Source organism: Ochotona princeps, chromosome 30 (assembly GCF_030435755.1).
Source record: "Ochotona princeps isolate mOchPri1 chromosome 30, mOchPri1.hap1, whole genome shotgun sequence".
Lineage (NCBI taxonomy): Eukaryota > Metazoa > Chordata > Mammalia > Lagomorpha > Ochotonidae > Ochotona > Ochotona princeps.
Window position 1 is genome coordinate 1630825 of NC_080861.1, and position 120433 is coordinate 1751257.

Genomic DNA, 120433 nt, shown 5'->3' on the forward strand with positions numbered 1-120433 from the left:
TGGAGCTGCTAGGACATGAACCTGCCCCCATGTGGGATCCCGGCGCATGCAAGGCAAGGTCCTTAGCCACTAGGCTACTGTGCTGCGTCCACAATTTTTTTCTTCTTGAAGGAGACTTACTTTATTTGAAAGGCAGAGTTAGAGAGAGCAGGCAGGTGAGACAGAAATTTCCATCTGCTAGTTTACTCTCCAAATAGCTGCAGTGGCCTGGGCTGGGCCAGGCAGCCAGGAGCCAGGACCTTCAGCCAGGTGTCCCACACAGGCACGGTGGGCCCAACCCTTCGGCCATCTTGCAGTGCTTTCCCAGATTCCTGAGCAGGAGGCTGAGTTGGAAGTGCAGCAGCTAGGAGGACTCGAACGGGTCCTTATTTGGGACGTAAGAGTTGCCACAATGCCAATCTGGTAACTTCTCTTGGATGACTCTGAGGTTCCTGTGTTGCTTAAGGTTTCTGCCTCATTGAAGTTCTTTAGAAATTTTTGTTCTTCTAAATGTTTCCTTTGGAATTATTTAGTTCTCTGAGAAGTAATTTTATTTATTTGAAAGCCAGAAACAGTGGGGAGAGGAGGGTAGGAGATAAAGTTTCCAGATGCCGGTTCACTCTTCAAACGGCCAGAAAATGGTTTGGGGTTGGTCCAGGCATACGCCAGGCGGCAGGAGGTCCATCCGGGTCTCCTGGGTGGGCTGCGATGGCCAGCCACTCAGGCCAGACAGGAACCCAACCAGCTCTCCTTCGAGACGCGCGTTCCCCACGGTACCTTAGCCCTGATTCACAACCCTGGCTCCCAGATGTTATTCCGGACCTAAAAGTACCCTGATATCCTCTTAAAGGGGTCACCATGGTCTTTTACCTCAGAGACCAGGAGGGGATGCCATGGCAGAACAGGATGAGAGAGGTGTGTGCTCCTGGTTCCAGTGAGACCCCGGAGGCCTCCCAAGTGCTCTTCATTGCAGAAGCAATGGACACTTTGCCAAGGATCATCAGAAAGGACACCCAGGGCCATGTCCCAACTACCAAGGAGGTCATTGGATATATGACTGCCCATGAAGGCCAAGTACTTCAGGTCAGTCACTTCCCATTGGATCTCCCACGTGGGACAGGACGCAGCCCGGGAACCTGCACAGGCTCAAGGCCATCCATGGACTTTGGTGACAGCTCAGAACAGCACCCAAGAGCCCCAGGTGGTTCTCACAGTGGAAGAGAAACTGTAAGTTTCCATCTGGACACTGCCTTCTCTGTCCTAGCTAGCTTTGGCTTCTTCCCTCCTTTATGGTGACCGTCAGGGTCTCTCAGGAGCCCCAGATTAGCTTAGGTGACAGACTAATCTAGAAGCTCAGAAAAGAAGCATTTCTAGGGAAAACTTAGTTAACCTGTAATTGTTCAGCCTGCCTCAATGACCAGGCTCCTGATAGACATGTTTGTCATCTCCCACTTCAGTTTTTGCTAGACTTCACTTAGGTATGATACCCTCACTGCCCTAAGGCAGATTTCATGCCTTGCTCATGATTTGCCAAGTTATTTGGGATTTCTTAGCTCATCTACTTAAGATTCTTGTGTTCTTCAATTGCCAGTACATGACTTGTTAGCCTATAAATTAGTAGATTGCTTGCCTCTGCCTTAAAGTGTATAAAGCTCTGTAAAATCTTGTTGGAATACTATAAACTGATGGGTTATTGTACATGAAAACTAGTTTAAATCTTGTGCCATCTACAATGTGACTAGTAGTCTTGTAACAGAATGTTTTAAGTACTGTGCTTTATGTTCCAGGCTATGTCTTCCTGAAACTCTTAGGGCTTCCAACGATTGGTAAAGTATAATTGTTAAATCTAGCACTTGCCTGCTTCCTAGCTAGATTCAAAGTTACTATAAACATCAAATGCAAAAATTGTTCAGGTTACTCAAGGAGTCAGCTTGCATTTACCTGTCCTGTGATGGGTTTATATTCTGATGCCACACTAATCCTTTCATTGCTTCAGATGACAATTCCATACAACCCAAAAGGTTTAATGTGTTCCATTGCACTCATTGAGTATATTTCAAAATGTGGGACTTGAAGTAGTTAAGTTAAACTGATATAAATCTAGTCCATCATTTTAAACTGATATAATGTTTGCTCTGACAAAGTTTAAAACCTGACAATTCTTTTATATCTAAGCTTGAAAAGCCCAAGTATTCCAACTGTGTTTCTAACTGAACTCATGACCTGCTAGGTTGGGAAAGAGTATAATTATGATGTGTTTTGTTATCTAGACTTAAACAAAGAGAAACCTTCAAGTGCCAGGCACTACTTCAGACATCTGATGACTTCTACTTCTACCAGGAACCTCTAGAACCCCCTACTCCTGCAGTTACTCAACATCGCCCCCTTTCAGCTCGAAGAAGCTCGAGCGGTCGTCGTCCCTTTATCCCTGTTCACTCCTCTGTTTGGAAATGTGAGGAGTTAGATAGGATGATAGGTAGTCAGGGTCTCTGGTTCCTGGTGAAGCTACACTGTCTATGCTGACCATTCAGGAGTAAAGAAGAATTGACTACAAGAAGGCCTGGCTAAGAGAAAATGAACTCAAGCCACCTTTTCAATAATAACTCTTAATAACCCTTCCCTCCATTCCCATCCACTTAAATGTAAAAATTTTTTAATCAAACCATTGACCAGTTTCTTTTGCAGGAATAGAAGCGTCCCTCCATCTCCCATTCTTCCCACCAGGCTGCAACCACTGCCAAGAGAAAACAGCTCCTAGAAGCCATGGAGAACAATGCCCCTCTTCCGGGCCCGGCGGCGTGGCCTAGAGGCTAAAGTCCTCACCTTGAAAGCCCCGGGATCCCATATGGGCGCCGGTTCTAATCCTGGCAGCTCCACTTCCCATCCAGCTCCCTGCTTGTGGCCTGGGAAAGCAGTCGAGGACGGCCCAATGCATTGGGACCCTGCACCCGCGTGGGAGACCTGGAAGAAGTTCCAGGTTCCCAGCTTCGGATTGGTGCGCACCGGCCCATTGCGGCTCACTTGGGGAGTGAATCATCGGAAGGAAGATCTTCCTCTTTGTCTCTCCTCCTCTGTGTATATCTGGCTGTAATAAAATGAATAAGTCTTTAAAAAAAAAAACAATGCCCCTCTTGCTTTATATATAACAAAAGGGAGGAATGTAAGGAGTTATTCCAATATCCTTCCCTGGATTGGCGCCATTCCTTCTTCCTCACAGCTCACGAAATTCCCGCCGGCCTAGCTACCCACCAATCAGATGTAACCTGGCTTTCCACCTGAATCCCACCCCTATCTTCCAGCCCCTCCCCCAGCCCCACCCAGTCATCCCCAGGCACTAATCCCCTGGGGCCTGCCCCCCAGCCCTCCCAATCCCCGCCCCCCACACCTTGCGCCTACCTGCATAAAAAGGCCCCAGGTGCTTCCTTCTCCCCTGTCCCTTCTTTCCTGATCTTCACCATCTCTTCCCCATTCCCACCCCGTTGGAATAAACCTCCTAAGATACCTCCTTGCTTCTGGTAATTTCAGCTCACGGTAAAGAACCAGGTTGTGGGAATTACCTGCGCGTAATAATATCGTAACATCCTATGAACTAGAACTCTCATCTCTTTTTAAATAACTAATAATGGTTCTTGTTTTGTTTCATTAAGTGCAAAGCTAATTACACCGACCTTCACGTACCAAGCAATTCTTTCATCTTTGAACTGGCGTTGTTTTTACCAGCATTAATTTCTGCTACATTCTGTTGCAACCTCTCAACTACCTACTATAGCAGGACTAAATTAAAAAAATTCTACAATACTGTCATACTGAAATAATTTATAATTTTGATATTCAATCTGCAAAATTCAGTTACACTGGCTGGCGTGGTGGGTTAGCACGCTATTTCTCCGTTGCATATGGGGTCTGGTTTGTGTCCTGCCTGCTGCACTTGAGCTGCAGCTCTGCTTACGGTGTGGAAGGCAGCAGAGGACGGCCCAGGTCCCTGCGTCCCTGCACTAGCACGGGAGTGCTCCCAGCTTCCATCAGCCCAGCCCTGGCCGCGTGGCCCTTCGGCGAGTGAGCCCGTGGGACGGAAGACCCCTCTCTCTACTCCCTATATATCTCCACCTTTCAAATAAATATCTTTAAAAATTAAGCATTGTTTATTAGGCAGGACTATGAAATTTCCTGGTTAAGGTCCAAAAGGGTTGGATGTGAGAAAATTGGCTGTTGTTATCATATAGAAGAGTCGGGGGCTTGAAAAGACCTGGCTTTTTCTGCCTTTCAACGGCCTTTCCCCGCGCCAGGCTGCGGGGCAGCCCACCCAGCCTGCCCACCCGCAGCACCGGGTGACGCGGCCAAGGAGGGGGAGCGCCAAGCCCTGTTCCTCCTCGCAGACAGGAACTGGGGCGAAGGGCCAGGGTGACGATAGCGCGGTCCGGAAGCAGGGCGGCTCTGCGCCGGGACAGGTGCGGGGCCCTTGCCGACGGCGGCCGGCTGGCCTGGGCCGACCCCGCAGCCCGCCGCGCCGCGCAGCACCCGGCCGCCCGTGCGGCCTAGCTCCCCGCCGCCCGCCGCGGTCTGGATTGGTCCGGGCGCCGGCGGGGGCGGGGCGGGCGCGGCGGCGGCGCGTGCTCCGTGGGTCGGTGCGGCGGCCGCGGCCGGCCGGCGGGCGAAGAGGCGCGCGGGGCGGGAGGGCGGCGGCGATGGCGGCGCCGGAGCGGGGTGGTGTCGGCGGCCCGAGTCGGTGACTGCGCTCCCGGAGCGCCGGGCAGGTGAGTGCGGCCGCCGGGACCCGGATGAGGCGGCTGAGGGGGGGTGAGGGGGGCCGGCGGCTGAGGGGGACGGCGGCTGAGGGGGGACGGCGGTGGTGGCGGCTGAGGGGGCCGGCGGCTGAGGGGGACGGCGGCTGAGGGGGACGGCGGTGGTGGCGGCTGAGGGGGCCGGCGGCTGAGGGGGGACGGCGGCTGATGGGGACGGCGGCTGAGGGGGGACGGCGGCTGAGGGGGACGGCGGCTGAGGGGGACGGCGGTGGTGGCGGCTGAGGGGGACGGCGGCTGAGGGGGACGGCGGTGGTGGCGGCTGAGGGGGACGGCGGCTGAGGGGCGGCTGAGGGGGCCGGCGGTGGTGGCGGCCCCGTCTGCGTCGCCCGCTTCCTGCCGGCGCGGCCCGCCGGAGCCCGCCAGGTGCGTGTGTGGAGACGGGGTCCCGGGAGGGGAGCAGCCCTGCTGCCGGGCGGCGTCTGGGTGGAGGGGCCCCGGGCGCTCGGGGTCCCCGGGCCGGAGCAGAGGGCCGCCGAGGGCTGACGGGCTGGGCCGGTGGCCGTCTGCTGGAGCCACCGTCGCCAGCTCGGAGCCTGCTCGTCCGGAACTCCGAGTGAATGGTTGGGAATAGGGTTCCTGACCAGATCACCCCGAGTCAGTTCTCAGCAGTTCGCTAATCATTCGGGGATATTTTTGTTTAGTGCTACATTGTAAAGCTTCTGTAGTAAAAGCGGAACTGTTTTCAGCCTTAAAAGGGTAGCCTGGGCAAGGGTGAGCAGGATAGAGCTTAGCCTAGTTTCAGAGTGGAGATAAAGAACGAAGTGGAAATCAGGCGGTGGGCAAGCCGGAAAGGTACCCGCGCCATGACTGGCACCTGCCTGGCACCTGCGAGGATGCCGAGCGCAAGGGAGCCTTCCAGGGCCACGGACCTTGCTGGGTTTCCTCATTGCCACTCTGCCGTGCTTCCCTGCCTCTCGGAGACTTTCGGGAAGACTTTGCTCCACCTGGCTTTGTCAGTGTCTGCGAATTGAGGGCATGGGGGCCGCGGGAATTGTTTTGGCTGGCGGTGCTGTTGGCTAACAGACTGCCGGGTCAGCGCCGGCCGAGGCTGGGGAGGGGCTGTGAGCTCCTGTCGCAGTGCCGGCCCAGTGGTGCGGTGTTATGTACGGGATCTGTGTGCGGGTGGCAGGCAAGCCCGAGAGCTGCCATATCTGCAGGAACCTTCCAGGCTCCCAGGCTTGTATCGGTTTCCTGCTCCGTGCTGGCTCGGTGGCTTTTCCTTCTCTTCCTAAAGGCATTCTGCGGCCCTACGACTTCTAGCTGGTGCCTTTTTCTGTTTCTTTCTGCATTTCTTTTTAAATTTTATTTTTAAAGGTTTATTTATCTTTATTTGAAAGATTTACCAAAAAAAAAAAAAAAAAGAATCTACCTTCTAATGAGAGAGAGAGGAGGGAAGGAGGGAGGGAGAAAGAGAGAGAGAGATCTTCTTCCACTGGCTCACTCCTCAGATGGCTACAGTGGCTGGTGCAGAGGCCCAATGCCTGGAGCCATCCTCCACCACTGTCCCAACTTTGCCAGTCCATAAAGGGGCAGGGGCGGGGGCAGGGCTGGATGGAAAGTGGAGCAGCAGGTTACAACCAGTGCCGGAAGGGGATGCCTTAACTGTGGCTGAAGGATCAATTAGCTACTGCACCGCCTCCTTTCTTGGTTAAAGTGCTCTACCCTCCAGTTTAGACATTAAGTCGTTAATGACAAAAATGGATGAGGTAGTGTTTTTGGAAACAAGGAACTAAATGTTCTCACTTTTTTTTTTTTTAAGATTTATTTATCTTTATTGGAAAGTCAGATATACCGAGAAGAGAGACAGAGAGAGGGATCCTCCATCCGCTGGTTCACTCCCCAAGCGGCCACAGTGGCCAGAGCTGAGCTGTTCTGAAGCCAGGAGCCAGGATTCTTCCAGGTCTCCCATGCAGGTGCAGGGTCCCAAGGCTTTGGGTTGTCTTCGACTGGACTGCTTTCCTAGGCCACAAGCAGGGAGCTGGATGGGAAGTGGAGCAGCCAGGATTAGAACTGGCGTCCTGGCACGTTCAAGACGAGGACTTTAGCCCTTAGGCCACGGCTCCGGGCCCCAGCAGCTGGTTTTAGGATGTGATAGTTTATTATGGGGCTCAGCGGTGTGGCCTAGTGGCTAAGGTCCTCGCCTTGATCCCATATGGCTGCTGGTTCTAATCCCGGAAGCTCCACTTCCTCTCTGTCTCTCCTCCTCTCAGTATGTCTGACTTTGTAATAAAAATAAAATAAATCTTTAAAAAAAAAAAAAGATAGTTTATTACGATATGTAATCCTATTTAGGGTTTTTTTTTTTTTTGAGGTATCTTAGGAGGTTTATTCCAATGGGGCAGGAACAGGGTAGAGGTGGTGAAGATCAGGAAAGAAGAGGAGAGGAGAGAGAGAGGAGGAGAGACCAGAGAGAGAGAGGAAAGAGAGGAGATAAAAGAGAGAGAGGGGAGAGACCGAGAGCTGGCCGCACCTGGGGGGTGGCTTTTGTCTGCCAGGTGTAGGAGGCGGTTATTGGGAGGGATTGAGGCCAGGCCCCCAGGGGACTGAGCCTGCAGGTGAATGCCTTTGGGATTTGAAGTAGTTATAAATCTAGTCCATCATTTTAAACTAATGCTTACTCTGACAAAGTTTAAAACCTGACAATTCTTTTATATCTAAGCTTGAAAGCCCAAGTACTCCAGCTGGGTTTTAAACTGAACTATTTAGGATTTTTGTAAGAGCATACATTTTTAATTCAATTAGGTATTTCTTTTCGGCACCTGAGACCCTCTCATTGCCAGCTCGCCTGTGGGTGCGAGACTTGGGCTGTGTGAGAATGTGACTGAATGTTCATTTGAGCCACTTCATTTGGAGTTATAGCTCACCGTGGGGATAAGTGATCCTCACTTGGTTTCTACTCACTGCCTTTTTGACAGCTTAGTGCTGGATATAAGGATATAAATAATTCAGTGTATTTCCCTCAGCCTGAGCCTGCCTCTACAGCCTTGAAAATGATCTTGCAGATCTGAACAAGGATGGGAAGATCAGAAATACACAATTCCATCATCAATGTAGAAAATATGTTTCTGTATTTCTAAATATAGAAAAACCCATTTTTCCCCTGAAGAATTCAACATTTAAAACATTCTGTGATTGATTTTCTTTCTTTTTTTTGTTTCTTAAAGGTTTATTTATTTTATTACAAAGTCAGATATACACAGAGGAGGAGAGACAGAGAGGAAGATCTTCCGTCCGATGATTCACTCCCCAAGTGAGCCGCAACGGCCGGTGCGCGCCGATCCGAAGCCGGAACCTCTTCCGGGTCTCCCACGCGGGTGCAGGGTCCCAATGCATTGGGCCGTCCTCGACTGCTTTCCCAGGCCACAAGCAGGGAGCTGGATGGGAAGTGGAGCTGTCGGCATTAGAACCGGTGCCCATATGGGATCCTGGGGCTTTCAAGGTGAGGACTTCAGCCGCTAGGCCACGCCGCCGGGCCCTGTGATTGATTTTCTTACAGAAGTGGATTGGGGTGGGCTTATCTTTAGCCATTTACATTTCGTACCTTCCAGCTATGCATGTGGGGGGCAGTGGATGGCACCCCAAGTTTAGCTTGGATTCCCACCACTCATGTGGGAGACCCAGATGGAACTCCTGGACCCTGGCCCAGCCCCAGCTGCTGCAGGCATCTGTGTCCAGCAGTGCCAGTGAGTCCCAGCTGCCCCGCCTCTGCCCCGCCTCCCTGCCCATGTGCCTAGGAAGGAGCACATGGTCTTCAAGTGCTTGAGTTTCTGCTGCCCATGGGCAAGACTGGATGGAGCTCCTAGCCCCTGGCTTCTAGTTGCCACGCCCCATTCAGTGAGGCCATGTGCAGAGTGAGCCAGAGGATGCAAAATTTGTTTGTCCCTCTCACTCTGCCTTTCAAAAGAAATAGACCTTTTTTTTTATCTTTTTTTTTTTTTTTTCAAAAAAAGGGTAGACTTCACATACAAAACACTATATGAGATTTCAGTATGAGATAAAAGCAAAACATAATCTGAAATAGACCGGTTGTAGAGCCATTTATTTTATGTTGTTGTTTTGACTGTCCGTTCTCGTGGAAGGTAACAAACAGTGGACAGAAAGTCCGAGTGATGACTGCGTGCCCATGCTGAGTTCACAGGTGTCCAGCGCACGGTGCCTTTGTGCTTGGGGGGCGAGTACCTTGCCTGCGAGTAGGACCAGGTCTGATTTTCACCGAAGAACACTATTTAGAGCTGAAAAACACTTTGGCACACAAAATGCTAGGCTAGCATCATAGTAACTGAGCATCGAGTAGGAGAGACGAAAAGGGTGATATCCTACTTTTCTTCTTTTTTTTTTTTAAAGATTTATTTATTTTTATTACAAAGTGAGATATACAGAGAAGAGAGACAGAGAGGAAGATCCTCCGTCCGATGATTTCACTTCCCAAGTGACCGCAACAGCCGGTGCTGTGCCGATCTGAAGCCGGGAGCCTGGAACCTCCTCTGGGTCTCCCACGCGAGTGCAGGGTCCTAAAGCTTTGGGCCGTCCTCGACTGCTTTCCCAGGCCACAAGCAGGGAGCTGGGATATCCTACTTTTCAAGTTTCTGTGTGGTAACTCATTTTCTCCGCTCTTTCCCCTCACTCTTGTGTAAAGATTTATTTACTTAAAGGCAGTTACAGAGTGCGCTGGAGGGTGTGCTGGGGGATATGCAGTGCCTGGAGCTGCACTGGGCTGAAACCAAGAGCCCAGAAATCTTAGCTTGGTCTCTGCTGCTTTACCAGGCGTGTTAGCAGGGAGCTCGGCCAGACTTGAGCTGATCTGAAGGCAGGAGCCAGACGTTTCCTCCAGGTCTCCCACATGGGTGCAGGGGCCCGAGGCCTTGAGCCATCCTTGACTGCCTTCCTAGGCCATAAGCAAAGAACTGGATCAGAAGTGGAGTAGCTTGGATTCAAACTGGCATCTGTGTGGGATGCCAGCATTACAGGCTGAAGCTTAGCTTTCAGTGCCATGGTGCCAGTACCACCCACTCCCTCAGCATTTATTAGGAAGGCAGAGTGACAGAGAGGAAAAGACATCTTCTGTGCCAGTTCACTCTCCCAAATACCCGGAACAGGTTCCCGGTCTCCCGCACAGCTGGCAGGCAGCCAGGTGCCTGGACCCTCAGCTGCTGCATCCTGAGGTGTGTTATCAGGAAGAGGGATCCACAGTGAAGCAGTAGCAGGAAGTGGAACCTGCCAGGCAGTGGCCTAGTCTGGCCTGCTTTCTGAGCCCTGCCTGTGAGCCTCCTGTGGCCCCGGCTGCTGGGCTGAGCCCTTGGGGGAGTGCTATATTTTCCTGAGGTGGCTTTTTATTTTCTCATAGTCAGGGTCTTGATCCTTAAGGACAACGCATGAACTCTAAAGTGGTGTGCTTGCTTTTTAACTTTTTTGTCCTGGCATGCACCCATGGTTGCTTTTGTTTGTGTTGTCTCCAGGCTAAACAATCAGGAGTCACAGGCTTCTAGTGGAGAGGGGTTAGGTGGGTTCAGGTGTGCAGTGTGGCAGCTATAGTTACTCTGCAAAAGCAGGTTGCTTGGCTGTGATTTAGCTCTGGTTTCTGAAAGAGAAATGGCATTGAATTAAGATTTTTTTGAGAAACTTTGTCATGATAGATTGTCAGTAATTGATCAGCTTCCTGCTGGCTTCCTTTTAGAAATATGAGTGAGGGAATGCCAGCCTTTAGCGTATGTGGTATGTGTGCCTGAAAGTAATTGATCTCGTAGATGGAGGAGTGGTATTCAGGTTTTATGTTTTCAAAATGTAGAAGAACCTGCCAAGCAGGGCAGAGCCCACAGTGTAAGGTCAGTAGGACCATCAATGAGATGTCAGGGCCAAGTCTGTGAGAAAACTGCGGAGAAGGCCTCATAGATCATGTCATCTCTTCTTTGGTAAACCTGGAGTTCTTTTTTTTTTTTTTTTAATCTTAAGATTTATTTACTTTTATTGGAAAAGCAGATTTACAGAGAGAAGGAGAGACAGAAAGATCTTATATCCAGTGGTTCACCCTCTAAATGGTCGCAGTGGCCAGAACTGAGCTAATCTGGAGCCAGGGGCCAGGGGCCAGGGGCCAGGAAGGAGCTTCTTCCCGGTCTCCCACGCAGGTGTGTGATCCCCAGGACCTGAGCCGTCCTCCATTGCTTTCCTAGGCCTTAAGCAGGAGCTGGATGGGGACTGGAGAACCAGGACATGAACTGGTGCCCAAATGGGATCCTGGTGCTTACAAGGGGAGGATTAGCCAATAGAGACATACTCAAATATGGAATTACATACTTCAACTATCAGCACAAGGTAAAATATATATTAATTTTGTCAAGGAACACATTCCCAAGTCCCAAGCTTACTCCCTAGTCTGCCTGTTCTGTCCTGTTCATTTTATTCCAGTGCTTGGTTATTTTAGGTACTCAGCTTTCCTAGGGATGAAAGAGATCCATCATTTGTACGATTAAGGCATATTGCAAATGTAGGTATTTGGTAGCTGTTAATTCCAGTCTAAGGCACTAAATAACCTAGATGTTGCTAATCTTTCTGCCCATTCCTTCACCCCCAGACTGTGTATTTCCGTAAATAGCTTTTTGAATATTTATTGGTTCATTTGGAGCTTGGCTGCTTAATTGGGGGTAGTTGAGTGTGGCCAGCTCCCTGATTGTGGCATCTTCAGAGCAGATCTGCCGCTCAGAAGCTCCCCTCGCGCTCTGGCAGGAGGCCTTCCGCAGCCCCTGCCCCTCGCCCCCTGTCCCCCCTCGGGAGCCCACCAGGCCGGCGCTCGCCTGCAAGGGTTAGCCATGCCTGCTGCGGGAGGATTATAAGGAGTTAAAGAAATCACTGGGCGAATCTGAAGCTTTGTTTTAAACTGCACTTTAGTCACATTCCTGTCCACAGATTTTCCTTGCATTTCTAATAACTAGTTTTTAATTATTTGTTAATGTCACATCTTTTTGCTGCGCTTTGGAAGTAATGGCAGGTGTGAAGTGAATTCAGACAGAAGGGCTCTAGGGCAGAGGTCAGCAGCCAGCTTTCCCACGTGGTTGGTGTCCACAGTGCTCCACAGAACTCCGAGACCTGGAGTCCGTGAATTCCGTACCTGCTGTGCCACTGCAAGGAATTTGAGGTGACTGTCAATCAGGCCAAACTCCCTGTTGGTACTTTTTTTGCATTTTACCAGTTTAAAGGAGTGAATTTTTGTGATTTAAATGTATCTTGGGGGCCCGGCGGCGTGGCCTAGCAGCTAAAGTCCTCGCCTTGAACGCCCAGGGATCCCATATGGGCACCGGTTCTAATCCCGGCAGCTCTACTTTCCATCCAGCTCCCTGCTTGTGGCCTGGGAAAGCAGTCGAGGACAGCCCAATGCATTGGGACCCTGCACCCGCGTGGGAGACTTGGAAGAGGTTCCAGGTTCCCGGCTTCGGATCGGCGCGCACCGGCCCGTTGCGGCTCACTTGGGGAGTGAATCATCAGACGGAAGATCTTCCTCTCTGTCTCTCTTCCTCTGTGTATATCTGGCTGTAATAAAATGAATAAATCTTTAAAAAAAAATGTATCTTGGATTATCAGAATTACAGATTTATCCCAATTTAAAATGTTGTTTGCTAGTTGAACCTATTGGAACATGCCCTGAGGATTCAGTTGCCTGCAGGCCTGCCCTTTGCAGGGTGGCCCAGGCTGTTTTTGACACCAGGCCATTGCTTCCTCTGACAAGTACCTCATGTGGAGTTTCTACTAACTAGTCCTAACTAAGTGTGACTATTTTATTTATTCCTGAATTGCTGATTCAGTGTTGGTCTTGTATTTAGATATAATTCAACTATTTTTTTCTAGTTTAATAAAATATTGCATAAAACAAAAAATTAATTGTTCTTATTGCTGTCATTATTTTTCTGAACAGAAGTGTAATTTTTAACCAAAAAAAGTCTGATGATTGTGTTTTCAAAAGTTAGCCTCCATGTTTATGAGCCTATAAAGGTATCATTGCTTTAAGTAAGATTCATTTTGTAGATGATTTTGAAGGAGTTCATGAGGAAAATCTAGCTGGAATGCTCCTTTTTTAAAAAGCAATTTCTTTGAAGGGAGATTGACCTGGAGAGGTCTTCCGTCCCCTGGTTTGCCCCTGCAGTGGTCAGCAGGGCCAGCTGTGGGCAAGGCTGAAGCCAGGAGCTGGAAGCCCACGGCTGGGTGGCAGACAGGTGCGTGGACTGGCTTCTGCTGCCTTCCCAGGAGCCTTTGCAGGCAGTGGGGTTGGAAGTGGAGTGGGTGCTACGTGACCTGGTGCTGGGGACGGAGAGCGGAAGTGTAAGCTGCCGAATCCGCCCTTCGCAGAGGTGGCCTCCTGTGGAAGTATCCACACCATTGACAATGTCAGTGTTTGCTTTATGATCTAATCTCAGGAAGTAGCACACTTTCTTTTTGTGAAGGAGAAGAGGAGGAGTTTGGAGTCTCCAAGCACAAGGAAATACATCTTTTAGGAGCTGGAAATGCTGATGATACGGATTTGAGTATTGCACATTGTACATACAAGGCATTATTGCAGCATACTCCTTAAATACATGCAAGTGTGCACAGATTATTACACTGTGCTGTACCCATAAAGATCCAATTATTGTGTACAAATTGAGATTTAAACTTCTTTAAAGACATATTTATTTAGTAGGCAGGTTTACAGAGGAGAAAGGCAGAGAGAAGGAGAGAGAGAGAAGGAAAGAGAGAGAGAGAATCTTCCATTTACAGGTGCACTCCCCAGATGGCCACAAGAGCCAGAGCTGGGCCCATGAAGCCAGGAGCTTCCTCTGGGTCTCCCACATAGGAGCCCGGGGACCTAAGCCATCTTTTTCTGCGCTCTGAAGCCAGGAGCAAGGATCTGGATGGAAAGTGGAGCAACCAAAACATGAACTGGTGCCCATATGGGATGCCAGTGTGCCACAGGCAGAGACTTAGTCTGCCATAACACTAACTACACTGGCTCTAAGATTTAAAAAGTTTAAGTTGCTCTTTTTAGAGGGTCAGTTTCTTTCTTTTTTTAAAAAGATGTATTTGTTATTTTTATTGGAAAGCCAGATTTACAGAGAGAAGCAGGGGCAGAGAGGAAGATCTTCCATCTGCTGGTTCACTCCCCAAATGGCCACAATGGCCAGAGCCAATCTTATCCCATCCGAAGCCAGGATCCTGGAGCCGCTTCCGGGTCTGCCACACTGTGCGGCATCCCACGGCTTTGGGCCGTCCTCCACTAGAGCTCTCCCAGGCCACAGGCAGAGAGCTGGATGGGAAGCGGGGCAGCCAGGACATGAACCGGTGCCCGTATGGGACCCTGGCACATGCAAAACAAGGACTTAGCCACTGAGCTACCGTACTGGGCACGTCAAATGGTTTTTCTAGGAAATGCTGTCTGTGAAGGACATTTTATTTCTTTTTGAGATTTTTCAAACTCTGAAAATATTGTATTTATACTATATTTATTATTTCATTAGGCATAAGATTTTAGAGGGAAAGTCATTTTCTTTCAGGATCTTGAAAACATTTTTTATTTTTTATGTCATTTATTTATTTAAAAGTGGAGAGGCAGAGACCAAGCCCTGATTTGCTTGTTCACCCCAAATGCGTGTCTGTCCGTGCACTCGGCCCACGCCAGGGCGTGTCCGCTGGAGGCTCCGGTCAGGGCTCTTCTGGACCGGCTGAGTGTGCCCAGTTGTTCCCGCTGCTGTGGCAAGTGTGTGCCATGGCATGGTCCTGTCACTGCAGTCGGCGTTGAGAAGTCACGGCCGCCCTGTCTGATCCTTTCTGTGACACGGGTTTTACCCTTTGAAAGCTTCATCTGTTTGTTGGGTAGGAAAGGGCAGTTGCTCAACTTCCTGGATTAGGAAGGACTTGGGGATTCATCTTACAAAGGTACCTGGTGCTGTCAGGGTTTTTTTGTTTTGTTTTGTTTTTGCTTTTTTTATGTTTCTGGCATATATGGTAGGCTGTTTTTTTTTAGTTTTCTCTACCTAAAATTTTAACTTAATGTTCCTAGTTTGTGGAATTATCTAACTGCTTCCCAGCTTTTAACATTGTGGTGATTATCTTTTTTCCCATTCTTTGTCTTTGTGAGTTCTGTGCCTTTAAAAATTCGAATCTGTGACAGAGTGAGTGAGACGGGCCTGCCGCCTCCCTTGCTTCCTCTGTGAGCTCCTGCTGCTGAGCCTAGGAGCTGGCAGGTGATGCTCCACAGCCTTGTCCTGTCACTCACGTGGGAGATGCAGGGCGAGTTTTTGGCTCCTGGCTTCAGCCTTGCTCAGCTCTAGCCACGGTGAGCGTTCGGAGAGTAAAATGGAAGATGAAGATTCTTTGTGCCTTTTGATATCTGCTTTTCAAAGAAATAATTAAGCATATAGAAATTAAAAATCTTTGTTTTCCTAGATATTCAGTCAACTATCATTTTAAAAAATTGTTATTTAGTTTATATTGGAAGACAAATGGAGACAAAACTCTTCCACCTGCTGGTTCGATCCGCACCTGCCTGTGAGCCTCGGCCAAGGCAGGCTGTCCCAACCCGGAGCTAGGACTCCACTTCTGCTCTCACTCGTGGGGACCCACAGCGGTTACTCAAGACATCACTTCCTGCCTCCTCAGGCGTGACACTGGCAGAAAGATGGGCTCAGAGGTGTAGCCGGGCCGGGAACTCGGGCGCTCCTCAGGTTGGCATCTGACATGCTGTGCCCAAGTCTGCCTCTAGCTACAGTCTCAAAGTACAAGTCACCATTGGTATTCTCACTGCTTTTCTCCTGATGAACGTGGTAAAGTCAGACACAGGTGTTGTTTGAATATTGTTTGCTTGGTCAGGCCCTTAGTTTTATTATTTTTATTTTTGGAAAAGGTATAGTCCCTGGTTCTGTGTTGTTTAATGGTGTTCCTTCTGTACAAGATAAAAAGATACACTTCAGGGCCCGGCGGTGTGGCCTAGGGGCTAAAGTCTTTGCCTTGAAAGCCCCGGGATCCCATATGGGCACCGGTTCTAATCCCGACAGCTCCACTTCCCATCCAGCTCCCTGCTTGTGGCCTGGGAAAGCAGTCAAGGACGGCCCAAAGCTTTGGGACCCTGCACCCATGTGGGAGACCAGGAAGAGGTTCCTGGTCCCGGCATCGGATTGGCACAGCACCGGCCCGTTGCGGCTCACTTGGGGAGTGAATCATCGGATGGAAGATCTTCCTCTCTGTCTCTCCTCCTCTCTGTATATTCGGCTTTCCAATAATAATAAAATCTTTTTTAAAAAAAAAGATACACTTCAGGAAATTCAAAATGATCCATTTTTCCTCTTTTTGAAAAATTAGAAAAATTTAAAAAATGTGTATGAGAGATCAAGAGATAGAGAAAGCATGTATGGGAGAATTTGTAAGTGCTGGTTCACATCCCACATGTCCGCAGCTGGCAGTGGGCCCGGGCTGGGGCTGGAAGTCGGGCACACAGGCGAGGTCCCCAGGAGGGCGGCAGAAACCCCAAGGCTTGAGCCTCCGCTGCTGCCTGCTGGGGTCAGGAGCTGGAAGGGAGAACCCCGCTAGCCAAGGCTGCGTGGTGACTCTCCGTCCTCAGAGGACGGTCACGGACTGCCTCTTCTGTGCCACTCCTGCCAACAGGTCCTGCTGGGGAAAAGACATCACTTCTGTTTCATGGCTTAGGCGTCTAATTAGCAAACTGTCTTGTAGGTTGTAATTATGATTCCCTTTTACAGTTGCCAAACAGAATAGTGTATGCATAAGGAAAACATTCATTTTGAATTATAAGAGTAGTGATTTAATGTGGAGGCGCGAGAGAGCAGTGTGCCGGGCACCTCAGCCCATCGGTGTTGCAGCCAGTGTGGAAAGGGGCTTGGCCAGGAGTCAGGGCGGAGGGCGCTCAAGGCTGAGTGCTGCTGCTTCCTATGCGGCTCAGAGTGTGTCTTGAAGTGGATTGTAGTGCATGTTAACACATTGCTGTTTGGTGTACATTTTGTGTCAGACCCTGTCAGGACGCGTCTTCGTAGTCTACTGCTGCAGTTCTCAGAGTCTGTGCCAGCTGAGTCAGCACCCAGGGGTGCTGCGGACACGTCTCTCCCTGGCAGGTGAGTGTGGGCCTGCGGCTCTGCAGTACGTCCCTGGTCACTGCCTTAGGTAGACCTAAGCCAGTCCACACTTAACTCTGCCTGCACATTAGAATCACCTTGGGAACCGTCAGCTGATGACAAGACTGTACCCTAGGCAAATTGTTGGAGGGAGGAGTTCAAGAAGTTCATGTAGAAAACTATGAGTTTCAAAAATGCTTTTCAGCAAAATACCATTTTCCATGACCTTTCTTACTTTCTTAAGATTTGTTTATTATGAGGCCTGGCACGGTAGCCTAGCAGTTAAAATCCTTGCCTTGCATGCACTGGGATCCCTTTGGGGCGCTGGTTCTAATCCCGGCAGCCCCACTTCCCATCTAGCTCCCTGCCTGTGGCCTGGGAAAGCAGTTGAGGGTGACCCAAAGTCTTGGGATCCTGTACTCATGTGGGAGACACCGAGGAGGCTCTGGGCTCCAGGTTTCAGATTGGCACAGCTTCAGCCATTGTGGCCACTTGAGTGAATCAGCAGATGGAAGATCTTCCTCTCTGTCTCTCCTCTCTATATATCTGCATTTCCAATAAAAATAAATAAACTTAAAAAAAAATTGCTTGACCAAGTAGAATTTATAGCAGGAATGGACCAAAAAGAAATCATTTCCCTATCTTAGTTTTTTTCTGAAGATTTTATTTATTTTCTCAAAAAATTTATTTATCTATCTATTTATTTATTTATTTATTTTGGTTGGAAAGTCAGATTTACAGCGGGAAGGAGAGATAAAGACCTTCCACCTGCTGGTATTCCCCCCCAGGTGTGCATGTCGACTGAACCTGGGCTGATCTGTAGCCAGGTGCCAGGAGCCAGGAGCCTCTTCCAGGTCTCCCACATGGCTGCAGGGTCCCAAGGCTTTGGGCCGTCCTCCACTGCTTTCCCAGGCTACACGCAGGGAGCTGGATGGGAAGTGGAGCAGCCTGGACGCTAACTGGCTCCCATATGGGACCTTGGCGCGTGCAAGATGAGAACTTTAGCCACTGGGTACTGCGCTGGGCACTGACGGTTTATTTATTTGTTTTATGTTATTTTTGAAGATCTGTGTTTTCAAAGAATTACTGGAAGGTAGACAGGGAGGAGGAGAAGTAGGGAGGGAAGAGATTCGTTCCCAAATGGCCTCATAGCTAGGGCTTGGTAGGCAGAAGCTTGGAACCTGGAGTTTTGTCAGGATCTCTTAGCAAAGGTCCAAATAGCTGAGTTATTTGCTGCTTTCCTAGTTGCACTTATTGGGAACTAGGTCCGAAGCTCAGCAGCCAGGACCAGAACCAGTGCTCTAAATGCTGGTGTCTCAAGCTGACGCTTAGTCCGCTGTGCCGCAACACCAGCCTTGCCTTTGCTTTAGAACCGGGAAAGTGGGGTGCAGCATTCCAGTGGGTGCAGTCAGGGAGCTCCGTGCCTTCGCTCTCTTGTCAGGCTGAATCGCTCAATGCAGGTGTTCATTTGGATTTGTGCTAAGCTGTGTATAGCTGTGTTTTAGAGTACAGGTCTCCCCTAGATAGGAGGTTTTTACTTGTACGTGGGTGGCAGGCTGTGTGTCTGTACTCGGGCTTAGTATTTCACTCCTGCGTCAAGAGTTGTGGCTCCGTATTTGGCGTGTGCTGGGCTGTGGTAACGACCCCAGTGTCTGGGTTGGATCGGCCCTAGCCTGTTAGGTCCTCACTGAATCCTGCCACACTGACTTTTTTTTAACCTAGTTGTATATTTTGGCATGATAGTTTCATGGTTGTCTGCCAAAAGGAGTATGTTTTTCTTAAGCAGTACATTTTGATGACTGTCTTTTTAAGTAGCTCTGGACAAAAAAAAAAAAAGAACCGTGTGGTTTACATCTTGTTAAGCAGATTTTTTTTAGTGTTTATTTTTATATACTTGAAAGGCTGAGCAGCAGAGACAGGTCTTCATCCGCTGGTTCCCTCCTCAGATGCTTGCCACAGCCTGGAGCCAGGGTTCGGGCCGTCTTCCACGTGGCTGGCAGGCTGGAGCCGGGGGTTCAGGCTGCATCTCCCACGTGGCTGGCAGGCTGGAGCCAGGGTTCCGGCCGTCTCCCACGTGGCTGGCAGGCTGGAGCCGGGGGTTTGGGATGCATCTCCCACGTGGCTGACAGGCTGTGCACCAGCCGCAGGCAGGAGCCGGGGTTCAGCCGTCTCCCACGTGGCTGGCAGGCTGGAGCTGGGGTTCGGCTGTCTCCCACGTGGCTGGCAGGCTGTGCACCAGCAGCAGGCTGGAGCCGTGGTGCAGCAGCTGGGCCTGAAGAGCCAGTGCTCCCTGTAGGCTGCTATGAGATGCTAATGTTCTAAGCCTCAGCCCAACTTCCTATACCACAGCATGTGCACTGAGCGATTATTTTAAGAATGATTTTATGTGTATTTAATCTTTTTGTGGTAATACTTATTGAGCAGTCCTATGGTAGTACACCATCTTTTCACCCAAATGAGGTGAATTAACTTTAAGAGTTTCTCCTGGGTCTAGTGCAGTAGCTTAATAGCTGAAGTCCTTGCCTTGCACACCAGGCTCCCAAATGGGTGCCGGTTCATGTGCTGGCTGCTCCACTTCCCTTCTGGCTTCCTGCTTGGGGCCTGGGAAAGCAGTTGAGGACACATCACCTGGGGAGTGAACCAGCGGACTGAAGATTCTTCTCTCTGTAATTCTGGCTTTCCAATAAAAAAAAATCTTAAAAAAAGTTTCTCCTGATACTGCGCGGTGACTCACAGAAAGGCTCTGTCTGTCCTCCTCTCTATATCTAACTTTCCAATAAAAATAAAATAAATCTTTTTTTAAAAAATGGTTTATTTCAGAGGTAGAGTGATGTGCATGGAGTAAAAGAGAGACAGACAGTAGAGATGTTTAATCTTGCAGTGAACTCTCCGAATGCCAGCAGTGAGCAGGGGTGGGCCAGGCCGGAGCCAGGAGCCAGGAGCTCCATCCTGGATTCCCACGTAGTGGCAGGAGACATGGACTTACACTTCAGCCGCCTGTCGTAGTCCCAGGTGCGTGAGCAGGGTACTGGCTCCTGGGCAAGCCGCTGGATCTGAGCAAGTGCCGGCATGGGATGCTGACATTGCAAATGGCACCACAGCTAAAGGCTGTCAGCATTACACCTCGAAACAAAATTGTAGAAATGAAGAATTCTTAAGGAATTGTCAGTTTTACATTTAATGACCAGATTTTAGTTTATTCTGCACGATTTTGTCTTAATAATTTGATGAGAAGATGCAGTAAGAGTAACAGATATTGTATCCTCTTGGTTTATAGACTTTATAATAGGTAGCTAAGGATAAATTAGGATTAGAGTGAACTTTGATTTCATTTGAGTGAGCATGCTAAGTAGTCATTTTTCTCCCCTCCTTGTTTTGTCACCCTGATGTTACTGTGACCTGGGAGCCCTTCTCCGAGGGCCTGCTACAGCGGCTCTGTGGTGCAAAGAAGCACTGGAGAATTTTAGCTACTACATGATTAGTGACTCGCTTGCTTTTTTTTTTTTTTTAATTGGAAAGACGGATGTACAGAGAGGAGGAGAGACAGAGAGGAAGATCTTCTGTCTGATGGTTCACTCCCCAAAGTGGCTGCAACTGCTGGAGCTGAGCTGATCCAAAGCCAGGAGCCAGGAACCTCTTCCGGGTCTCCCGCCTGTCGGTGCAGGGTCCCAAGGCTTTGGGCCGTCCTGTACTGCTCACCCAAGCCACAAGCAGGGAGCTGGGTGGCAAGCAGAGCAGCCGGGACACAAACCAGCGCCCATATGAAATCCCATTGCGTGCAAGGCGAGGACTTTAGGCACTAGCCTATTATGCCAAGCCCAAACAAAATAAATCTTTAGAGAAAATAAAATAAACTGATAGAAATGAAAAGGTTTATTTGGGGTGGTGAGTCCTGTTTTACTTACCTATTGGGTTGAACAAGTGTATCGTGTACTGGTGGTAGTGAGAGTCAGCCTGTTGAGGTGAAGACAGTGGCTTGAGTGGATACTGTGGTCACAACGACCAGAGCTGAATCGATCCGAAGCCAGGTACCAAGAGTCTCTTTCGGGTCTCCTGCATGGGTACAGGGTCCCAAGGCCTTGGGCCAGCCTTGACTGCTTTCCCAGGCCACAAGCAGGGAGCTGGATGGGAAGTGGAGCTGCCGGGATTAGAACCGGTGCACATATGGGATCCCAGCGTCAGCAAGGAGAGGACTTCAGCCACTAGGCTGTTGCACAAGGCCCAATTTTAAATGATTTTATACACTGAAAGTATTATTCAAATACATCAGTCACCTCTGAAGTGTGAAATAAAATCATAAAACATACACATCAATTATAAGGGAATACAGAAAAATGCTTGATAATAAAATTTTTATTACTCATTTGTTACATTATGAAATAAAAAGGAATGATTTTAAGAGTATACTGCATGTTTCCCACAAAGGTGAAAAGTGCTAATGTGTCCAAATGCTTCTTCACACATTGTCTCCAGTACTGCCACTGACTTAAATACTTACAAACCATTCCCAAGTGAGCTGAGGAAAAAAATACAAAGGAAGCAGAAAATACAGAAATCACCTACTTCTAGATACCCAAGGTGTTTACGATCAGGATGTGTTGGTGCTGGCAAGATGGCTCATTTAATGAACCCTCGAACTCCAAGCACCAGTTCATGTCCCAGCTTCTCCACTTCCCATCCAGCTCCCTGCTTGTGGACTGGGAAAGCAGTCAAGGCTGGCCCAAGGCCTTGGGACCCTGCACCCATGTGGGAGACCCGGAAAGAAGTTCCTAGCTCCAGGCTTGGGATCGGTGCAGCACTGGCCGTTGCGCTCACTTGGGGAGTGAATCATCAGACGGAAGATCTTCCTCTCTGTCTCTCCTCTCTGTACATCTGCCTTTCCAATAAAAAATAAAAAAAAATCTTTAAAAAGAAAGAAATAAAATAATGCTGATTAAAAGTGATGGGGTGAGTGAGGCAGCCTTGCAGTTCATATGCAAGCTTCTCATACTGGAACCACCTGGGTTCAGTTCCTACCTGTAGCTCCCAATTCCAGCTGCTTACAGAGCACCCCAGGAGGCGGTTGGTGTTGGCACCCACCTGGGAGACCTAAATGAAGTCCAACCTCCAGCCCCAGCCTGTAGCCCCCCACCCCAGCCCTTGCCCCCAGCCCCAGCCTGTAGCTGCAGCCCCCAGCCCCAGTCCCAGGTCTAACCATAGTCCACTAAGAAAGAGGAGGACCATACTACGCGTGTGTTTATCATCAGCAGTGATCCCCACATCAGATTAGGCTGTGAGGTTCTGTGAGAGAGAGCCGTGCCTCGTACTGATAGAGAGAAGGCCGATGTCCGCGTGCTCTGTCTCAGTGGATAAGGGAGCTTGCTGATAGCAGATGTGAGTTATTCCTCCGGGGAGTGGTCTTCCAGGGGCCGTTAGAGTCATAGTCTTGGACAGCTGGAAGAGGATTGCATGTGCAAGCCTTTCAGCACTGCTTTTCTTAAAGATTTGCTTTTAAAATTTATTTTTATTTAAAAGGTAGTATTACAGGGGCTCGGAGGCGTGGCCTAGTGGCTAAGGTCCTCGCCTTGATCCCATATGGCCGCTGGTTCTAATCCCGGCAGCTCCACTTCCTCTCTATCTCTCCTCCTCTCAGTATATCTGGCTTTGTAATAAAAAAAAATAAAATAAATCGTTAAAAAAAAAAAAAGTAGTATTACAGAGAGAGAGAAAGAGAGACACACAGAAAGAGGCCTTCCATCCAGTGGTTCATCCTCCAAGTGGCAGAGCTGAGCTGATGTGAAGCCAGGAGCTTCTTCTGGGTCTCCCTCATGGGTGCAGGGTCCTGAGAGCTTGAGGCCCTGCACTGCTTTCCCAGGCCCTGAGCGGGGAGCTGGGTTGGAAGTGGGACAGCCAGAGTCTCGGACGCTAGTGTTGGCCAGCGGAGGGATAACTGAGCCACCACTCCAGCTCCAGAGTTATCTTTGTTTGAAATGCAAAGTTACGAGAGAGAGGGACAGAGAGAGACATTCCAACTTTGGTTCCCTTTCCAAATGGCCGCAGTGACTGGAGTCGTGCCAGGTGTCAGCCAGGAGCCTCAGCTTCTTCCGGGTCTCCCGCTTGGGGTTCAGAAGCCAAGCTCTTGGGCCGTATTCCATGCTTTCCCACGTGCATTAACAGGAAGCTGAATCAGAAGTGGAGTGGCCAGGACTTGAACTGGCACCCATATGGGATGCTGGCTTTGCAGACTGCAGCTTAACCCGTAAAGCCATAGTGCCAGCCCCTCAACCTACATTTTGTAATTTGTAGAGTAATAAAATTTATCTAATTTGACCAGTTTTAGTGAGTGCTTTATCTTTAGTCTTTTGTGTAGTATATTTTCTAATCTGAAAGTCTTCCATGAAAGCATCAGTATAAAAAAGTATATGTGACAGCTGTTTTTAAGAAACATTTTAAGAAATGTCATTTTGAGGTACATACCTACTTTGCATTTTTGATTTCTTACTTTTTTCTTCCTGAAAGATGGAGATGGAAAGTGTGAGTACTGATTGGATTTTAGACCTTTGAGTCCATCTGTGAGGAGAGGGGAGTGAAGGGAGCACAGTGACATCAGGGGAGGGCGGGAGAATCCTAAGCCTTATTTGAAGGTAGTCTGGTATTTCCGATCGAGTCTACTTAAGCTTTAAGAATAGAGCTTTAGGGGCCCGGCGGTGTGGCCTAGCAGCTGAAATCCTCGCCTTGAACGCCCCGGGATCCCATATGGGCACCGGTTCTAATCCTGGCAGCTCCACTTCCCATCCAGCTCCCTGCTTGTGGCCTGGGAAAGCAGTCGAGGACGGCCCAATGCATTGGGTACCTGCACCCGCGTGGGAGACCTAGAAGAGGTTCCTGGTTCTTGGCCTCAGATCGGCGCAGCACCGGCCGTTGCGGCTCACTTGGGTAGTGAATCATCGGACGGAAGATCTTCCTCTCTCTCTCCTCCTCTGTGTATATCTGACTTTGTAATAAAAATAAATAAATCTTAAAAAAAAAAAAGAATAGATCTTTAGGGACCAGCATTATGGCACAACAGGTTAAGCCACTGTTTGCAACGCCAGCACCCCGTATTAGAGTGGCCCATTTAAGTCCGTGCTTTGCTTCCAGGTTAAGTTCCTGCTCATGAGCCTGGACACGTGGTGAGTGATTACCTTGCCACACACTTTGCCAGGATCACTGTACTGTGACTCTTGGAGCCCTCTGTGATGGAAATCTCTCTCCCCCTGCTAGTTCTGCCTTTCATATAGATTGACATAAGCCTACGAGTTGACCTTCATAAAAGAGAAGTTCATGGATTTCCGAGAAGTCAACTGAAAGTCAGGAAACACCGTGGTTTTGACGTTTTGATCATTGACAGCTCTGAGAGGTGCCGTTTCAAGAAGGTGCTTGGGGCTGAAAACCGGCTGCAGTGGAGTGAGGCGGAGGAGGTGCAGGCTGAGCATCTCGGCTCAGTTCGCTCAGCAGACCCGTCTGGAGCGAGCACTCAGGACGCAGCGGTTGCTTCCCTAAGCACTCAAGCTGCAAAGGATTAGCAGGTGTATTGATTCAAGCCTGTTGGGGATTGTTCATGTCTAGATATTTTTAATGCCTAATTTCTCAAGTCTCCTGGCTTGTACAATAAATACCGTTGCCCACCCTGGTTACACTGTTCAAAGGACATATTCCAACCCTGAGACTGTCTTGCCTGCTAGACGGTCTAGCGTTCACAAATAATGTATTTTTAAGTAAAAGGCAATGGTCTGTTAGAGTAGTTTAAATGTTAAATAAAGTGACTAATTTATCACCCTGAGGAAATATAGTTTGAGATTAAAGACATGGGCAAAGGGCTCAACTCCTAGAAAAGCAACCTTTCTATTTAGAAACAAGAGGATTAGGAGAGGGGGCACAAAGCACCTCTTAGGTAAACACAGAGAAAACTACAGCATTGCTGATTCTCTCCTCTCCCTTTTAAGATTGATTTACTTACGTGGAAGGCAGAGTCTGCAGAGAGGAGGAGACGGAAAGGTCAAGATCTTCCGTCTGCTGCTTCCCCTCCAGATGTCCACATGGCCGTGCTGCTGCAGAGCCAGGAGCGTCTTGCAGCTCTCCCATGTGGGAGCCCGAGGACTGGCCCACCCTCTGCTGCTTTCCCAGACACATTGCTGGGAGGCTGGATCAGGAATAGAGCAGCCAGGACACATGCCAGCACCCATATGGGAAGCCAGCATCACAGGTGGTAGATTTTCTGGAAAAAATTTAGAATATTTACTTGCTTTATTTTTATATGCTTGAAAGCCAGAGTGGCAGAAGGAGAAAGACAGAGAGAGCTTCCTCTCACTAGCTCACTGCCCAGGTGTCTGCAGACAGCCCAGGCGAGGTCCCGAGCCCACAGCTGTGTGGGGTTCCCACAGGGGTGGTAGGGCCAAGCAGGTCAGCCCTAGTCTGCTGCCTGCAGGGGGCGCTGGCAGGAAGCAGAGAAGCTAGGAGCCAGCCTGCACTCGGGTCTCCAGCAGTGGTTTTAAACTCACGTGTCGCGTACCCACCCCATCTCTCCATGTCTCTGTTTGCAACATAAACATTAAAAAGAATGCTTTCCCAGAAACTTATGATTACTGTGTCTGAGATGTGTCTGTTACAAAGTAGCTTTCCTTGGCTCAGGAGAAAGCTGTAGGTTTCAAATTGGCGTGGATTTGATCTAGGAAGACACAAGATGATTGAGCTAGACTGATTTTTTTTTTATAAGAATACACTAGTTGACCTCTGCAATTGGAAATTTTATGAGGAATTATCAGAGTTTTCACCTTGATGATCCAGTCATTGAAATATATTCCCAGTTGAGATGCATGAAAGACCAGTACAAACTATGGGGGAAATGGGGGGAAGAAATATTGATGGGATTATAGCTTCTACAGGAAATGTTTTTGAAGCTTTATGCTTTGTTTATAATTTTGATCCAGAAATTCAAATGTTCTTATTGTGTTATAATTATGCTTTTCCTGGTAAATAGCATATTTTCATTTTGAAAAGTTTTTTTTGAAGATTGATTTATTTTTGTTGGAAATTCAGATATACAGAGAGAAAGATCTTCCTTCCGATGATTCACTCCCCAAACGGCCACAACAGCCAGAGCTGCGTCAATCTGAAGCCTGGAGCCAGAGGCTTTTCCGGGTCTCCCACACGGGTGCAGGGTCCCAAGGCTTTGGGCCGTCCTCGACTGCTTTCCCAGGCCACAGGCAGGGAGCTGGATGGGAAGTGGGGCCACCGGGATTAGAACCGGCGCCCATATGGGATCCCGGTGCTTGCAAGGCGAGGGCTTTAGCTGCTAGGCCACTGTGCCAGGCCCTCGTTTGAAAAGGTTTAAATCCTATCAGTACGCTGTGAATTAATAGTGGTATACTGTAAATTTTCCTTCCGTTTTTTGCCAGTTCCTCTTCCTGCAGTGCTTTCTTTGCCTCAGACTTCATTTGTGTTAGTATGTAGTAGATGTTTATGCAGTTAGAAGGAATGTTCAGAAAGATGATATTGTGGGCTGCCTAATGCTTCCGGCCCTTTGAGACTGCAACGTGCTTTTTGCTTTACTCAGAAAACAACTGGTTGGACTGTCATATAATCTGTGATAGACAGAAAGGATATTGTGGAAGAAATTCTTGCCATCCTCACAGCCTGACCTTTCAAAACTGTTTTCTTTGCTGCAAGCATCTCACTTAGCCTTTGACTGGCACATGATGCAGGAGGTGGTGCCCAGGCGGCGCTGTCAATGACCTGCCTTGTTGGTGTCGGCGCACTGCTCCGAGAACATGTCGGACAGGCGCGTGTGTTGCACGCCGTGTTCTCTGGGGGGTTACTGGGGTTATGCATGACATGTGGAGTACGTTCTAAGTGTAAGTGAAAAGTTCATAACATTTAAAATTTAAATGGAAAATCACTTTATTTTCAAGAAGGATCTATATTTTTTTTATTTTTTCCCCCTCCCACAGTATCCAGACTTTTTAATTAAATTTTGAGGATTATTAATGAAAAGAGATTATTATGTAGTTTGTAACTAAAATTTGTTTTTTAAGGAAAAGCTTTTTCTGAGAGGATTTTTTTGTCTTTTTGTTTTGTTTTTAATCTATTCAGGAAGCAAGAACAACACTTCCGTTTTGTAGCTCAGTCCCCAAGTGTGTCTGGGGCCGGGGCTTGGGGTGAAGCTGGGACCTAGGGACCCAGTGTAGGTGTTCTGCGTGGGTGACCAGGACCCCGCTCACCAGAGGCAGCGCTTGCTGCCTCCCAGGGTCCACGTCGGCAGGCAGCTGGATCTTGGAGCCAGGAAAGGGCATTCGACCTGGGTCTCCTGATTGTAAATTTTGATCTTTCTTTTCCTTCAGAGCTTGTTTGGAGGATCTAGCAGGGGAGCACAGCTACTCATATACCCTTGACAGAAGACCTGTCCTCCTCTAGTGGGATGGTCGTCCTCTTTGACCGAGCGCGCAGCTTCGGGAGGGACGCACGTGGAGCGGTGAGGGAGGAAGGGGACACCCGCCTGGCCAGCCTGATCAGCTGAATCAACCCTGGCGATCAGTGGGGTGACAGATGTCGCAGCCAGATCGCCCTCACATCCATGATCTTTCTTTTCCTTTTTAAATGCTTGTTTGAAGGATAGAGAAAGAGGCATAGAGTGCAGATCTTGCTTCTAATCATTATTCTCCAGCTGGCTAAAGTCAGCCCCCCGAAACTCCATCTGGATCTGCCGTGCAGGTGCAGGGACCCAGGCTTTGGGCCATCCCCTCCTGCTTTCCCAGGCAACCGGCAGGGAGCTGGACAGGAAGTGGAGCAGCCGGGACAGGAACCAGCACCCATATGGGATCCTAGCGCTTGCAAGGGGGAGGATTTAGCCATTGAGCCATCGTGGTGGGCCAGGGCTCAGTGGATTTAATGACAGTGATACTATGGTACTGCCTCTACTCTTGAACGAGGCATCCTGGTGGCTGATGTCCCATGCTGTCTGCCTGGTGAGGTTCAAGCAGCACCCAGGCTTCTCTTCCCTTGTATTCCACTCTGTCTGCTGTGTTTGGGGCTCTGGGAGGCTGAGGTGGAAAACACTACGATCAGGTAAGCTTTCACTGTCTCTGTGTTCGTTCTCTCGGCAGTGTCTGAAGGAGTACCCTCTGAATGAAAGAGAACAGACATGCCTCCCACGTGTCTCTCAGAGCAAGCTGAAGTAATTTAGCAGAGGCTGGATGCAAACTCCATTTTTTTGTTTGTTTTTGTGATGCCCTTCTCCCAAGAAGTCTGTTATGTGGTTTCTTAAACAGCATGAGTACATGGTAAATATTCAGTAAGTTAAAAGTTATCCTGTATCCCTGTTTGTCCTGCAATTCCTGCCAGTTGTACAATAACCCCCTCTTGATTAAGGCTTAGCACAGATGACAGGTCGGCTTGCTCTGCTGGCTGTACTGTGCTCTCCTGAGAGAGTAGGCCATCTTGGCCGGTACCAAGGACAGCTGCCTCTTCCCAGCCACTAGCCCCCTCTCCTCTTCCCTGCCACACCCCTCCTCTCTCCTCCTCCTAGCCACACCCCTCCTCTCTCCTCCTCCCAGCCACACCCCTCCTCTCTCCTCTTCCCTGGTAGTAATGAGGGAGGAATGAAAGCTACACACAGAAGCATTTGATCATTCATGGCGGGATAGCTTAGGAAGAAAATTGGTCTCCAAGGAAGATTTACAACATGCAAACAAATAAAAATATACACACAGCCCAAACATCAGTCAGTGTGCAGAATAGGCCTGAAATGGCCAGAAAGAAATGCCAACCATTATAGGATGCTCTCTAAATTTTTATGTATTGTGATATCTTCAGAATGCAGTAGATAGAAATAACGAAAGGTTCAGATGCTTTTTCTGCAGCTGTAAGCCACTTAAAATTCTTCTCATGTTACAGTTTGCCATCCAGATGGCTTTCTGGCACTGATTCAGTTCCTAGATGTGAACACTCCCTCACCAGCCCCGCCACGCACTTGCAGTTTGGCTCATGACTCACTCTCACAGCAGTCACATGAGACACTCTGCCACAGTCGCTCCTTATTGTCTTGGCACTTGTAAACAAGAACTGGGATTTGATTGGATATCTTTTTATTTGAGGAAAATTTAACATTCGGAAGCACATATTGTCTCAGTGGTGAGATGCAGAAGCGGCGCTGCCCAATGCACATTTGGGAGACAGGTGCAGAAGCATAGCCAGTAACCAGGGCTGGTTTAATACTTGATTTCCTCCTGCGCTGCTACCTGGCTTCGGATCAGCGCAGCTCCGGCTGCTGCAGCCACTTGGGGAGTGAACCATCTGGGGAGTGAACCATCAGACAGAAGATCTTCCTCTCTGTCTCTCCTCCTCTCTGTATGTCCGCCTCTCCAATAAAAATAAATCTTTTAAAAAAATGAATCTTAAAAAAAAAGATGAAATACTTGGTGTGTCTTGTTCAGGAGCTGATTTTGCATCTGTTTGTCTTTGCAAGGAGCAAAGCGTGGTCTCTGGAATTTCATGTAGTGTGTTTTCATTCAGCAAATATTTGCTGAACACCTCTTACGTGCAAGGATGAGGAGTTCCTCCCCTGAGTGCCTCTTCTGATCAGTTCATGTCATTGGAAGTCTAGTGACTGTTAATGGCCTCTGTTGTTTTGCTCATGGTTATGAAATTTTGTAATTTCAGTCTTTGTGTGCTGTGGGAACAGATAATACTTTGAAAATCCTGATGCTAACCCTCAAGGAGTTTATAGGCAACTCAGGCTTCATTTCCTGCATGGCGACAGGCATTGTGCACGACCCTGAGGGTGCACCTTGGCACACCCACATCACATAGCCGAGTGTCCAGGTTCGAGTCCCAGTTCCACTCCTGATTCTGGCTTACTGCAGGGGGCAGCAGAGCGATCACCTGAGTAGTCGCGCCCCTCCGTACCCGTGGGAGACCCAGCTGAGTGAGAGGCTCTGCTGCGGCCTGGCCGAGCCTTGGCAGTGGCAGGCATCTTGGAACATCTTCTGTCTCTTGCTCTGTAGTCTACCTTTACAGCAAATAGATAAGTTAATAAAAGTTTAAAATATAAGTTTCCAGAATTAAAAAAAATATTTATTTATTTGAAAGATTTAGAGAGAAGTCTTTCACGTATTGCTTACTACTCCCCAAGTGACAGCAGTGGTTGGGGCTAGGCCAGGCTGAAGCAGGTCTTCCGGGTCTCCCCCACAGGGTGCAGGGACCCGAGCACTTGGGCCATCCTCTGCTGCCTTGTCAGGCATAAGCAGGGAGCTGGAGTGGAAGTAGATCAGCTGGGATTGGAAGGGGCACTCCCTTGGCATGCCAGTGCCAGCAGTGAAATCTTATGTTACAGCACTGGCCCGTTAAGCTCCATGTTTATATGTTTGGTATTTTTTTTACATTGTTTATTTTAATGTACTTGAAAGACAGATGCAAAGTGATAAAGAGAGATCTTGGGTCCACTGTCCAATCCCAGGTGCTCATAGCAAACAAGATTGGGCCAGGCTGACGCCAGGAGCCCAGATTTCTATCCAGAGCTTGCTGACCTGTCATCTGCTGCTTCCTAGGGTGGTGGTAACTGGAAGCTGGATGGGAAAGCAGAGTTGGCTGCAGGGGGCACAGACAGGGCGTGCTCATTCCTCGTGGCAGCTTAACTTGCTGCACCCGATCACTGGGCCCTGTGATTTTCTTTTTGTGTTCAAAAATGCTTCCTGTCGGCCAGCGCTGCTTTAAAGCCTTGGCCCTGGAGCCTTAGGCCCTTCTTAATGCGCATGTGTATTTCGTGCTGATGTTCACCTTCTTGAAGAAAGATGTTAGGGAAAGGGAGAATTAGCACCATCAAAGGGTTGTTTTGTAGTTCTGTTTGAGATAGGGATTTAGTTTGGGGAGTTTATTTTGTTGCACTTGTGACTATATGTCTCTTGGCAAGAAGGTGGATGGGATTTGTACAAGATCCTGGGCTGTAGAGTGTGTGACACACAAAGAAAAACAGGCTGGAGTCATGCATGAGAGACCTGCCACTGAGCTGAGGGGTTTTTAATGCGTATCGGTGCTGCATCGTGAGGTTGAGGAGAGTAGAGTGCTGTCTGGATTGTCAGTTCATTGGCATTTGCAGAGAATCAGCCTAAGAAGTTAGTAACTTCTTCTCCCCGATGAAGCTTCATGAAAATCTCTTGTTAGTGGTTTATTGAATTTGTCAGGACTTTGTAACCTTTAACTCTACAGTCCTTTCAGATGTCACATGTTTATCAGGATTTGAATCCATATGGTGTATATCATTTATCAAGTGATAACCAGTAGTGTATTTATAGTTTACTTCTTGGAATTGTTTTTTATTTGTTTTCAAAATTTCTAGTTGTTTTCGATTTTAGTTGAAAGGCAAAGAGACAGAGACAGATCTTCCATCTGCTGGTTCACCTCCTTACTGCCAGCAGTAGCCAGGGCTGGGACAGGTTGGAGCTGGGAGTCTGTAACTTCGTATGAGGTCTCCTGCTTTGGTGGAAGGGGCCTGAGACCTTGAGCCGTAGCTGGCTGCCTTCCAGAAGTGTACATTAGTAGGAAATTAGGTTGTAAATGAGGTAGCTGGGACTGAACCCACACTTTGTGAGCTGGGACATGGGAGGCCCGAACAGCCTCTATCTGCTCTAGATGCCTGCCCGCCCCATTTTCTTCTTAAAACAGTGCAGGTGGTTGGTCTCCTGTTGATGACGTTGAAGTCCAAGGGCTCACTGTCGACTGATGGACTTGACACCTTTGCACAAAATTTGGTGAATGACAGTTGTTCTCCTTCCTGACTTGTAGGAGCTGATGGTTAGGAATGTGTCTCAGCGACACTATGCCTCCTGCCATGGCAGACAGCCTTGACATCTGGGCAGTGGGCTCACAGACGGCATCTGATGGCTCCATCCCTGTGGACTTCCTTCTGCCCACTGGGATTTACATCCAGCTGGAGGTGCCGCGGGAAGCTCCCATTTCTTACATTAAGCAGGTATGTTGCTCACATATACAATTTCTGTGTATTTAATTTGCTGTGTCTCATTGGATGTCACTGGATTTTAATGCTATTAATATGGTAATTGTACGGTAAATTTATGGGAAGTTTACTCTTTTAGGTTAATCTTTTTTTTGATGGGCACATTTTTTTAAGGTTTATTTATTTATTTTTTTTATTGATAAGTCAGATTTACAGAGAGAAGGAGAGAGAGAGGAGGATGTTTCCTTCCACTAGTTCACTCCCCAGGTGGCCACAACAGCCGGAGCTGAGCTGATCCGAAGCCAGGAGTCTCCTCCAGGTCTCGCACACGGGTGCAGGGTCCCAAGGCTTTGGGCCGTCCTCAACTGCTTTCCCAGGCCCCAAGCAGGGAGCTGGATGGGAAGTGGAGCTGCCGGGATTAGAACCGGTGCCCATATGGGATCCTGGCGTGTGCAAGTGGAGCTGTGCTAGGCTGGAACCAGGAGCCAAGAGCTTCTCCTGGATCTCTCAGTGGGTGCGGGAGTCCAAGGACTTGGGCTGTCCTTCACTGCTTTCGCAGGAGCATAGCAGGAAGCTGGATCCTTATATGGAACTGGCTTGGCAGGTGGCAGGTTTACCTGTTCTGCCACCACTGGCCTTGTGGTTTGCTATTTGAAGAATTGTGGTGTAACAGGTTAAGCTACTGCCTGCAATATGTGTGTCCCTCACTTCTCATTCAGCTCCCTGGTAATGTACCTGGGTAGCAGCACAGATGAGCCAAGTGTTGGGCCGCTGCCATCCACCTGCCATCCCGAGAAGTCCCCGGCTGCAGCCTGGGCAGCCCTGTCTGCTGTGGTTACTCAGTGAGCAAAGCAGTCGATGGAGGACTTCCTTTTTCCTTCTGCCTTCCCTCCTTCCCTTTCTCATCCTCCATCTCTACCTAATCCTGCCTTTCCAATAAAGAGAAATAAGACTTACAAAAATAACCTTGAATATATCTTGAATATATTTCCATCTCATAATGTACAGTGTCTTTAAAAGTTTGTGGAAATACATATTCAAAGAAAACTGAATTCCATGAGTTTTTAAAGTCCTCTTGCTCTTCCTGCTTTTCGTCGGTTAACAGTCTGCTCGTCTGTTTTACCGGACGTCGTCCTGCCGCTTGCACCGGTGCGCGTCTGTGCACTGGAGTGGGCGTTTGTGTTCCAGAGGATGTCTGCCTTTGTCTTGCAGTTGCTATGGAAGCACGCTCACAGTTACCCGATGTTTAACCTGCTCCTGGAGGTTGACTCCTACATGTTTGCTTGTGTGAATCAGACGGCCGTGTACGAAGAGCTTGAGGACGAGACACGGAGACTCTGTGACGTGAGGCCTTTCCTTCCAGTTCTCAAGCTGGTGACAAGGAGCTGTGACCCAGGCGAAAAATTAGACTCGAAAATTGGCGTCCTCATAGGAAAAGGTACTTAAAACGTCTTCATATGACTTCTTTGAATGTTTGCTATTATATATATAAGCATGTAACGTATTCTAAGACTTGGCTCTTTTAAAATGGCCTGCAAAGTAATGCTGATTTACAAAGTATTACTAATTTGAGATAAGGTATGTACAAAAGTTGAGGGTAAATTTTTAGAAACGCATCTTTTAATATGATATTGGCAAATTTGTGTTTGCATTTTTGTATAGATGTATTTTGCCGTCCCCGACTGCTTTCCCAGGCCACAAGCAAGGCCCTAGATGGGAAGCAGAGCTTCCGGGATTAGAACCAATGCCTGTATGGGAATCCTGCACTTGCAAGGCTAGAATTTAGCCACTAGGCTACTGCACAGGGCCTAGTTTGCCAAGGTTTAAGTTAAATAATAACTTGAGTTTTACATTTTTTATAATAGAGTTACTGTCCTTTGCTTTCCTCAGATATTTTAAAATGTGTTTTACATGGAGTGTGGAGAAAAATTGTGAATGTTTTATGTTCAGTAATGTGTATTGTGAGTTTTCCTGATTATGAGTTTATAATAGTGTTTTTTCTGTATGGAGTCTCAGGCTTGTGTTTCGTAGAATTCTAGCTGTGTTGCTCGTGTGTCCATGACATTTGTCTTACCTGGTTTCTTTTTTGACTTGGCATGTTTTCCTGCCCAGGTGGTTGCTGTTTGTTTGGTTTTTGGTGTGATAAAAGCCAAATATCTAAGTTAGCTTTTGTTGCATTGTTTATATTCCATTTTATTATTGTTAGGTATTAAATATAATTCGTTTTAAAAATGTGTTTAGGTTTGCATGAATTTGATGCCTTGAAGGATCCTGAAGTGAATGAATTTCGAAGTAAGATGCGCAGATTCAGTGAGGAGAAGACCCAGTCGCTGGTGGGCTTGTCCTGGATGGAGTGGCTGCGGCAGACCTACCCGCCGGAGCTCGACCCGGCCACGCTCGACGACCTGGAGGAGAAGCTCTACGGGGGAAGGCTCATCGTGGCAGTGCACTTTGAAGACTCGCAGGTACTGTCCTACCTGAGGAGGAAAAGCCTGGCTCTGATCTTCACCCGGACACAGCTGTTCTGTGAACTGCTGCCCGCCTTTCTGATAAGCGCTGTGACAGAGTGGTTTTAGATTTATGCTGCAAGTTTATTTAGAATTTGTACAGTACACAGACATGATTTTCTGATGCAGTGGAGTAGCAGTTTAGAATTGGACTAGCAAATTGTACCTTGAAATTGCTTTTTACATTTTTTAGAAGAAGTGCAGCTCCCAAGGCTTTGGGCCGTCCTCAACTGATCTCCCAGGCCACAAGCAGGGAGCAGGATGGGAAAGTGGAGCAGCCAGGATGCGAACCGTTGCCCGTATGGGATTCTGGTGCTTGCAAGCTGAGGACTTTAGCCACTTGGCTACCTCGCCAGACCCTAGTATTTCACTTTTTTTTTTTTTTGTAAAGATTTTATTATTATTATTGGAAAGCCAGATATACAGAGAGGAAGAGAGACAGAGAGGAAGATCTTCCGTCCGATGTTTCACTCCCCAAGTGAGCCGCAACAGGCTGGTACACGCCGATCCGATGCCGGGACCAGGAACCTCTTCCGGGTCTCCCACGCGGGTGCAGGGTCCCAAAGCTTTGGGCCGTCCTCGACTGTTTTCCCAGGCCAAAAGCAGGGAGCTGGATGGGAAGTGGAGCTGCCGGGATTAGAACCAGCGCCCATATGGGATCCCGGGGCATTCAAGGCGAGGACTTAAGCCGCTAGGCCACGCCGCCGGGCCCGATTTAGATATTTTTAAAAGAAAAAAAAAGATTTAGATATTTTTATTGAAAAGTCAGATATACATAGAGGAGGAGAGACTGAGAGGAAGATCTTCTGTCCAATGATTCACTCTCCAAGTGACTGAAAAGGCTGGGGCGAGAGATCTGAAGCCAGGAACCAGGAACTTCTTCTGAGATTCTTGCGTGGGTATAAGAACCCACGGCCTTGGGCCGTCCTTGACTGCTTTCCCAGGCCACAAGCATAGAGCTAGATGGGAAGCGGAGCAGCTGGGATATGAACCAGCACCAATATGGGATCCTTGGTACATGCAAGGCAAGGACTTCAGCCACTAGGCTCTGGCGCTGGGCCAAGGCATTGGTTTTTCATGGATGGGCTTCAGGAGCTCAAGAGCTTCTCCTGTCTGTGAACGTCCATATTGTGGGAACATCCTTGTGGGACTGGAAGAGGATTCATTGATTACTCATCTAAGTTATCTACCTATACCATTGAACTTTATGATAAATGGACATAAGGCACAATCCCGATTTTAATTTTCTTTTAATTGAATGTTCTTCTTACGTGTTTGTAAAATTCAAAAATTATTAGAACATAGCTTAAGTGGTATAAAGTATGTATTCTCCCTAGTGATAAATATCCTGATTTTGTCTTATATGTGCTAAATTTGAATAGTTACAGAGGCAGTATGTGTTTTTGTCTTAGTCCCGTGAGCAATCCAGGCTGTGTGCCCCCTGGTGGTGAGCCTAGTTCATGCCGGCCCTGCTTGTGTGAGGCGAGATGCTCTGCGGCTGGAACGTGACTTGTGTATTATCAGAAATAGTTTTTCATTTTCAGTATTTTTAGGGTATTAAAAATGTATTGAAATATGAAGTGTAAAAATTTTATTATGCAGATATGCACATTTAAAATGTATTAGATAATAATTACAAGAGTGGTTTTTTTGTAAAAATATAAAATTTGCTGCTGCTTGTTTTACCCTCCCTCCTCTCAGGATGTATTTAGCTTTCAAGTGTCCCCTAATATGAACCCTGTCAAAGTCAGTGAGCTGGCGATCCAGAAGCGTTGGACTGTGCGTGGGAAGGAGGAGGAGGTTAGCCCCCAGGACTATGTGCTGCAAGTCAGCGGCAGAGTGGAATATGTGTTTGGTGACCACCCGCTTATCCAGTTCCAGGTATGTGTGCTCACGGTCACTGATTCGGAGAACTGTGTGTATGTGGAACCTGCACCTCAGTGCTGTCCCCAGGGTGGGCATTAGGAGGATGCTGGAGTCAGGAACGAGAGTGCTCTACAGGGCACAGGTGTCCTGCTCACAGCCAGTGGGATTTTATACCTCTGTTCGCTTTTCTGATGTGGCCCTTAAATGTTCTAGTTTAGTAGGAAGAAGTTCTAGGAGTAGTTGTCTTGGTTTCGCAATGTTGGCCCCAGCCTCTCGCGTTAAATTCTTGAGTTAACGCTTCATTTTACCTCAGTAGTAAAAATATGGGCTTTCCAGCAGTTACTGCTTGCTAATTACAAGTTAGAGTAGAATCCTGCATTGTTGTACAGGATCACATAGCAGATGCATTCTAGAAAAAAAAATACCCCCCAAATATATGTATGTAGACATACAGTGTAGGTAAAAGAATGAGAGAAATGGAAATCAGTTTGAACAGTGTTTTTAAAGTATATGTGTATGTGAAGTGTTTTAAAGATTTATCTATTTGAAAGGCAAAATTAACCAGAAGGGACAAAGGGGTAGATCTTCCCTCTGCCAGCGTACTCCCCAAGCTCCCCAACAGCCAGGGCTGAGCCAGACTGCCAGGAGCCAGGAGCTGTCCTGGGTCTATCCCATGACACAGGGGTCCAAACATTTGCCTTCTCAGACCTGTTAGCAGGGAGCTGGATGGGCAGGGGAGCAGCCAGGACTGCAGCCAGCGCCTGTGCAACATGCTGCTGTCATGCCTGCTGAGCCACAGACCAGCTCCTGAAATTTGAAGAAAAATCATTTCTAATAGTTCTGGAGTGTATATCACAAATCTCTTTTGAATATTGAGGAATTTGTGCTTGTACAGAATACATTAGGTTAGTATCTGGCTTTTTGTGAATCTTTGGTAATTCTGCTTTTTTTAAAATACACCTCTGGAGAATCCTCTGGTTTAACGAAAATAAAACATTGAGCGAGATGACTAGTAGATTTTTCTTGGTGAGATTGTTTTATGCCAAGAGCCCTGTGCCGAAAACAGGCCCCCAAGCTGCCCTTCTCAGTGTGTCACTTGGCCAGCGCGTTGGAAGCCTCTTCTGGTGTGTGACATCCCATAGTTTGCTGCCCAGTGCATTCAGGGGCTAATGTGTAGCTTAGTTCCTCTGAGTTTCATTCCTTAAGCTCCTCAGCGGGGTAATCTTTGTTAAAATATAACAAGGTATGTCTCGCTCCATTCATAGATATTTGAGTAGATGTTGTGATTTTAAATCCTCCTAATCTGGGTGTCAGGTTGTTTTAGGTGAGTTTTCACAGTGTACTTGGTGTTGTGTTTGGTTTAATTTCATTGCTTGTTGAAAATCTTCTTTCTTACTGCTGTAGTATGTCCGGAACTGTGTGATGAACAGGACTTTGCCCCATTTTATGCTTGTGGAATGCTGCAAGATCAAGAAAATGTATGAGCAGGAAGTCATTGCCATAGAAGCTGCCATAAGTCGAAATTCATCCAATCTGCCTCTCCCCTTACCGCCAAAGAAAACACGAGTTGTTTCTGTGAGTGTTGTCCGTGAGCCCCTGCTGACCCACGCGTGCCGGGGTCGCACACGTGCTTCCTTGGCTCACTTCTCTTTCTGGGAAAGCCAGTACATATCTGCCAAAAATCTGCCACCATAGTTTATAAATTATCTAACTACTATTCTTTGTCCTTACTTACATTTCAAATATATGGAAACATGCCATTTGTATTTTTGTTATTCTTGGTCTCCTCTCCCAAATAAAGTAAGTATCACCACTGTGAAATTAGAAATTAGAAGCTAACCTAGGACTTCAGGGAGCAGTTGGACACATCCTAGTGAAAAATGCTGCATTGGCACAAGTGCTTCAATTCTCAATATATTTCATTTCTATCAGTTTTATTTGGTGGCATTCAAGGTACAATTTACTTCTATTTATAACATTGAATTTTTTAAGATTTATTTATTTTTATTGGGAAGAGTTACAGAGTAAAGGAAAGACAGAGAGGGAAATATCTTTCATCCACTAGTTTACTCCCCAAGTGACCACAACAGCTGGTTCTGCGCCGATCCGTAGCAGGAACCAGGAGCCTCTTCTGGGTCTCCCATGCGGGTGCAGGGTCCCACGGCTTTGGCCTGTCCTCGACTGTTTTCCCAGGCCACAAGCAGGGAGCTGGATGGGAAGTGGAGCTGCTGGGACTTGAACACACATGCATATGGGATGCTGGCATTCTAAGGTGGAGGATTACTCTGTTGAGCAATGATTCAAGCCCCAATGCTGAATTCTTTTAGCACTAAACATGTACTAGAGGAACTTTTTCTCCAGAATATAAGTATATTTAAATAAGTTTTTGTACATTGGAACAATTAACATTTTTAAACCAAGTTGCTCAATTTCATTGCTTAATGACATTTTTTGTTTATCAGTATAAGTGATCAGTTTATCCCATACCATTGCTATTTGTTGATTTTTATTTAAATGACATAGCAGCAGTGGAATGCAACCTATATTCTGTGAAAATAAGTTGCTAATTAAAATGTTTAATATGTGTGATTTTAAGTTAAGTGCTCTGTTTTCATAATTTTGTCATTGATAGATTTAATTATTACCGTAAAATATTTGTTTCATCAAAATATCTGTGTGTTTTTTTTAACAGCATGTTTGGGAGAATAGCAGTCCATTCCAAGTTGTGTTGATTAAAGGCAGTAAGCTTAACATGGAAGAAACTGTGAAAGTGAGTACTCCGTACAGTTTGAAGTTCCTTGTACTCCATTATTCAGTAACTCAAAAGTGTCACATTGGAGGTTGGATTTGACCTAAACTGTTTAGTGTTGTGAGGTAAAGTGTGACAGTTTATAGTAAAATTATTGAGGTTTTTGCTCTGAATAGGGCTTTGTTGGGACAATTGCCATGTTTTGAGTGTGTGCTATGTAGAAGTGGTTTTTGATCAGGAATTTAAAAGCTGTAGATGAGGTGTATTTCCGTGAGCCTAGAGCCTTGCGTAGCGCCGAGCCTCCCCGCTATGCCTTTCCTTCAGCTTGCTGAGCACGGAGGAATGCGGCACGGGAGAGACCACAGGCTGTGAGCACAGGGGATCCACTGGGCAAGCCCGGACAGTGAAAGACCTCGGAGTGTCAAACATGCATTGTCTCTATTTTGCTAGACTAGAAATCTGTCTTCGTTAGTGAAGCACTAGAGTCGTCAGTTTCCACAGGCTGGACCTTGAGCACAGCCTATAAGGTAGATGCGAAGATTTTCTACAAGTGTAGTTCTATAAATCTTTTTTTCGTAATATTCCTTGGGTTATAACTTTTACAAAACAAAGCTGAAAGATGTGCATGACACAGGTATGAAACTATTTAAGGTTAGGGAAAAGAACCTGAATGTTTGTTTTTCAACAATAGCAAAAAATCATTTCTGTTTTCATTTATCTGCTCGTTAAACTTAATGAATCTTGGGTTGACTGCAGCTACCTGGGCCGTGTTCTGCTGCCTTCCCTCCCAGGTGCATTAATAGCATGCTGGATGGCAAGTGGAGCACCTGGGACTTGAACTGACATTCACGGTATGCTGCTTTCCCAGGCAGGAGCTTGACTTGCTGCGCCACAAGCTGACCGCTCAGTGTTTCGTTTAAAATTACATTATAAATACATTTTCCCATTGACTATGAATTATGGCTTGGAAGTAAAAAAGCATGAAAGTGTCTCAGTGGATGCTGATTTCGCCGTTATTGTAGTGTAAAATTAGGTGATTATGATTAGTTAGCTTCTAAAGAAGACTTTCTTTGGAGTTTGATGTGAGAGACCGTCTCGGGTCTATAAGCCTGCTGAAGTGGAAGTTTCCCACTGCAGAGGCTCCGGGGAGCTCAGCGTAAGTGCTGGAAGAGTTAGAGCAAACATGACAGGGGGATTGGCTGGGCGGGGATGCTCTGGCTTTGCCTGACTTTGAAGGGAGTCAGCGGCTGTGTTAGAGTGTACGTTCCTAGTGGCTTGTGTATGGACTGTATGTGCTGATAGCAATGCTTTCTAACACCTGTTTAATCTACTTTGTCGCACTGGTCTGTAGTAGTGTGTGATAGCCAGTTTTCTTATTTAGCTTAAAATGTTATTTTTAAGGTTTGTTTGAAATACGGAGCGATAGTGAAGTGACATCTTCTACCTGTGGTTCGTTGTTCAAAACGCCATGATGGCCTGGACTCAAGCGCGCGTGCTTATGAGGAATATTGATGTCTCAAGTGATATCTTACCTGCTCTGCCAAACACTCTCCCAGTTTTTAAAAAATGTGTTTGCTTGTTTTCATTTTACTTGAAAGGCAGAGAGAGGTAAAAGAGACATAAAGCTAGATGTTCCTTCAATAGTACACTCCACAGATCCCTGCCAAAGCCAGGACCTGGCCAAGGCCAAGTTGCTTGGTGGGGACCCAAGTACTTAAGCCCTCGTCTGCTTTCCAGGGTGTGTGTTAATGAGAAGGTATATTGGAAATAGTCAATCCAGGACTTGAACCAGGCACTCCAGCATGGAATGCTGATACCCAAAGCTGTACAATGCACCTGTTACCCATTCTTCCCAATTTTTACTTTTAGAGAAAAGTTTCAAATTTACACAGTAAAAAACGACAACAGTGTAATGGAACTTTGTGGACATTGCTCCAACAGTTATCCTGATGGCTTTTTCTTAGTTTTTCTTTAGCCTAATGATTTTTTCTTAAAGATTTATTTGTTTTTTTAATTGGAAAGTCAGATATACAGAGAGACAGAGAGGAAGATCTTCCGTCTGATGATTCACTCCCCAAGTGAGCCGCAACAGGCCGGTGCTGTGCCAATCCGAAGCCGGGAACCAGGAGCCTCTTCTGGGTCTCCCACGCGGTTGCAGGGTCCCAAGGCTTTGGGCCGTCCTCAACTGCTTTCCCAGGCCACAAGCAGGGAGCTGGATGGGAAGTGGGGCTGCCGGGATTAGAAGGCAGAATTGTATATGAAGTCCCAGCTACTCCTCTTCCAAACCCAAGTCCCTGCTGATGCCCCTGGGAGGTATTGTGGGATGGGCCAAGTGCTTGGGCTCCTGCCACCCCCAGGACGACCCGGGTGGGGTTCCCGCTTCCTCACATCAGTCTGGCGCATTCAGAGAATTAACCAGCAGGTGATTCACTGTGGGTTCCCACTGTTACCTGGTTATCTGTATCTCTCCTTCCCTAACTCTTTTAAAGAAGTAAAATAAAGATTTTTTTTAAAAACAAAGATATTTCACTCTTGTAGAATTCACGATTTGTTGTGTATTTCTGTCTTGTTGCAGATTCATGTCAGAGCTGGTCTGTTTCATGGTACTGAGCTCCTGTGTAAAACCATCGTCAGCTCAGAGATTTCAGGGAAAAATGATCACATTTGGAATGAACCATTGGAATTTGATATTAATACTTGTGATTTGCCAAGAATGGCTCGATTGTGTTTTGCTGTTTATGCAGTTTCAGATAAAGCGAAAACAAAGAAATCAACTAAAACTATGAATCCCCCTAAGTATCAGACTATCAGGAAAGCTGGAAAAGTGGTAATTACGTAATTCTAAACATTGCTTTTTTGTAATGGGGTACTTTTAACACTGTTTGAAGTAACTAATAATAATGTTTACTGACATTATGTCAGTTTAGATCCTAAAGACTAATTTCAGGAAGAGAGCAAATATCCATGTTTATTTTATTCATGTTCTTTTGGCAAATTTTAGTACATTTCATACTGTAATTATTTTATTACGAATGTGTTTCTTTTCCAAGATAAGTATTTCCAAAGCAGTATGTCCACAGCCTCTTAACTTAAAATCCTGATGCCAGAGATGTTTTTAGATGGATCATAGATTCTTAGAAGTATCATAGATTTTACTTCATTCAGCACACATTGTGGGATCTAACATATAGTTGTGTAGTTGTGTAATTAAAATCAGTATTTGAGGTGACATTTATAAAGATTCTCCCAAATCTGGCATATAAATACTTTGAGCAGCTTCATGTCACCTCTGGCTGATTTGTTATTACATGAGTTATGAATGATCCTTCAGTTTTCAAAGGTTGGATTTTGAAAATCGTAGGTATAACATTGATGACCTGCTGTCATATTCTAATCTTTCATTTCCTAATTTTAGTCAAGTGTCTTTTTTTTCAAAATTCTTCTTACCTCATAAAAGTTTTCCTTGTTGGAATGAAGAGCATGAATTTTAAATTTTTTAGAAGTTTGTTGTTGTGTTTATGCAATTTTGGGTCCTTTTATTCTAGACTGAAAAATACTGGCTGTGAGTCATCTACATTAAGGGTTAGCTTCTCGATGCTTAGTTGTTTTTACTTGATTGAAGCACGGAGAGAATTGATAGAGAGTGGTCCCCTCCCCTGGCTCCCAGGAGCTGCTGGGCCGAAGCTGGGAGCTGGCCAGAGCCTGAGCTGGTTGGAGCCGGGAGCTGACCCGAGGCTTGAGCTGGCCCGAGCCCGGAGCTGGCCGGAGCCTGAGCTGACCCGAGGCTTGAGCTGGCCCGAGCTGGGAGCTGGCCTGAGTCGGAAGCTGACCCAAGCCTGGAGCTGGCCTGAGCCGGGAGCTGGCCTGAGCCGGAGCTGGCCCGAGTTGGGAGCTGGCCCGAGCCGGAGCTGACCCAAGCCTGGAGCTGGCCTGAGGTCCATCCCTGGAAGCATCCCGCTGGCTTCTAGGCTTCGGGAGCTTGAGTCAGGAGCCACAACAATGACTTGGACCCAGGCCCTGTGTCTGAACCTCTGGCTAAAGGCCCGCCTGTCCTTACAGTTTTTCCTTCTCTTATGTGCAGACTTTTCTTCGAAGTGTATGAATATTTATAAGGTTGTTAGATGAATTGTGACCAACTTCCTAAGTCTGTTTAAATGTTTTCCTAGAAGGCCTGCCATCCGAGGGCTTAGCATTGCAGTGGATGAGCCCATAGCGAACCTCCGCCCCCCATGGGGCACCGGAGTCTGCTCGCTGCTGCTCCTGTTCTCACCAGCTTCCTCATCCCGTGTGTGGCACTCAGCTTGGCTTCCGCCCGGCCTGGAGACCAGCTCGAGTCCTGGGCTCCTGGCTTTGGCCCTCCCAGGCCTGGCTGTTGCAGGCATTGAGGGAGTGACCCGGTGAATGAAGGTCGCTATCCTGCCTGTAGTCCCCATCACTACGTTTTGAGTAAATACATGTATTTTTAAAAATTCCTGCAAGCTCAGTGCTTTCTTCTAGAGAAATACAAAACAGCCATTCTATTTTATATGTACATATTTAAGATTTATTTTTTTTTTATTGGTAAGTCAGATATACAGAGAGGAGAAGAGCCAGAGAAGATCTTCCCCAAGTGGCTGCAACTGCCAGAGCTGAGCCAATCCAAAGCTAGGAGCCAGGAGCTTCTTCTGGGTCTCCTACATGGGTGCAGGGTCCCAAGGCTTTGGGCCATTCTCTGCGTATTCCCAGGCTACAAGCAGGGAGCTGGATGGGAAGTAGAGCAGCTGGGATATGAACCAGCATCCATATGGGATCCCGGCGTGTACGAGGCAAAGACTTAAGCCACTAGGCTACTGCACCAGGCCCAATTCTGTTATATTCTACAGCAGAGTCACATGACTTAATTTCAAGTTAAAATGTACCCAAAAAAGTTAAAATGTTTGAGGCTGACAGTTTTATACATATATTTATTGATACTTTATCTCACTCATCTTTGGATTATTGAGAGTTCCTCTTTATTTTTGAAGGATCTGTAGTAAATATTTTATGGACTTACTATTTGGTTATGAGACTTCTAAGGTTTTCCTTTAAGCATTATTAAGGGTCATGACATTTTTCTGTGTATTTTTGTTTCCATTTTGGATGATTTTGGGGGGGGGATTATGTAGAATTTTAGAAACTTTGAGGAGTGACATTACTGAAACTAGGAATGTGCGCACAGTCTTCCCTTCAGCTTCTCTCTCAGCCTGTTTACGAACGCTGTCTGTTTCAACAGCATTACCCTGTGGCCTGGGTAAATACTATGGTTTTTGACTTTAAAGGACAATTGAGATCTGGAGAGACAATATTGCACAGCTGGTCTTCATTTCCTGGTAAGATTTCCATCCTAATCCTTACTGTTAAAGAGCAACTAACTCTTGGCCCTTGAACTAGTTAATGTTTCTTTGCAATTCAACGTTTTTTTGGATTCAGTAAACAAGCCATTGTTTTATGTCTGTGTATTCCAGAACAGATTCACAGAAACGATCTTTTTTTTTTTAAAGATTTATTTATTTTATTACAAAGTCAGATATGCAGAGAGCAGGAGAGACAGAGAGGAAGATCTTCCGTCCAATGATTCACTCCCCAAGTGAGCTGCAACGGGCCGGTGCGCGCCGATCCGAAGCCGGGAACCAGGAACCTCTTCAGGGTCTCCCATGCGGGTGCAGGGTCCCAATGCATTGGGCCATCCTCGACTGCTTTCCCAGGCCACAAGCAGGGAGCTGGATGGGAAGTGGAGCTGCCAGGATTAGAACCGGCATCCATATGGGATCCCGGGGCGTTCAAGGCGAGGACTTAAGCCGCTAGGCCACGCCGCCGGGCCCTACAGAAAGTATCTTAATGTAGTCCTCAGTGACTTCCTTTCTGTGTTGTAGGCTTTGGTTCCTTGTTTTGTTTTCTTCACTATAGGAGGGACAATCATTAAAATGGGATCAATGCTATAAACACTTAGTCTTTAGTTACCTTTGAATTAGCAGAGCATTATCTACACTGAATTGTTACTCAGCTAGCCTTATTAAATATTAAATGTTTTAATTCTCATTTTTAGTGATGAAAAAAAATCACCCTCACAGTAGGTTAGTCTTTCATACTTCATTCAAACCAAGGATTTAATGAAAAACTACTGTGCCCTTTCCTTTATTCCATACTAGCTTCCCCAAAGCTAGAAAGTTTAGTATAAACATTACCATATAATAGTGATTTACTTCCTCTTCCATCTTAAGTTTACTTATCTGCGAAATTAGAAAGTTAGGAGTATCTAAGCCGTACGGTTTTGCTGCTATATCGCAGGACAGTTCTGTGAGTGGACCACATTTAGGGAGACATAAGAGAGAAGGTAAGGCATGCCTTGGAGAAAGAGGTGGTTGGTTAGCTAAGTGAAGTACCCAGCTGAGTGGGATATTACAGAACGTACTTGTGTCCAATCAAGGAGCTTTAAAAACCTTCAGTTTGACCAGGGAGAAGGCCATTGGTAATTTGTAGATACCGGTTTGGCTGCAGTGAGGACTGTGAAGCACGTTACAGTCTGCGTGCAGTGGTCGGGCTGCAGTGAGGACTGTGGAAGCCACATTACAGTCTGCGCGCAGTGGCCGGGCTGCAGTGAGGACTGTGAAGCACGTTACAGTCTGCGTGCAGTGGTCAGGCAGTGAGGACTGTGGAAGCCACATTACAGTCTGCGTGCAGTGGTCGGGCTGCAGTGAGGACTGTGGAAGCCACATTACAGTCTGCGTGCAGTGGTTGGGCTGCAGTGAGGACTGTGAAGCACGTTACAGTCTGCGTGCAGTGGTCGGGCAGTGAGGACTGGCCTACCTGATGGAGAGGAGGAAGTTCCAGTTTTTCTTTTTCAAGATTAAAAATACTTACCAATATGAAGAAAGAGGTAATGTAGCATTAATTTTTGTTAGCTTTGTCATTTTAAATATGTGAGCAAACACACTGAAAATTTTCCCCAAGCATTAACGGAGAATTAGAGACTTACTGGTATAAAGATTTGCCACAATGTATGCTTCTTATATAATCCCTAAGGGAGTAAAGCTGTTATAAATTGTTTGTTCAAAAACATTTTTTTCAAGAATCAAAATTCTTGCATGTTTTAGATGAACTTGAAGAAATGTTGAATCCAATGGGAACTGTTCAGACAAATCCATACACTGAAAATGCAACAGCTTTGCATATTAAATTTCCTGAGAATAAAAAACAGCCTTACTATTACCCTCCTTTTGATAAGGTAAGTAAATTATTTAAGGAGCAACTCTATAAAATACTTGACATTTTAGTTTCTGGTTCCGTGTGTTTGTAGTTTAGGCCCTGTTGTCTGTCTGCTTCACGACGGGCCCTCATTGAGAGCTTGTTCTAGAAAGATCATGAGCAGAGAGCTGCCAGAGGCTGGCTGGTGGTGATCAAGTAAGAAACGACGTCTCTACAGTGCAGGTCTCCCTGGAAAGTGAGAAGCTGGTGCTTGTTGTGAAGTCTTCAGCTTCAAGGGCTTTATAGGTTTTTGTTATTACAAACTGTTCAGCTGTGAGATAGAGCTGTCATTGAAGATACAGCCGCAGGTTCAGTGTTGCTGCTTGTGGTAGAGCTTACTCAGGGAGTAGTTTTGGAGCTTGTCTGGTAAGGACTTTCCTAAATGCATCCCCTTAGAGGTCAGCTTGTGTGTCCTAAACACAGGTGTTCATCTGTACTTGCTGAAAACTGGCAGTGCTAACTTACATGCTATGGTTTTCATTGATTTTTATGAGAAAACCTTTGAACAAATTCTCAGAAAATGATTGTGTAATCCTTTAGAGATTGATATTATACTAAATAATTTACCTATAAATGTAACTGCATTTTGGTGTTTGCTATCAAACCTGTATGGAAATTGTTTTAACTACCCGAGAAGTAGCTTTTCATTTTAAGTTCTTGGAAAATGTTTTTGTGACCAGTAATTTGAAACCAAATTAAAGTTTGTTCTTGTTACAATGTAGAGCATAGCAAGAACCTACACCTAGTATGCAGTGATGCAACAGAATGCCTCTGGCCTTGCTTGTTACAAATATGTGTCCGCCTCATCTGCTCTTGTAAGTGGGGATTGACCCTAAAGCACAGCTCCTGGCAGCTCCAGTAGTCGGCCACCAGGAGACATTATCAGCTTTAGCTTCTCTGGGGTCAGCTGGAACATTCTGACAAACATAGAATCCTAGTTATTTATGATCAGATATTTTGAGAATTTCTTCAAAATCCCCGGTTTTACCATTGCCACAGTCACTCGCAGCTGTTTATCAAACTTTCCTTTTGTCCTTTTGGGCCCTGGAGAGTCTCTCGTAAAGATCAATGTGGGAAAGAGATATTAGTCTTTAAATAAGTATAAATATACTGGTTGGTTCTCCTTATAAAGTTTATATGGTTATTTAAAAAGCCAGTTGTACAAATACAAAGTTTCCCCAAGTCCCATTTGTTTTCTTTGATGTACTGTTTGTGCTATAATCACTATACATTTTGCTTTTCACATTAATTTTAATGGTTATTGCTTCCTTTTGATATTATCATCTCATTTGATTATCGCTACAGCCCTGTAGGGGAGAATAGGAACTGCCACATCTGTAGGTGAGCATCTCTTACTTCCGACTGTATACTTCAGTGATAGGATGTGGAGCTGCTAATTCTGTGCGCACTGATGTTCTCACTGGACAGTACGTTTCTGTCGTTTCTAGAATGGGGTGCATTCAACTTAAACAATTTTGAAATATTGCCAAGTATTTAGTTTTTATTTCTGCGTTTAACTGTTAAGTGAAAAAAAATGTGACGAGAGATTATTGTACATGTAGTAACTTTTATATATTTGTACATGTGCATTTTCTTACCTAGAATGCATTTACTTACTTCTTAAAAAAGATTTATTTATTTTTATTGGAAAGTCGGATCTCACAGAGAAAAGGAAAGACAGAGAAAAAGATCTTCCATTCACTGGTTCACTCCCCAAGGGGCTGCATCGGCTGAAACTGAACCAATCCGAAGCCAGGAGCCAGGACCTTGTTCCTCTGGGTCTCCCACATGGGAGCAGGGTCCTAAGACTTTAGGCTGTCCTCAACTGCTCTTCCAGGCCACAAGCAGGGAGCTGGAAGGGAAGTGGAGCAGCTGGGACGAACCAGCATCTATATGGGATCCCATCACATGCAAGGGGAGGACTTTAGCTGCTAGGCTACTGCCCTGGGCCCCCTAATTTTAAGCTTGACATGTATGAGTAAGCCACTACTTATTTTATCTACAGATAATCCTGTTGTTCCTTAGGAGTTACATTCCTTACAGACAGTAATAACATATTTCTCCTGTAAGAGTTTGAAACATTTGAAAAATACTATTTGGTATTAAAATTAAAATACTATTTGGTAATATGTTTCCATTATAAAGTGTGGAAATGACAGGCCGTATGGAGTCCCTTATGGTCTAAGTATAGTCATTTATGCTAAAAATTTTATAAATATGAAAAACAAAGTTATTTTTTTATTTTTCCACAGATTATTGAGAAGGCAGCTGAGATTGCAAGCAGTGATAGTGCTAACGTATCCGTAAGTATCCGGAGTTTGAGTGGGACTTCCTGTTGATACAGTTGTGCGTGTCGTTGGTCCGTTTATCTCATTCACAGCAGCACGCTGCAGAGTCGGACTCGTGAACGTGTCAGTGTTCACATGCTAGTGTTTTCTGTAATGCCAGCTGTTGGGGAGCCTGCTTTCCGAAGGAGGGACAGGGGAGACTAGGGGGCTTCGTAGATGAGCAGATGCGGCTCAGCCAATGACGTGTTGCCAGAGGCTGTGTCTCTCATAAACAACTTAGTAAGGGCAAGCCTCACGTCCTGAGCACCCAGCTTTCTTCCTTCCTGGACCTCCACCATTAGTAACATGTACTTTGTGTTTTATAACTTAGTATTTCTGCTCCCGCTGCTTGGCATCAGCAAAACAGGCAGCGGGAACATGGAAAACACAACTGGAGACTGTGCACCACTCAGTCATTTCTCTGGAAGGCAGAGGGACTCGTCCATCCATTGGCACTTCCCTGATGTTCTCCAGTAGCTGCTCCTGGAGCAGGCTGAAGGCAAGGGCAGGCACTCCTGCTGCGCGTCCTGTGGTGGGGAAGGACACCTCCCCTTGAGCTGGTGCTGCCCACCAGGGCACTCAGCAGCAGGAGGCTGGATCAGAAGCCGGGAAGCCTGTGTCTGACCCAGGCCCTGTGGTATGCAGGTGTCCCAGGCAGAGGGAGCTGCTGCCCCCCAGCCTGCCCCTTCGTAGTCTGACATGAACCTGCTGAGGTCCGGGTTGTGCTTTTGCTGTGGCTGATCTACCTCACAGAACTCCCTGAGCACTGAGGCTACCGGAACGGTGTTAGCTCTGCTGTACTCCATAAACCAGAGTAACAATCTGTTTATGTACTCCTTTGCTATTTCCCTTATTTATTTTTGTAAAATGAGATCATTCTATAAATCTCTTTTATTTTTATTTAGTGCTGTTTGTAGATTTTATCCTGTTAGTATGAATAGGTCTGCTTCACTTTTTAAAAATGCTTCTGAGTGGACCCGTGTTGTGACTTTGTGGGTGAAGCCACCATTCCATATGGATCCCGGTTCATATATCAGTTTTACCGCTCCCAACAGAGTTGATAGGGTGGGAGAAGCAGCAGATGGTGGCCTGAGTCCTAGTGCTCCTCCCACCCTTGTGGGTGGCCTAGAGGGAACTCCTGATCTCCACCTGTCCCAACACTGGCCATTCTGGCTATCTGGGAGGAGAACTAACAGATGGATGATTTATCTCTCCTTTTCTGTAACTCTGCTTGTCAAATAGAGAAGTAAATAACTCTTTAGGAAATGCTTTTGGGGTCAGTGTTTGGCACAGTGGTTAAGCTTGCTTCGGTTGTGTGCACGATGTGTTAGATTGCCCGAATTCCAGCTCCAGCTCCAGCTCCTTAGCGTGCTGCTGGGAGGCAGCACGTGTGGCTGCAGGAGGCAGGGCCTGCAGAAGACCTGGATTGAGGTGCCAGCTGCTGGCATCGCCCCGACCCAGCTGGCTGCTTGTGGGCATTTGGTGAATAAGCCAGTGGGTGTATGATTTCTGCTTCTGTATGTGCATGCATGTGAGTCTTTCAAGTAAAACTGAATCTACAAACATACAAAGACACACTTATTACCATTCTATAGCATAAATTGCTGCTAACCATTAATTATTGCATATACCTGTCATGGTGATAGATGGCCTGTTTGTTCCAGCTTTTCTTCATTCAAATGGTGTACCACAGTGACTATCTTGCCTGCTTCCTCTTTTTTTTTTTTTAAATACGCATTTTCCTTTGGTTTGAAAGAGGCCGATCTGTCCAATGGTTGACTCCCCAAATGCTTGCGACAGCTGGGACTGGGCCAGCCCAAAGCCTACATCCGGGAACCAGGAACTCACTTCAAGACTCCAGTGTGGGTGACAGGAGCCCAAGTACTTGAGCCGTTCCCTCTTGGTCTCCCAGAGCGTGGGTTAGCTGGAAGATGGAGTCAGGCAGAAGCGAGAACTCAGCTCCACTGCTGCCGTCATCCCAGGCAGTGGCTCAGGAGTTGCAAATGCCTGCCCAGACATGAGTCTTTTTTTTTTTTTTTTAAGATTGATTTATTTTTATTGAAAGGCAGATTTACAGAGAGAAGGAGATACAGAGAGAAAGATCTTCCGTCCACTGGTTCCCTTGCCAAGTGGCCACAGCAGCCAGAGCTGAGCTGAGCTGAAGACAGTAGTTTCTGGCTTCTGGGGAGAGATAAAGACAATGATCTCTTGCCTCCCCTCTCCCACCCATCCAAATGCCCACGAGGCCAGGCTGAACAGGTGTCCGGAACTCAGTCTGGTTCTCCTACAAGGGCAGCCGTAACTCAAGGGCCTGACCCATCGTCCAAGTGCAGTTAGCAGGAGCTAGAGGCTGGGATGGTAGTGCAGCGCAGGCTGAAACCTAGGCCCCCGTTATGGGCTGGAGGCAGTCCAAGGGGAGACTAACTGCTCTGTCGAATGCCTGCTGCTTTTTCTTTTTTCCTTGAAGGGTTGTGTGTTTTCCAGTGTTGTTGTAGCTCTGTAAGGAAATAAGTCATTGCTCTGTGCTTTTGGCGGGAAGAGAGGGGTTATTCTGGTTCTTACTGCGGCAACTGCATTCGTTGTGTGTTTCCTCAGATGTCTCATAAGCCTTTTAGGAGTCTTTTGTGCTTGACAATTCCTGGCTGACCAGCATAATGCATTTTCTGAAACTATAGGCATTAAGGATCCTGTCTGTGAAGACTTCCCTGGGACTCAGCACTCGTGGGTCTCACTCCAGGCTGGGATGATTGAGCAGAGCAGGAAGGGGCAGCCCGGGCAGGCTCAGTGCTCGTGGGTCTCACTCCAGGCTGGGATGATTGAGCGGAGCAGGAAGGGGCAGCCCGGGCAGGCTCAGTGCTCATGGGTCTCACTCCAGGCTGGGATGATTGAGCGGAGCAGGAAGCGGCAGCCCGGGCAGGCTCAGTGCTCGTGGGTCTCACTCCAGGCTGGGATGATTGAGCGGAGCAGGAAGGGGCAGCCCGGGCAGGCTCAGTGCTCGTGGGTCTCACTCCAGGCTGGGATTATTGAGCGGAGCAGGAAGGGGCAGCCCGGGCAGGCTCAGTGCTCGTGGGTCTCACTCCAGGCTGGGATTATTGAGCGGAGCAGGAAGGGGCAGCCCGGGCAGGCTCAGTGCTCGTGGGTCTCACTCCAGGCTGGGATGATTGAGCGGAGCAGGAAGCGGCAGCCCGGGCAGGCTCAGTGCTCGTGGGTCTCACTCCAGGCTGGGATGATTGAGCGGAGCAGGAAGCGGCAGCCGGGCAGGCTCAGTGCTCATGGGTCTCACTCCAGGCTGGGATGATTGAGCGGAGCAGGAAGCGGCAGCCGGGCTAAAGCAGTTGGTTCCCCTGCAGCTCCCTCCTCGTCTGTCTTGTGATTCCGCTGGCTTCCTCCTGCTCACGTGGCTCTGAGCTGGCGCTCTCCCAGGGCAGCGTGCACAGCAGTCTCACCATTGCCTGTAGCTGAAAGGTCCAGTACCAACTCCTGGCTGCTTTCAGAGTTTCCACTAGAGTCTCTGCTTCTCTGCCTGTGCCACCGACTAGTGTTTGGAAGCATGTGTGTTAGCGCTGTGTGCGCCTGTAGAGGAGAGGACTGAGGTGGACTGTGTTCTCACTGCGCTGTTCTCGGAGATGTCAGGAGCAGATCCAGAGCATAACAACTTGGGAATACATTCCTTGCTGCGTGCTGTGTGTGCGCATACACGTACAACAGGAACACATGCAATTCAGGTAAAATTGCCATTACATTGTCAAGATATTTTACCTGCTGTTGGCATTTTTAATTGGCAAAATGCATGTAACATAAATAATTACCATGTTAAGCGTGTTCAAACATTCAGCTCAATAATATATTCACATTAAATTCACATTAAATTAAGTATATTCACATGTGGTGCACTCATCTCCTAAGCTTTGCATCTTGCAAGTGGAGCACTGTATCCCCTTGCAGCTCCCTCGGCCACACCTGGCAGCCGCTGGCTTTGCCTCCCTCCCTCGCTGGGCCCAGTTTATCCTTTTTTTAATTTATTATTTTTTTTAATTTTTATTTAAAATTTTGAATTTTATGGTACAATTCTACAGAGTCTGCAATTCCCCTTCCCCCATAGTCTACTCTTAAAGACTCAAGAAGCAGATCCTAAAAATATAAAGATATTTCAATCTCCTTCCATCTTTTTTCCTTTTAAAGATTTATTTATTTTATGGGGCCCGGCGGCGTGGCCTAGCGGCTAAAGTCCTCGCCTTGCAAGCACCGGGATCCCGTATGGGCTCCGGTTCTAATCCCGGCAGTTCCACTTCCCATCCAGCTCCCTGCTTGTGGCCTGGGAAAGCAGTGGAAGATGGCCCAAAGCCTTGGGATCTTGTTCCCACTTGGGAGACCCAGAAAAAGCTCCTGACTGCTGGCTTTGGATCTGTTCAGCTCTGGCTGATGCGGCTGCTTGTAAAAATTTTTTAAAATAAGCCTTAAAGATGTATAAAAAAATAAGCAAAAATCGTTTTACTATAAGGTGCATTGGGTATTGGTGAATTATTACACACTGAAAGGGAGAAAAACAAGAAGATTTAGTGTAACCCTGTCTGTCTGTCTTTGTGTTACAATGCAGTGTTTAGTCCTTAAAGCGTTCACTGAGCTGATGGTTATGTTGCCTTGGGTATGTTGTGTCCGGAATTTATAAAATTACTTTCTTTACTTAATAAATTTTGTACTTGGTATTTGCGTTCTTTTTTGTATGTGTACTGATTTGAATTAGACTTATTTAGTAGTAACATGATACTTTTATTTATTTTTATATAGAACTACAGGTAAAATGTCAACTATAATACAGTAGAAGATCTTATAGAATCTTAGAAACTTTAACATTTTTAAATGAAAACGTCTTTTGACTAAAGTGGAATCATTTTGATATAAGTTTGGGGACATGCACCTTTTGTTTTATTAATGAAATTCAGAGAGCTTGCATCCAAAAAGATAGCATGGAGTATATTCTTATTGGTAATGAAATTAAAGAGCTATTTTTTCACTGTCTAGTTTTAGCTAACTTGAAGTTTTTAATTGAAGAACATTTTTATGCCTTCAGTTCATGGCAAAGACAAGAATGTATCCTTTATTTTTAACCTCATTGTAGGTGTGGGTTATCTTTTTGTGTGTAGAAAGTCTGTTCTGAGAGTATTAAAAGTCAGTACTGCCACCTAGTGATTGTATTTGGTTTTTTTAGAAACAGTATTTTTCAGTATTGGAATAATTGTGAGAACAGCTCATTTCTCCCAGATTTTAAATTGAACAGTGAAACATTTTTATGAAGAATCTACTTCTGTTAGTGTCTAAACGTTAAATTGTTTGTATTTAAATGTAAGTTCATTGTATGACACAAATTTGCTGTTTACCAATGATGCTTGTATGATTCTATAAAAAATATTTTGTTTTCTTAGAGTCGAGGTGGGAAAAAGTTTCTTGCAGTACTGAAAGAAATTTTGGACAGAGACCCTTTGTCCCAGCTGTGTGAGAATGAAATGGATCTCATCTGGACTCTGCGACAAGACTGCAGAGAGAATTTCCCACAGTCCCTGCCAAAATTACTCCTGTCAATCAAGTGGAATAAACTTGAAGACGTTGCTCAGGTAACTGGAAGTGTTTCCATGACTCCTCTGGTGTTTATGTTGTTTTGCTGATTTATTCTGAAGTGTTCTGTCACTGGTGCATTTCCATAGGTTGGATGAATTTTCTTCAGGAGAAATGTTGAGATTTTAAGTTCATATATAGCCTAAATATAATACAGCAGGAAGTTTTCAGATGGAAAAATCCAGACTCCGGGTAGGCTTGTCCTTCCTGTCACTTTGTGTTCGTCTTAGGACAGTTGTCGGGAGGAGCACCTGCTACAGGGGCACCTGTGCCAGCGGCCTCCGGGAAGGCCACACGCTGTCCTCTTGGGCACCTGTGCGTGGCTGCTGAAGCTGTGGCTGGTGTCCGGGAACTACCCCTGCTGTACAGATCAGCACCCAGTTAGCTGAGCGGTATTAATTTAATGAATGCATGCCTAGAGGCAAAAAAGAGAAAGGAAAAACATTTTGTTTTTTAAAAATCACCACATTTTATCTCCTGAATTTACTTGTCAGAAACTCCTGGCATTTAAGCTCCTTGAAATTTTTCTAAAATCGTAGCAGATTTGTCTTATTAAAATCACTTGATTTATTTCAGTCCCATTGGTCTTTCTAGCTTTCCGGTTTTAGTAAATTTATCATGGCTGAAGGTTAGTAAAGAAGTGCATATTTCTTTTATTCATGTGTTTTTAAGGTCACTGGATTTTGTTATTTCTCAAATTAAGTACAGTAGGATTTCTTTTGTGTTTATGTACAATTAAATATTTCTGGAATCATACAATTACAGTGTGTGCCAAAATGAAACTATTTTTGTATTAGTTAGATCATATAAATATTGCATTGGAAAGGAACTATTTTCTATCATTTAGACTTTAATTGCTCTGGAATAGTTATTGTCTTCTAATGATTTGTTTAAATTGCTGGTTGATTTTTATACAAGTCCTCAATAATGGTGGAAAATAAGGTCTTAGCAATTTTTAATTGGCTTATTTGCCTGTTTCTCATGAATACTGTCCAGTGCTAAATGCATACTCAAGAAATATGTTGTATTATTTCATAGGGCTTGAAATAGAAAAGTGTTTTTGCTTTGTATTTCCATTTTAAAGATTTACTTGTATGTTTTTATTTGGAAGACAGATATTACAGAGAAAGATTTTACAGATGGGGAGCGGGTCTTCTATCCACTGCTTCACTTCCCAAAAGGCCACAGTGCTGGAGCTGAGCCAATCCCAAACCAGGATCAAGGAGCTCTCTCTAGATCCACGGGGTCTAGCTTCCACGGGAGTGCAGGGTCCAGGCTCCAAGGATTTGAGCCATTCTCTGCTGCTTTCCCAAGCCACAAGCAGGGTGATGATTGAAAGTGGAGCAGCCAGGACACAACCAGGCACCCATATGAGATGCTGGCACTAGCAGGCACAAGATTAGTATGATAGGCAGCCACAGCGGCCTTTATAATATTTCTGGACTTGATCCCCGGGGACAGGACATTTTTCATTCACTGATTTAACAAACTTGTCTCATGTAAGTGTAGGGAAGCATTAACTTTACTATCCCAGTGTTTGTGGTGTTGGGGAAAAGTTACTGGAATAAAAGCAAATGATTTTCACTTATCTTTTGGTTAGTTTTTATTCACTTATTTATTTGAGAGAAAGACTAAACTCCCCATGATGGTACTGGTATACTCCCCATGATGGTGCTGGTACACTCCCCATGATGGTACTGGTACACTCCCCGTGATTGTTCTGGTACACTCCCCATGATGGTGCTGGTACACTCCCCGTGATGGTGCTGGTACACTCCCCGTGATTGTACTGGTACACTCCCCGTGATGGTGCTGGTACACTCCCCATGATGGTACTGGTACACTCCCCGTGATTGTACTGGTACACTCCCCGTGATTGTACTGGTACACTCCCCATGATGGTGCTGGTACACTCCCCATGATGGTGCTGGTACACTCCCCATGATGGTGCTGGTACACTCTCCGTGATTGTACTGGTACACTCCCCATGATGGTGCTGGTACACTCCCCGTGATTGTACTGGTACACTCCCCATGATGGTGCTGGTACACTCCCCGTGATGGTACTGGTACACTCCCCATGATTGTACTGGTACACTCCCCGTGATGGTGCTGGTACACTCCCCCGTGATGGTACTGGTACACTCCCCATGATGGTACTGGTACACTCCTCATGATGGTGCTGGTACACTCCCCATGATGGTGCTGGTACACTCCCTGTGATGGTACTGGTACACTCCCCATGATGGTGCTGGTACACTCCCCATGATGGTACTGGTACACTCCCCGTGATGGTGCTAGTACACTCCCTGTGATGGTACTGGTACACTCCCCATGATGGTACTGGTACACTCCCCAGATATTTGCTGTTGCCCCAAGGAAGGACTGAAACCAGGAGCCTGGAACTCTGCTCGGGTGTCCCACTTCAGTCAGGAGCAGAGCGAGGCCTTGAACCCTGACATTCTGCAAGCCCAAACCCCGCCCTAGAAATGGTTTTGGTTCCTCCTGCAGCCGTGTCAGCCTCCCAGCCACACTGAGCTCATACAAGAGGGTGTTGACTGTTCCTTGCTAACTCGGATCCTTTGAGAGGCAGAGACTCAGAAGCCTGCTGTACATTCTGTTCTAACTGTATTGCACAGCCTGACTATAACCCGCAGGGACGGGCTCTGCGTGAGTGACAGAAGCCGTTTCAGTAGCCTTTACAGCAAGCAGCACTTGGTCAGCTGCTGGGTATGTGACCAAAGGAATGTCCCCTTGCCTGCTGAGCTTCAGTAGTCTTCACCAAACTGAAGTGGTGTCTTTGGGTAATTTGTTGAATCTAATGCTTATACAATTTAATTTCATTAATTATAAGTGGCCTTACCAAAGTAATTACATTCCAGTGGTAAGATTGTTTTTAACCATAATACAGCTGAATCTCTAATATTACTATTTATTCTCTGTCCATTCCAGTAGTATGTGGTTATTATTTCAAGTGTAAACTAGAAGTGCTGTTCAGTTTGTTTGTTTGTTTGTTTGTTTTGCTTAAGGCTTAGATTCTGTATTTCAAAGACAGTATAATGAAGAGATGGACAAAGAGAGACCTTCCTATCCAATGGCTCGCTCACCTGCTGGCGTGACGGCCATGGCCGCACTAAGCCGAGCATGTGTCCAGCATGCTGCCAGGGCCACTGCCCGGCCCGTGAGCCGCTGTCCTCCCAGGAACACTGCTCTGTCAAGCAATGCCTGTATCCTCCATGATGTTTGTCATTGGTGCTTCAGAAATTAAATTCCAGGAGTAAGATTTTACCAGAGAGGGTTGAACTTTAAGAGGGCCACAGTTCAGTTACTTTCATTCTCCTCCGTAACCAGTTTTCTTCCTAATTACTGTCATCTTCAAGATTGCGTGCTGAAATATACCAAAAACTTGAGGAGGTAGGGACTCGAGGAAGGAGCGTGTTAGTCTCACTGTGATGGGGAAGTAAACAACTGGCTTCCTTTCTGTTCTTGTGAGTTACTTCTTTATTATGAGCATCAGAGTTTAATCGTGATCGGCAAGATTTTTGTTGAATGATAGATGTTATTTTAAAAATTGAGCTGGAAATTCATTCATGAGTCGGGTGGAATGCCTGCGTTGCGCATCAGGGTCCCTGACTCGGGTCCGGTCTTCCCCACTTCCGCTCCAGTGTCCAAGCGATCACATTCTGGGAGGCAGCACTTGGGGGCTCCACGTAGCCGGGTCCCTCCTGCCACCCACACGGAACACCTGGATTGACTTTGGTCCTGCTGGCCCTGGGGACACGAGAAGTGGACGGAAGAACTCTACATGTCTCTGTCTCTCTTCAAATGAAAAACAAATTTAAAAAATTAAGATTCATTTATATTGGGCCCGGCGGCGTGGCCTAGCGGCTAAAGTCCTCGCCTTGAAAGCCCCGGGATCCCATATTGGCACCGGTTCTAATCCCGGCAGCTCCACTTCCCATCCAGCTCCCTGCTTGTGGCCTGGGAAAGCAGTCGAAGACGGCCCAATGCTTTGGGACCCTGCAGCCGCGTGGGAGACCTGGAAGAGGTTCCAGGTTCCCGGCTTCGGATCGGCGCGCACCGGCCCGTTGCGGCTCACTTGGGAGTGAATCATCGGATGGAAGATCTTCCTCTCTGTCTCTCCTCCTCTGTGTATATCTGGCTGTAATAAAATAAATAAATCTTTAAAAAAAAAAAAGATTCATTTATATTTATTCAAAAGGTTTTACAGTGAAGGAGAGAGAGGAGAAGGTCCTCCAGCCACTGGTTCACTCCTCAGATGACTGCTGTGGCCAGAGCTGAGCTGATCCGAAGCTGGGAGCCAGGAGCTTCTGAGTCTGCCATGTGGGTACAGAGTCCCAGGGACTTAGGCCATCTTCCAGTGCTTTTCCAGGCCATAAGCAGAGAGGTACATTGCAAGAGGAGCAGCCAGGACAAAAACTAGTTCCCATATGATGCCAGTGCCATGCACTATCATGCCAGACTCCCAATTATTCTTTTATACTCTACTCCTTTAGAGGCTGGTGTTGAGGCATAGTAGGTTAAGCCACTTCGTGCATCCTGTACAGGCGCTGCTTTGAATATTGGCTGCTGCAGTTCAGTTAAGCTGCCTGCTAATGTGCCTGGGAAAGCAGCAGATAGCCCAGTTCCTGACTAGTGGCTTCTACCTGTCCCAGTCCTGGCTGTTAGGGCAGTTTGATGAATGAACCAGCAGATGGAAGCCCATTCACTTTCTCTCCCTCTCCCTCCTCCTGTCTGTTTCTTTTTCTGTTTCCCCGCTAGATGGGGAGCTCTGCCTTTCCATAAATAAATGTTTAAGAGTGAAGTCAACTCCTGGAGCTTATTTCATGGTGCTGTCAATGAACTGCTCGGCTATGCGCTGCGCGTTATTAGGCTGAACCTGGCAGCCGACACTTGGACTATTCGGTGTTTTCCAGTTTTCCTTTGTCTTTGTAGTATTACTTAATGACTAGCAAGTTAAGAACTCTTGGATTCAGCGTGTCATTCAGTTTTAAGCTTTGTACTGGTAGCTTTTTTACTCTTTAGTAGAATACTTAAGTGTTTTTTTTTAAAGACTGATTTATTTTTATTGGAAAGTCAGATATAGAGGAAGATCTTCCATCCGCTGTTTCACTTCCCAAGCGGCTGCAACGGCCGGAGCTGAGCCAGTCCAAGCCAGGAGTCTCTTCTGGGTCTCCCATGCAGGTGCAGGGTCCCAATGCATTGGGCCGTCCTCGACTGCTTTCCCAGGCCACAAGCAGGGAGCTGGATGGGAACTTGGGCCTCCGGGATTAGATCCAGCACCCATATGGGATCGCGGCACATGCAAGGCTAGGACTTTAGCCACTAGACTACCGTGCCAGGGCCTAGTGAAATACTTTAACAACAGAGAATCTTAAGAGCGGTAATGGCTTTTCAGGATACCATTAAATAAACGTGCATTTCTCTGCTCTTTTGACTCAGCTCAGTGTGGTTGTGTGCGTAGAAACAATAGGTAACTTTGGTCCCCATTGCTTCTGAACCAGTTTTGATTTTTAACAGCTTCAAGCACTGCTTCAGATTTGGCCTAAACTGCCCCCTCGGGAGGCGCTGGAGCTCCTGGACTTCAACTACCCAGACCAGTACGTGCGGGAATACGCCGTGGGCTGCCTGCGACAGATGAGGTACCTCCTGCGGGCCTTCTTCCCGGTGAAGAGTAACTTGTGCGTGAGTGAGGAAGGGAGGGTCTTCTGTGGGTCTCGTAAGAAATGCAAAAAGTAAGAATTCAGAATTCTGTGTGTTCTCTTTCCTTTTGTCGTACTCCCTCGTGTATATACGTACTGTAGAAGAAGGAAAGCATGGCTGGTGGAGACGGCACCAAGATCCTCCTCTGGCTGAGGAGTCACTAGCAGTGTTAACGGATAAGACTGTAATGTATTGTATCAAAGGAATAGAGAGTCAGTTGGCTAAGGGTGGTTTCTTGGGTTGAGGTCTGAGACCAAGAATGAACTTGCAAGGTCCTTTTCCAACAGAGTAAATAACACGTGTGTATCAAGAAAGCTTATACAGGCTTCATGCCTAGGGTTTTTATCAGGAGTTAGTCAGAAATATTCTGCATCTGTCATAAACTAAATATGTATAATCCCTAAAGGAAACAAATATAATGCAGCATAAACAGTGCTATTAATGCAAGCGGTTTAGGTTCAGTGAGCCGTCCTGCTCAGTTAGGAGGGTGGAAACCCTTCTGAAATTCTATTGAGTCGCATTTAAGTTCTTCCAGATTTCCCTTTGTGAAACGACACTGCAGCGAATGTATACGTACACTTTGGAGTGATACTTGTGTAAGATGGAGATTAATTTAAGAGTGGAAGTTTGAACTTATGAGCATTTTCATGTTTGTCATTTTCTAGCCTCAAAAAGAACCTTAGCTACAATATCAGTGTCTGAAATATAAACACTCTCAGAATGGCATAGATAATATGTTCTCCTTTTCTCCGTAAAAACAAGTGTGTTTTAAACTGTGTGTTTTTCCAAATAAATTAGACACACTCTTCAATAGTAGTTTATTCCTGGGGAGTAAAATTAGAAATGTGAGATTGGCCACCTGGTTCCCCTAGGGCTGCACCTGGTGGTCTCCCTGTGCAGTGACAGCTCTCAGAACGCTGCACAATGCCCACGTTCCACGGAGCCAGTTCTCATGGCTTTCCTGTGCTGGGTTTTCTGGTTACGTCTTTGGTATGTAGTATGGGGTTTTGTCCAGATCTGCTTTAAACTACTGCATTAACTATGACCCAAGATTATAGTACGTAAAAAAGTTGGGGTTCATGCCTTTCATTATTAGTGAAGCTGTGATTGGGGATGTGTTTACAGATGAATGGCACAACTCAGAGATCCGTTAGCCTTAGTTAATCCAGCCCAGTACTGTTGTCTGTCATACAGATTCAGTGAATCAGTGTGATAACCATGTCAGAAATTCATTCCACACTACCCAGTATTTTGGGCAATTCTTTGCTGATGGCAAATGCGGTTATCAGTTTTAACGGCCTGACTGATACAGTAGTGGCATGTGTCTGCGCTTTCCTCCTCACCAGCTCTTCTGGCACCGCCTGGAATCTGCAGCTTCAGTTGTGGCATTATGAGAAGGCGTGTAACGAGCGTGGCTAAGGAGCATGTCTTCCAGTAGGGTTGGCCTGGCCTGATGGGGGCGTCTTGTCCGGCACAGGCTGACTCACTCTTCTCTCTTTCAGTGACGAAGAGCTCTCTCAGTATCTTTTACAACTGGTGCAAGTTTTAAAATATGAGCCGTTTCTCGACTGTGCGCTGTCTAGATTCCTTTTAGAACGAGCACTTGCTAATCGGCGGATCGGTCAGTTTCTCTTCTGGCACCTTAGGTAAGCTTTCCTGTCGGCCTGAGCCCTCCGCTTCCCCGACAGCAGCAGTGGAAGGTGGGAAGCTTTCACCGGACGGGGGCTCAGTGTGTCGCTTTTTCCTTTCTGCTTTCAGTACTCAGCCTCTGATGCTCACGATTCAGTGAACTAATTCAGGTGTCGCCTTCTTGCCTGCCTGACTTTTAACTGAAATTAAAAATAAAAATGTAGCCATTTTCCAGTAAAATACACTTACTGTCTCTGAATGTGAGACAAGTGCAGCTCTCCTTAACCCTTTACGTCGCTGTGAGCACTTGTCATCAGCCTGCTCTTACGGAGTCACTGTGGCGACAGCTGTGTCATGCTCAGCTGCTTTACTGGGCAAGCGATTTCCACAAATGCATGAACTGTATCATAGTGATTTCCTACAAGCGTAAAATCAGGCAAGTGGAAGTTATTATTCTGTTTCCTGGAACGACTTTAGATTCCTCATTTCTGACTCTTCTCAGACTTTTTTTAAAATATGAACCTCAGTATTGAAAGCAATGCTTATATTATAAGAAAAAAAGTACCTTGGGCCCAGCGGCGTGGCCTAGCAACTAAAGTCCTTGCCTTGAACGCCCCGGGATCCCATATGGGCGCCAGTTCTAATCCCGGCAGCTCCACTTCCCATCCAGCTCCCTGCTTGTGGCCTGGGAAAGAAGTCAAGGACGGGCCTAGACCTTGGGACCCTGCACCCGTGTGGGAGACCTGGAGGAGTTCCTGGCTCCTAGCTTTGGATCGGCACAGCACCAGCTGTCGCGGTCACTTGGAGAGTGATTCATCGGACAGAAGATCTTTCTCTCTATCTCTCCTCCTCTCTGTATATCTGACTTTGTAATAAAAATAAATAAATCTTTTAAAAAAGTACCTATCTTTTTCTCTTTGGCTTAGCTTCTGAGACAAATTGAGCTCCATAAAATCATGCTATTAATTTTAGGAGTATTTTGGATATTGGTTCCTTTAGGATTGATAGATTTTTTTTCTTCTTTAAACTTTTTTGCCCTCATCCATTTTCAGTCTTGTTTTTAGCCTCTCGTGGAATGATAAAATAAACAAGCCCACCATTTTTAAGTAATAAAAATTTGAATATTTCTGATTGAAGGTTTTAGTGATTTAAATGATGCCAGTCAAATCCCCTGGTCTCTGTTCAGCCTACTCATGTTTAAATCGGTAGGATGTGAAATGTGTAGATTTCTTTGAATAAACAATTACCTAATTATGTGATCTCAAAGCTTTTGATCTCTCACGTTTATTTTATGTAATGTAAAGTCGGCTATCTCATTAATAATTATGGCCGATATATTTTTCCTTTGATTAGCATAATAAGTTTAGTTCAGAAGTAAAGAAGTCCATATTTTTATTTGATAATCTCAAGTAAAAGTCTTTGATAAAAGTCATTTGGGTGTCGGTTTTCTGCAGGTCCGAGGTGCACATCCCTGCTGTCGCCGTACAGTTTGGGGTCATCCTGGAAGCCTACTGCCGGGGCAGCGTCGGCCACATGAAGGTGCTTTCCAAGCAGGTACCAGCGCTCTTACTCTCCAGTTCAGATTAGTGAATAATATTTAATCAATTTTATCAGGTGTAATTATCTTTTTAAGATTTATTTATTTTTATTGGAAAGGCAAATTTAGGGAGAAAGATCTTCTATCCACTGGTTCACTCCCCAAGGTGCCACAAAGGCCAGAGCTGAGCTGATCTGAAGCCAGGAGCCAGAGCTTCTTCCAAGTCTCGCACGTGGGTGTAGGGTCCAAAGACTTTGGGTCACCTTTCATTGCTTTCCCAGGCCACAAGCAGGGAGCTGAACAGGAAGTGGAGCAGCTGGGACATGAACCCTTGCTGGGTTAGGATGCTGGCACTTGCAGGTGGAGGATTAGTCAGTTGAGGCATCGTACTGACCCCAAATGTAATTTCTTCCTTTATATTAATTCATAGGCATTTCAGTAACTGGATCTAGTTAATACTTTCTACCACATTTAATTCAAGAAATGAAGCTTTAGGATAGATATTGGCCTAATAGTTGATATCTACAGTGCACGTTGGAGTCCCCTGATTGTTAGTTCCAGCTGTCTAATGGAGACACTGGGAGCCAATGTCGGTGGCTAATGTAGTTTTGTCCCTGCCCCCCATATGGAGACCTACACTGAGCCCTCAGACCCGGCCCAACCTTGGCCTCCGTTTGGGAAGTGAACCAGTGGATGATCATTCTTTGTGTGTCTGCATTTCTGTGTATCTGTTTGACAAATAAATGATTTTTAAAGAAAAGTTTAGAGCAACTTTAGCAGAAATCCTTAACCAAGTGTCAAATGAAAAATATTTAAGGTCACTCATATTTTCCATATTAGTGTCCTTACATTTGGTAAGATTTACCTATCTAAACGTATTTAATGAATATGATCTTTATGGTTGAAATGGTCACATCTCCATACCTTGTTTTTTCATATCCTGAGTTAACTCTATGTCTTTAGCAGCCAGAGCTCCAGCTAGAGCCTTACCTTGCTCATTGACATTCTTCCATGGCCTGTGTGACGTACCCTCATATTTCACGCTTGGTCATGTACGTTATATTGGGCTGCCATCCCAGTCCAATCCTCTCTAAACTGGTCTTCCTCGTTAACCGCCTGATTTCCTGTTAAATCCCTTCTTGCCATCCTTACCTCTCTCCATGTCCTCCACACAACTGATGAAGTTACCTTTTAAAAGTGTCGTTGTGTTATGTCGCATTTCTTCCGTAAGTTTCACTGCACTGAGCCCAACACTCAGATTCTTCCCTCAAGTCCCTGCGTGCCCACGTGGCCGCTCTGCCTCTGACCTCATCATCAATTCAATCTGCACACATTGTCTTTTTTTTTTTTTTTAAAGATTTATTTATTTCATTACAAAGTCAGATATACAGAGAGGAGGGGAGACAGAGAGGAAGATCTTCCATCCGATGATTCACTCCCCAAGTGAGCCGCAATGGGCCGGTGCGCGCCGATCCGAAGCCGGGAACCTGGAACCTCTTCCAGGTCTCCCACGCAGGTGCAGGGTCCCAAGGCTTTGGGCCGTCCTCGACTGCTTTCCCAGGCCAAAAGCAGGGAGCTGGATGGGAAGTGGAGCTGCCGGGGTTAGAACCGGCGCCCATATGGGATCCTGGCACGTTCAAGGTGACGACTTTAGCCGCTAGGTCACGCCGCCAGGCCCACACATTGTCTTCTTTCCTTAGAACTCAGCTTGTCCTTTATAATGACATGAGGATGCCCTGTATGGGAGCAAGTCATTTTACTCTCTTTCTTGACCTAATTAGGAGAGGGAGACTGTCCCTTTTACGTGGCAGTGTTTGTTATCACCCTTAACCTATCAAGACGAAGTGTTGAAACACTTAAAAATATTTCACGTAAGTCCAAGGAGGAATAAGCACACTGTTCCAGGAAATGATTATCAGTACGATTAGAGATGGAGAATCAAAGTTCCCAACTGTGCGAACACGGAACAAGTCCGATTTGAAGTACTTCAAGAAGTTCCGTTTGCGTCGGCCAGTTTTCATCTGGTTGTCTGTCGTCAGTGTTTGTGCAGCTCCTGAACTTGTGAAGAAGTGGAGTGTCTGGTTTGAACAGACGGCTGACTTGGCAAGCTTCAGGCATCTCTGTTATCATCCAGTTGCACAGAACTTTCATGATTCCTGCGAATCAGGCCCCCACAGTCCGTAGTAGCTGCGTGCTCGAGTCCCTTCTGCCTGGGACATGCATGCTCTCTGACTGGCTCGTGTAGCAACAAACTTAAAACATGAAAGAACAGTGTGCAGTAAACCTGCTCATGAAATCTTAAGCCACAGTATTTGCTGTGCTTGTTTGCTTTATACATTGTTCATATTTCAATGTTTTATTTCTTGTTCCTGTTTTAAAAGTTATATGCTCATGGTAAAACAAAATGTTTCTGATTTATAGTTGACTTTAGATATTTTGTGCCTTTGAATTTTTCACGGTATGACATGGAAAGATTCTCAGTTACAAAGCAATACAATAAAGTTAACTTTTTGAAAAATCATGTGTCTTAGAAAGGGACAGTGGGGGGCACAGCCGTTCATTCTGTTCTGCCTCATACTTGTTGTGAACCAAAAGCTGCTTTGACTTGAGCTGGTTAGTGCGGGTGTAGTGGGGAAACATTTTGGAAGCTGGTGTTATTAACAGTGTGAGCCTGTGATATTATGCTACATTATTTTTAAGTATAAATTAATTTTGGGGGTGGAAAAACTTATTTTTCAGGTTGAAGCACTCAATAAGTTAAAGACCTTAAATAGTTTAATAAAGCTGAACGCAGTGAAGCTCAGCAGATGGAAGGGGAAGGAGGCCATGCACGCGTGCTTAAAGCAGAGCGCTTACCGCGACGCCCTGTCCGGCCTGCAGTCCCCCCTGAACCCCTGCGTCATCCTCTCGGAACTCCAGTAAGTCATCTTCTGTGGATACAGAAGGCACTCCGGAGTCACTGCCCTGGATGAGCTGGGGGCTGGGGTCAGCCTCAGTGAGTGTAAATAGGGAGCGGGGAAAAATCTTACAATTTCTCAGGGTGTATGCTCGTACTTAACAGACAAAATAAGAGCTAAAGTCACCTGTAGTGTTGTCCAACTTACTGCAAATTTTTCTGAAAGTTGAGATTTCTGAATGAACAATATATTGGAAATCGTAATAAATTATTTACTAATTAAATATCCTGTTTTAAAAATATGATCTTGGAGTCAGGTGTTTGGTGATGTCTGCTGTCCCCCACCCATGTCAGTGTGCCTGGGTCAGAGTCTGAGAGCTGGCTCTGGTTTCCTGCCACCTGCTCTGGCAGGGGATAGGTTCCTTTCACCCAAGTGCGCCCCCTGGATTGAGTTCCTGGCTCCCGGCTGGTTCCAGGCATTTCCAAAAAGAATCTAGTGATAGGAGGAGCTTCTTTGGCTCTGGTGCACAAATTAATTAAACTGTTAAAATAAAAACTGGAATGATTTTGGAAGGTTACTGTGATTTCTCTCATTTCATAGAAGCATCATAATAGAAAAATGATCATTTGTACTTACTATAGCATCAGTATTCGAATCGATTCCTGTTTTAGAAAGGAAAAATTTCCTATGCATCTTAATTCCAGTCCAGTGATTAAGGTTGTGTTTGCTAAGTATAATAGCAAAATTCAAGGCATACCAGGAAAAACGGAGGGATTGAGGTGGAGAGAGTGGAAAGAGTACGTCCTGAGGCATATCTAGGTGGCTGTAGCAGGACATGCCAGCCTAGGCTGTGTTGCTCGTACACCACACGGTGTCTAGGTGTGGCTTTGACACCTAAAGGGAACGCGGGAGTTATCCAAGTTGAATGTCAGGCCAGAACCACGGTCTTGACGTATTAACACATTGAAGTGGACTCATTTTCCCCTTTGGATTTCAGTGTTGAAAAGTGCAAGTACATGGATTCTAAAATGAAGCCTTTGTGGCTAGTGTACAACAACAAGGTGTTTGGGGAGGATTCCGTTGGAGTGATCTTTAAAAATGGTGATGGTGAGTGCTGAGGCTTTTCTCTTCCAGAGCCTTTCCTATCAGTTGCTGACTCGCTTTGTTGGAAGGTGATGTACAGGTGTGGGACAGCCGGCCCCCACCGGCCCGCGGCCTCAAGGTCGGCGCCTGCAGTTCACCTCAGACGCGATTTTAATAAACCCTTCTTTTTCTTTTCCTTAAAAATACACCTTTTTTTTGTTCCCCTTAGAAAGCACACAAAACTTACTCTTTTGATGGGAAACTTGTGAAATAGAACAGAACATTTCAATGATGTATTTACACATTTTATTTCCATGAAAGCAACATGGATTTTTATTTTTGTAGTTCTGTATTTTTAATTAAAATAGCAAACTGAACCAAATTTTGTAAAGGAAGTGCCCCAGAGGTAATCACAGCAACCAAAAGCATTGGTGATTTTGTTAGTTGTGTGGCTAAAAGCAAGCCACAGAAAGCTCACTGAATGTCAAGTCCTCTGTGTCCCTTGCGTCTTGGCTTTCCACATGTCAGTGTCAGTAAGTGGAAGTGATTTTGAGATAACATAGGTAAATGCACCTTAGGACTTCCTTGTGAGTAACTCACACGGTTTAACTGGCATTAACCCCATTGGGTCATGTACCTTAGGACTTCCTTGTAACTCACACGGTTTAACTGGCATTAACCCCACTGGGTCATGCAGATGTCATCTGTTCATATCATAAACTGCCTGAAAATTCCTCTCCACCATGGGTATTTTTAACTGTAAATTCAACTATTGCGGTTTGCATGATGGAGTTATTCATGCGATGTTTAAGACTTCTTGTGCAGCCCCAAAGGCAAATAAGAATAAAAATTTAGCTAAAGAATGTAATACAAACCTACAAAAAGTAAGTTAAACATAGTGAACAATTAAAAAAATTTGTTTATATAGTTCTGATATCAATATTATAGGAGCTTGCTAATCAGTGAGGCTGATTTTTTATGTGGAGAATATGATCAATAGTAAAATTTTCTGTTAGTAGGTTAAGTTTAGTTAAAGTGGTGAACTAGCAGACTTTGAGTTACTGAGTTAACAGGCCTAAAACAGAAAGCAATTATAATAAAACGGCGTGGTTTTGTTTGTTCCTTAGATTTACGACAGGATATGTTAACACTTCAGATGCTACGCTTGATGGATTTACTGTGGAAAGAAGCTGGTCTGGATCTTCGGTGAGATTTTTAGTGAATTTATTTATTTTTTCTCTTGGTGCATTTATCTCACCACCCCACCCCCCGAAAAAAATTCCTTCCCTCCTGATATGGTTACTGTTCTGCACAGTGTTTACATAGCACTTCATGGTGTATTCAGAAATGCATTATCTGATCTGAACCGGTTAATCTCTGACTGCTTCACTTCTGCTCCCGCTCCCTGCTGATGCACTCCAGCAAGCAGCAGAAAATGGCTCAGTGGGAGACCTGGATAAGCCTGCTGGCTTCAGCTTGTTCCCGTCCCAGCTCTTACACCAGCAAATGGAAGATCTCTTTCTTAGTGTTTCTCCTTCTGTTTCTCTATAACACTGCCTTTCAAATACAACAAATCTTTTTTTTTTTTTTTTTTAGAGAATTGGTATAACTTAGATGAAATTTCTGCAGATGTTAAGAAGTGAGATGCTAGAATGCTTTTCAGATTATATATTTTATATATGAGATTTCTTTCTTTCTTTCCTTTGCTTCTTCCTTCCTTCCTTCCTTCTTTCTTTTTTCCTTTCTTCCTCTCTGTCTCTCTTTTTCTCTCTCTTTCTCTCTTTACCATCAGCAGTACCCCTTAGTTTTTTGTTTGGTTGTTGGTTGGTTTGATTTGTTTTATTTTTCATGATGATCATGGTTGGCCAGGGTGGGAAGAATTGAGGATTAGGGAAAAGTTGGTGAAATCATTGTTTCTAAATTCTCTATTTCTTCTTATCTCTGGGGAAGGGGAGAGATAAAGGGGGCAAGCCACATTCAGCTTTCCAATGTCCCGGTTTCCAGGGATGGGGACCCGCCACCCAACACTACCCGGGGTCCCACTGTACCACGTGCTCTGAGAGTTCAGCCCACATGATCCAGGTAGTTCCGAGGTGCTATTGACTTTTCCCATGCAGACTGAGACAACCCTCCCAGTGGGCCAGGAGCTTCGTTCCAATCACCCACAGGGGTGCAGGGGCCGAAGCACTTGGGTGATTAAAGAATGCTGTCCCTAGGGGTATAGACAAGGACTGTAAACAGTAATCAAATCTCAAAATGTCAGTTTCACTCATGTCATATACATTACCTTTTTTTGTACCACAAATTAGGGGAAACATGATATTTTGAAACTGACTGACATCACTAGCATAATGATCTACATTTCACTGGGAAAGACAGGATTTCAGTCTTTATGACCAAGTAATATTTCATTATGTATATATACCACATTCTATTCATCCAGTCTTCAGTTGACAGACGTCTGGGTTGTTTTATGAGTTGAGCTGCTGTAAGCAGTGGAGTACAGATAAATCTTTCCCATTTGTATCCCTTTGATTTCTCTTTCTCAACTGACAGCTCTGACTAGCAGTTTCAGAGCTGTAGTGGACAGTAGTAGTGGTGGGTCTTGGTGGGCATGCTTCCAGCTTATCCCTATTCCCAATGCTGCTGCTAGGGCTTTGTCATGTACTGCCTTGGTTCTGTTGAGCTATGTTCCTTCTATATACAATTTGTTTTAATATTTTTTTAAATTATGAAAGGACATATCTTTAAATCAAATTCTCTCTGTGTCTTGATACTCATTTGGTTTTTGCTGTCTAACTTGTAAATGTGATGTATCATGTTTATTGATTTTTTTATGTGTTAGGTCACCTCTGTAGCCCAGGGATGAACCCCACTTGGGCTGGCTGGAAGACCTTGCTGCTGGGTTGGTGGGTGTGTTGATAGTATTGTGTTGATAGTTTTGCATCTGTGTTTCTAAGAGATGACATGCTCTGTGGTTCTTTTGTTGTATCTCTTTCTGGTTTTGGAATTAAGGTGATGCTGCCCTCATCAAAGGAATCTGGGAAGGTTCCCTCCTGTTCAGTTGTTGGGATAGCATAAGGAGCCTTGGTAGAGCTCAGCAGGGGACTGACTGACTCAGGCTCAGCTTCCCTATTGGTCCTTGGTAGAGCTCAGCAGGGGACTGACCTGCTCAGGCTCAGCTTCCCTATTGGTCCTTGGTAGAGCTCAGCAGGGGACTGACCTGCTCAGGCTCAGCTTCCCTATTGGTCCTTGGTAGAGCTCAGCAGGGAACTGACTGACTCAGGCTCAGCTTCCCTATTGGTCTGTTTAGATTTTCTCTGTCTCAGGACTCCACTTTTGTAAATTGTGTCTGTCCAGAAATGTACTCATTACTTCTAGATTTTCATATTTGTAGGCATATGCCTATTTGTAGTAATTCCTAATGATTCTTTTTATTTCTGTGCATGTTTTCTTGTCTGTATTATTTGTATTATTAGCATTTTACTCCTTTACTAACATTTCAAAGAAACGTTCTGTTTTTGTTTTTCATTTTATCATTACTTCTTTTTGATTTACATCCCTTGTAATTTTGTGTTCTCTTTCCCATGATGAACCCTAATTTAAAAATAATATTTTCATAGCATCAACTGTATATAGTGATTCACTTATAGATTCTCCATCATTTCCATTTATTTTTTTGACTCCTGAACTATTTAAAATTTTTACTTTCCGTTGTACATTGTTTTTTCCAGTCTATGATTTTGTCATTTTTTGTGGTATGGTCTATATAATATCAAAATCTTAAGTATTTGTCTAATATCTTTTGTGTGATTAAAGAAGTTTATCTAACTGCCGTGATTTATCTATTACATTAGAAATTTTCCTTGTATATAAAGAATATTATGTGTTCAAGTCTTTATTCAGTTTATCTCTTCAGAGGTGTATTAAAACCTATCCTTTTAATTGATTTTTTATATTTACTTGTAATCTTAATTGTTTATATGGAATATACCTACAGTTTCCAATTGCATACTTGATTAAACAAAATCTAATTCATAACTCAGAGTATTTCGTGAATACTATAGGCTTAAATTGATTTCCATTTCTGTCATTTTGTCTAATATTTGCCAAACTTCCACATTATATACTAGAGTTTACTTGTGAATGGTGTGGTGATTTTTTTTATCTACAGGTTTTAAATTTCCTTTATTGACCATTTTTTGTTCCATATGGCATTACCCGAGATTTTGTCTGAAAATTAGTTTGTGTTGGTAATAGTATAGCAGGGATATGCAGTTTATGTTTTATTTTGACCTTTTCAAGGGCAGAAAGAGCTGGAGCTTCCCCATCTACTAGTTCACTTGCCAGATGAGTGGCCCGGCCAGTGCTGGCGCGGGTGCCCATGCTCTGTCTGCCGTACACTTGGGAGTTACTGAGCTGTGCTGCTGCTCGGGGTCTGTGTTGCCCGGAGGCTAGAGGCAGGACAGAGCCAAGACTTGAGGACTCGCACCCCAGCCGGTACCATAACTGCTAGGCACCATGTGCGTGTCCTTCTTCTGTAACCATAACTGTTTCTATGAAGCTTCTTGACTTCATTGTTTGTGTTCGAGCACCTGCAGATATTCACTCTACAAGATGATTACAAACCCTTCTGCTTATGATTGAGCGTATCCCTGCAGGAGTGCGTGTATATTCTGATTTAATTTTTTTACGAGTTATTTTTATTTCAAACGCAGATTTTACAGAGAGGAGAGATGGAAAGTCTTCCGTCCTCTGGTTCACTCCCCAAAGGGCCACAATGGCCAGTTCTGAGCTGGTCTGAAGCTGGGAGCCAGGAGCTGCTTCTCGGTTTCTCGTGTGGACAAGAGGTCCCAGGGAGCTCGACAATCCTCCGCTGCTTTCCCAGGCCATAGGCGGAGAGCTGGATTGGAAGTGGAGTATCCCGAACACAAACAGGTGCTCATATGGGATGCCAGCACTACAGGGTGGAGGATTAGCCAGTTGAGCCAACTTAAATTGTGTTCTGTTCATTATTAAATGTATTGTCTTTTTAACACATAAGACTGTAGAATTTGTGGATTTTTAAAACAGAAGGTGACTGTGACAATTTTTTTGCACCTTTATGATTATATGTGTCACAGGGCAGCATGAGTAAATGAGACAGATGAAGCAAACACCTTCCCTTGCCCCTGCTTACTTAACCTATTGCAGCATTTTTTAAAATATATTTTTATTTTGAATTTTGAATTATGTGATACAATTTTGTATAGGCTGGGATTCCCCCTGCCAAACTCCCACCCCTGACAGATTTTCCCCATTACACTACAATGGTGTATTCCTTCATATGGAATCCTAATTCTATCAGTCTCTTATTTAAGCATTGCAGCATTTTGATGCTTAGGGAATGAAAGTTACCTTTCACTGTCTTGAGTTGAAAGCTTGCAGCAGCAAATCTTTGCAATTTAGATTCCTCATTGTTACCTGATGTATCTTAATTACTGAAAATATACCCTGGGCTCTGAAGTTGTGTTCACTGCAACACTCTCAAAATTTTAACATCTTAACCTGATACCTATTATAAAGGAAGGAAACCATTAACGGTTGCCTTCCTTGGGCCCGGCACAGTAGCCTAGTGGCTAAAGTCCTTGCCTTATGTGCACCCCGGGATCCCACATGGATGCCAGTTCTAATCCCGGTAGCCCTGCTTCCCATCCAGCTCCCTGCTTGTGGCCTGGGAAAGCAGTCGAGGACAGCCCAAGGTCTTGAGACCCTGCACCCACTTGGGAGACCCAAAAGAAGTTCCTGGCTCCTGGCATCAGATCAACTCAGCTCCAGTTGTTGTGGCCACTTGGGGAGTGAGTTAGCAGACAGAAGATCTTTCTCTCTGTTTCTGTATATCTGACTCTCCAAAGAATAAATAAATAAATCTTTAATTAAATAAATCTTTAATTAAAAAAAAAAAAGAAAGTTGCCTGCCTTTTTGCTAACACCGGCCCCCAACAATTTTAACTGTTGGATACTAAGTTTAAAACACTGCTGCCACACATGAATTAAAACCACTGTGCTGCCTCGTCCCTCCTCGGAGCACTGGCTTCTTGAGAGAAAAACAAGGCCCTGAAGCAGTTGTTTGGATGATCTGTGAGCCCACAGTCAGTGTGTGTGAGGTCCTTCACAGACAACCCAGGGTCGCGGGCGACTTTATCACTGTGCGGCAGACTGTCGGTCGTGTCAGTCTTAGTTGACGAAACGCAGTCTTCAGTATCCTGCTTTGAAGATTGCATTTTCAAGATGATTGTCAAGGTCACGATGACTTTTCAGTCTTTGCCCATGAATTCCAGTCCTTCAGTGGGAGTTTGCCTTGAGCCTTTTCTCTTTTCTTCTTCTTCTTCTGCTTCTTCTTGTGTGTGTGTGTGTGTGTGTGTGTGTGTGTGTGTATGTTGTGGAGGGGTTTTTGTTTGTTTATATAAGGTGCACATATTTCATGATGCGTATTTAGCAGCATAGCATCACTTCCCATCCCCTGTCCCTCGTGGCACTCTGGACAAGCTGCTGATGGCACGGAAGGCGCTTCGGTGGCTGGATCCTGGGAACCATCCCTCTGAAAGGGTTTCTCTGCAGACCTTCCATCCCAGCACTGCTGTTCCAGGAATGCCTGTTGGAGAGACTGTAAGCTAAGCTTGTAAAACTTCTACCCGGCAAAGCCGCATTCAACGCCTGGATAGTCCATTGAGTGTCTTTGTTTAGCCAATCTAAGTAAGACAGCCACTGTAGGAGCACATGCTTGGTACCCTTTGTCAGAGTGAAAGAGCTCTAAATGCCCATTTTCCTGTTTTAGTTTTCTTCATTTATTTCAAGGGCAAAATAACAGAGTGGAGGGGAGAGGCAGAGAGAGATCTTCCATTGCCTGATTCACTGCCCCGTTGCCCTCAGCAGCTGAAGCTGTGCCAGCCCAGTGCCAGGAATCAAGAACTCATGCCATGCGGGCCAGCGTTAGCTGCATGCCAGACTCAGCAGGAAGCTGGACAGGAATCAGGCCAGGCTCGATCCAGGCTCTCTGAGAGGGGCTGTGTGTCCCAAACTGCAGCTTAAATAGCTGGATCATTAGGTTTATCCACTTTTTTGTTTGTTTTAAAGAAAGTTCTGTAGTTTTAAATCCTTTCATCAGTTTTCCACTCCTGTTAGGTAGAAAGAGCAGTTTGCTATAGATGTTGCTAGAATAGGACAAGACATCCTAATTTCATATGGTAAGGCATGTGATTACCATAACGTACAGACTTCTACCTTTTTTTTTTAAAGATTTTATTTTATTTTCATTGGAAAGGCAGATGTAGCAGAGAGGAGGAGACAGAGAGGAAGATCTTCCATCTGTTGATTCACTTTCTAAGTGGTTGCGACAGCCAGAGCTGAGCTGTTCCGAAGTCAGAAGCCAGGAGACTCCTCCAGGTCTCCCACATGGGTGCAGGGTCCCAAGGCTTTGGGCTGTCCTCGACTGCTTTCCCAGGCCACAAGCCGGGAGCTAGATGGGAGGCGAGGCTGCCAGGATTTGAACCGGTGCCCAAATTGGATCCCTACACACACAAGGCAAGGACTTTAGCCACTAGGCTACAGTGCCGGACCCCAGATTTTTACCTTTAAACTTGGAGACCTTTCTAGTAGAGATGTAAAAACAGAATTAGTAGCTTTGAGTATGTGCCAAGTTTCTTATTCAACCATTCGTAAGGAATACGGCACAGGTAAGAGAGTGGATCATTGTAAAGAAGTTTCAGTATGAGCATTAATTATCAAGCCAGTGGTGGGTCTGGGTGACCTCACTGTGTAAACAGATTTTTATTTGCACACAGCATTTGCATATTTTTATTGGTTGCTTTTGAGCCACATCAGCAAGATTGAGTAGGAGCGCAGTCTGCAGTACCGAAGACATTTAGCATTTGGCCCATTCCAGCAAAGTTTACTGACTCACCCTGTATACAGTAAACCCCCAGGAAAGTGGATTTTACTAATTGAATCCACAAATTGGGAAAGAAACATGTCCACTTGGGCCTTGTAATTCGCTTGTGTTTTGAAAGGGAGTTCTTTCCATGATGAGCCTTATCTCAATGTGGAAATTTCAACTAAAAATTGTCTTACTTCTGTCAGCCTAATAGAAAATCCCAACAAAATTCTTAGTTTTGGTCTCTTCTGTCCAAATGTAAAGCACATTTAGCATCACTAAGTTCCGCGTGACCCCAAAGGGGGAGGCACATGTGGGCGGGCTGGAAAAAAAATCTGGTAGCTCTTGGACAGGAAACAGTGCGTTGTCGAACAAGAACAAGGAATTTGTCTGTCCAGTGGAATCTTGGCTGATTTTTTTGTACTCTGACCCCATGTTTTAAAAATGCAAGACTTTTCATTCTTTCTTTTTTGAGTTCATTTCCAAACCTAGTATCTTTTTCTCACTAGACATTTTTAACTGGTTGCATAAATATGTGTGCTCCCATGTCCCTCTTGGCCAGCCGTTCAAGTTAACCTGGGTCATATGACACACACTCTGCAGTCCAACGCCCAGCTCAGGGCGCCTAGCGCCCGGGCAGCCCAAGGACTCAGTGTGCTGTGCTGCAGGACCCAGTCCTTTCCTGCGTGCTGTCTCAGTGCTTATGCCAGTAACACCTTGGCAGCAGTGAGAATGCCTATCGTGTCGCTTGTCTTCATAGCATCGCTCATCTTCATAGTAGTTGGTGCCGTTCGTGTCAGATTAGAAGATTTGTAAGCCATCAGTGTGTTAGGATAGCCCGACCTCCTTTGGTCAACAAATTATAGGCATCAGCTTTTTCCTGTCAGGTCTAATCGATTATGTCCGTGTAAATCTGTGTGGCATTTGCTAAAATCGATTATCTGTGCCCTGATTCCTGTCCCAACTTCAGTGCACTTGAAATAAACTTTTGACATTTGTGTCTGTTTTGATATTGCATCTGCATTGCTCTGATGAAGTTTAAGAGACCTGTGCAAGGTTATTTAAAATGCAGGTATCAGCAGGTCTCGAGGATGAGGGGGAAATGTGGCAGTAATACAAGCGGTAAATAAAGGGTTTGCACTTTGTGCTGTCGGAGCCGAGGGGCTCAGGCAGAACCCATACTGGGGTCAGTATGTCAGAGTCGGAACCAGAGGACCTGCTACGCACCCGCCTCAGGTGAAGTGCGGGGCTGCTGTCCTCAAGGCTGTAAACTTTATTTCGGTTTTTTAAATTCTTGCTTTAATGTAAAAGTCAATAGATTGTTCCTTGAGTCAGAGAGTCAGAGAGGAAGGTAAATATTACTGAGAGAGTTGAGTGCCAAGGGGCCTCGGTCGGGCGACCAGGACTCCAGGCTGTCCCCAGCCTGACTTCTGTCGAGCTGTCTGGCTAAGCAGGATGTTTTCTCCTTCCTGTTGTGAGTGTTCCATCCTCAAGGCACGAAATGCTTTCATCGTTGCCTGATTAGGAAGAGGAAGTGCTGGACTTGTGCCCAGTTTGGCTGCAGGTGGATTGGACAGAGATGCAGGGAAGTGAGAAAGTGTGCTGTGACCTGGCGGCTTCCCGTGTGTGTGGCCTGGTGTGTGTGGCCTGGTGGCCTGGTGGCTTCCCGTGTGTGTGGCCTGGCGGCTTCCCGTGTGTGTGGCCTGGTGGCCCTGCTTCCCGTGTGTGGTGTGTCAGTGAGGGCATCAGTGGTCCTCAGCTGCCCTGCCCACTGAGAGGCCATTCTGCTAAAGGAGCTGGCAACCAGGGATGCAGTTACCACATCATCCAGCAGCATGGAGCTTTACAGTTCTGCACCTGACCGTTCTTTGTCAGAACTAGAAAAGTCGGATGGATCTGTTAAACACTCGTGGAAAATTATCTATTGTGGGAAAATTATGAATGGATTTTTAGAATTTTTGCACCATAATATACTTCTTTGAGAGGCAGAGAGAGCAGGATACAGATAGACACAGAGGGAAAAGTGTGCTTTTTCTCTCCCTAAGTGCCTTTCATGGCCGAGGCTGGGCCAGGCAGAGGGCAGGAGCCACAAGTGAGTAGCAGGAAACTGAACTCAGGACACGGAGCTGAGACCCAACGTCGCAGGGTGGACGCAGTCGTCTTACCAGCGGCCTTCCTGCTGTGCTAGGACGCCTGGCCCCGAGCTTCTCTTTGAAGAACCGTCATACTTAACCATAAAATGGTTGAATTTTCCTTTGGAAGAAGGTTTAGAACCCATTCGGTAAAGCTTGGTTTGTTTCTCTGGTTGTCCCGCACACTAACACACTCGCATGCACACTCTCTCTAGCTCTCGTTGGTACCACCGAGCTGTCAGTGCTTGGGAAGATGATATGCTCCTGTGGCGTCCCGGCCTGCGTGGCCTCCTAAGCGCCATGCGTCCCTCCTGCTCGGTGGGCGCCTTCCCGCCACCGCCTGCTGCCGGCCTTTCTGCCCCCTCCGTCTCTCTTGACCTGCCGTGTTCTGCTGCCACTTCTCCCTCGTGGAGGGAATACACGCTCAGCATTCATTTCTACTCTGTAAATGCCGTAAGACTGGAGACTGCTATGCTCGCCTTTTTTCCAAACTTACTTCTATATCAACAGTAATGCTGGGCATGTGGCTGCACCCCAATCCTGAATCTGTGATAAATATAACAGGAGTATATAAAACCATGTGTGTATAATAAAAAATAAAAACCAAGTAACCTATATATATATATAAAAATAGGAACATATAAAACCGTGTGTGTATATATACAATAAAAAATAAAAACCAAGTAATCTATATAAAAAATAGGAATATATAAAACCATGTATATATATATAATAAAAAATAAAAACCAGGTATGTGTGTGTGTGTGTGTGTGTGTATATATATATATATATATATATATATATATATATAGGAGCATATAAAGCCATGTAAAATTGTTAAGCAAATAAATAAATCTTTATAAAAATTGCTCAGCAAAATAAAATTAAATCCTAAAAAAAAGATTTACTCATCTGTTTGGTTTTTTTTCTTTTTTTTTTTTAAAGATTGATTTATTTTTGTTGAAAAGCAGATTTACAGAGAGAAGGAGATACAGATAAAAAGATCTTCTACCTACTGGTTCATGACCCAGGTGGCTGCAGCAGCCAGAGCTGAGTCAATCCGAAGCCAGGAACCAGCAGTCTCTTTCATGGGAGCAGGGTCCCAAGGCTTGGGGGTGTCCTCCACTGCTTTCCCAGCCAACAAGCAGGGAGCTGGAAAGGAAATGGAACAGCCAGGACACACATGGATGTCCATGTGGGATCCTGGCATATGCGAGGCGAGGATTTAGCCACTGGGCCATCATGTCAGGTCCCAGACTTGCTCATCTTAAAAATATAATGGCCAAAAGATGGGCCTGGCGCAGTGGCCTAGCGACTTAAGTCCTCTCCTTGAACGTGCCGGGATCTCATATGGGCGCCAGTTCTAATCCCAGCAGCCCCACTTCCCATCCAGCTCCCTGTTTGTGGCCTGGGAAAGCAATCGAAGATGGCCCAAAGCCTTGGGATCCTGCACATGTGTGGGAGACTCAGAAGAGCTCCTGGCTCTTGGCTCCAGATCAGCACAGCACTGGCCGTTGCAGTCACTTAGGGAGTGAATCATAGGACAGAAGATCTTCCCCTTTGTTCTCCTCCTCTGCATATCTGACTTTGCAATAAAAAGAAAATCTTAAAAAATATATATTTATATAAATTACCGAAAGATCTGACGAGGTTTTATTCTTCAATAGGAGTCAAACAAATATAAATTAAGGCATGCTTAGTAGGCATTATTTTAATTGATAATCTATTTTTAACAATTTTGTATAGGCAGCCACTCTATTTCTAGCTGGTAAAAACACATCCCATACAGCACCACTGCTTTCTATGGCAATACCTTGCGAGTTCGTAATGCAACGGAGAAGGGAGGGCGGGGTTGCGTGTCAACCCAGGGAGAAGGTTGGTTTGCAAACCTCTGAACGTCACAGTAGTGTTCTGGGCTAATTATTCACTGTGAACTGTAAGTTAAGTTCTGTGTCCACACCAGCCTCCCCAGCGCTTTGGTTTACACAGAAACAGACTGCTGGTGGACAGTGACTGGGGACTCTGTGCAAGTGATGGTTTGTAGTCACACGCCTGTTTTGACCTTGGGCCTTCCACTTGGTTAAGTAGTGATTTTTTGTAAGTTACTCCAATTCTTCATTTATAAAATTAGGAACTTACCTTATAAAGGTTTTTTTTAAGATTTATTTATTTTTATTGGAAAGGCGGATTTGCAGAGAGAAGGAAAGACAGAAAAAAAAGATCTTCCATCTGCGAGCTCACTCCCCAGATGGCCACAATGGCCAGAACTGAGCTGATCCAAGGCCAGGAGCCAGGAGCCAGGAGCCTTTTCCGGGTCTCCCACACAGCTGCAGGATCCCAAGGTTCTGGCCCATCCTCCACTGCAGGGATTTGGAAGGAAAGTGGAGCAGCCAGGTTGTGAAGCAGTGCCCATCTGGGATGCTTGCAGCTGGAGGAATGGCCAGTTGAGCTGCCAGCCCCTATAGATTTTTTTCCATAAAATGTTTCCTGATTTTAAAATGTTTATTGTGCACACCTAGCTTGTGCCAGCTGCATTCCTCTGCTCTGAACAGCCTTGTGCTGGGCCTTGGATGCTGATGGCAGGTACCAGCAAGGAACTAAGTAGAAGTTGCCTGGTGTTGAGTAGTGTTGAAAACTGCAGGAAAATAAAGTAGCAGAGGATAGTGAACATGGTATCTGGTAGCGTTGCAACTTTAAGTAGGAGAATCTAGGCATTTCTCCCGCAGTGACATTTCAGGAAGCACCGTGGAGTCTGTCATGTAGATGTGTTTGCAGCAGGCAGAGAAGGGCTAAGGCGCAGGAAGGCAGCAGGAGACGCAGTGTGTTGGATAAGGGTTGGTGGTGACTTGGTCCCGGCACTAGCAGAGGCGGGGTGGGGTGGACACATGTTCAGGATGAATAAGGTGAATCTTGGGCAGGAGAAAGACTCCAACGTGGCTTTCAGGTATGGGCTTGAACAACCAGGAGAGTGGAATTGGTCTTCACCAAGGTGATATGTGAAATACTTAGCCTAGTCCTAGTAGGAGCTACCTGAAAGGTGTTGCCATCTCCAAAATTTAGAATGATCAAGTTGAAGGGTTTTTCTCTTATCTAATGGTTTCTATCTACAAGCGCAAAGAATGTTTCATCAGAATAACTAAAAAAATTATATGTTTACCTGGCAAATGAGAATTCTACTAAATCATTCCGTCCGTTGGCTATTTTTTTCACCCTAGAGAATAAAGATAGAACTTGTATTTTTCCATGTGACGGTAATAAAGTAATAGCACTTGTATGCTAAGCAATACTAATGAATCTAAGCAAAAGGAAAAACCTGACAAACTCAGATTTCATTTTAAGACAAACGGGACTCTGAGCCGGCTTCTTCCCTTTCAGGATGCTGCCTTACGGCTGCTTAGCAACCGGAGACCGCTCTGGCCTCATTGAAGTGGTGAGCACCTCTGAGACCATCGCTGACATTCAGCTGAACAGCAGCAACGTGGCTGCCACAGCAGCCTTCAACAAGGACGCCCTGCTGAACTGGCTGAAGGAGTACAATTCCGGGTGAGTGGGCTCTGCCAGAGTCACTCTGCCAGTAGAACTCATCGTTGCCTTGCAGGAGAGAATATCGAGTTGTTGCCTCATTTTTGGTCAGGACAGAAGTCTCAGATAGTTAATGTTAAATTCTGTGTGTCCAGAGTGTGTTTGAGGGAGACAGTGGCGCCGCATCCACTGGTTCACAGATGTGCAGGACAGCTGGGGCGAAGGCAGCACAACCCAAACCAGGAGCCTAGAACCCGGTCCAAACGTGCCACGTAGGCAGCTGCAACCTGCTGGTGTGAGCCGATGCCACTGCCTTCTTGGGTCTGCATTAGCTGTGAGCTGGAGGCAGGACCCCAGGCAGATAGACATATTTTTATGATTTGTAATTCTTATTTGAAAGGCAAAATTATTAAGAAAGAAGGAGATCTTCTATGCTGGTTCATTCTCCCAAATGGCTGCAGCGGGTAGAGCAGGGTCAGGTGAAAGCCGGGGGCCTGGACCTCCGTCTGGGTCTCCCAGTTGGGCTGTCTGCACTGCTTTCCCGGGCACATTACAGGGGAGCAGCCAGGGCTTGACCCAGTGCCCAAATGGGATGCCAGCATTGGAGTTATGGCACAACACTGACCCTACTGCCCCGCCCTCACCAAGGCAGGTATTGAACTGAGCTGGGACACAAGCGCCTTAACCACCAGGCCAAATGGTCAGCTCTGGGTTGAATTTTAGAACCCTACAATAAACTTATAATCCAAGAACGTTAGTATTCTTGAGACAATATTGGAGTTTTATAATCATATTAATTTCTGTAATTATTTGTATATATGAACTAGAGCTTTTAATTTTGTAATCTCCAAATTAAAAAATACAGTGTTTGAAATGGCATTATTTATGGTTATGGTGTTAGAAAACTACTACAATGGAGAAAATAATGGAATTTCACAGTACAGGGTGATTGTTCATCAAGTACTTTTGTCCAGAGAATCCAAAAGCCAAACTCAGATTTTATCATTGGCAAGCTCAATAACTTGCCCGAATCAGCTTATAGATGTTTATCTTAGGCCTTACTCCCCGAGAGGTACTATCGCCTACTTGTAATTCTTCTAATTCAAGTCAGTAACTGGGAGGAGTTTAACTGCAATGCCCAACCCCTGTTTTTGTTTGTGTGGGTTTTGGTTTTTGTTTTCAAGAAACACAGACACATGCCCAGGCAGACAGACAGAAGGAGATCCATCCAGTTGTTCAGTATTCAAAAACCTAGTAGCCAAGAGCGCAGTACAGGTGCCCCGCGGGTGGCACAGAGGATCCTCGTGAGCCGTCAGCATCGCTGCCTAATGGGTGTGAATTAGAGGAGCTGGGTTCTAGAAAGGACGCTCACCTAGGCACTCAGGTGTGAGATTTGAGTGATCATTGTACCAATGCCTATGTGGTTAATATTTAACTCTTGTGTTTACAAGTATAGTCTGAAGACAAATGACAGAAATATTTCCAAGCCACTATGTGATCAGCAAAGAGAGCTCATGGTACCCTGTGCCCACTGTGCCTGTCCCTGACGCATTGAGGCACAGACCGGGGCCATGGGAGCAGCCGAGGCGCGGTCAGGGCCCTGCCCCTGGGAGGCATGCTGCAGGGGCTCAGCAGCTTGTTCTACTCAGACACTTTCTGCAACTCTCTTCACAATTAAAACGGAAATAAAGGCGGTTTGAGTTTCATCTCACCTTTGTTTTCTGTTTTCTCTGTTCAGGGATGACCTGGACCGAGCCATTGAGGAGTTCACCCTGTCCTGTGCTGGCTACTGTGTAGCTTCTTACGTCCTCGGAATTGGTGACAGACACAGTGACAACATCATGGTCAAAAAAACTGGCCAGGTGAGTGCTGTCCAGGGCCCAAGGATTCTGCCGCTGGCGTGCTCTGCTGAGGCGTCAGCACAAGGCATGCTGGGAGCCATATATTTGTCTTTCTTTCATTTTCCCACTAGCCCTGTTTATTATAATTCTGCTTCTTGTGTTCATTAATTCAATTTCTTGGAGTCAGATAATAAGCATTTATTTAAACATTGATAAGTTACTTTTGTTGCGTTCCTGCTTTGCTATAAGCCAGTTGTACTTGAGGTGTGCACGTGTCCTTAACCAAAGGGCAAATGATTCTTGTATTAAAGGTGAGCTATGCTTACACACACACTGTCTTTTTTAAAGCATCCAATGTAAACACGTATGAGAAGGGAGAGTGAGTAAGAACATTTGAATAAAGAAGACAGGCTAAGTTATTTGTGAAGAAGCACTTTATTTTCAAAGGGAGAAAATTTCTTTTAAGATTTATTTTTGATGTATTTGAAAGGCAGAGTTACAGTAAGAGAAATGGAGAGAAAGGTCTTCCATCCACTGGTTCATTTCAGAAATGACCGCAACGGCTGGGGCAGGCCAGGACGGAACCAGCAGTTTCTTCCTGGTCTCCTACATGTGTACAGGGGCCCAAACACTTCTGCCATCTGCCACTGTTTTCCAAGGCCATTAGCAGCAAACTGGTTCAGAAGTGGAGCAGCTGGCACTCGAACTGGTGCCCATAAAGGACCCTGGAACACCAGGGGGCTGCCAGCAGCACCAACCTCTCAAATGAAAATTTTCAAGTGGCTTATAATGTTTGTGGGTTTTATATATGTTTTTTTTTAGTATGTATTTACTTTATATTAAGGAGAAATAGCTGTGATAACCTTGGATAACTTACAGTTAATCCATCCGTGAAATTCCATGTCACTAGAAGCATATAAAATTACAGCCTCTGGGTCATTTGAATTTCAGCTGCCTTGGACCTTTTGAGAGAGCTCAGTAGTTCTGCCTTGGACTTCAGGCATTTAACCCCATGTTCATTCAGAAAGATTCGTTCAGATTTCGGGCTAATCCAACTGAATACATAGGCTTATCTATTTTTCTTCTGATAGTCCTTTAAAGTGATAATAAAGAATTAGAAATATGCAAACCCAAAAAAGTCAAAAGCGATGGGATGGGAGGCCACAATGGTGCGAGACCTGGATAGGTGCAGGAATGATGGTGAGGCAGGGTAGCGAGTGGGGCAGCGGGCTGTGAGGTGGGGCAGCGAGTGGAGCAGTGGGCTGTGAGGCGGGGCAGCGAGTGGAGCAGTGGGCTGTGAGGCAGGGCAGCGAGTGGAGCCGTGGGCTGTGAGGTGGGGCAGCGAGTGGGGCAGTGGGCTGTGAGGTGGGGCAGCGAGTGGAGCAGTGGGCTGTGAGGCAGGGCAGCGAGTGGGGCAGTGGGCTGTGAGGTGGGGCAGCGAGTGGAGCAGTGGGCTGTGAGGTGGGGCAGCGAGTGGAGCAGTGGGCTGTGAGGTGGGGCAGCGAGTGGAGCAGTGGGCTGTGAGGTGGGGCAGCGAGTGGAGCAGTGGGCTGTAAGGTGGGGCAGTGGGCTGTGAGGCAGGGCAGCGAGTGGGGCAGTGGGCTGTAAGGTGGGGCAGTGGGCTGTGAGGCAGGGCAGGGAGTGGTGGCAGTGGGTTGTGAGGCAGGGCCAGCCCTGCAGTCGGAGGCTCCTGCTCAGGGTGGCAGCTTGGCAGGAGACTGAAAACCAAGTCCTGTTTCATAACCCAAGAACTTTCTTCTTTGAAGAAACCACTTTTCCTGACATAGGTTCTACAGAAAGTGAGGGAAAAGGGTGTATTTAAAGTCAGGAGGAAGTAGAAATTTGGCATATTTATTAGAGTGTACATTTATAAATAGCATCCTTAGCTGCTGCTTGCTGCATTGCTCCAAGAACACTGACAACCACATGGTATTCCCTCCCTCAATGAGAAGCTAGAGGATTCCTTTCGAGAGAATCTGGTTACAGTGAAAAGACTCACAGATCAAGCATTAATTGACTTCTCTTTTTGTAAGATTCCTTGTTTATTTAATTAGTTATCTAATTATTTATATTTAAAAGGCAAAGAGAGAGAACTTCTGATAAACAACAGCCAAGGCTGGAGCAGGCCAAAGCCAGGAAGCCTGGGGCTCCATCTGAGTTGCCCATGTGTATGCTAAGCACTGAGCCACCTTCACTGCCTTCTGTCAGTGCAGGAGCAGGGGGCCGGGCTGGAAGGGAACAGGTGGGGCTTGAACTGGCACTCGTAGAATGCCTGCAGTGCAAGTGGCTGAACTGGCTGTGCCACAGAGTCAACCCTGGCAGTATTTATCATGGATAGGATGTTGTTTTTGAAATATCTATGTCATGCAGTGGCTAAATAGAGCTAATCAATATATGCAAGAAAATGTAAGATGTACCCTCAGCAGTTGACAGAAACACAGTAAAAGCGTTCTGATCTACTACAGGCACTGTACTGTAAAGCAGATCTCTGAATTTGTTCCTTTTACTTAGCCGGACTTTTGAATTCTTTGAGCAGCATTTCCTCAATCCCACTGCCGCCTCTCGTGACCACCATGTGCTCTCTGTCAGATCAGCAGAGACTCAAGGGAAGCCATTACCTAAAAGAAGCCAAACAAGCAAGGAGAAATAAGAACTCTTGGGAAATTACTGCAATAAACAGAAGATGGTTTAATGTCAGAACCAAAGGAAGCCATTGTATCTGTGAGGCAATAATGAGATTCTGTCTTAAACATCAGAGACTAGAAAGGCTTGGGAACTAGAACTAGGCACAAAGACAATTAAACTAGGGAAGGGCAAGCAGGGTAGACTCAGCATAATACTTCCGTGTATGTAAGCAACAAGCAGGGACGGAAGGCCTCACAGCCCTGCGGGCACAGCAGGCCACAGCAGGACACAGCAGGTCACAGCAGGTCACAGCAGGCCACACACACAGCAGGCCACATCAGGTCAGAGCAGGTCACAGCAGGCCACACAGCAGGTCACAGCAGGTCACACAGCAGGCCACACACACAGCAGGTCACAGCAGGTCACACAGCAGGTCACAGCAGGACACAGCAGGACACACAGCAGGCCACACTCACAGCAGGTCACAGCAGGCCACACTCACAGCAGGTCACAGCAGGACACACAGCAGGCCACACTCACAGCAGGTCACAGCAGGCCACAGCAGGTCACAGCAGGCCACAGCAGGCCACAGCAGGTCACAGCAGGTCACAGCAGGTCACAGTAGGTCACAGCAGGCCACACACACAGCAGGTCACACAGCAGGCCACAGCAGGTCACACAGCAGGTCACAGCAGGTCACAGCAGGTCACACTCACAGCAGGTCACACTCACAGCAGGTCACAGCAGGCCACAGCAGGTCACAGCAGGACACACAGCAGGCAACAGCAGGTCACAGCAGGTCACACTCACAGCAGGTCACACTCACAGCAGGTCACACTCACAGCAGGTCACACAGCAGGTCACAGCAGGCCACAGCAGGTCACAGCAGGACACACAGCAGGGGTTGGAGTAAACACGGCCAGGCCTCCCCAGAGCCGCACCGGAACTGTCACCATGAGTCAGCCATCAGGACTCTGAGGGGAAAAGATTTCTCACCTGGAATTCTATAACAAAGTCACAAGTCAGCTATAAAAGTAAAACACATTTTTAGACATGCAAGGTCTCAAAACCTGTACCTGCTCTGTGTCTCTTCTTAGGAGCTTCCAGAATAAGGACTCCCGCCAAGGCCAGGGTCCAAAGCAGTGGTCCTCACGTGGACTCACATTTCCCTTCAGGAGATGTTTGTCAGTCTGTGAAGGCAGTTTAGTCAGAAGTGTATTCAGGGTTGCTTGTCTCTGCTAAGGTGGATTTCCCATGAGGTATACAAGACAGGATGCCTTAGAAGAATTGTGTGACCTCTTGGGTCATTAATGCCAATATTCAGAAACTTTCAGCTAAACCAAAAAAGAATGAAATATGGGAATGCAGAAAAACAGGCTCGAAATGGAAGAGTAAAAGGCTAGTCCAGAGAGCTAGCCCTGCACAGGACTAACAGGCCTAACGGGCAACCAGGCCAGAAGCCAGTGAGTCTGCACGGACAGCAGGCACTAACAATACATGTGAACGTGGGGTTTGGAAAGGTAGGCAAGTCCCTGGGAATGCATGGAAAGAGAAGTTAGCTCTGAGAGAGGCAGCTAGCTGCTTTTTGGTTATTTTTTTTAGAATTATTTGCCTTTTCCCAATTAGATGTTTTGGGTGTGATTTTCCTTTTAAAATCATCCTTTCCCACTTGACTAGAAGCAGTTTAGTGCCCTCAGGGTACGTAAGACTTAGGAGTTGTGCAGGCTCTCTGCTCCGTGTGGAACACACCTGCACTGCCCTCGGGGCCGGTGGAGTCCTGGCTCTCTGCTGCTCGTTCACCCTCCTGCTCATGTGCCTGGAAGGCAGTAGGAGCTGGCCGCCACCCGTGTGGAAGAGCAGCTGCACCTGCTGCTTTGGTCTTGCCCACCTCTGGCTGCTGTGGGAGAAAACCTCTCTGTCTCTCCTTTTTCCTTTCTGCCTTTCAAATAATTAAAATTTTTTCCTAAAACAAAAAAGGAACTTCTCTTTTTATGTGTTCTAGGAAAGGGGCCCAAACGAGGGTGGTGTGTTGCATGCAGGATTCTGGATTAGCAAAGATCTTGGCCCCTTGTTTGAAACCCACAAGAGAAATGAGGGGAATTAAATCACATTTGTTTTCCAGCTCTTCCACATTGACTTTGGACATATTCTTGGAAATTTCAAGTCTAAATTTGGCATTAAGAGGGAGCGAGTGCCTTTTATACTTACTTATGATTTTATTCATGTCATTCAACAAGGAAAAACAGGAAACACAGAGAAGTTTGGCCGGTGAGTACTGCCCTCATGTCAAGGCTAGCACTTTCTCATCTGACCAAGTGGGGCGGCGTTGCTTGGCTGAAGCGCACTCGCTCTGGGAGCTGATCTATTAATGAGGAGCTTTGGGATAAGGGCTCCTGGTTCCTGCCTGTCGCGGCCATTTGGGGAGCAGACCAACAGGTGCAGTATTTCTTCTTTCTCTTCTTCTCTCTGTCATTCTGCCTTTCACACATTGTCTTTAAAATGATACATAGGGCCAGGCACATAGCCTAGCGGCTAAAGTTCTCACCTTGAACACTCCGGGATCCCATATGGCCGCCAGGAGTAGAGCCGGCGCCCCTGCTTCCCATCCGGCTCCCTGCCTGTGGCCTGGGAAAGCAGCGGAGGACAGCCCAGGGCCTCGGGACCCTGCACCCGCGTGGGAGACAGGGAGGAAGATGGAACCAATAGATGGAAGTTCTCTGCCCACCCCTCCTTATCTCTGTAACTCTGCCTTTGAAATAAATAAAATAAAACATTTTTTAGAAAGAAAAAGATAATGGGCTAGTGGGACTTTAGAGAACCTAGTTATTTAAAATTTAGTCCTGGAATAACTTTCACAGAAATAGACCATTCATTCAGCAAACTCTTCCCAGCTCTAGTAAAGTCTAAACTGCCCTGTCTGTCCTTCCCACTCGGCCACCGGAAGGTTCCGGCAGTGCTGTGAGGACGCCTATCTCATCCTGCGGCGGCACGGGAACCTCTTCATCACGCTCTTTGCGCTCATGCTGACGGCGGGGCTTCCTGAGCTCACCTCGGTCAAGGACATCCAGTATCTGAAGGTACAGCCGGATCCCTTCCCTGGTGGCTTAGCCTGTGGGCATGTTAGTCCTGCCCGTTAGCACCAAAGGGAGTGCAGCCGACTTCCACCCTGAGATGGTTCTTAGCCAGGGGAGACACCTGGACTTGGTGCAAAGAAGCCGTTTGGAGAGAGGAGCTTGCAGTCCAGGTGCTTTGCTGTTGTGGAGGGGCATCAAGAAGAATGCCGCGTTGTGGCCTCCGGCCGGCGCACACTCCAAGGCCAGGAGCTGGCAGCTGGGTTAGCCGCTGCCTTTTAGCAGGCCGCCTCCTCCTGGGCGTGGGCTTCATGGCCATGGAGTCTTCCTCCTGGATTCAGGTAGGAGGGACAAGCAGCCAAGTGTGTCATTTCATTTTATCTTGAAAAACCTGATGGTGGAGGTCACCTTGGCAGCTGCTTGCCCTCCCTCCTTGCAAGCAATATTTAACACGAAGACGCAACCCACAGCCTACCAGCGGGCACAGTGGGCACAGCCAGGCCAGCTCCTGCAGGCTTGGGCGCATCTCTCCCAGGATATGTAAAGTCAGGTTTGTTGTTTTCCCCTCATTTTTAGGACTCTCTTGCCTTAGGAAAGAGTGAAGAGGAAGCACTCAAACAATTTAAGCAGAAATTTGATGAGGCGCTCAGGGAAAGCTGGACCACTAAAGTGAACTGGATGGCCCACACGGTCCGCAAAGACTACAGGTCCTAATGCGCAGCCTGGGGTTGTTTCATTGTCATCTTGCACTGAGCTGAACACCTGCCAGAGATGTTACAAAGGGAATGAAATCCTGACACTGAGTGGAACAGCAAGACGCCACACAGATTCTCATGTGCACAGTCCCTGACTGCCCTCGCTCCTGAGCGCTTCGAGACGGCCCTGTCAGCGTTCAGGATAGTCAGCCCTGCCCACACTGCACGCCCAGGAATGCTGCCGGGGACTGTCTTCCATCAGCTTTTTTAAAGTGTTTGGTACTTTCCCAGAAAGGTGTAAATACTTCTTTATTCAATGTTGTGACCAAGTGTTCTCACTCAGCCAACAATTGACCCTCTCTTGGGGGCTAGGAGCTCTTCTTACTTTCCAAATAAGGCTTAAGGATATCTTTTTTTTTTTTTTCCTTTTTAAACTGTGTAAATTACAGATCATAATTTGAAATTATTTTTCAAAGGAAATCTTTCAAACCTGTGGGAACTCATTAATTTTTTTTTAATATTTATCTACCATAATGGCATCATTCCAGCCAGACTTGTTGAAATCTGGTAAAGTAAATATAATATATATATAAATATGCTGCATATATATATTTATAAAATTTCTAGTCGGAGTTCTATATAAAAAGGTTTTCCTTTGGTTTTCCTCAGTCTGTGTTTTACAGTTCCTTTTCAGTTAACTGTGTGATCCAGTTCTTCCAGCTGCTTCTGTAAGGAGGCACATGTGGATACAGTTTTTATATGGGATCCGTGGAAGAGTTCACTTCCTGGAGCAGAATACTTGAGCACATGTATCCAAGGAACAAGAACCTATTTATGGAATAAACTCCAGACCTAAACTCGGTAAAATGCCAGCTGTTCTTACTATATTTATTAAAACTTATAATGTGATTCTTCAAGGATATTCAAATTAAAATGGTTTCATGCCACAGGGAAATCTTTAATTTATTTGTTGAGGTACCATATGCGCTGGGTGCTAGGGAGCAGATGTTACTGTGTGCAGTGGGAACTCCTGGCTTGAACGTGCCCATGGCTGTCCTGCCCGCACCCCGGTGCCCGGCCAGGCTGCTGCTCCGAGGGCGCGAGGGCGCTCGGCCTCCGTGATGGGGAAGGACGACCAGGATCCACCGGCACAGAGTTTTCTATAGGAATTTTATTAAAGATTGTCTAATTTTGTTGTCCTTCTTAATGTTCTCAAATAAATGGGTGAGCTGCTTCCAGCTGTCCCTGGGCCTGTGGCCTTTCTCTCCTTTGTGTTTTTTTTTTCCTTGATGATAATGACATTCTTTTTATCACTAGTCAGAAAACCTCAGACTAACAATAGGAAAAGAAATAGATTTTCAGTGTGTACTAGATTTGATGCATGTCAGAAGACAGGTTATTGGCTTGCCAGAATCAGTAAGGTTTGACCAAAAACAAGGAACAGCAGTTTAGAAACCACTGCCTAATAGTACTAGTGTGGCCTGGGAAAGCAATAGAGGATGGCCCAAAGCCCTGGGACCCTGCACCCGCGTGAGAGACCTGGAAGAAATTCCTGACTCCTGAGTTTTGATTGGCTCAGCTCTAGCCGTTGCAGCCACTTGGGGAGTGAGCCAGTGGATGGAAGATCCTTCTCTTTTCTCTTCTCTGTAAATCTGACTTTCCATAAAAATAAATAAATCTTTTTAACAATTAAGTTTCAAATACTATGCACTTGCAGTTACATCCAGTTGACTTCCTATTTCCTCAACTCAGAAACAGGCCCCAGCCATTCACTAGGTTTTACATCTGTGTGTATGATAAGAAACAGGAAGCCTGTCAAATCCACCACAGTTGGGATCGCTGGTGTGAGGTCGGGCGTGGGTGTTTATCAAATGTTCTCCAGCAGGGCTGGGAGGCAGGGGGTGGCTCACATGGTCGGGCTCCTGCCTCCCGCATGTGGGGTGTGGGCTGCTCCTAGCTGCCCTCTTTCTGACAGTTCTTCAACATACTTGTGGATAGGCGGTTGTTTTGTTTTGTTTTGTTTTTCCTTAAATTAAAAAGTTCTCCAGATTGGTTATGTACATTCAGTACTGCAGTGTCAAATTACAAGCAGGCAATTTCGCTGCTCTTTTCATTCAACGAATAGAAAAATGGCAATATTTATTATTTTTCTTAGTTTCTACTTAGTATTTTCTAGGTGTCAGGCATGGTATAAAGCCTGTGTACATGTGTGTATCTTGTCTCATCTTGTTCTCTGATTTTATTTGTTTTTATGTATTTGTAAAGCAGATTTAGAGAGAGGGAGGGGGAGAGAGTGCAAGAGAGAGCATCTTTCACTACCCTTGTTCACTCCCCGAAGGCCACAACAGTCAGGGCAGGGAGACGCCAAGCCAGGAGCTTCATCCAGGTCTCCCACGTGGGCAGCAGACCCGAGTACTCTAACCGTCCTCGGCTGCTTTCCCAGGCCCTTCACAGGGCGCTGGCACAGTGGAGCTGTGGGAACTGGACTGGCATCCCTATGGAAAGTTGGCATAGCTGGAAGGGCCCTACTGGCTCCACCGCAGCGCTGTTGCTTAGTGCTTGGTCCAGCTACCGCCCTACAACCCCACGCGAGGCCGGCCTCTGTTCCCTGACCCACAGGCTCACTCCTGTGACTACAAGCGGAGAGACGCTCCCCTTGCCCCACCCGCGACAACAAACACATGTGTGCGCCCACACGGGGTGGGGGTCCTACGTGGTCAGAATGGCGCGGCATGGTGCGACCTCAGTTATAGGTATCGGGAGAGAAGCTGGCCCCGACTGGCTCACCAGATTCTAAGTTAAGCCGAAGGGACGGTCAGCTTTGAAGGAGTTCAGTGACCTTGCCCCACAGGAGCCTTCAACTACTCAGCTGGCAGCTGCACCGGTGCACCTGCCGCACCGAAGGCACGGAGCCAGGCAGGGCTTCCAGCCAGTCGGGAGCACTCGAGGCGCAGGGCGCCTCAGACCCTCGCAGTTGTAGCAAATGCTTTAAACCAGAGACACAAGCTGTCTGGCCAGGTTACCCATTTTAAAAGCGCAAATCAAGCAGCAATAAAACCAATTTTACCTTACAGCCTTTTATTATTGTAAAAGCTACTGCTGTAAAACATAGTGATTTGGGTCTATATCATCTTTTCAATTTGGCTTTAAAAGTTTACATTATTCACAAAATAAATTGTGATTTTGATTGTACATACTTCCTCTCTGATCTTTGGGACATCACAGCTTCAAGTAACTAAAAAATAAAAACACCGCGGACTAAATGTAGTGAGAAGTACACGGTGCGTGCTTGAGTATGGTGATTAACAAGTGCCAAGCTGCACTTGCGAGGGTGGCGCTGCGCAGGCTCACTCGAGCGTCTCTGGGATCTCTCTGTTGTCCACGATGAGAGTGTGAATGATGCCTTCCTTCCGCTTGCCACTGCTCACGGCCCTTATGCAACAGTCGTGGTGCCCGTAGCTGAAATGTGTCTCGGTCCCATCGTCCACAAACTCACCCTGGGGGGGGCAAGAGGAGTCAGGATTCCAGGAGCACCCCCAGCTCTAGAGAGCCTGCACGCTAGCTCAGAGTTTGGGGCACTAATGAAAGGACAGGCCAGGCCATTGTGACACTTTGTAACTTTTGGCCCCTCCTAAGAAGAGAGCTACAGGAAGGAGGCTTCTGGGTGGCCCATGGAATCAGACGTATCCCTTCCGCCCCCAACACCTCACTTCCTGCAAGCGCCTTTTCTAAGCCTCTGATCAGTGAATGAGATAATGGCAGCAGCACTGCCAGGTCACAGATATGGTCACGGCAGAGGCCCCTTCACCGCGGTCAGCAGCATGTCCACAGCTTGTGCACCTGCTTGGCTAGACCCCCCTCCCCGCTTCCTGGGGACGGCACTGTGCTTTGCTTCCTCCTGGAAGTTCACTGCTATTGTCACCTCTGGGATTTCAGCAGGAGGAGCCTCTACCTCCTGTCCTTGAACTACAGGTCTCTGAGCTCCGACTGTCTTCTGGGGTTTGTGCCCTTCACTGGCTAATTCTGGGTCTCCTAAGCCTGCGGGCGTCACTTCTTTTCCAACAGTCTCACTGTGGACAAAGTACCCTCCATGCTGGTTTGTGGAGCGTGCCTTCCTCTCAGCATGCTCTGGGGGTCAGCAGCGCTGGCTGCACCTGCCCCAACAAGGCCCCGGGGGACTCCAGTGCTCGTACACTGGGTGAGAAGGGACAACGGTGGAGGAGGCAGCTCTGGAGGCCTGGATCTTTCTAGAATACAGCTGGGCGGGGGGTGGGGGGGAGGCAGAGTGGGAGCTGCTGCCAGTCTCCCTGTTCCGGGTCTTGCTTCAAAAAGGTCTTCCAACTTTAGTGTCAGGATACTCAGCTCTCATTTCTTTAGACCAAGAAGACCTTGGTTAATTATAAAGTCCCCGTGACTAGGAAACAGCAGCGTTCTGAAGGTAACTTCAGCATGGCACTGAGCAATCCAAAGGCCAACTTACCGCCGTCTCCATCTTTGTCCCGTTACACCACACATCCATGGTGTCCTTCTCTGTAAAAGTAACAGAAGTTTATAGTTCTGTGATGAATGGTAACTATCCACATTTAATATTTCAGTTAAAAATGGACACATTAGATTTGCACGCCTGGGGCACGGGGACACAGGGCGGAGACAGAGCAGCTCCGTCACTGCAGCTTCTGCGGTGTCCCCACTGCACACGAACGCGCTCAGGTCTGTGTGACAGAATCCTGGCAGGCTGCACAAGAACTGTGACTCCAGAAGGCAAACACAAAAACAGGACAAAGCTGACTACATAAAAAAAAAATCCTTTTGCGTGCCTGAGAAGAACCGTGCACAGACATAAGCAGAGCCAGACAACAACTCGAAAAAATGACTTGAAACACGAAGGGCTGCTGCTGCTGACACAGCGGCACCTGGCGGTGGGCGACCCTATCGCAGGTAGGACACCCCACTGGGAGGCTCCTGGTCAGGCGGCCTAGGGCTCCTGGTGCCTGTGCTCTCTGCCAGCTGTGGACCGTGTCCCCAGCACTGACTTCACCCTCAGCCCTGCTCCACCAGGGTTACTTTCCTCCTACTGTCTTTATTTTTCTCCCACAGCATCTGGGGCTTGGTGACCACCAAACCCATGAACAACAACCAGCTCTAAGAGGGCTCCCCTTATGTGCTTTATGTTGGGGGGGTGAGAAAGACCACCTATAGGACCTCTGAGGTCTGGTCTGCACCCTGCTTTCAGTCCTCCAGGCGGTCACCCACTCCAGGCCAAGGTTCCTTGGAGCAAATGACGACCTAACCAGCCACGTCCCAGGCTGTTCTAAGCTCTAGGAACAGCCTGGGCCAAGTGCCTGGCCTCGTGTTTAGCATGGAACAGGGCTTCAGTAAATCACGCTTTGCTATTAAAAGTTTTTCCTTGCTCTGTTCTAACTTCTCAATGTAAAATTACATAACACTTATTTGTCACATAAAACAAAATAACTTTTACTGCATGAGATTAGTAAATAAGCCCATTCTTGGTCTCCAGTGAATCACAACCACCAAAGATCTTCCTAAAGAACTTACTATGTGAGAAACATCGATATGTATTGTATATGCACAAACTCAGTTGTACCATGACGTTGACTAGCTGGCTGATCAAGTACCTGCCGTTATTTGAAAGGCCTCATCTCATCATCTGTGAAACCCCGTATGTTCCAGTGTGCTGACACTACTAATCCTGCCCAAACTAAACCTCCCGATACCTCGGTTCTAAAACTTTATTATGGAATGCATCATTACATTCCTAACCACTTCACTCTGCAAGCTGGAGGGACAGGATGAAATGAGCTCCAAGAACGCTCCAGAAAGAAGAAAAAAAGAGACAGATTGGCATCAAACTACTCGTCCACAGTAACAGAACAGCAGACACCGGAAGAGGACTTCCCAAAGTTCCAAGAGAAAACTATTCTGAAATGGAAACTCTGCACTCAACAAAAGCAGCCCACGGGGCTGAAGTCCTAGTTGGACCTTCTGTCCTAGACACGGTGTGCTGGAGACGGCCCCGGTGCACTACAGTGAACGAAAGGACTGGAGCTGCGAGGTCTGCGAGGGAGGACCCAGGACACAGCGCGCTGGGAGCCCGCCAGCTTCTCCAGGGAAAGAATATCTGTTAAGAATGAAAGAATTCCAAGCAGTGGAGAACATATTCTGGCAGGAACAGACATTAGGAATACAGGCAAATAAGAAAAGACAAAGCTTGGAAAAACAAACGAATCCCCCTCACCAAATCACCCAAAACAGCAATGGCACGGTGACAAAGGAAGCCAAGAGGGGGTAAATTAATTTGAGCAGCTGGCAGACTGTAATACAGAAAGCCCACCTTATCTTGACAGTAAAAACGTTCCTTTGGCACATGGGAATGAGACAATAAAACCAAGAATGTAGTCGCAGCCCACCATAGAATATTTATAGAAAAACATAAATGTTATTTAGTAGCTTTCAACGTTGTGCTCAACCTATAAAAACACAGATGACAAAACTATTGTTACAGAACAAAATACAAACATTACTTGAACAGTGTAAAGGAAAAGGCAGAGGACACAGGTGTTGAAGAGGAAAGGCAGGAAGCTGGGGTGCTGGTGGCTCCATCTTAAGCTGCAGGGATGAAGTAACCCCGCCAGCTGCGGAGGAAGCTGAGAGCAGCAAATTCCACAATGACCAATAGCAAAAGGGAGCCACAGACAGCTGCGCACAGGAAGCAGAGGGTCTGGGAGAATCACCAGTGTGGCAGAGGATGCAGAGGGCTGACGTGGGAATACACCTGAGGCTGGGGAAGCCTCACACACACCCCGTGGATGCAGCGCCGAGGGACCTGGACTTGCCTCACGGAGCCTTGGAAGTCACAGACCAGGCTCCTTTCCAGCACAGAACCCCACCCTGAGAAGAAGAGTGGCCCAGGAACAACCTGCGGTGACACCCCAGGAAGGGCTGGGAACGGACACAGCAGGCAGCCCAGAAGGCGCGTCCCTCTGCTCTGAGAAATTATCCAAAAACAACACCAAGGGGAGTTCTACAGCTTGAACTTCAAAAGCTGTCTGAAACTACACTCCCTTCCGCAAGTCCCGGAAAACCAAGTTCCCATAAAAATGAGCCAAGAGTGCTGAGCTTTCACTCCGTAAAGAAGAAAAAGAAAAAAAAAAACATAACCATGCTAGTGACAACATAGCCACTAAGACAGAAAACGGGTGGGCAGCCACCCATCCACCCACGTACAGAACGTCCGTGCTTCTCCACTGAAAACCTACAAGCAATGAACACTTCCTCCAACAGAAACTTGGGCTTCTTAGCAAATGGTGATTCGAGGACTGCACAGAAAATACTGGAAATCAACCTGGAACATTCTGTAACATCTGATAGCAGGCCAAACTGTCTCCCCAGGGGGTGTCACGGGAGGGCGTGTGGGAAGGGCCCCCTCCAATCCAAAGCAGAACTGCAGTGTAGTGAAAGTTGGCAGATAAAGGGAATATGCAATTATCCTGCATTTCCTAGAATAAAATGTACCACTGCATAACCAAATAGCAGATGGCAGCAAGTGTCCTGGTTAAAAAAAAAAAAAAGAGAGAGTTTTCTAATTATAGAAATATTCCATCTAAGAAACAAGGAATGTCGGAGTAAGAGTCACTACTCAGCAACCCTTGGTGAATGAATGGATCTGAAAATAGCTGTGGCCACCAACATTACAGAGCTCACCACACCGGGGCTTCGTGACACAGCAGATGGTAATGTGGTCTTGCCAGAAGAGAAGGAAATCACACATAAATTTGTCCCATTTCTTCAGAGTAAACTTACAGGAAATACGTAAGCTAACAGAACACCACACGTACGCAATCAGCAAAATTCAGACCTTATGCAAAGTGATTCAGTCACTTAGCTAGACACGAGTTGGGGGTTTTTCTGTTTTAAATATGCACATTCATGATTGATCAACATTCTCCATGAAGAAGAAAGGGTACTGTTGTTCCTTGCTAACATCTGACTGTAAGCTCTGCCCTTCTCCCCTCTGTGTCCTCCGCGTTGGTGCACCTGCTGGACCCTTGGAGTCCCTGCTCGGATGCCAAGTGCTAAGATGATGTACACAGTCCCAGGACAGCAGGAACAAGTGGGAAGGTCGCCCAGAAATGAATCTACTTTACAAAAGACTGTTTACAAACATCTATGCTATCTGGCCTTTGGGTGACTTAGATCAGAGACAGTCCTGGGCCGCCCGTCATCCAGAGGAATTCCTCTTACATTTCCGACCTCAGACTACTAAGTAGTATCAATAGATACCAATATTACTCTTTACAAAACTCAAGTTCATAATCCTCAAATCATCATGGTAGAACATGGCTTTAAATACTGTAGTCAAATGAATAATTCATCCGTAGAGAATACATCAGAAATAAACCTGCACTTCTTGTCCTATTCGAAATTCCCGTGAAAGGAACTGACTCAGCGGCCGTCAGAGAGCGCCGGCACTGACTTACCCAGGACGACTCTGCAGTCCTCCCCGTCCAGGCGCAGTGTCCACGTGCTGGTGGTCTCCGACCTGCTCTCCAGCCACTTCTTCAGGCTTTTCCCGTCGATTTCCAGGGTGTATTCATAAGCGAACCCGCTGACGGCGTCTATGTTGATGGTTGCTTTTGTCTTGGTGGCGCCGACACAGAAGGTCTCTTTGCCCACTAACTTAAACATCCATTCTTTCCTTATCTCTTCCTGGGTAATAAAATATAAGTGTGTACAACACACAGTCGCAAGAAAAAGTAGCATTGAACTTTAGAAATGATGTGATTAAAGTAATGGGATGGCAGTGCTGTGAGATGTAACTTTATTGACAATGCCAGAGTTTCAGAAAATAAAGGCCTTTCCGGAAAGGGTTTGGCCTGGCAGCAAAGGTGCCTGGTCAGGTGCTGCCGGCCCACATGGGAGCAGCTGAGTGCACGTTCAGCCCAGGCGCAGGCCTCAGGTCAGCGCAGACCCTGACTGGCTCTGTGCCGCCCTGCGCTAGACCAGAAACGAGACCCCGGCTCCCAGCTCTGGCTGTCCCTGCCCCATCCACTGTGGGCCACCAGCCAGTAAATGGGCGACTTTACCTCTGCCTCACAAATAAATACACAGAAACTTTTTTTTTAAGATTTATTTTTATTGCAAAATCAGATATACATAGAGGAGGAAAGACAGAGAGGAAGATCTTCCGTCCAATGATTCACTCCCCAGGTGACCGGTGTTGCGCCAATCCGAAGCCAGGCGCCAGGAACCTCCTCCGGGTCTCCCATGGGGGTGCAGGGTCCCAAAGCTTTGGTCCGTCTTCCACTGCTCTCCCAGACCACAAACAGGAAGCTGAATGGGAAGTGGGGCTGCCGGGATTAGAATGGGTGCCCATTCTAATGAATCATCGGACGGAAGATCTTCCTCTGTGTCTCTCCTCCTCTCTGTATATCTGACTTTGAAATAAAAATAAAATAATTCTTAAAAAAAAAAAAAAAAAAGAAACAGCCTTGGAGCAGAAATCTAGTTTGGACAGGATATGGTACAGATGAGGGGACTGACAGGTGTCTTTTTTTTTTTTGGGGGGGGAAAAGAAAAGGCCATTTTAAGTTCAAACATCAGAAGTTATACTTTACAACTTATATACTATTATTAGTTTGCTTTTTACAGTAAAATGATGTATGCAAACAATACAAAATTAATCACGGTTTTAAAAAAACAGAAACCAAACAAAATCAGGCTCCTCTGCCTTTGTTTCCCAGGCTCCTTTGCGTGTTTCCCAGCCTCCTTTGCGTGTTTCCCACATAGCATGTCTGTCTCCTACCTTCCCGTCTACGTAGACAACGCGTTTGCCTGAGGTGGTGCCATGTTCAAATTCAATCTTGTGGATTCCATCACTTAAAGCAACATCCCAAACGGCTACAAGATCTGTCATTTTTTCCAGGCTGTAAGGAGGACTAAGGGAATAAAACAAAGCCATTAAAATGAGCCAAAAGTAGTAACAGGGAAAAAAACTAAGATGAAACTCTGAGATTTTTACAACCCATAACATTACAAAACATTAAAGTGACATTATCTGACAAATCCTACTCACAGTGCAGGTATAACTATTTCCTCCCTGTTACTCTACCTTCAAGAGAGAACTATATCTGGATATATAGTCCGATAATTCCCAAGTCACCTAACAGTTAATAGGATTAAGACTATCAGCACTAAACAGTGCTTTGGGCCGGGCTGCGTACAGCACGTGGAAACACCAGCGAACAACCCCAGTCTTCACCATGCACACACCAAGCCTGCCACACACCCGCACATACACACACGCACACCCCAAGCCCCCACACACCCCCACACTCCTACACCCCCCACACCCAAGCCCCCCACACCCACTCACGCACACCCACACACCTTCACACCCACACACACACACACACACACACCCCGCACACACACACCCATACCTCCACACCCACACACACTCCCACACACACCCACACACATGCACACCCCACTTACAAAGTGCAGAGTTTAGTTTTTCTCCTTTTTTCATATCCAATTACTCCAAAACAAGACCTTTCCAAACCTTCCAAACTTCAACTAATAGTTAGGGACTCATCTTAACAAAGAAGTAAAATGAATAAAACCAAAGAAAAAAAGCATGCAGAAGAGAAATAACTTACTGTAGAAATAAAACTAGTACAAGCATGTTCTGGAAAATATTAACTCTTAGTGATACTATAAGAAATATTACAGTACACAACTTTCTTGGGAGAGTAAGTGGTTAGCCTAGTAATAAGATGCTAGCTAGCCCTCTGGGTCCTGTGTGGGCGCACCTGCCGAAGCGCCTGGGTTGCTGCCAGCCAAGGTCCCCAGCTGGCAGCTTTGAGTGGTCCAGGGCTTCTGCACGCCTTCGGGCGTGAGCCTGGCATGAGAACGGTCTTTCTCAGTTACAAAAAAGGTTACGGTACTATTAATACACACTGCTGATATTAATATTCTCAGGTGAATACATGTGTCCTGGCAAATGACATACACAATGCACATTTAATAGGTGATTGGTATTTTGATATTTAAATTTTTAGCTTTGAAATAAGTAACCTTTGTTGCAGTACGAATGACCACAGCTGGCCACCGCAAAGAGCCTACTGTGTGCAGTCCTGATTTCAGAGCTGTGCCAATCTGCACTCAGCGTGGGCAGGGCTGGTCTTGCCTAAGGTCCTGGGGACACTAAGCGATGGGCAGATGCCGGCTCCAGGGCCTGCTCTACTTGAGTGTCTCGTCCTCCCTTCATTCTCACCTCCCTCGTGTGCTCTCAGGGAGGCAGAAGTGGGTGTCAAAGGCCCCTGGGTCGAGGGCGGTGTAGAGACCTCACCTCAAGGTTCTACAGGGAAGGGTGCCGCACAGGTGGTTGGCACCTCCAGGCCAGGCGCTGACTGCCCCTGCTGTAAACTGAAGTAAAACGCATCACACATTCTGCAGTGTACGAAACGTGGTCTCAACAGAGCAGCCTGCGTAAATAACTCCGCGGGACAATCTTAACGATGTCGGGCTAGTTGGAGTGCCGTGTGACACTTTTACCTGTCATCGTCTTCAAAGATAGAACTGTCCTCTCCCGACGCCATGCTCGGCAGAACAGGCTATCCAATTAGCAGCCATAGAAGGGAAAAAGCAGAAGAATTGCAGCAAAGAAAAACTGAAAGCAACAAAGAAGACATCTACAGGAGGCTTTGGTAACTTTGCAATCCATTTCTTAAACTGCATGCAATTTCTGATGAAACAGTTTTACATACAATAGAATTGCAGTCTTTAATTTTCAAAGAAGTTAAATCATGCAACAAGCCAATTCTATCTTGACAATTTCTTTTTTTAAAAGATTTATTTATTTTTATTGGAAAGGCGGATATACAAAGAGGAGGAGAGACAGAGAGGAAGATCTTCCATCCGATGCTTCACTCCCCAAGCGGCCACAACGGTTGGAGCTGAGCCAATCTGAAGCCAGGAGCCAGGAACTTCCTCCAGGTCTCCCATGTGGGTGCAGGGTCCCAAAGCTTTGGGCCATCTTCGACTGCATTCCCAGGTGACAGGTAGGGAGCTGGGTTAGAACCAGTGCCCATATGGGACCCTGGCGTGTTCAAGGCGAGGACTTTAACTGCTATGCTAACTCACCGGGCCCTACAATTTATTAAAAGTAGAATTTCTTAATACTAGTGAAGAATAGATTTTAGTTTGTTGGCAGCATTATAGCAGATCAGAGTTTAGGGAGGCCTGACGAGTCCCCTGGGGCGCAGGCTTCTCAGAGTGAAGCCCAAGGGTGCAAGCCAGCAACGCGTCCAAACAAACATGGCACACCTTCTAGAAGGATTTATGTCACAGGGTGGTAAGAACTTAGAATACAACCTTTACGTTTAACCTCAGAGGGCTAAGAGATCATTTGTAATGTTATTGTATAACGTCCAAACAGCATCAGCTCGCGGGAAGCAGCCAGGGATCGGGGCTGGCCCAAGAGCAGACTTAATTTTTAGTTACGCAGTTATGCTCATTTAATTTACTAGCATTACTATTAGTAATAGTAGCACCCACAAAAGTCTTGCTGCTTGTTCAGGTGACCAGCAAGACGCAAGGCAGAACTTCAGCCTGGTAATGTGTGGAGAACTAGAAGATAACTGAGGGGCAGGGCTGAGTTTTGTTGAAATCAGAAAGGCACACATGCGCAGGATACCCTCCACATTGTAGCATTTGGGACTCACACCTGCACGCTGGCCAGTCTATCATGAAAACCCTAAAACCAGTGTGTCCTTTTAAAAAGTGTATTTCTTCTATAAATATCCGGTAGTTTTCTCACTTTAAAAATTGGAGTTGCCAACCATCTGTGGCTGGGCAGATTCAGAAGTTACAAACTGTTCAGAGATATTACAGAAGACATTAGCATCCACAAAAAGAGCCCCGGGCCAGAAAGAATGCTGGGAATTTTAGAATGGAAACTAGGTTAACAATTTGTACTTACAGGATAGTTTAAAAAGTAGCACTGTAGAAATTTATAAAATTTTCAAGTTGTAAAAGTTCTAGGATATTTCCTGTGAAATTGGAGGGTATTCTGCAACTATGCAAGCAAAAAGAATTCACAGCCTTGGAGTAAGGGGAGCAGCAGGACCGCGCTTAGAGCAGGCCTGTCTGTACATCAGAGCCTGTTTAGGGATAGCATTCAAGTTTTGCACTTCAACTTCTGAAGACTCTAGAAAGTTTAGTAACACAGTGTTCAGACCTCAAAGAATAGCCCCATTTTATTTTATAAGCAATTTCAAATATTACCAAATCACATTGAGATTAAACATGGAACCATCTTACTAATAATACCTTTCCATATCGAAGTATAAAACAACGAATCGGCAGATTACAGATCGAAATCACACTCGGCTTTCAAAAAGCACCTCTCAACTGTCAACGTCCCAGCATACATTCAATAAATATTTGTGAATTAAAAAGTAGCAAGTTTTCATTCTTCAGCAATCTTCAGTGTCCAAGTGTACACGCTCTGGCTCAGGTCTGACCTGGACACTGAACTCACGCAGGAGCTAAACCCCAAGTCCTGGCCCAGTTACCGTGTTAGAGGTGGGGCCTTTGAGGGAGCAGCTCAGGTAGCATTAGTCATTAGGTTGGGGCCCTCAAGATCGGATCCTGGTGGCTGTGCCAGGAGAGACGCCCCCGCCACACACACACACACACACACTGGCTCTTTTGCCACAGGATGCCCTCCAGACTGGCCAATCACCAGATGCTAAATCAGGTAAGCCGACCTGGTCCTTGACTGCGAGCCTCCTCGCCCCGGAGAGCCCAGCTAACCCCCTTTCTTCACCAAGCTTGTCTTTCCCGGGGCCTGTGCTACTGCTGTGGAGTGGAGAGCAAGGGCTGACACCATTATCGGGCAGACTTGAAGCAAAATCCAGTTCCACTGAGAGTCATATGCGCCAAGTTGATGTTTCTTCTGCAGACACACAAACCAACACAAAACTGCTGTCGTTTTGAAAAGACCTGACTGAATCGGAAAAAGACTGCTATAACACAGTAACATTTCCGTTTCTCTTATCCATGTTACCCATTATTTAGAGCAACAGATGTGAAACAATAATGATAATTAGAAAAAACAATTAATCCTAAGAACCCTACTAGCATATTTGGCTTAGAAAATACAGCAGTGTTTTACATTTTACACGGTCAAAGGCAGAGATGAACTGAAAAAAGGAGCTTTCTGTTGGAAGACTGCAGCAAGCACTCTATAACAGCCATGACCAAACAAGAGACAGGCAACTTTCAGCGCTGGAAACAGAAAACAAAAACCAAAGAATAAGCCTGTCTCCCTTCTCTATTCCGGAGAAACCAAACCAACAGGGGACCCTTCCAAGGCACCTTCCCGGCCAGGCTGGGCTCCGCCCGCTGCCTCACTCTCCTCCCACGGAGAGCGAGCCTGGCAGCCAAGCAGCCCGCGCTCAGGAGAAATGCCCAGAGGTAACTGCCCGCCTCCTGCTTGGGCTGTTCTTTCACAACAAATGTTTCATGAATCTTGTGAACTCTGCCATTTCACACATTGCCTCATAGTCTTGGCACTTTAAAATTTAATAGCCATGGCTCAGAAGTAAGGGGCCCATGTGGAATTCACCCTGATCATAAATGCAGTTGATTAACACACATTTGGCTTTTAGCCATTCACAAGGGGCAGGGGGCGGGCACTGATATCATTAGCCAGTTCTCTTAATTTAACTTATGGGTAAGAAGCAGAGAGGAGATGAGCAGGACTAGTTTTCAAACTTCAAGAAATACTAAAGCACAGTGAGCAATATTTTTTAAACAGACACTGAAATACACAGGGGCTGGTGTTGTGGCATAGCGGGTAACATTGTCACCTGCAACTGGCATCCCACATGGCCACCGTTTCATGTCCTGGATACTCCACTTCCAATTCAGCTCCCTGTTTATAGCCTGGGAAAAACCAAAGACAGCCCAAGTCCTGGGGTCCTGGCCACCTAAGTGGAAGACCTGGAGACACTCTGGGTCCTGGCATCAGCCGGGCCTGGCCCCAGCCACTGCAGCTGAGTGAGCCAACAGACGGAGGACTACTGTTTCCCCCGCTCCCTAATTCTGATTTTCAGAATAAACACATCTTAAAATACAAAGAACAATCTCACAGAAGAGCCAGCGTGGGTTTCTGGTAACTGGTGGCTTTCCTGTGTGGTCCCCACACTGCATCAGCAGCCAGCGAAAACTTCACCGTTCACTCCACGGTGGCGCTCACTAAGCATCCTGAGCGCACTCCAGTCAATTCCTGTTCCTGGGCGATTTGCAATGGCTGTGCTTCATTTCCCCAAGGGGAGGGTACCTTCACAACAGAAGTGTCTTAGGAGAAAGAAACATTGTGTCCCCGGGGTGAGCGGCCCCAGCCCAGCCCTGCCTGGGGGAGGGGTGAGCCAGCCCATGCTCTCCTGCTCCCTCTCACAAAGGTTTTTAAATGGAAGTGGACAGACATTGTTCCAAAGAGTCCATAAAATGGTTAGCAAGCACAAGAGAAGGACCAGAACACCACTAATCATAAAGAAATGCAAATCAAACCCACAACAGGGATTCCATTTCACAACTGCTAGGATGGCTGTATCAAGAGAGAGAGAGAGCAAGTGACCAGAAAGAGGTCCAGTGATGGCGTGGAGAAGCTGGAGGCTTTGGGCACTGCACACACAAACATCAACAGCCGGGCATGGCGAGTCCCCCACGGTGGCTGCCCAGGCGTGCCAAGAGCAGGCACTGCACATCGGGAGGGGCGGCCTTCCCATAACCCACAGCCCGGGGTCTGTCACCGTGACAAGGGATGGCAAAATGGGGGGCTGTATCTTCAGGGACTTCATGGAAAACGTAGAAAATGAAGAATTTTTTGCACCAAAACCATAATTTCTTATTGGATGGAAAAAAGTAGATAAGAGGTTGTCGCCATCTTGGGAAGTACTGTTCAAGGGTTGCAGCATTTCTGCCTCAGCTGTTCAAAAGTTTAAGAACTCGTGATGATACTCACGTAACCACCAAACACCACTGAAAATGGTCCCCGGGGAACATGCATGCCACATATATTTTCCCGGGACTTACAAAATAATACAACATACAAAGATATTGAGTGCACGCTCTAAGTGGGTGAACTGTACGCTGTGAACTACAGGCTATCTCAGTAAAACTGTTCAGGGAAGAGTCGGAGGTGCCCTGCTGGCATGGGTCTCGAACCCCACACCGCCACGCCGTCTCAGCAGGGACAGCGTCTGTCCTTCCTGCGTCTCCTCATCTGAATAAGGAGAAGCACTGGTCATACAGAGACACGACTCGGTAAACCAGTCAGCCAGCTCAGTCCGTGCTGGGCAGGCCAGCAGTGCCAGGGGCAAGGAAAGGCCAGCATGGCCCCGAGCAAGGGGCTGGCCCTGCCAACGGGAGCGGGCGCTGGTGTAAAGGTTAGGGTCAGGACCGTCCAGGCACTGTCCTTTTACTCTCTTCTACATTCATCTCCTTTCCAGGATTACATCAGCAAACCGACAAACACCCCTCACCGTTTCCTCCACTTTGGGTATGGACACTTAGAAAGCAAAAGAACGGAAAAATTAATTCCCTTTTTGTTTTCACAGACGGGGAAGACGCTGCCCACTTGCCCGCCAAGAAGCTTCTTGCGTGTCTCCTGACTCGCGCATCCGCAATAAAACAGGAAGAATGCCCAGCGCCAGGCCTGAACATGAACGGTTCCAGCAGTCCACCAACCCTGGTCTGAATTCTGCCCACCGGGGAAGGCTCCAGCGCTTTGGCAGGCTAAACCCCAGACCAAAAATGTACTAAGCTGCTCACGGCTCCTTTCAAGCAAAAACTGCACTTAAGGCCGTGGGAAGACAGGCTCACTATGCCAACAGGTGTGTATCCCAAACTCTGCGGGCCGCCAGCAAAGTCGGTCCGGAAGCTCCCCGCACCAGGCAGCCTCCGGGGCTACTTACTGGAGGAAAAGAACGGAAAATAGCCTTCGTGTGGGCCGTTTGGCGACGCACACCCTGCGCCTTTAGAAGGGATATGTCCCAAAACGAATCAGAAACCCAGAGGGCACGGCGCCTTCCTGAAAACCACCTCTTTGTTCATCACCAGGGAGGGGAGCCCAAGGCCACGCCAGGCGCCGGCGAGGGTGCAGCGCTGGCCAGCCTGGCACAGGTCGTGGGCCAACATGTAAAGCCACAGGGAGCGCGCTCGCCCGAGGCCGACGCCGGGATCTGCCGAGATCGGTGCGCTGGGGTGCGGAAAGGAGCGCGCCCAGTCGCTTCCTCCCCTCGCCTCTCCAGCTGGCAAGCGACAAGGTTCCCTCCCGAGCTGGCAAGGCAGGCCGAAGCCGCCGAGCGCAGGGCCAGGCCGGCCGGGGCCGCCCCCGCCCGCCCTCGGCTGGCTCGGTGCCCGCCGCGTCTCCGCCTCTGCCCGCGGAGCGCGCGGCCCACGGCCGTCCTCAGGCCTCCGAGAGGCGCCGGGAACTCACCCCGAGCCGGGCCCGCGCCTCAGCTGGCGGGGTGGCTCTCGCCGTCCGCCGCAGCCGCCCGGAGATGGCCGCCGCGGGCCGGGGAGCGCGGGGGCTCCGAGGGCAGCGCGCAGGGGCTTCCGGGGTGCGCGCGCGGGCGGCGCGGCCACCGTGGCCACCGGTCCCCGACCCTTTGCTCTGCGCCGCGGGTCTCACCTGAGCGCGGTGAGCTGCCGGAGGTCCTGGGGCTGCCGCCCACGCCGTCCGTGGCTTCACGGTCCTCGCCGAGAGCAGAGAGCGGGCGAAACGGACGCTGGACCCCTCCCGGCAGGCACCGGCTCTTTGTCGCGCTCCGGTTCCCCCGGGGCTCCCGGCTCAGCCGCCACCGCCTCCCGGCCCAGTCCCCGCCCGCTGCCCTGGCGGACGAGCTCCCTGTGTCTGCGCGGCCCTCCTTCCCTAGCTCTGGGCACAACATGGATGGCAAGGCCGGCGCAGGTGGGCGCTGCGGAAAGCCTGGAGGGCCAGGAAGACGCAAAGCCCAACTTGACCTGCCTGGCTCCCTAACACCCCGCTAGGAAGTCTCCGCAGGGCTTTTACTTCCAAGGTGGACACAGTCACGGATCCAGCTTCTGTCTGTCCCTCAATGGGCGCGCTGCTTCTCAGCACAGGGTCCCCACCGATGCACTCCCGCTGCCTGGAGACCCCACCTCACTCTTCCCTTTAGTTAACGTCCATCTTGTCCATCTTGCTGTTGAGCTTGTTATTTAAATATATATATATATATGTATATATATATAGATAGATAGATAGATATAGATATAGATATAGATATAGATATAGATATAGATATATGTAGAACAGTCTTGGCTTGGAATGCGCGTTGCTCATCCTTTTCAAAGTGTAATTCTTTGCACAATGTTTGCTCTTGTGCAGCTAAATAATGCAACCTAGGACCCCAGTGGCCATGGCTGCTTGGCACCCACTCTTTCTTAAAAACTCTTTAATTTTAAGATGTATTATTTTGTTTGAAAGGTAGATTACAGAGAGAAGGAGAGACAGAGGTGGCTTTCACCTACTGGTTCACTCCCCAAGAGCTGCAAATGGCCAGAGCTGGGCTGGGCCGAAGCAGGGAGCTTCCTCGGGGGCTCCACGTGAGTGCATGGCCTGAAGGACTTGGGATGCCATAAGCAGGGAGCTGGGTTGGAAGTGGAGCAGCTGGAACTCCACCCCGCTCCCGTCAGGAGAGTGGCCGTTGCTCTTGGCCACCCCGCTTGAACCATCACTGCCCTGTTTCTTTAACCAAGGTTAGGTTTTGGCCTCTGCTGCTCTACCGCAAGAAGTTAGTCAATGCCCTGAAGAGACGGCACAGGAGGAGAGAGGACCTAAATGGCGCGTTTGGGGGAATGCTTTTCCTTCTTCCCCTTGCAGGGGAGAACCTGCACGTTGGCAGCTCCCCCGCTGCAGGGAGGTGCCAGCTCTGAGTACCTCTGCCAGGAGTGCTCAAGGAACTCAACTTTTCAACTCTGGAGGGTGGAAATCTACTATGAGCGGCTGCCAGGGCTGTCTGCTGTTTCAGAGGGATTTGGGGGGTTGCAGTTAGGAACTGGCAGCATGAACATATTAAACTTGTGATTGGTTGGTGCCTTCCTGTCATTTCAAGATAAACATGCGAATGGGGACAGAGAGGGAAGGATGGGACAGACGGCAGAACATCGGTACAATCCAAAAGAGGCAGAATTGAATGTGAGCTGGTTCCCCAAGAGGTCTATGAATTCAGTGGAAAGCAGAGTGACGTGTACACACCAACACGCACAGAGAGGCAGAGATTGCATTCATTCACTGCCCAGACACGTGCAACAGCAGGTGCTAAGCTAGGCCGAAGCCCAGCGTGTGGCTTAACGTGCTATGCCACAGCACCTGCTTCCACTTTGTAACTGACGAATTACCCCGCCTAAAGGTTTTAGTTTGCACAGCCTGAGGACAGCGACGTCTAGGCCTAGTCGTGTAATTTTTCCTGCAGCTTGGTGTTAATGCGCAGTATTGTTTGAACCTGCAGGCTGCAGGGTGGCTGTGGTTAGCAGATGCTAGGCAAGGACAGCGCCTGCGAGAGGTGGAGTGGAAAGACAGCAGGGAACTACCTATTAATTAGGCTAACAGATCTGCAGAGTGGGGCCAAGAAGTTAGAACAATTTCAGAAGAAAATGGGTTTGTACTTGAATTGTCTGCAGAGTGTGACTGACAGGTGCATCCTTAAGTAGTGAGCGTAACCAAATGACGCGGGGCAGTCATATGTTCCAGTTGGTCAAGACTCTTCCAGTAGGAGAAAGAACTCTCAAACCACTGCTGTGTTCTTCCTAGTGGCCGCATGCGCATGAGTTCAGTGTGTGTTCCTCTAAGCCCACAATGCTGTAACTTCAAACCACTGCTGTGTTCTTGCTAGTGGCCGCATGCGCATGAGTTCGGTGTGTGTTCCTCTAAGCCCACAATGCTGTAACTTTATTTACTGTGTTGCGGAAATAGGGCCACCAAGGAATCCATAGCCACTTGTGAGGAAGGAAGTAACCTTTATTTAAACCAGATGGGGTCAGCTGCGGTCATCCCCAAAAGGCTGCCTTAAACGTCCGCTGGCAACCAGCTTTCACAGGATAAGGCACTGGTTTCTGCACAGGGAGCAGAGGCAGGGAGATACCACAGCAAGGACTCGGCTCTTGGCCTTGGACTGTCAAAACACCACGAGCCAGCTCCCGGTGCTTTCCGTCTGTTTAGACGGCATCTTATCTGAGCGGCAGTTTTGACTCCGATGCAGTCGGCCTTGTCCCTCGTGACTCAGCGCTTGCTCGCCTCCCCATGTCTGCTGTGTAAGCTGTCCTCTGTGTGACCCACGAGTGAACTTGTGTTTCCGTGAGGGCTACACGGCAGCCCGCTCTTATCCTGGAGTGGAGGCTGCTGCTATCATGTAGTCCACCTTCTAGACTGTGGCCAGTCAGCCATTTGGCCTAGAGATGAACGCTTGTTAGGTGCCATGTCTCACATCAGAGTGCCCGGGTCTAATCGTGGCTCCAGCACCCAACTTCAACTTTCTGCTAATATACACCCTGGCAGGCAGCAGGTGGTGGCTTCAGTGCCTGGGTCCCTGCACTGAGTTCCTGGCTCCTGGCTTCAGCCCAGCTTAGCGCTGGCCAGTAGAGGCCTTTGGGAATGAACCAGCTGATGGGCGTGCTGTCTGGCTCTGTGCTTCTCAAATCAATCAATAATGCAAAGGTGTCATGAAAGGCAGAAAGTTGGAAGGTAAGACCTGATTGTCAAGTCTTCATTCTTTGAAATCCATGTCTCGGTCAGCATTACATTGATTCAGTTCTTAGTGATCATCCGTCATTTGGTACGTGCTGTGGCAGGGAAAAACAGAGAGAAAGCTTCTAGTCCTGCAGCTTTCTGTCTAGTGCAGGAGGCAATTATAAAAAATGAAGCAGTCTGGAGCAGCCAGGACTCAAAGTGGTACATATATAGCAAGCCGGTAATGTTGGTGCAGAGGGTTAGCCTGCCACACCAGAATGCTGGCCCACTCCTGCACTTTTATGATTATAAAATTAATATTTAGAGCCACTCAAACTCCAGTGTGTGGTTTTGCCAATGAAACACTTTTTAAGAAGTAACTTATTTAAAACAAGATTAATTTTTATTTGACAGGCAGAGTTACAAAAAGAGGAGAGACAAAGATCTTTTCTGTCCACTGGGCCATTACTCGAATGGCCACGTGGCTGGAGCTGCGATGATCTGAAGCCAGGAGCCAGGAGCTCTTTCTAGGTCTCTCACATGGGTGCAGGGGCCCAAGGACCTGGGTCATCTTCTGGTGCTTTCCCAGGCTTATTAGCAAGGGAGTTGGGTCAGAATTTGAGCGGCTGAGACGAGTACTGTTGCTCATGTAGGAAGCTGGCGCCTCAGGTGGAGAACTAGCCTAGTAATAGGGCACATTTGAGAGGGACGCAACAGGATGCTGAGCTAAAGCCTGTTGGTGTGTGAGGTCTTTTCCTTCTCTAGCTAAGAGAGGTGCCAGCTGGGCTCCGGTCGTCAGGAGGAGGGAGTTCCTTTGAAGAGCATGGTAGAACTTCCTCCCATTCATTCACCAACATGCAAAATCCAGGAGCTTCTTGGGGAGCGAGGGTTCCATTTCCAGATGCCAGGAGCACTCAGCCCTCGGGGCTCTGGCGCTGGTGAAAGGTGCCGTGGTCATCTAGCGTTGGCTGCCTCCCTGGGACGGGCTCCCATTTGACTCACTGAGCCTGTCTCTAACCCGCAACCCCTGTGACTCCCCAGGGCAGTTCCTCTTGGCGATATCCTTTCCCTTCTTCCTGGAACCTAAGCCACCCGCACAATTCTCACTTCTTGACCAGAGGCGCCTGTGTGAGCTAAACGGTTAAAAAGAGAACCAAACCAAGCAGAAGGGAAGAGCTGGGAATGGAAGAGAAGCCATGCGTTCCTGACTGCTCCTGGTGGGTGACTGGAAAGTCACATAAAACCTGAAGTTTACCATGTTTATTTCATTTTATTTTTAAATATTTTTTTAAACTGGAAAGTCAGATAAGGAGAGACAAAGATCTTCCATCCGCTGATTCACTCCCCGAGTGGCCACAATGACCGGAGTTGAGCTGACCTGAAGCCAGGAGCCTCCTTTGGGTCTCCCACGCGGTTGCAGGGTCCCAAGGCTTTGAGTCGTCCTCGACTGCTTTCCCAGGCCACAAGCAGGGAGCTGGATGGGAAGCAGGGCTGCCGGGATACGAATCAGTGCCCATATGGGATCTGGGTGCATGTAAGGTGAGGACTTTAGCCACTAGGCTACCATGCTGGGCGCTAACCATGTTTAATATAGAGGAAAGAGACGGACAGTAACTGGGTCCTTGTTAACTTGAACTACTGAGTTAACCAGTGCTAACTTCTACACTGCCTCTGGGTCTTCTGTTGTGTGAGGTACAAAATTTCTGTATTAAGACAGTTTGAGTAAGATACCCTAGTGTTTGCATCCAAAATAATCCTTACTAACTCAGAGATGTTCTGCCTCATGTCCATAATTAGGGTAACCTGGGAAGGGAAAGCAGTGAGACCCTTGTTATCTTAGCCATTCTTAGTGTGAATACCCAGGCATACAAGGGCAGGGATATAGGGTGGGTGGAGGGTCCGGTTTGCCATGTGCACGGATGACAAGCTCATGGTATTGACAGCTTCCTGGAAGAAGGGCCTGAAAACGTTGCACTGTAATAGCTGTGTCCTTGTACCTCCTTGCCAGAGACACTGCGGCTTTTCTGGAAGATCCCTCTCTGCCATGTGGGACCTGCACCTGCTACGGCGTCATCCGACCATTGGAGCAGACTGGCTGTCAACAGCGACATCATGTGGCTGTGAGATGCAACAAAAGCAGAAAACCGGAGACCTTCCCTCAGAGGCGGGTTTTCCTCAGACATTCTGGATTGCTGAAGTCCTTAGGAATTTTGAGAATGGTGGGCAGACTCTAGCTTTCGACTCTAAGTGAGCTAGGCTGACAAAGAACTGGCTGCTCTGCCTCTCCGATGCCCGCCACAGTAGCCTCAGGTTGCTTGGGCAGCCTCCAAGTTCCACTGTTTGTAAATGATGTTCTATGGCAAGGCTGCCACACAAGGGCCCAAGGGTAATTACAACAAAAGCCATTTTTACAATAGTAGGAGTTAATGAGAGCTGTGAGCTGGGCATTGTTTACTAAGGCGCCTTTCTTTAATGTCCTTCCCTCCCCTTCCAGCTGTCCTGGTTGCCAGCAGATTGGAATTTCCTGGGTCCCCACCCGAAGACTCCGATTTAACTGTCTGGAGGCCTGTGGGATAGATTTCCAAGCATACTCATTCCCTTCCCAAATGGCTTCAGCAGCCCGGGCTGGGCCAGCAGCTTCTTCCAGGTCTGCCACGGGGGTGCAGGGTCCCTAGCACTGGGCGCGGGAGGGGAAGCGGGGCACCCGGGGATGGAGCAGCGCGCACCTGGGGCGCCGGAATCGGAAACCAGGACTCCACGCACAACCCTCCCCTCCTGTCTGCACGCCCGTTCCCTGGCCACACGGCACACTGTCCCTTCCCTTCGGGGTCAGCGCCCATCTCCCTAGCCAGACGAAGAAGTCTGTATTTTATGGAGCCCCACGTAGGGCCCGACACTTCGTGGACACACTGGGTGAAATGCCATCGACAGTCACTTTTGGGGCGCCCCCAGACTTGGGGCTCCGGGGACACGCTGGCGACGGGCAGGCACGCTGGCCACGCGGTGCGAGCCGCACTTGCCCTGCCAGGCGCACCTGACGTCGGCTGCGACTCAGGCCGCAGGTAACCGACCTGCACCTGGACGGCGAGAGCACGTGACCGACACGCCCGCGGGCCTATCACAGCGCAGCGCCTCTCGCCCGCCGCGTGCGCCGTAAGCACCGCCCCCGCAGCGGAGCCAATCGGAGGACGCGGGGGGCGGGCCCGCCGTCTCGCGAGGCCCGTGGACCGACCTCGGGCTGCGGTAACGGTCGGGAGGCGGGCGGCTGCCGGGGAGCTGGGCCGGGCGGGACCGGGCGAGCCAGGTGAGCGGCCGAGGGGCCCGCGAGAGCCCGGGCTGAGGGCTTGGGGGGGCAGGGCGGGGTCCCCGGGCGGAGAGGGGGCGTCCCCGGGCGGAGAGGGGGTCCCCGGGGGAGAGGGGGTCCCCGGGCGGAGAGGGGGCGTCCCCGGGCGGCTGGTCGGGGCCCCCGGGCGGAGAGGGGGTCCCCGGGCGGAGAGGGGGTCCCCGGGCGGAGAGGGGGTCCCCCGGCGGAGAGGGGGCGTCCCCGGGCGGCTGGTCGGGGCCCCCGGGCGGCTGGTGCGCAGGGCTGGACCCGAGCGGAGAGGGGCGAGTCCCGGCACCCCCGGTGCCCAGCCTTCCCCGGGGAGGTGTCTGCGTTTAGGGGGCGCCTCAGGGGACGGTGCTCGTGGTGAGTCGGGCAGCCGTGCGGGCGTTCCGGGCCCCGCCTGCCGTTCCCTCGGTTGCGTTGTGGGTTGCCGAGTGGGGCCGCGTCTCTCTCCCTCTTGGCGGGGCGGGTGGCGGACGTGGAGTGTCGCTCAGAGGCTGCGGGAGCGGGGCCGTCTGCAGCCCAGGGCGACAGTGCTGTGCTTGGGATGACCACACGCCCGTTCTGGGTCCTTGGGACCGAGAAGGAGCAAAGTGGCTCTTGCGTTGAACTACTTTGCATTTACGCTTGGACTGATTTGCAACGTACACTTTTGAGAAAATTTTTACATGTTGGTGTGGCTCACTTGAGAAAGAAATTGTTGGCCATTATCACTATTTCCATCTTCTCCCTTATTCCTGCCCCCCCACGAAATGGTCCACCTGTCATTGCGTTTTAAGGCATAGTGCAGTCAGGCACTCGGCCTAGGGGCTACTCGACCTAGAAAATTGTTGGGAAACCTGAAAAAATATAATTATGTTCTTTGCTTCCCCTCCTTTTAAATAACTCTATTCTTTTTAGAACCTGCTGTTTTTATTTGAAAGGCAGAGAACCAGGGAAAGCTCTGCTGTCCGCTGGTTCACGCCCAAGTGCCTGCCACAGCTGAGGCTGGGTAGTCTAGCACTCAGTTCAGGCCTCGCACCTGGGCACGGTCCTAAGTGCTGCTTACCTGCGATGTGTGCGTTGGCATCGGCCTCAAAGCCAGCACTTCGCTTTGGGCGTCTTCACCCCTGAGCCAAGTACCGGTCCCTTTGTACTGTGCCAGTGCAGGCCTGCTTGGCCCCCAGGCTGTCCTGTGGCTGTGACACGCTGCCCCAAGGCCCTGCAGAGCCTCTGGCTGTGCCACTGCAGCCCTGCCCCCTGCTTCAGCCTTGCCCGGACACTGCCCTGCGGCTTCCCAGCCAGGACCTCTGCAGAGGCGGGCTTGGGCACGGCTATGACTGAGTGCTTCTGTGCCGACAGTCCACCTTTGTGGTACTGCTTTGTTTAGCAGCTTTGCAGACAGGGTTGCTTACCTTTGAAGCCAGAAGTAAAATTGGTAACAGGCAGTGGCAGATTGTACACCCAGCAAAAGGCTTAAACAAAAGCAGGGAGAGGGAAGGAAAAGGGGGCGGCCTGCTGTAGAGGAGGGGGTGGGGGGGCAACCTGCCCTAGAGGGGGTGGTGGTGGGGCGGCCTGCCCTAGAGGGGGTGGTCGGGGGGCGGCCTGCCATAGAGGAGGGGGTCGGGGGGGCGGCCTGCCCTAGAGGGGGTGGGGGGGTGGCCTGCCCTAGAGGGGGTGGTCGGGGGGCGGCCTGCTGTAGAGGAGGGGGTGGTGGGGGGGCAACCTGCCCTAGAGGGGGTGGTGGTGGGGCGGCCTGCCCTAGAGGGGGTGGTCGGGGGGCGGCCTGCCCTAGAGGAGGGGGTCAGGGGGGCGGCCTGCCCTAGAGGGGGTGGTCGGGGGGCTTCCTGCCCTAGAGGAGAGGGTCGGGGCGGCCTGCCCTAGAGGGGGTGGTCGGGGGGGCGGCCTGCCCTGGAGGAGAGGGTGGGGGGGGCGGCCTGCCCTAGAGGGGGTGGTCGGGGGGCGGTCTGCCCTAGAGGAGGGGGTCGGGGGGGCGGCCTGCCCTAGAGGGGGTGGTCGGGGGGCGGCCTGCCCTAGAGGGGGTGGTCGGGGGGCGGCCTGCTGTAGAGGGGGTGGTCGGGGGGCGGCCTGCTGTAGAGGGGGTGGGAGGGGCAGCCTGCCCTAGAGGGGGTGGTGGTGGGGCGGCCTGCCCTAGAGGGGTGGGGGGGTGGCCTGCCCTAGAGGAGGGGGTGGTGGGGGGGCAACCTGCCATAGAGGGGGTGGTCTGGGGGGCCGCCTGCCATAGAGGGGGTGGTGGTGGGGCGGCCTGCCATAGAGGAGGGGGTGGTGGGGCGGCCTGCCATAGAGGAGGGGGTCGGGGGGCTTCCTGCCATAGAGGGGGTGGTGGGGGGCAACCTGCCATAGAGGGGGTGGTCGGGGGGCGGCCTGCCATAGAGGGGGTGGGGGGGGCAGCCTGCCGTAGTGGCAGTGGGTCTGGGAGGGCGGTCTTTGGCGGGTCTGAGGCTGGTGCAGTCTGGTGTCAGTGCTGGCCAGCACGGTGGCACCTGCTCTGGGAATAGCTGTCCTAGCCTAGGACGTCGGACATCTGCAGACTTGCTCCGTTTGTCTTTCTGAACCCTAGATGAAGATCTAGTTTTGGACCTGAGATTCACTGGGTGATCATCTTGGATGACGAGGGTCGAGTGCGAGAGGAGAGAGCTATGGCTGAGGTATGTCTAGCGTGACAGGTGATTCCAGATGTTGGGCCCCGGGAAACAAGGGCTGATGTTTATAATGTGCAGTTTCTTTTGACATGCTGATGGTCCTGGAGGTGCGGTTTCAGCCCGGGCTGTGGAGTGTGGTCGCTGGCCCTGGGTGCTCGCCACGCCTCTCCGTGTGCTGGGCAGTGCTCAACGTTTATTTCTTTTGTTGACTCCTCGATTTCACAGTAACCATGTGGGCTGATCAGTTCATCTCCCTGGTTTTCTGACCCAGGCACTTGAAACCCAGGGAGGTTAGACCTCCTGGCTCTCTGGCCGAATCCACATTGCAGTCATGCAGTCTGATGACAGAATTGAATCAGCTTTCTTTGGATTAATATTTAATTCCTGTTGTCATTTTTGTTCAACAAATTGTTTAGCATAAAGTGAGTTATTAAAAGCTGAGCTGGCAGGTGCCTAGCGTGATGGGTGATAACCAGATGCCATGCAGATCTGCCGGCCCTTCCATTGCCACTGCTGCCAGGACTCCCTGCATTTCTCTGTGCATTTTAGGTTTTTATCATAAACATGCAGTCTTCTGTTTAAACTTAACCTGTCAGCTTTCTCTTTTGTCTTAACGGTCGAAGCGATTGGGAAGCTGGGTCGTCTGATGTGTATTGGCCTGAGTGCACACTGCTGCTTGCACACGGAGACGAGTGTGTGCCTCTGCCTCGGGGGACCCTGGCCGGGGGCAGCCTCAGGTTCAGTCCTTGGCATTGCTTTTTTCTTTTTGAAATTTGTTTTGAAAGGATTGGTTTATTTTTATTCTAAAGGTCAGATATACAGAAAGAAGGAGAGACAGAAAGATCTTCCATCCACTGGTTCACTCCCCAAGTGGCTGCAATGGCCGGAGCTGAGCAGAGCTGAAGCCAGGAGCTTCTTCTGGGTCTTCGTCATGTGTAAGGATCCCAAGGCTTCGGGCCGTCCTCCACCATAAGCTGGGAGCTGGAAGGGAAGTGGAGTAGAACCGGCCCCCATTTGGGATCCCAGTACTTGGGAGGGTTAGTGAATTGAACCAATGTGCCAGGTCTCAGCATCTGTTTTCAACTTCCCTTTAAGAAAATATACTTCTGGGCCCGGCACTATAGCGTAATGGTTAAGGTCCTCACCTTGAATGCACCAGGATCCCATATGGGTGTCGGTTCTAATCCTGGAAGCTTCCCTTCCTGTCCAGCTCCCTGCTTGTGACCTGGGAAAGCAGTTGAGGACAGCCCAAAGCCTTGGGCCTTTGCACCCATGTGGGAGACCTGGAGGAAAGTTCCCGGCTTCTGGCTCCGAATCGGCGCAGCACCGGCCGTTGCGGTCACTTAGGGAGTGAATCATCGAATGGAAGATCTTCCTCTCTGTACATCTGCCTTTTCAATAAAATAAAATAAATCTTTAAAAAAAAAGAAAATATATTTCTGACAACCTCATTTTTAAAGTCTGTTTATTTTCATCAACTTGAAGAGAGCTGTTCCGTGTGCTGGTTCACTCCCCAGGTGCCTGCTGCAGCCAGGGCTGAGGCGGCTGGAGCCCTGAGTCTGGAACTCTCCTTTTGGCACTTAGCCATCCTCCGTCCTCTCAGGCTGCAGGTGGAGTGGCCAGGCCGCCAAGCAGCGCTCCGACACGGGGTGTGGGCCTCCCATGAGGTAGCCGTTCTGCTGCCCCCACACCTGCCTGCCCTTCTTCATAGAAAATAATTAGAGCCAGAGAGCAAGCAGGTGCTGGTGCACTCCTGTTCTCTGGGTGGTTGTGCACCCAGGTGGGAGTGACCGAGGCGCCGAGCCCTGCAGCTGGCTCCGCCTCCCAGCCGGCAGGGTTAGTGCAGCTGGCGTGTGTAGCGCTTAACTGCTGGTGTTGAGGTCACGTACCTCTAGTCATTTTTTGTTACCGATTTGCTAATAATTCTTTCTTAGATTCCTTGGGAAGGAGTATTTTGGGATCTTTTTCATGCTGATGAAGGTTGTGTCTCCATGCTTTGTTTTGCTGCTGTGAACTGTCCGGCTTGCGGCTCTGAAATAGTGTTCCTTTTTCCTTAAAGAAAGCGGGGTAACAAAGGTAACACCTGATCTTCTTGATACGCCACATGCTCTTTTCTTCCCAGATGACCAGATGACCGTGCTCCCAGTGAAGTCTGGTGTCATTGAGATGTTTTGTTTCTGGGTCTGTGTACTCAGGGACTCAGTGTGCTCTTTGCATGTGTGGCTTAGAGTTTCTGTTTTCAAAAAACCCAGATGGGAAGTTGTCCTACAAGCACGATGCAAAAATACTCTGTCACTTTCTTAAAAAGCTCCACAGACACATCTGCCATTAAGGCCAGCCTTTCATTCCTGAGGTTTTGCCAAAGAGAAACGGGGGCGCTGTCCACACAGAGACCTGCACACAAGTGTTGGTCAGAGGTTTACTCCGCTACCCATCCACAGGTAGCTGGGCACGCAAATAGATGTGAACACCTGCCAGTAAGACAGCAGCTTACGTTAACATGCACAACAGTAGTGTGCTTGCATTCATATAAAACTGTTGAAATGAAAACTAATCAGAACATCCTTCCGCCAAGGCAGCCTTGGGGGGCTTGGGAACTCAGGCTAGGCCATCACACTTACTGGTTCGTGTGAAACCTAGGGATGGGTGCAGCACCCACCAGCCAGAGTTGGAACTGGAGCCGGGCTGGGCTGGGGCAGACTACAGCATCCAATGTCAAAGGCCAGGGCGGGGGATGGATTGTGCCAGGCTGAGTCAGAGCAACCACCAGCACTTGCAAGATCCGGGGCTGGGAGCGAGCCTGGTCAGGAAGCTGCGGGGATGCCCCTGATGGATCGTGGTTCCTACTGATGAGCATGAGAACTGGAATGGGGTGGACTGGGCTGGACATGACTGCAGGAATATTTTGGCTTGGTTGTGGACTGGCTCTGGGGTGTGTCAGACTAGGCTAGGCTAGGCTCGAGCACCTGCAGGTGCTCATGAGAGCCAGGGTGGCTGTAGGCTGTGCTGGGCTTGGTCTCTGCATCCACTGAGCCTTGCAAGAGCTGGATCTGGGCGTGGGTCAGGCGTGGCTGGGCTGTAGCACTCAACGGTAAGAGCCAGAATGGGACGGGTTGGTCAGGCAAGACCGCTGTACCTGCCAGCACAGAGGTGGGTCAAGTCAGGCTGGGCCAAGCACCCACTGGTGTGCTTGCCCAAGATCTGCCACTGGGAGGTGCTCTGGGAGCTTTGGGAACCCCTCTGTCAGGACACGGTACCTGCTGGTGAGCACAAGAATCAAGACTGGGAGCAACCCAGCCCAGGCTGGTATCCACTAGCATACATCTGGGTCAGGTCCGGGGTGGGTCAGGCTGGGCACTGGCAGATGCGAGAACCAGGACAGGGTGCAGGACAGGCTGGGTCGGCTGCAGCACCAGCCAGTCCACATCGGGGCTGGAACTGGGGACGGTCAAGGCTGGGTCGGCTGCAGCACCGGCCAGTTCACATCGGGGCTGGAACTGGGGACGGTCAAGGCTGGGTCGGCTGCAGCACCGGCCAGTTCACATCGGGGCTGGAACTGGGGACGGTCAAGGCTGGGTCGGCTGCAGCACCAGCCAGTTCACATCGGGGCTGAAACTGGGGACGGTCGAGGCTGGCTAGTCTGCAGCACCGGCCAGAATGAGCTGGAACTGGGGGCAGGCCTGGCCAGGTTGGAGCACCCACCAGCAAGTGCCAAAGTAAGGTATGCCTTGCCAGACTGCTGCAGCACTCATTAACACATGTAAGACGGGGGCAGATGCGGAGGCGAGCCTGGTTGGGGGGCAGTGAGGACTCCCCTGCTGGGCCACTGCTCCTGCTGATGAGCAGTGAGACCAGGGACAGACCAGGCTATGCAGGGAACTGGGTTAGGGGGAGAGCCAGGCTTGGCTACGTGAGTATACCCACTGGTACATGCATGAGCCAGAGTGAGTGCAAGCTGGTTGGGCTTTGCCAGAGCCTTAGCTGGCAAGTGCTGGGACTGGGGGCAAGTTCTGTCAGGCTAGACTGCAGAACCGCCTGATAAGTACAAGCTCCGGGGCTGGGAGTGGGCCTGGTAGGGAAACTGGGGCACCGCTCCGATGGGCTGCAGCTCCCACCAGTGAGGTGAGAACCAGGGCTGGGGAGGGATGGACCTGGCTGGACAGGCAGTAGTACCCGCCAGCATTAAGTGTGGACTTGATAGTGGGAATGGTTGGGCTGAGCTGGGCTGCAGCATCCATTCGTGTGTATAAAAGCCGAGTGGAATGCGGGACTAGTCTAGGTCAGTCTGCTGCATGTACTGGCACGTGTTGGAACCGGGGCTGGGGGTGGACCTGGTGGGAGTGATTGGGTGGTGTTCTGACTGGGCTACGGTTCCTGCTGGTGTACGTGAGGTGTACATGAGGGCAGGTTTGGGCTGGGCTGCAGCATCCATTGGTTTGCATAAGAGTTGGAGCTGGAGGCAGAACTGCCCAGCAGTTGCAACCACCAGTGTGTGTATAGGTTGATGTGGGTGATGGACTGAGCTGGACCCTGTACTGGCTGGGATACATGAGGAGTCAGGTCTGGGCTCATGTCAGGTGAGGTTTCTTTGGGGATCCCCTAACTGGATCACTGGACTCAGAACTCCAAGCATGGGGAGAATTGCAGGAGGTGTGTCTGACTGTGGCGACCCTGGAGGCAAAGGGCTGACGTGCTGACGTGTGAGTCATGAGGAAGAAAATGAGTAGAAGATTGTTGGTGATCGTTGGATACAGGGTTAATCATACTTTGTATTTTTGTGTGTTTTTTAAAACTTCTCTTATAGAAAGTGAAGAGCAAAAGTAGACAAAGAATAGAAACTGGCTGACATTTTTAAAA

At 47.7% G+C, this 120433-nt stretch overlaps 2 protein-coding genes across 3 annotated transcripts; one reads left to right on the forward strand and one right to left on the reverse strand.

Moving 5' to 3' along the window:
• Positions 1–4577: 4577 nt before the first annotated feature.
• PIK3CB (phosphatidylinositol-4,5-bisphosphate 3-kinase catalytic subunit beta) lies at positions 4578–88867 on the forward strand. Its single transcript, XM_058657115.1, has 23 exons — positions 4578–4733; positions 31664–31850; positions 33048–33273; positions 34077–34300; positions 36044–36223; positions 37613–37783; positions 38901–38978; positions 41533–41784; positions 44209–44305; positions 46070–46200; positions 48473–48523; positions 53971–54159; positions 59701–59822; positions 61386–61529; positions 62967–63066; positions 65789–65967; positions 66944–67053; positions 68157–68235; positions 80449–80616; positions 82334–82457; positions 87184–87329; positions 88006–88138; positions 88709–88867. Exons 2-23 carry the CDS (start codon positions 31680–31682, stop codon positions 88844–88846), a joined length of 3213 nt encoding a protein of 1070 aa, XP_058513098.1. The 5' UTR covers positions 4578–4733; positions 31664–31679; the 3' UTR covers positions 88847–88867.
• A 3305-nt stretch (positions 88868–92172) lies between these two features.
• Positions 92173–106507, reverse strand: FAIM (Fas apoptotic inhibitory molecule). 2 transcript variants are annotated; one of them, XM_058657121.1, is made up of 5 exons: positions 106358–106507; positions 98651–98783; positions 97326–97554; positions 93308–93357; positions 92173–92324 (listed from the first exon to the last, which is right to left on the reverse strand). In XM_058657121.1, exons 2-5 carry the CDS (start codon positions 98759–98761, stop codon positions 92175–92177), a joined length of 540 nt encoding a protein of 179 aa, XP_058513104.1. In that variant the 5' UTR covers positions 98762–98783; positions 106358–106507; the 3' UTR covers positions 92173–92174. The 2 variants fall into 2 exon arrangements, with proteins under 2 accessions (XP_058513104.1, XP_058513105.1); XM_058657122.1 differs by lacking the exon at positions 106358–106507 and adding an exon at positions 105834–105945.
• Between the last annotated feature and the right edge of the window lie 13926 nt (positions 106508–120433).

Coding starts and splice junctions, on each gene's coding strand:
- FAIM (XM_058657121.1), bottom strand. CDS start 98,761: ATGACAGATCTTGTAGCCGTTTGGGATGTTGCTTTAAGTGATGGAATC. Junction 97,555..98,650: donor TTGTCTACGTAGACGGGAAG/GTAGGAGACAGA, acceptor TTTATTACCCAG/GAAGAGATAAGGAAAGAATG. Junction 93,358..97,325: donor GGACTGCAGAGTCGTCCTGG/GTAAGTCAGTGC, acceptor TTACTTTTACAG/AGAAGGACACCATGGATGTG.
- PIK3CB (XM_058657115.1), top strand. CDS start 31,680: ATGTGTCTCAGCGACACTATGCCTCCTGCCATGGCAGACAGCCTTGAC. Junction 38,979..41,532: donor ACATGGAAGAAACTGTGAAA/GTGAGTACTCCG, acceptor GTCTTGTTGCAG/ATTCATGTCAGAGCTGGTCT. Junction 88,139..88,708: donor AGGACATCCAGTATCTGAAG/GTACAGCCGGAT, acceptor CCTCATTTTTAG/GACTCTCTTGCCTTAGGAAA.